General features: G+C 43.1%; 2 protein-coding genes, 2 long non-coding RNA genes, 1 other non-coding gene and 1 pseudogene across 7 annotated transcripts; 2 read left to right on the top strand and 4 right to left on the bottom strand.

The window, feature by feature from the left end:
* Positions 1–14,461: 14,461 nt before the first annotated feature.
* On the bottom strand, positions 14,462–14,624 carry LOC121136660. The gene has a single exon (XR_005873706.1). It is a non-coding gene; the product is annotated as a U1 spliceosomal RNA (small nuclear RNA).
* A 37,942-nt stretch (positions 14,625–52,566) lies between these two features.
* Positions 52,567–109,778, bottom strand: LOC121136301. Its single transcript, XR_005873444.1, has 4 exons — positions 109,683–109,778; positions 78,948–79,030; positions 53,965–54,075; positions 52,567–52,621 (listed from the first exon to the last, which is right to left on the bottom strand). It is a non-coding gene; the product is annotated as an uncharacterized LOC121136301 (long non-coding RNA).
* Mon1b (MON1 homolog B, secretory trafficking associated) lies at positions 109,586–119,293 on the top strand. Of its 2 annotated transcripts, XM_040736525.1 has the most exons (6): positions 109,586–109,764; positions 110,160–110,317; positions 111,679–112,035; positions 112,482–113,301; positions 113,593–113,740; positions 116,202–119,293. In XM_040736525.1, exons 2-6 carry the CDS (start codon positions 110,170–110,172, stop codon positions 116,400–116,402), a joined length of 1,674 nt encoding a protein of 557 aa, XP_040592459.1. In that variant the 5' UTR covers positions 109,586–109,764; positions 110,160–110,169; the 3' UTR covers positions 116,403–119,293. The 2 variants fall into 2 exon arrangements, with proteins under 2 accessions (XP_040592459.1, XP_040592456.1); XM_040736522.1 differs by having other exon boundaries at positions 109,596–110,317.
* Syce1l (synaptonemal complex central element protein 1 like) lies at positions 117,426–129,804 on the top strand. Of its 2 annotated transcripts, XM_040736532.1 has the most exons (11): positions 117,426–117,505; positions 124,636–124,698; positions 126,435–126,494; positions 126,658–126,732; positions 127,300–127,347; positions 127,594–127,648; positions 128,226–128,289; positions 129,038–129,107; positions 129,183–129,267; positions 129,385–129,457; positions 129,671–129,804. In XM_040736532.1, the coding sequence occupies exons 1-11, from the start codon at positions 117,463–117,465 to the stop codon at positions 129,788–129,790; spliced, it is 756 nt and encodes a 251-aa protein (XP_040592466.1). In that variant the 5' UTR covers positions 117,426–117,462; the 3' UTR covers positions 129,791–129,804. The 2 variants fall into 2 exon arrangements, with proteins under 2 accessions (XP_040592466.1, XP_040592469.1); XM_040736535.1 differs by lacking the exon at positions 124,636–124,698 and having other exon boundaries at positions 117,433–117,505.
* Positions 121,341–129,719, bottom strand: LOC121136298 (annotated as a pseudogene).
* A 1,954-nt stretch (positions 129,805–131,758) lies between the features above and the next one.
* LOC121136302 lies at positions 131,759–138,515 on the bottom strand. Its single transcript, XR_005873445.1, has 3 exons — positions 138,477–138,515; positions 132,370–132,548; positions 131,759–131,838 (listed from the first exon to the last, which is right to left on the bottom strand). It is a non-coding gene; the product is annotated as an uncharacterized LOC121136302 (long non-coding RNA).
* Positions 138,516–144,179: the final 5,664 nt, after the last annotated feature.

The raw sequence follows: 144,179 nt of genomic DNA, 5'->3' as shown, positions 1-144,179 counted from the left end.
TGTATGCCAATGTTCACACATAAAAATATCTAATATGTATACAACTCCAGATTCCACATATGAGAAATATTAATAAATGAATTCAATAAAATTTAAGAATACACAATCAACACCAAAGTCAGTTATGTCTCCATCCATTAATAAAATACTTAAGAAAGAGAAATTTTAATTACAATAGCATATTTAAAAAATCAAAGCAAGATGTTGAAAGGTTTATTCACTGCAATCTGTTGTATTTTGATAGTATGTTGCTGTGGGTTTTTTAATATATTTTTTTATTTTTAAATTTAAATTTAAATTAGAAACAAGGTTGCTTCACATGTCAATTCCAGGTCCTGCTCAGTTTCCCTCGCCTCCTCCAGCGCCCTCCCACCAACCCTCCCCAATATCCCCTCGTTTCCCCAGGGAGGGTGAGGCCCTCCTTCATGGGGGTGTCCATAGTCTGTCATTTCATCCAGGGCAGGGCCTAGACCCTCCCCCAAGAGTTCAGGTGCTGTGGGTTTTTTTAAAAGAACTTTTTAAAGTATGTGTGTGTTTCTGTATGGATTTGTGCATGTGTGTGAGTGCAAGCCTCTTGATGTAGGTGGTGGGAACAGAACTGGGGTCCTCTGAAAGAGTGATACATAGTCTTGAGTGTTGAGCCATCACTCCAAGCCGGATTCTTTTTTCCTAGAGGATGATTGTTAGTATGTTATGAAAAATACCCTTAACTTCAGTATCATTAGGATAACAAAATGCAGGTGAATTGTTTCTCAAATTTACCCTAACTTCTCATTGAACCTGAGACCTTTCATGTCACTTTTAACACTAAGTGATGCGTGCAAACTTATGCTCCCAGCCTCATACGCCTGAGTGACACTGTGATGTCGGAAGATGGAGGGACACCAAAGCCCACAGCAGCACTCAGGAGATGCAATTTTAGAAACTGTCAGCATTTGTCAGAGTATAATATTTACATAAGGATGAACTGAGAGCTGTTAATGTTTAATCTTAAACTATGGAATAGACACATTGTCTCTTTTTTAGTAATGAATTTGGTATAAGAACTCAAATTCTGACTAGTTCTCACAGACATAAATATACTCTGATTCTGTGTAAGCAAAGCAAACAAAGGCTTTATTGGAAGTTTAAAATTTCCCCCAAGATATTGAGAAACATAAGCAGTTAACTGTTTCTTAAAGAACATTGGGATGTTTTGATTGGTTATTTTTCTTGCAGATACAATGCAACACAACAGCCGGATGTATATTTTAATTAGTTTAAACGTAGGCATACGTAACACCCTGAGAGATACAAGACTGCCCACTGTTAAGATTCTGTGCATGCATTCCTGATAGTATCTCATCCAATTATTTAAGAAAATTAAAAAATAATCTTCATCAGATGCTTATATTGTGTCCTCCGTGTCCAAAGAGGATCGACTTTCTTTCTGAGCAGTTATAAAGGCTTGCCATTCTACCTTAATTAGGGAAAACACTGGTCACTGATCCAAGTTTCGGCAACTTCATCAGTTAAGGCTGCAGGAAAAGATGGGTGTCTATTACTACAGCCCCCACCCAACTCTCTGTCACCACTCAAAAGTATAAGAGGGAAGGGAAATAAAAAGCCACACCTTAAACAGACACGCAAAAAGTCAATCAAGCCGTGCGGTGGTGGCGCACGCCTTTAATCCCAAAACTGGGGAGGCAGAGGCAGGAGGATCTCTGTGAGTTCAAGACCAGCCTGGTCTACAAGAGCTAGTTCCAGGAAAGCCTCCAAAGCCACAGAGAAACCCTGTCTCGAAAAAACAAAAAAAAGTCAAATATGTTGTTCTGTATTGTATTCCCTGACTATATTTTACCTGGGACCCAAACAGAATGAAAAGTAATGAAGAGGCCCTCTGTCTCTCTTACTCTTCTCCGAAGAGTAGACACACATGAAGGCTGCCTTTTCCTGGTCAGAAGCCTTCAGAGGTGGCACTTTGAGTCTGCTTCTAATTTCCTGTCTGCCCAAACACCTTATTAGGCGAGGAAAAGAAGAGGGAGCGTTTATTCCCATAATAATTCCCTGATAGCCAGCTATCACCATGGCCAGCCACCTAAAACCTCGAGTGGACATTCAGAGGGTTTTTCCCCTACGTTGACAGCCACATTCCCAGGAACCTAATTGAAAACTGCAGGGTTGCTCCACAGCGCAGTTCTCTGAAATATCTATGCCACCTCTACTGGGTTTTTATCAATCTCGAGGGTAGAAGCTCTCACTGGGAGGTGAGTTTCACTAACCCTCATTTTATAAGTAGAAGAAAAGAAGTCAGAGCAAAGAAAATATATAGGCCACTCTCCTGAAAGCCGTGCATCAGCTCAGCCAATTTCTTGCTCCCTATCGAAGACTAATTTTCCCTCTGAACCCAGAGAAAGCTAGGTTGCCTTTTCATACAGCACAAAAGAAGGGTGTCATTCATGCATACCAGTCCACGTAAGACTTCTGAGTCAATGTGGTTTACAAAGAGACAATGGGTCTGGGGTGAGACAAAATGGACTTGAAAGCAGACTGTATGAGGGGAAAGGACCCAGGAGACCCCTTAATAGATGCTTAGATCATCCCAGTGTCTAGGGTTCTTTCCAACAAAGGTTTTCTGTACTAGAACTGTGTTCAGACATGCACAAATGGACATCGTAGATTAGTCAATTACCCTAAGTACTTGTAAGTTACTTTCTCTTAAGTGTTCTGAAGTTTGGTTTATAATTCTACAAAATGGAGAACACAGGCCACTATGGTTTTTCTTTGTCTCCCAAGTGCCTGCTGTGACAACTGAAAATTTGTCCATAGAGCAAAATAAGCATAAAAGAGGGTGGAGAATTCCCCTTCCACCACAGAAAACTCAGACAACGTTGGTACATGTTCTGTAAGCCTCTTCAAGATGTTCCTAACCACATAGTTTTTCTGCAAAATCAGCTCTTAATGGCGCTTACCTGAATTAAGTGCACAAAGTATATGAGCACCTGAAACAGGGGAAGGCAGGAGAGATGGGTCAACAGGTAAAAGCCTTGCCATGCAACCTGATTTCCATTCCCAACCCTTATGGATACAAATGGACATTTTTGGTGCCCATCTGTAATCTGATGGGAGACAGAGACCAGAGAATCATTCAGAGCATCACTGGATAGTTAGTCTGGAGTACACAGCGAGGTAGAAACAGGAAAGAATCTACCTCACCAAGGCAGAAGGAGAGAACCAACCCCTGAAAGATATCCTCCAACCTCCACACATCATCACAGTGCACACACACAAACACAAATAAATAATGGCAGCATATATCTTAACTAGCTTGAGCTGGGAATCCTGGGTCATGCCTATAACCCCAGCAATTAGAAGGGAGAAAGGATAATTATCAGGAATTCAGACCAGCTTGAGCTACCTAGCAAGTTCTAGACCAGCCTGGGCTAAAAAGCAAGGAGGACTTTAACTAAAAAAGGTTTTTTTTAGAAGAAAGAGGTTTGGAATTAGAGAGGGTAATGGGGATTGGTTAAATGCCCCTATGCATGTCTACAGTTATCAAAGATAAAAACTATTTCTACTTTTGGAAGCTTGGTTAAACTTTCACTTGAATTAGCTTATTGGGTTATCGTGCCTTAGATAACATTTTTGGTGATTTTTGTTAATGTTCAATAAAATTGCATATTTAAATTCAGCAAAGTTCAACACAATAGGCCTTTTTCAGTTTGGCCTCTGGTTCTACCCAGGGCCAGACTGACCTGGATAGAAGAAAGGCAGAGTGACAGAACCTGGCCTGGAGCCATTCTCTGCGTTTAGACTGCTGCTCCAGCACATGGGGGCTAAAAACACTATTGATTGTAGCCCTGATTTCTTAAAAATGTCAGGGACATTTTACACTTCTCCTCTGAGGCACTAAATATCAGGCCTGCCATTAACCAGATTGTGATAACAGACACAGATAAAGCCTGCTGCAAAGTGCACAGGTAAAGTATTTCTTCAAAGGTCACTCTGCTGCTGCAGCATGGTGTAATAACCCTCTTCTTCCAGGGCTGCTGATGTCTTACAAAAGACATCCTGGTCCAGCTCAGCAACTTCTGCCTCTCCCTCAAAGTGTGCATTCCATAACAAGCAATTCAGAGAACTGAGTCCTGCCTCTTCTAAGAATCACTGGACACAGCACGTGCCTCATAATTAACTCTTTCTGTCCCTCATTCCCAACAAGACCCTCCACAGTTCAACTGGCCTCCCCTCCTGTGTTGCAGGAAGTCAGTAAATCCTGTTTTACTATGCTAATCATTATCCCTGGTAATCCTTGACTGAAAGAAATTTCCATAGTCAGTGTAGAGAACCAATGTTCCTAAAGCACTCCAAACCCACAGGCCTAGATAGACAAGCTTGTTCCTGTCTAGAGTGAGGATAAACCCAATCATCAATCTTGCATCTTGGCATGAGCACAATGACTGAGAATGCAGGAGAAAATTCTTCTAGCTGTGACTGACATGTCAGCTCTTTGAGACCAGGTGGATGTCCATGACCATGATCCTCCATGGTCCTTCTTTTCTAGACCCGCACACCAATGACAAGGTTGCCTTTGACTTTTATCTTCTCCTTTGGATGTCCTCACATGGTATCATCATCAAGGTCATGTCAAGGAAGCAGCCTTCTCCTGGTGATCTCTAACATAATCCCTTACTCTACTTTCCTAAAGTTTCTCATAATCATTTGTAACTCCAATTCCAAGGGAGCCACCACCCTCTTCTATCCCTGGGAGGCACCAGGCATACACATGTTGCATCACATGTATATAAGCAGGCCCTTATAAATACACATAAAATAAAAATAAATGAAGCTTTAGAGACAATGACTACCTTGTCTATCTAGTCTACCATTTGTACAAGGGGCCTAGATAAAATTAATGACTGTAACAGCTTCAAGCCAGCACTGGTCTTCTTATTAAGCCACTGTACAAATCAGGCAAGACCTGTTAAATACAATAGAGCTACAAGGAAACAAAAGTATGTTTTAAGCTATTGGCCCAGGTCACAAACAGCCACCATTGTTAAAGAGCATGTGCTTGACGCCATTAAATTTTTATACCATTTGACTATAATTTTGTACATTACATTATCACTATAATCATGGTTTCCAGCAATACTATAAAAATGTCTAAAAGTCAAGGCAAGACTATGATTAATAAGTGTGTACTTGAACTCTGACCATTATATGGTAAGGTGCTGCAATTGGTTTCCCTGCATTCAGAAACACCTGGTTCAAATTTGCTCTTATTATTATATTTTTTTTGCACTTAGGAAGTGAAGATAATGCATCTATGTTGTAAGTAGTTCATGAGAAAGGGAAGAAATAGTTGAAAGTTTTCAAAATTTTATTTTTAGTGTGTGTGTGTGTGTGTGTGTGTGTGTACATAAGTAGAGGTGTCCCAGGGGCCAGAAACTGTCAGAGCTCCTGGAGCTAGACTGTCAGCTTCCAGGCAGCTGTGAGCCACCCATTGTGTGTTCTGGGAACCAGATTCCAGTCCTCTGCAAGAGCAGCAAGCACGCTTTACTGCTGAGCCGTGTCTCCAGTCCCTCTTTCTGAGTTCTGGAACACCATGACACTCAGTCATCTTCCTTATACCATCATCCTGCATCGCGTACTTAGAACACTGATTTCCTACGGCTGTTCAAAGCACTGACTCAAGGACCACGTATTCTCTGAAGCCTGGAATCACAGAAAGAAGCCCAGTTTGGGAAGGCTTTCAATTCTAAGCCAAAAAAAATAGATTTTTTAAAGCAAGAGTTTTAGAAGATATTGGATAAGAGTGTAACTAGAAGAGGCTCAGAACCAGAACCTATGTTCTTGGCAACAGCACATATCTGATATCCTATGCCCAGGACTGTGTCTTTCATGATGTCAGATTTCTTAATTCTTTCACACCCAGTTTAAGAATGGTGTGATATACAGCTTACACTTTGCACAGTCTCTAGTATTAGGATATCAGTGAAGGTCCTGAGACATGTATCAGCTTTGAGTATATCTTCCTAGGAGAATCTTAACCTCAGAAAAGAACTTGTCTCTCCTTGTTTACCTCCCTTGGCCTTACCCACCTCTGCACCATTTCCTCAGCTGCTGTCTTTCCTACCACAGCGAGGAACCCACCCTCAGGCATACAAAGCATGTGTGAAGCAAAGGGAACTTCACCTGCAGGCTTTGTGCAAAGAATGTTTCCATTCCATAAAGCAGGCTCTGTATGTCAAACTCCGTCTTTTCATTTATAAGAAACACAGGTTCAGGCTGGAGAGATGGCTCAGCCGTTAAAGGCTAGGCTCACAACCAAAAATATAAGAAACACAGGTTCAAACTCTGTACTATCATGTGCCATCCAGTCCCATTATCTATTTGCCATTCACACAACAAGTCACATCATTCAGGTATTTGATGCCCACATCTCAGGATGTGGTCATGTCACTTAACTGTGGTGCCCAGACTACAAATGGAGATACAAGCCTTCACTTGGCTCTTTCCTTTCACAGCTCAGGCTCAGTCAAGCCTCAAATGCTAATCACAGATCATCATCCCCTTCTAAGAGCCCATCAGAGTAAGCAGCATACCTATTGTGGTCCCACCCATGTCTCCGTCAATGAGTTACACTGAGCTCCCTCTTGCTCTGAGCCTCTGAAGTTCTGTCCCTTGAGGGCCCCTGACACTCAAACCTCAGAATTGATGCCACTTTCCTGGAGAGAAGCTCCTGTTACTGTCATGTCACCTTGCTTTATTCTGTTTTAGCTTTTTCCCCATGCTTATTGCTCTCATGGTGTCTTGCTTATCTATAAGGCTGCCTGATCATTGTCATCTCCCTGCTCCAGAAGGTGAGAGCTTTGAGAGCTGAAGGTTTATACACAATAAACAGTTCCCAGGTTCCTCCTCTCCACACCTCTCATACTGGCCGATTCCCACGTGCCAGTCACCTACAGCAACCTATTCACACCTGACTTCCAGCAGTCGCAGAAAATTTAAGCATCCCTCCTCTGCCTGAGTCCCTTCCGTTGTTCCCCACAGCTCCGCCAGTGAGTCCAGATTCTTGATTAAGGTTAGAGTATCCTCCCCTCCAGACTTTTTTGGCTGGCATTTGTGATGCTTTCCACTTGCCCCACTGGGTCTGGCCCATGATTAGCACATCAGGCAACAGCTAAGAAGAAACAAGAGGCTGGAACTAGGTGACTAACCAGAGATGACACCATGGAGCCCAGATGGCCATGAAGAGGATAGTGTGAATGTTGAGCAGGTGGTCCCTGAGCCTACCTAGATATAAGGGACAGTAAGGCAAGGACCTAAGATGGGGAAACCAGGTCACTCCTCTCTTCTGCTTGATTTCATTATGAAAGAAGGTTGAGCTCTTGATTTTAGGGGTTTTGGGAAGTGACACTGTGGGATAAAGCAGAATTGGAGGTGAAACCCAATGCCTGCGCCTTAATTGGCATATTAAGAGTAGACTACACTGAAAGTACTCTGCCTTCCCGAGATTAAGTAGCAAGGATTCCCTGGGTCCCCAAATGTTGTGGTGAGTGAATGAGACAACTAGGAGGATGTCAGACACTAACCAGGGATTCTACAGAAAGCTGGGTCTGCAGACAAAGAACAGCGTCACTAAAAGCACTGGCTTCAGTGGCAGAGTTGGAATTCAAACCCTGCATTTTTTTGCCTCCACTCCTCAGCTCTTATCATTGGGTAAGACAGGAAGTGTTTCTGCTAAGACAGCCAATGCCCTGGTGGGAGTGCCAACTGGTTCAGCCACTTTGGAAATCAGTATGGAGATTCCTCAGAAAAATGGGAATAAACCTACCACAAGACCCAGCAACTCCACTCTTTGGCATATATCCAAAAGATGCCCATTCATACAACAAAGATGTCTGTTCCACTATGTTCATAGCAGCTTTATTTGTAATAGCCAGAACTTGGAAGCAACCTAGATGCCCCTCACCCGAAGAGTGGATAGAAAAAATGTGGTACATCTACACAATGGAGTACTATTCAGCAGAAAAAAATAACGGAATCATGAGATTCGCAGGCAAATGGATGACACTAGAAGAAACCATCCTGAGTGAGGTAACCCAGTCACAAAAAGAGAAACATGGCATGTACTCTCTCATATATGGATTTTAGACATAGATCTGGGGAGTGCCAGCCTACAATCCTATGGCCAGAGAGTCTGGGAAACAGAAACTTCATTTAGTGGCTGATCGAAGAACAGGCAGACTCCCTTAGTTAAGTACTGAGCTGAACTCAAGAAAGCCAGTAACAGAGAGGGAGGACTGATGATCAAAGGGATTAACACTGGGCTGGTTTAATCCCCAGAAACAGCTGACCAGACAAAGGTTAACTCTTGAATCCCAGGCATCAGTCTGGGAATCCAGCATGGGACTGATCAAGACCCCCTGAATGTGGGTGTCAGTGAGGAGGCCTAGGGAATCTATTGAGCCTTGGGCAGCAGATCAGTACCCATCCCAAGTATACACACGGACTTTGGACTCCCATAGAACAATGTGAGGTGCAAACTCACCCTGAACTCTTGGGGAAGGGTCTAGGCCCTGCCCTATATGAAATGACAGACTATGGACACCCCCATGGAGGGCCTCACCCTCCCTGGGGAAATGAGGGGATAACGGGGGGGGGGTTGGGGGGAGGGCACAGGAGGAGGGGAGGGAATGGGAGAGGGACCTGGAACTGACTTGTGAAGCAACCTCGTTTCTTATCTAAATTTAAACTGGAAAATAAAAAAAAAAAAGACAGCCAATGCCCACATTCTTCCCTTGGGTTTGGAGTGGGGGGAGGGGCAGCACTCAGACTTACTGAGGGCAACTTAGAACAAGGAACTCAACTTCAGACTATGTCATCCTTACAAATGACTCTGGCAAATGACCGAATGCCAACGTTATCATCACTTGAAAAGGTCTGTGGGTCAGGGTTATGTGTTACCTATGGCAGCACAAGGCTTTGACCCAAATCCAGTGTGTTCCCTATCTTTTGGACTCATCCCATCACCATTTGTTCTGACCTGGGAGTTACAGAAACTGTTAATTGACACTGAATATCCTATTTCATGTTTCTACTGTCTTGAGCATTTGATATCTAACCATTGTCAAAGCAATCCCAAATAATGTTCACCTAAGCCTGGACATAACTAAAGAAAACAGTTTAGGCAGACACAAAATCGAATAAAAATAAAATGAAAAGCTCAAGTCTTTGGAACACTGTTGATTTAATGGTTTTCTCATGGAGACCTCTAACCATTTCGAAATTGATAACTTCTTCTCCAGACCAATAAATTCATCAGCTGATAAACACAGCCTCCCATTTTTCCATTCATTCTTTTAGTCAACCTGTCCACACATCACATACCTTCCATTCCCTATTACTAGTTGTGAACACTAGTCTTGGGTCTGAAGATATAAGACCTAACAGGGCAGGTCTCTCCATGAAGAAATTTACAGTGCAGTAGGGGATACTAAGAGTAAATTAGCAAGTTGGTTGTAACGGCAAAATGTCATATGTGTAGTATAGGATAGAGAAGGGGGGATAAAGAGGGCAGAAAAGAGCAAAATGGGAAAATACTGGGTACAGCAGGGCAGAATACATCAGAGTGGTGACTGAAAAGGTTAAGAAAGGTGAAAACCAAGAGATGAAATGAAGAAGTGGTCCTAAATGGAATTTTTTGATGCCGGGAATTTTAGACAAGGGGTGTTCAAAATGAGTTTCAGTTGCTAAGCAGAATTACCTATGTTATAATTATGGAATTATAAAAATACACAAGATGGCTAGCACTTTAGTTAGACCATCTTATATCTTTCTCCATCCTCTGCTCCCACTGTGTTGAGGGAGATCTCCCTACACCTTAGACCCATTACATAAAAGGCTTCCTGGCCACTGACTGCTCAGTTCCTGATTCCTGAGAGTCGTTTTTGGTCATTCAGCCCATGCTTTGAGTTCTGTTTTACTTAAGACAATCACTGAAAATCATGTTCTTGGTTGTTTAATGTATGTAGGAAAGTTTGAGCTAAGTTGGACAGGTAGCTATTTGCTCTTTCTGGCCTCTGGTCACAATCAACCTACTGTGGTTTTCCTTCTGCCAATCCCTACCTCTTATTGACCTTGAACCATACCAGCCATCATGAAAGATCTGACTGTGTTTAAGATCATCCCTCATTCGTGACTCTGCTCCTAGGTTGGGCTTAACCTAGAACACTTTTGATAAGGTGTTTATTGGGAAATATCTAAAATGCATTCTTACTCATCAGCCACCATCCTACACTTCAAGACAGAAACCACTACCCTCTATGCAAATTCTGTTTCCAACCTGTCAGCCACCTTCCTCCACCCTCCCCAGCTGGAAATGAGTCTCCCAAGGACAGACAGGCCCAAGATCTTGACAAACACCATTGTGTTCCTGAGACTTGAGTTATTTCCAGGCTCAAAGTGATCTGGCAACAGAATCTGGTTGAATGGTGCAATCACAAATTCATTTCTTATCAAAGTATCCCCTTGTGAAAGGTATATTGCAGAGTAAATTTAGATAATCGCAGCAATAACAAAGTTTTGATTTTATTTATTTAGCTTTAATTTGATTGACCTTGTTCAGCAGCAGCATGAATCTGCTAGTTAGTCGTGAGCATGCCCAAGTTTATAAATATCTACAAGGATCATGAGAATTCCTCATTTATATTATGACCTTCGCTTGAGTTAATATTCCTACTCAGTTATGGTCCTCCATCCAGGATATTGAGCTTTCTTTTTTATCCTGATATTATTTTAAGTCTTGTAAGATCCTGAGTCTTCTTTCCTTTTGTCCTGATATTTTGTCCTGTTACAGTTTGATAGTTTCCTTTGCATCTGGCTTGGTGAAGAATTTTCTAGAAGGGATACCTAACCTAAGATTTAGTGGGTAAGTAGAAGCTATCTAAGCAGACCAGTGCACAACAGGATCAGCTCTTGGTCAAACTTCCCTAAATCTAAATCTCTCACCCTTCCTCTGCCCCCATGGTCTTGATTTTAGAGCTGCCCTAGCACCTGATGCTTCAACAGGTGATTTCAGGGTATATGTATACCCAAGATCCTTAGACGCCTGATGCTATTCTGAGAAGAATTTATTGTCTAATTTCTATTACTAATTTCAAATACAAAAAAATAATTTTATATATTTGTTCATTATATACTTGTCTGAATTCCCAGGGCAATTTTGAGATTGCTTTTAATGTTACAATTATACTCAGTGTGTCCTTTTTTTCCAACATTCTTTGTGAATGTTTAAAAACATTTTTGTTTGTTTCTTTTGCGTTAGCTATTGCTCCAGATATCCTAAAAGGACAATGACAGGATCTGATATCAGGTTTTAATACGAGATGCCTTTAATGTTTTACCCTTTACAATATCATCCACCATTTTTGGAACTCGCATTTGTTATTTTTCAGTAGCCTCCTTCTCATCCTTCTCTCTTACAGTTATCCACAATAGCTTTGCATTTTATTGAATAGCTTTTCAGCTGCGATTGATATGCCTTGGATCATTGATGTAATAAAATATGTTGATAAAGTCCCTGATTCTGAAGTTCTTGTATTACTGGAATGCATTTCATTTGCCATAGCATATAATTTTAAAAAATGGATATCTGGACTCAGACATCTAATAGTTTATTTGAAATACATTCTTTTATATCTGTAATTGGAGTCCATCTAATTTTCTCTTGTGTGCTATCTTCATGATACTTTAGGCAGTGAATTAAAGTCATATCGTCTTTTCCTGTGGACTGGAATTATTTAAATAACATAAGAATTACATGATGTTTGAATTTAGATTAAATGCAGCAGTAAAACCCTCTGAGCCCACCACTCTATTTAGATATGGTTATTGAAATATTCAGAATATTCTTTTATTTTGGGTCAAATTGGGTATTTTGTGTTTTGATAACAAACTAACCATTCTCAAAGACTTTAAACATGTATTAGCAAGGTTTGTGTGACATGCCTTAAATATACATCTTCAAGCTTTCCTCTATTTGAAGATCATAATTTATTATTAGTAGTATCTAGTTGCCTTCTCTCTGTGCATCTCTCTCTCTGTTTCTCTATCCCTCCTCTCTCTCTCTCTCTCTCTCTCTCTCTCTCTCTCTCTCTCTCTCTCACACACACACACACACACAGTTTTACTAGTTATTGTTCATTTCAAAGATGATGCTATTTCAAGTCCTGAACAAAATTTGTATTTTGCCTCATATTACATAGACTATAAAAAGTATTGCAAAAAATGGAGTGGCTGTGTCTTAAAGATAAACTCTAATAATTATCTCTAGTAAGAGATAGCCCAAAATGTGCAGTCCAAGAGTGACCTGTCAACCCATGGAATGACCAGTAACACAGACTTGGTCTTCATCCTGGTCCCAATGCTCCTCTTCTACCTCTTCAGGCACCATGCATGTGAAGCACAGACATACATGAAGGCAAAATGATCATGCATATAAAATAAAAATAAATAAGTACCTTTTACAGCAAAAGATATTTAAAATATACTTAACTTTGCATGCGGGGGATCTTTCTGGTGGGCATGGTGACATGTGCCTATCATCTGCTGGAAAGGCTGAGTAGAAGGAGCCAGGCAAACACCAAGCCATCCCAGCTGGCCTAATAGAAAGAACCTGTCTTTAAAACATAAGAACAAAACACAACCAGAATTACCTGCTCTGGATTCATGCATTCTATCAGATATTTTTGTTTTGTGCACACTCCAAACTTTCATGCTTTGGCTTTCATCTGAATAAATCGCTCTCCCTGACTTCTGTTAGCCTTTTATTTTCTTTTCTTTTAAGTTGAGTTTCATGATGAATGTTGAGCTGGGGCCTCTCATACACTAAAAACAAGCTATACCACTGAGGTACCTGAGTTACTTTAATCATTGTATTTCAAGTCCTTGAAGTCAAATAATTAGTTTACTTTTGTCCTTAGAAAACTACTTTAGGGCTGGGGAGATGGCTCAGTAGATGAAGTACTTGCCACACAAACATAGATACTAGAGTTCAGATCCCCAGAAACCATGTAAAACCCACACTGACAAGGAAGACAAGCCCTTGGGAAGCAAAGATACCTAGACTAGCCAGGATGGCAGAGCTATGCATTCATCTACAGACCCTGACTGAGCTCTGGGTTCATCTACAGACCCTGCCTCAATAAATAAGGACGAGAGTGGTAAAAAAAGGTATTAAATATCAACTTCAGACTTACACACATACACACACACGCTTGCATACTTACACACATGTGTATACACACTCACACATGCGCAAACTTACATAACACATAATCCAAACAATACATATACAGTCACAAAAAAGTAAACTACAATTAAACTTAAAGGATCTAAATTTGAAATCCTGTGTTTTACAGGCTCATTTGTTAGATAGACACCAGCCCTCTGCCTGTGGGACAAGTGTTTATAGGGTTGCCCGGAGGTGGTTGAAACTAAGAGCATTGGATTTTAGGGTTTATGATCTTTGAACATATATTCCCTGAGTGTGGTAGTCATCTGACATATTAAATACTTCCTCTCAAGTACATAGCCCTTCTTTCTCATAATTCATTTAACCAATTGCCTTTTTGCCAGACATTTAGTGGTCTCCAATTTCTCAAGATTGTAAGTTATGCTGTATCTGCCTTCCTTATGATATATCTTTGTCCATCTGTGTAATTATTTCTGTAGATCAGTTTCTAGAAGTAGAATTGCTATGTCAAAGGGTATACGCATGTAAAATCTGATGCCTTTCCCAAATGCACTTACTAGCTTACTTTTTTCTATTTTCTGGAAAATATATAATGTCTATCTTTCTTGTGCTTTGGGTGATTGGGTCACTGGTTTGACATGAACAGACTTGAAATCTAGCGCCTGGGTCTCTGCTTCATAGCTAATATTGTGTGAAGCCAAGAATGGAGATTCCAGGGCCTTGATCATTACCAAGTCCTAGCCCACTACCCTTGATCTCTAAAGCAAATCAGGGGCCAGACATTAGAGGAAAACATGATTTTTTTTCAAGTCAGAATTCAGGAAAGATTCTCCATCTTGGAAAAAAAAACAATGTTCCATTTCCAAAGAAAATGGTCTCAGGCCTAGAGAGGGTGAGAGTGGGAGATAGCCAAGCTTGTAGTGATTCCCCCAACATGTTCTTAGATTGGCAAAACAGAGGCATGTTCTATCTTTTTTTGAAAATCATTTTGGCCTCCCATATGTGTTATTGTTAATACACTAATTTTGCAAGTGAAGACCTATAAAAAGGATAAAAGGGGGGATGTCACAGTGTCCCTTCTTAATATTTAAAATACTACATAAAAGAAGAGCTACAGATTAGACAAAAGGGAGAAAGGGAGGGTGGCTGGGCTCTGCTGAAACCCATCAGGGTATGTCCAGTTCCTCCTGGTAAAACATGGCTGTTTTTTATAAATTCTTATTTTAGGGGAAAGCAGAAACAGTCCCCCACTTCGACAAATGATGTAATTGAGTTTCCCACGTTTGGGGAAATCACAAGGCATCAGCATATCTGGAGTGTAATGGATCAGCTTTCCTTGTAGAAAAACCACCACTTTCATAGTCATAGCTCCCCTGCCAGGTATTATAAATTCATTTTCATTCTCTTTTCCTTATGTTATTTTAATCTGTTCTCTTACATGATTACTGTACAAAAGAATGATATCTAAGTCACGTCTCTGGGCCTGGATAAAGAGATGACATTCTGAATTGACAGAAGGTCATAAGATTACTATCTAGGCCAAGCTTTCAGGTAAGGAACAAAGCCTTACCATTGTCTTCTCCCTTAGGAGTTAATCTAAATGGACCTGTCAATCACCTGAACAAGAAAACGCCCCTCAGGAAATCTGCCTGTTCTATTAACTTTAGAAATAATACAATGCCTCCCAAAACATGGAGGGTAGCACACTGGTCTTTCTGGCCATTGTCCATACTATTGGTATGGTCCCTTTGGTTATGGTGCACTCTCATCCCTTGAAGGAGCTCCACTTTATAATATAGCAAGCCCTTCCTGTCTTCTATTACACAGTACACTCTGTGTATAGTCATCTCGGACTTCTTTCTATGGAGACCACAGGGACCAGGGAAGTGAGGAGAGTCCAGGACACAATCCTAGAAATAGTGACAGGGCCGATGTAGATGACATGGATGGAATCAACCAAAACTCATCAGAGTCCTGAATCAGAGTCTTCCTCTAAGAGTCTGCATCACTGAATTGGTCCTGCCTGCACACAAATATTCATTCTCTGTCTATTCTTTCTCCCACCTGCACACAAGCACTGTATGTGCAGACCTGAAAATATAGCCTAAAGATATTAAAATTAACCAGGGACAATTGCTTTGGAGACATAAACTATAGTAGAATTTCATCTAGTAAAAGAAAACTACGCAGACATTAAGATATAGTACTACTTAAGTGAGAAGTAATGAGGTGTTTCCCTGGTGAGAGAACTAACATCTCACACATAATCAGCTTTGGATCCCAACTCTTGTGTCTCTGGTCACCCAGTTTTGCAAGTGAAAACCTGTGCTGGCTAAAGGGGGAAGTATTACAATTGCCCCTCCTTAGAACTTGAAATACCTCATACAAATCTCTTGGTCAGCACTAGATAATACCCTTTTCATGAAGCTCTTGCCCAGGCACAGACAAAGCCTCTTTAGATAAGGAAAAAAACTCAAAAGAACAACCTGACACCAAAAGGTAGAAAGAAATATGGCATATCCGAAGAACTAGGGGAAGAAACAGGGGTAGGGGGATAGCCACCTCCTCACTAATGCACCTACACATTCCAGGAGCTCCTCACTCAATGCAGTTACTTACAGATGGGCAGTGTTGAACCTGCTGCTCTCTGAATTGCTTTCCCTCTCCATCCTTTTTGGACACAAGCCAGTAGCAAAGGCTGTTTGCCTTGATGCCCTTGGCACTCCATCCTGCCACCCTGCTCTGCCCCCACATACTCTGTGCAGCTGCTGACAAACTGCCATCGCTTGTCCTGCTTTGCTTGTTTGACCCCTGGTTCATAAAACATCAGTTTTTCCTCTGTCTGTGTTCCAGCTCCTTTATCCTGGCAGCTGCCAAGCATCCCCAGCTTCCAGAACTGTTGTTCTGTTTTTTTTCCTCTCTCAAACTCCAATCAAGTTGTCCTCAAGTTGGTTGCTAAATCTGTTTTCAAATTACTTGGTGTATAAGATGAAGAAGTTAAAGAGGGACTGTGTGTTCCTGGCAACAGTTGCTTCTGAGGAGAAGAGGGAGGCTGGACCTAGGTGGAGCCTGGGGTGAAGGGATCACTCAGTCTAAGGTTTAAGAAGTACTTTTGTAGCCAGGCAGTGGTGGTACATTCCTTTAATCCCAGAACTCTGAAGGTAGAGGCCAATCTGGTCGACAGATGGAGTTCCAGGACAGGCTACAAAGCTACACAGAAAAACTCTGTCTCAAAAATAAATAAATAAATAAATAAAAGAACAAGAAGTACTTTTGTTATGTGTATATTTACTATATTGTATTTTGAAGCAAAAGTGATAACTAATTAAAATTAAATAGGATTCTGGTACATTTTTAAAAGCTGTCTTTAATATTCCACTATTACCTATCATGGTTGTACTTCAGGGTCTTTACTACATCCCAAAGAGCTGGCTACTTTCTCTCTCACTGCTCTGACAAAACACACACACAGTGGTCGCTGGTTACTTCCAACTCTGTTGTTACAAAGGCCCGACAACCAGATATGTGTGGTGTGCACTTGTGTTGGTGAATGTTCTTCTGTGTGTATGTTTATCTTATTGTTTGATGAATAAAGTACTGTTGACCAATAGGGAAGCAAGATAGGTGGGACTAGGAGACACAGAGGATCCTGGGAAGTGTAGGCACAGAAGAGCCATCTTGGGATCCCAGGAAGTGACATACCAGGGCAGAATCAGAATATAAGTAGGGATAAGCATGAAATCACTCTCTTCTCTGCAGACATGCTGAGTCAGTAACCATTAGGATGGGAGAGGAGTAACAGGTTCAAACCCTTTATCCAGTAAGAGAAGACCACGTACAAATACTTAGATTGATAAAAATTGGTTAACAATTAAGTCAGAGCTAGCCAGTAAGAAAACATAGCCACTAGCCAACAGCTTTATACTAATAAAACATCCATATATTTAACTGGGGCAGAGAAGGGTAGCAGGTCGTAGCTGGGCCAAGAAAACTCAGGTTACATACTTGTGACTATAGAACTGGAGTCTGTGGTAAGAAGAGGGCCAGCCTGGGTTATGTAAACATTGATAAAGATTAAAAACAAAATAGTAGCCCTGCGGACCAGCCCATCCAGAGTCTGCCAGCATCCTAGTCCCGCCTCCATTCATGAGAGGAGATAAATGTGGACCTGTTTCCAGCCCACCTTCCGGAGCCCTGCTCAGACACTCCTGAGGCCTGGGGACTGCACATGGGGTAAATTGTCCCAACAAAACAGGCTATCCAGAGTCTGCCAGTGTCCTAGTCCTGCTTCCAATCATGGAAGGAGGTAAGCCTGGGAGTCTTTCCGACCTGCCTTCTGGTGCCCTGCTAAGAACCTCCTGAGGCTTGGGGCCTGCACACAGGGAACCAGTCCTAGCAGAACATACCATCCAGGGTCTACAAACATCCTGGTACTACTCCCACTTCCAGCCACAGGAAGAAGAGACCCATCAGAGTACTGGACCTAATTGCACCCACCAGAAGAGAATCTTGGAACTGATCCCATCAGGAAAGGAAGAGATTCCATCTGCACTCACTGGAATAAGGGATGGGAAATAGAGAATATAAAAACACATTCAAAAGGCCAGGCGGTGGTGGAGCATGACTTTCATGCCAGCACTCAGGAGGCAGAGGCAGGCAGATATCTGTGAGTTCAAGACCAGTCTGGTCTACAAGAGCTAGTTCCAGGTCAGCATCCAAAGCCACAGAGAAACCCTATCTCAAAAAAACAAAAAAAGAAAAAATAACACATTCAACAACAGAAAAACCAATATGACAGCACCAGAGTCTAGGGACTCTACACCAGTAAGACCTGAATATCCAAATGAAGATGAAGCCGAAGAGAATGACCTTAAAAACAACATAGCAAACCTCAACAGGTACAAAAAAATATATAACAACTCCATGTATCTTATCAGACCACCATGATTTAAAGATAGAGTTCAACAACAACACAAACTTCAGGAACCCTACAAACTCATGGAAATTGAATAACACAATATTGCACCACTCCTGGGTCAATGAAGAAATAAAAACAGAAATTACAGACTTCCTAGAATTCAATGAGAATGAAGACACAACATATCCAAACTTATGGGACACTTTGAAAGCAGTGCTAAGAGGAAAGTTCATAGCACTAAGTGCCCACATGAAGAAACTGGAGAATAGTTTACACTAGAGAATTAACAGCACAGCTGAAAGCTCTAGAACACAAAGAAGCAAACTCACCCAGGAGGAGTAGACCCCAGGAAATAATCAAATTGAGGGCTGAAATCAATAAAGCAGAAACTAGGAAAATAATACAAAGAATCAATGTAAGAAGGAGTTAATTCTTTGAGAAAATCAACAAGATAAACAAACCTTTATCCAGACTCACCAAATATCATAATGTGAACATGCGAATTAACAAAATCAGAAATGAAAAGGGGGACATAACAATGGACACTAAAGAAATTCAGAGAATCATCAGGTCTTACTTTGAAAACCTTTACTCCACAAAATTCGAAAATTTAAAGGAAATGGAAGACTTCCTGGATAGATATCACCTGCCAAAATTAAATCAACAACAGATAAGCAATTTAAATAGACCTATGACACCTAAGGAAATAGAAGCAGTCATCAAAAATCTCCCAACCAAAAAAATCCCAGGGCCAGAGGGCTTCAGTGCAGAATTTTACCAAAAATTCAAAGAACAGCTTATACCTCAAAGTATTCCATGCAATAGAAGCAGAAGGGTCTTTGCCAAATTCTTTTTACGAGGCTTCAATAACCTTGATCCCCAAGCCACACAAAGACACAACTAAGAAAGATAACTTCAGACCAATATCCCTCATGAACACTGATGCAAAAATACTCAATAAAATACTGGCAAATCGAATCCAAGAACACATCAGAAAACTCATCCACCATGATCAAGTAGGTTTCATTCCAGGGTTGCAGGGATAGTTCAACATACGAAAATCTATCAATGTAATCCACCATATAAACAAGCTGAGAAGCAAAAATCACTTGAACATCTCACTTGATGCTGAAAAAGTCTTTGACAAAATCCAACACCCCTTCATGGTAAAGGTCTTGGAGAGACCTTGGATAATAGGAATATTCCTAAACATAATAAAAGCTATATATAGCAAACCAACAGCCAACATCAAACTAAATAGACAGAAAGTCAAGGTGATTCCGCTAAAATCAGGAACAAGACAAGGCTGTCCCCTCTCTCCATACCTCTTCAATATTGTACTTGAAGTTCTAGCTAGAGCAATAAGACAACAAAAGATCAAGGGGATACAAATTGGGAAGGAAGAGGTAAAACATTCACTATTTGCAGATGATATGATAGTTCATATAATTGACCCAAAGAACTCTACCAGGGAACACTTACAGCTGATTAACACCTTCAGCAAAGTGGCAAGATACAAGATCAACTCAAGAAAATCAGTAGCTCTACTATATATAGACCATAAGAGGGCTGAGAAAGAAATCAGAGAAATATCACCCTTTATAATTGCCACACACAACATAAAATACCTTGGGGTAACGCTAACCAAACAAGTGAAAGACCTGTATCTCAAGAACTTTGAGTCATTAAAGAAAGAAATTAAAGAAGCCCTCAGAAAATGGAAAGATCTCCCATGCTCTTGGATAGGTAGGATCAATGTAGTAAAAATGGCAATCCTGCCAAAAACAATCTACAGACTCAATGCAATCCCCACCAAAATCCCAGCAAAATTCTTCACAGACCTTGAAAGAATAATTCTCAACTTTATATAACAAAACAAAAGACTCAGGATAGGCAAAACAACCTTACTCAACAAAGCAACATCTGGAAGCATCACCATCCCTGACTTCAAGCTCTATTATAGAGTTATAGTCCTGAAAACAGCTAGGTATTGGCACAAAAATAGATAGGTAGACCAATGGAATCGAATTGAACACTCTGAGATTAATCCACAAACCTATGAACAGCTTATTTTCGACAAATAAGATAAAATTACACTATGGAAAAAAGATAGAATCTTCAACAAATGGTGCTGGCATAACTGGATATTGGCATGTAGAAGACTGCAGATAGATCCATGTCTATTGCCATGCACAAAACTTAAATCCAAATGGATCAAAGACCTCAACATAAATCCAGCCACACTGAACCTGTTAGAAGAGAAAGTGGGAGGTACCCTTGAACTAATTGGTACAGGAGACTGCTTCCTGAACATAACACCAGTAGCACAAACACTGAGATGGACAATTAATAAATGGGATCTCCTGAAACTGAGTAGCTTCTGTAAGACAAAGGACACAGTCAACAAGATAAAAGGGCAACTGACAGATTGGGAAAAGATGTTCACTAACTCCACATCTAACAGAGGGCTGATCTCCAAAATTTACAAAGAACTCAAGAAGCTATTCTCCAAAACACCAAAGGACCCAATTAAATAGTGGGGGACTGAACTAACTAGAGAATTCTCAATAGAGGAGATTAAAATGGCTGAGAGACACTTGAGAAAGTGCTCAATTTCCCTAGCTATCAGGGAAATGCAAATCAAAACAACTCTTGAGATAACATGTTACTCCTGTCAGAATGGTTAATATCAAAAACACCAATGACAGAGGAGATGTGGAGAAAGGGGAACACTCCTCCACTGCTGGTGGGAGTGCCAACAGGCACTTTGGAAATCAGTATGGAGATTCCTCAGGAAAATGGGAATCAGTCTACCACAAGACCCAACAATTCCACTCTTAGGCACCCAAAAGATGCATATTCATACAACAAGGATATCTGTTCCACTATGTTCATAGCAGTATTATTTGTAATAGCTAGATCCTAGAAGCAACTTAGATGTCCCACAACTGAAGAGTGGATAGAGAAAACATGGTACATTTACACAATGGAGTACTATTTAGTGGAAAAAATGAATGGGATCTTGAAATTTGTAGGCAAATGGATTGCCCTAGAAGAAACCATCCTGAGTGAGGTAACTCAGTCACAAAAAGAGAAACATGGTATGTACTCACTCACATATGGATTTTAGACATGAAACAGGGGAGTTCCAGCCTACAATCCCACTTGACTGTGCCCTTTGTCTTACAGTAGCTTCTCCATTTCAGGAGATCCCATTTATTAATTGTCTATCTCAGTGTCTGTGAAGTTAAACACTGAGCCAAACTCCTGGAATCCAGTTGCAGAGAGGGAGGAGTAATGAGCAGCAGGATCAAGAACATACTGGAGAAAACCCACACTAATAGCTGACCTGAACAAGGGGGAGCTCATGGACCCTAGACTGAGAGCTATGAAACCAGCATACAACTGACCCTGACCCCCTGAATGTGTCTCTCAGTTAGGAGGTCTGCACAGACTATGGGGCCTCTGGCAGTGGATCAGTATTTATCCCTAGTATAAGGATACTCTCTCAGCTTAGACACACGGGGGAGGGCCTAGGCCCTGCTCCAAATGATACGATAGACTTTGAAGATCCTCATGGAAGGCCTCACTCTCCCTGGGGAGCAAAAAGGAGATGGGATAGGGAGTTGGTGAGGGCAGAGTAGTAGGGGAGAGGGAACTGGCATTGACATGTAAAACAAGATTGTTTCTAACTTAAATAAAAATAATAGCAGAAAATCCAGAAAAAATGGCTACTGTTACAATATTTTCACCAAAGAATAAAGATATACAACCCCCTCACAGCATGCGTGCGCGCGCGTGCGCGCACACACACACACACACAAACTAGCACTCACCCATATATCTCAGTGATGTTTTTCCCATACTTATTTCTGTACATAAGTGTAGACCACATTTTCTTTTAGGCATTACATAATCATCTCATGGCCATTTTGGGTTAGAAATAACCCTGACCCAGTAACCATGGCAATAAACTAAGTAGAACAATTCAATGAATGGTATATGTATATGACAACAGCAACAGATCAATGACAATGGTAATTGACACTTTGGAATAGGAGATGAGAAGATGAGGAGGAGGTTACAGGATCCTCACATGAGATTCTAGTGGTTTCTCCCTCCCACCAGACAACTCCCTCTTAGGTTAGATGTGGGTAGTAGTGGTTCAAGAGGATGCTGTGACAGATTGCTGGGGCCTAGAGGCTTCATTAGAACAGCTATTAAGGCCACAGGCAGACAGACAGATAGAAGGCAAACGTGTGGCAGAGGCTCTGAGAAGAGTGCTTAAGACAACACAGTGGGGTCTGTGAAGAGAATTGGAGCCCTTGTGGCAAAGGAGGGGGCTTCTTTTTCTGGCCTTTTAGAACGGGGAGGTTCACAGCAAGAACCTGCAGCCAGGCTCTCTGACTCTCAGCAGTAGACAGGGAAGGGGTGGGGAGTGGGTGGTATGGGTATCAATACTCCTTTGATGATAACTCACTCCCCAGGTGGATGTGTCTTCCCAATCTGCCTGGCTCAGAGTGATTAGACAATGTCTCCATAGAGTCACTTGAGAATCTGTGAGAGGGGCAGAGTTTCTGTAAATGCTCATTTCTAAGGTCACATTGTTGCACTTTTCATCTGCAAGTGATCTCTGGAAATGTTATTGCATATGGGAAATGGATGTATTACCATACACTCATCATGTACAATAAGGTACAACTTGGCAATGATGATGAGCTGTTTCTGTGAGTAACCCTTCACCGGTGCTGTTATAAGCAACTCAAAGTAAACTCACTAGTTCACCAAGTTGAACCTACATAGGATCATTACTTTGGTCTATCTTTAATACCCTATCAGGGGTAATTAGACATTTGTTCATATGCAACAGTGAATATGAAGAGTTTAATGATCAAAGAAAGAATGTATACTCCTGAACAAATCTGGGCTTCAAAACAAAAAGAAATGAACAAAGGAACTTCAGAGTAATAGGTATCACATAAGCAGCCAAGCTTGCTGCTGTGACAAAAGGAAGTTTCCATCCCCTGTGGTCTGTGCTTTCCCCTTCAAAATTTTTAAAGCACTTATTATAAGCTTAGACCTCAAGGTAAATCTTACAAAGGATGACTTTCCCAGAAAAAAAATCCAGTTATGGTTCAGCCAATATGAGTTGTGTCAGAGAAACTTAATAATGAATGTAAGTGAATATGTCTGTCAAGGTTTGGGGAAGACACTCCTCCACATGTACCCATAGAATACCAAGTTCCACAAGAGAATCTGAAGGACTTTACATTCACTCTGAAAGAATGTAAAATTTGTTAAATCATGAAAAGAATATATTGTCTCAAGAATTTATCAACAGCACGTAACTACAGCTCTTTGTTCCCTACCCACACCCAAAGAAGTAATCATTTAAGCCCAGAGTTGCCTGGCATTAGGGCTCATCCTAGTTTCATTTCTATTGCTGTGATGAAATATCCTGACAATAAGCAACTCAGGGAAGAAGGGGGTTAATTTAGCTTACAATTCCAAGTCCCAGTCCATAATTTTGAGGAAGTCAAGACAGATTTGAAGCAGCTCATCATGTTACACACATGGTCAAGAGTACAGAAGAATAGGGCAGGGCGTTGGTGGCACACGCCTTTAATCCCAGCACTCGGGAGGCAGAGGCAGGCGGATCTCTGTGAGTTCCAGGACAGCCTCCAAAACAATACAGAGAAACCCTGTCTTGAAAAAACAACAAAAAAAGGAGAGTACAGAAGAATAAACATGTTTGCTTGCTTGCTGGTTGGCTGACTGGCTGGCTTGGTGACTACACCAACTCTCCTCATTTCACTTTTAGACAGTTCAGGGCCCAGCCCATGAAGTGGCAGGTGGGCCTTCTTATATCTATTACCAATCAAGACAGTCCCCACCATGATCTAGAGACTTCTCATTATGCTAGGTGACTCTAGGCTGTGTCAAGCTGACCATTAAAACCCACCTGCCCACAGCTGGCTGCACAGGAGTTTAAACCAGGACAAGAAACTCTGTAGTAAGGTTGGCCAATTAGCTTTTCCTTCATCAGAGTCTACAGATAAGAAGGTGGCTTGAAGACAGGAAGCTGCATTGAATAGAGAACTTCTTTCTTCTTCAAGACATGCAAATCTTACATGTGAGTGAGGGTCAAGGTCATAGGAAAGGCATCCTGGAGGTGTCATAGTCCAGACCCCATGTTGCTCTGAGTACACACACCTGCAGCAGACTCTTCTGTAAAGGAAATGAGAAGCCCCTGATGAGTTTGTCTGTGAATCTCTAACCCCCTAACAGACACCCCCAGGTGCCCAGATTCCAAAAGAATGAAAGGGGCCATGCTCATTTACTCCAGAAAAGTTCACAGGACATCAGAGAGCCACCAACATATCACAACAAGACTATGATAACATACCATGATCAAGGAAATTTACAAAAAAAAGAGTTTATTGGGGTTTATGGGTCTAGAGGGCTAGAGTCCATCATGGCACAAAGGCATGGCGGCAGCAGGTGCCTGGAGTTGGAAACTGAGAGCTCACGTCTTGAATTACAAGCATGAAGCAGAAAGAATAAAGTACAGATGGGATGGGACTATAAACACTTGAAGCCCACTACCAGTGACATATTTCTTCCTGCAAGACCTCACATCCCAAAGGTTCCATAGCCTCCAAATAGGGACCCGGAATTCAAACCTCTGCCTCTACAGAGGACGTTTTCACTCAGACTGCCACACATCTCCTCTCTATATCCTTGGAATCCCATATTCCCTCCCTCACCCCCTGCTGCCCAGCAATCAAGGACTGTCCCAGCTTCTGCTACAACTGTATGTCTCTGTAAATTATCCAGAGACTTAAAACACTTGAACCACATCATAAGTTTCCTCTGAATCTTGATATCAACCAACATCGGCCCCAAATCTCCTTCCCTTAGTGAACACACGTCTTACACTCTTGGAAGAGGAGCAGCTAAAACCATCAGGCCCACAATATAGGCAAGGATCCAGTACAGCTAGAAGAAAGATCCAAGTCAGGAAGCAGAAATCTATGCTCTTACAACTAAATAAACCGACACTGAGACCCAGGGTAGCAGCATAAGATTGAAGTTTGAAAGGGAAACTTAGAGAGTCTCTTCAGAACTCCAGCCAGACTACTGAGTATTAATCACCATAAAATAATTGTCTGCTGCTGGGAGAGGGACAGGAGTGCATGTGAAGACTGTCTTTGCAGTTCTGACTGACAAAGGAAGCCTAACATGAGCAGTGGAACAAGAAAGATAAGAACAGTCCTAAAGACAGTCCACCCCCCACCCTAATGCCGGTAAATCTGGGAGAACCCAAAGCTGATTGCCAATGGAAATCAGTCACAGGAATAGCAAAATGCATACCCAGCTCAATTGCTGACCAGGCAGACCCCTCACCCCTTACTTAATAGAAATCTGCTAGAAGGAGAGTGTCTCTTTTTTCTTGGTATTGTCTCCACAATATCCTGAAAAAGCTCCTTAAGGAAAGTTCACAGTTTATGGGTGTAGTCCATCATGGCAGGGGAGACCTGGCAGGAGGAGCAGGAGGTGTCTGAACACAAGCAAAGAGAGAAGAATGCTGGTGCCCAGTTCATTTTCTCCTTTTTATTCTGTCCATAGCCCATGGAATTGTGCCACCCACACTCAGGGCAGAGCTTTCATCTTCATTTCGGTTTCTGTTGAAGAGCCCTTGTGGACAGAGGCCTTATAGAAAGAGCTCTCATGGACAGAGGCTTCATGGAAAGAGCCCTCACAGACAGAACCCTCATGGACAGAGCTCTCTTGGACAGAGCCCTTCTGGACAGAGCCAGAGGCATGTTTCATTCTGGTTCTGATCTAGTCAAGTTTGCAATGAAGACTAACTTTGACAAAAAAAAAAAAAGCCCATTTCCAGATTCATGTCATTCTATCTGGCTTTTACTATCCTTAACATGATGTTTACCTTTGCATGGGAAGTAAAGTGCCATGCCCCTCCCAGCCAAACAAGCAAACTAAAAAAGACTAAAAACAAATTCTACCATGGAACAAATGAATCTGAGATGAGGCTAGAGCTCAGTGGTAGTTTCTACGTAACATGCCTGGAAGAGGGTGGGAGGGGTGGGGTTGGGTCCTTGGCACTGGACATGAAGATAGGAAGAAAGAGGGTAGAAGGGAAAGGAAGAGAGAAGAGGGTTTGGGAGGAGGGGAGTGTCAGATGCCCATTCTATAAGAGAAAGTCAGATATTAATTTCTGATATGCTCATCAGAGGCCCCCATGGAGTAGACATGATGAGCTGAAAAGAAGTTACCCAAACTGAAAAGCAACTTGAAATAAAAAGCAAACATCTGAAGAAAACCTTCCAGATCCCTGGGACATCTCAAGGTATCTCTCACAGCAAAAAGATAGTTGTTTATTCCTTCCTCCCAGAGGGTTTTGACTTCATTGTGTATATTTTTTCATTTTTATAGCCTTTCTGCTAGGTCCTCTAGTTGCCTCTCTTCCTATCTCAGATACTATCAGGACATTCTCTCTCTCTCTCTCTCTCTCTCTCTCTCTCTCTCTCTCTCTCTCTCTCTCTCTTTCTCTCTCTCTCTCTCTCTCTACAGCAGAGTTGTAAAGAGAGTGCATTGTGCTGCAGACCCTCCTCTTTGCATCTACAAGATTAAGCTTATGGTCCGACCTAGTGCCTCCATGCCCTTTGGCATGTGGACCAGGCTAAGCTAGATCATGTGGTACGAAGGCCTGTAAGAGACAGAAATCCCTTTGTTCTTAGGACTTGAAGGGAAGGCTCTCTCTTTTTCTTTAGAGCCAACATCATCTTCTATATGGTGGCTATGTCTCCTAGCAATATGATACCACAGTCTCCTCTTGACATAACAATATCCCACTATGGTACCAGATTGAGACAGCACAATCCACCATAGTGAAATCATCATGTTCCTTCATAGCAATGTCCCATTATGATACCAAACTGCTACACTGGTATATCAGAATATTTATTGTAGCATTGCAAAGCTTCACAATACCATGACAATGCCCTACTGACTTATCAAAATGCTCAGATGTGATACCAGAGTGCCTAACTGTGCTATCGCAATGCCACATTGTCAGATTATAATGTTCACTTGTTATAGCACAATATCTCATTGAGATATTAAAGTACCCCATTGACAGCACAATGGTCCATTGTGACACCACAAGTCACCTATGACATAACTATGCCCCACTGACATAGCAATGCTCCCTCATGACATCACAATGTTTAACTGTGACTTCATAAAGCAAAGTTATTGCATTATAATGCTCAAGTAGGCCATCACAATGGCCTATTGTATCATCACAATGACTCATAAATGACACCTCAGTGCATTCATTGTGGCATCACAACACTTTAATGTGACACCACAATAATGCATGTGATTTCAGAATTCATCATTGTTACCTCACAATGCCTCATAGTGACATCACAATGGCTCTATTGTGCCTTTTCAGTTCTGACTGAGACATCACAATGTGCCATTCTGACAACAGTATAATGTTTGCTTGACATCACAAGCCACCACTGTGATATAACACCCCCAATTTACATGAAAATGCTGCATTGTGACAGTCCAGTGGTCCATTGTGACATCGCAAGACAAAACAGTACCATGAAGTTGCACTGTGACTGCACAATGCCACATTGTCTCATCAAATGCCCCATTGTAACACCACAGTGATGCTTTTTGAAATCAGATGCTGCATTATAGTGTCACCATGCTTAAACTAATGACAGTATCACCATGACATCAAAATAAACAACTCTGTCATCACAGTGCGAATTTTGGCATCACAAGTCTCTTTTGTTCACATGCTATATTAATCCTCACAAGGCCCCAGCAGGGAACATTATAACATAAACAATGCCCCATTTTAATGCTACAGTGTGAATCTGTGACATGACAAAGCCCAATATGACATCACAATGTTTCATCGGTATGTCACAATGATCTTCTGTGTCATCACAATATAGCATCTTAATATCATATGTATGTCATTGTGCCATGACACTGTGAAATGTGGCATGCAAAGGCCCCATTTGGCCTCATAATGTGCCATTGTGATACCACTAAACAAAGCACTATTCTGTCAACATGAAACTCCATTGAGACATCAGATGTTCCATTGTGACATTATGATGCTCAATTACAACACCACAGTATTCTGTGTAACATCACAAAGGTGAATTTTGAGGATTTAATGCTCCATTTTGCTTTTGTAATGCCCCATTGTAGTACAACAATGCTGTATTGTGATACCACCATGAATACTTCTTACAACACAATATACTATTGTGGCAACATAATGCTCTATTGTGAATCATAATGCCCCATTGTGGCATCATGATGCTGTTTTGACATCATGCTTCTGAACTGTGATACCACAATGCCCATTGTGATATAATAATGCTTCATTGTGACATAACAATGCTGGATTATGACATCACAGGACTAAATTGCTATATTAAATGGTCATAACAGTGTTCCATTTTACAATTACAGTGCTAAATTGTGACATCACAATCCTCATTATGATGTCAGAATACCCAATTTTTCCAGGTTGTATCATCACAACCAGTGTGATACAAAAATGTTTTTATTATTACATAATACGTAGTTGTGACACCACAATGCACCACTGTAATATCATAATACCCATTGATGCTCCCAATTCCATTGTGATACAATACCCCATTGTGATGTCACTCTGCTTTACAACATCACAATGCTCCATGTTCACTGTACAGTGTTCCCTTGTGACATCAAAATGCACACTATGCAATTATCATGTGAATTGTGGCATCACAATGCTAGGGACCTGAAAACCCATACTCCTTCAGCGCTTACTCTGGTAAGTCTCCCCTTCAGGGTAATCTCATGGCAGCTCCTTTCCATCAACCTGCACTTAAGTTTTAGCACATTCAGCCTCTAGTCTTCTTCTCTGAATTGTGCTTGTATTCACTGAGGCAAACCTAAACTTATTCCATCTCTTGAATTCTGCTTGTAGCCACCAAAAGTTTAAATCCACTTATTCTAATGGTTTTAGGCTGTTGCTGTTATTTTCTCTGTGAATTTAGGTCTCATGTTGCTAAAAATCTTTTTTACTACTATCTTCTTGTTTGTAGGCTATTTATTCTTTTTCACATGCCCACATTCCCAACTGAGATTATTTCCGTTAAGCTAATGGAACTCCCTTTAGAATTTCCTATGGAGAAGATGAATATATCAGTGCTAGATTCTTATTATTTTGTAGTGAGAAATGTCTCCATTTGTTTTGAATTTTTGAACATTATTTTGTTAAATAGCATTGAAAGTTTGGGGGATATTTTTATTTTTGGTTCTACAAATATTTCATTCATTTTCTTGTTTCCAAACTGGATAGGAAGTAAGTTGTCAGTTTTATCCTTGCTCCTTTCAAGCTGGCATTTTTTGTTAAACTTTTGAGATTTTTCTGTCTTTGGAGTTTAGCAGTTAAACATAATGTGCCTAGGCATGGCGTTCTATGCAATTATTTGAGTCAGTTATCATTGAGGTTCTTTTTACTTTTGTTTTGTTTTTGTTTATCTATTTTTATGTGTATGGCTATTTTGTCTGCATATGTTATCTATGCACCAGATGTGTGTTTAATGCCTGCAGAGGCCAGAAGAAAGCATCAGAGCCCTTGGAACTGGAGTTTCAAACAGTGGTGAGCTGCCCTGTGTGTGGTAGGAGTCTAACCCAGGTCCTCTGGCAGAACAAGGGCTCCTAAGCAATGAGCCATCTCTCCAGATCTCACTGAGTTACTGATAAGTCAAATAACATCTGCAATCTGATTTGGAGTCCTGACTTTTGTTTTCAAATGTGATTTCTGGGTTTTCCCATGCTCTCTGGGTTTCCAGTTATGTACTCCCACATGCCCCCTCGGTTGTTTCTGTTCACATGGGAGCCTGTGTGTCTCTTTGTTCGTTATCACTTCATTCTTCACACACTTTTCTATCTACTCTGAAGTTCTTTGCACTTACCAATCCTTTTTATTGTGTCCATTCTGAAATTAGTTACTTTATCTGTGTTTCTTATTTCAAATACTGTGTCTTGTTATTTTTACGACAGTCATTTGATCTTGATTTCATTTACTAAGATCATAGTTTCTCACTGAAATTTTATGTTTCACCTTTATTTCGTTTTATTGTCAAATAGTAAGCAGCTTTCTAAAGTCTTTGCCAGCTTTTTGTTTTCAGCTGTTTTATCACTGGACATTTTTTTCTTGCATTTTCCAGCCTTGCTTACCTACTTGGGATGCTATGGATAAGACTTCATTATAGCATTCTACTTTGAAAAAGTAATGGAAAGAAGGCTCAGAGAGTAAGACCTCACACTAAGCATGCAGAAGGCCTGAGTTCAGTTCCCAACACCCACATCAGGTGGTTTACAACTCCAGCTCCAGGGTATCTGACGCTCTCTTCTGACTTAGAAAGGATCTGTGTTCACAGGAACATACTTCAACAGACACAACACACAGCCATAATTTTTTAAAAAATTAAAAATCTAAGAAAAAAGAATAGTGACTTTTTCCTGAATGACAGTTAGGTCATTTTGCTACAAGTAAAGCCCTGCTAGTAGATTATGCTAAGTAGGCTTTACTTCAATTTTTTAACCAAATACACACGTTATTCCCAATATAGCATCCACTTTACAGAGTTTCAAATAAATGGCCCAGCAGTTCATGCATTTCACAAAGCAACAATCATTCTTTCAAACAAATAATCATCTTCTTTCACTCCTGGCCTCTACCAATAAGTGTGCTGTTCTTTAACTAGCCTAAATCGTGTGTGGTTGACATATCCAGGGAGGGACCATTGATAGCTGTAAAGATTGCCACACCTACCAGAACTTTCTCCATAATTCTGTGGACAATTGCATCCCATTTGAGGGGGGAGTATTTATACTTTCTTTCCTTGACTTTTTTCTCAAGGAATCTAGACCTTGAATCCGGGGCCTCACACATATTAAACCCATGCTCTATCATTGATCCCCTAAATTTGTTTTCCTAACTACTTAAAAAACATAAAGGATACATTTTTTTAAAAAATTCAGATTGAAGAGAAATAAAACTTGTTACAAATAAGAACATGCACTACCCTGTCTTGTTTCTCTTCCATTCCCTACCCTGTCTGCATTCACAATAAGAGGAGTTACAATGAACCTTACGAAGGATGAATGTCAAATTCTGCAGTAGAATTAAACATAACAACCTCCCAGGAATAAAGTAAATAACACTTGACTTTAATGAGCAGCTCATGTGAGGATAAAACCCAGGCTGGGTCTTAAAGCTAAGGTTTTAAATTAAAACTAAACATATACCAGTACATAAGCCAGAAAATATAGGTATCTGAAGATGCCCTAAGGCATCATGATGGAAATGTGCCACTTAACTATCCAACAGGAAAATTCTAGACTTTTCCTCTTGTTTCCTCCATCTGAATTCTGTGCAGAATTCTCGACATGAAAATGCCGAGTTTATAGGAAGGTGGCTATATTAGTCGGGGTTCTCAAGAAGACTTTATGGGTGGGTTATTAGATTGGCTTACAGGCCTGGGCAATCCAACAATGGCTGTCTCACAATGGAGAGGTCTAGAAGCCAGTAATTGTTCAGTCCACAAGACTTAAAATCTCAGCAGTTTCAATCTGGCCCTGAAGCCCTGGGGGATTCCTAAAGCCCTGGTCTTCATTCTATTTTGAAATCCCAAAGAGGCTGGTTCTAATATTGGTGAAGGAATGCTGCAGTAAGTGGCTAGATGGACTTGCCCGTGAAAGCTAAGGCAAGAAGGCAAAAGCAAAGTTTCCTTCTTCTACATCCTTCTGTCTGGGCTGCCACCAGAAGGTGCTGCCCACAATTAGGGCTGGCCTTTCTGCCTCAAAGAATCTAGTCAAAAATATCCCTCATGGGAGTGTCCAGATAGTCAAGTTGACAACCAAGATTAGCCACCACTGTGGCAATATCCAGAAAGTCAAGTTGACAACCAAGACTAGTCACCGCAGTGGCAATATATAAACAAAAGAAGCACTCAGCTTCTGTCATGGAACCATGAGTGGTCAAGCAGAAGCATTGAAACTAGAGCTTCAGATTCCCCGGAGATACCTGGGATGATAGGGTACTTTAATTCCTCTTTATTTTTCCTTGTGGTGACTTTTCTGAGAAGTTTATAACTAAGTTTCACTATCAGTTTGTTTTCCTGAAGAATAAAAGACGGTTAATATCAGCTACTGGACCTACAGAAGTAAGTGTATGTTCTCAAGGTGAGGGCATGGCATGGGCTGAAGAGGTAATTCAGCAGCAAGAACTCTTGCAGAGGGGCCCAGCTTGGTTTCCAGCGTGCACATAGGGTAGAGGGAGGGGTTTCACAGCCTTCTGTAATTCCAGCCTTATGTTATCTGACACCTTCTTCTGGCATCAGCACAGATGTGGGTACACTTATACACATACACATGCATTCATGCACATGTGTATATATATATATATATATGTATTAACATATACACAGATTTAAAATTGGAGCTCTTTAAAAACAAAGAGCAAAACTCGCCCGGTGTTGGTGGCGCACGCCTTTAATCCCAGAACTCGGGAGGCAGAGGCAGGCGGATCTCTGTGAGTTCGAGGCCAGGCTGGACCGACAGCCTCCAAAACAGAGAAACCCTGTCTTGTAAAAACCAAAAAAAAAAAAAAAACAAAAAAAAAAACAAAGAGCAAAACTCTGTATCAGAGTTCTTTCCATGGCATGTATAGAGCTCTGGTTCAATCCCAAGACTAAAAACTAAAAGAGTGATTTAAAAGAAGTACCTGATTGCTGGTAACTAAAATCCTTTTGACTGATATGCCTTATTTGAGTTACCCACCTCGAATGCCTATTCCTGATAGTGAACTTGATGTCTATAACCATCCTGGAGCCTTCAACCAGTGACTAATGGAAGCAGAGGCAAACACCCACAGTTAAATACTGAACAGAACCCAAGGAACCCAGAGACACAGAGAGAGGAGCGAAGAGCAAATTGGCAAAGAATGGGCCGGCAAAACCAGCAGAGACAGCTGATCCAAACAGGGGAGAGCTCTTGGACCCCAGACCGACAGCTGGGAGGCCAGCATGGGACCGATCCAGACCCCATGAATGTGAGAGTCAATGAGGAGGCCTAGGCTACCTATGGGGTCCTGAGCAGTGGATCAGTGTTTATCCCTCGAATACTAACAGATATCGTGTGTCCATAACACAAAGAGGGTTGCTCTCTCTGCCTGGACTCTTAGGGAAGTGCCTGGACCCTACCCTGAATGAAATGATAGACTCTAGATATCCCCTATGTGGAAGGAATTGGCAATAGGGTGGGAGGATGGAGGGGGGATGGCGGGGGGGGGTGGGAGGAGGGGAGGGAAAGGGAACTGGGATTGACATGTAAAACAAGCTATTTAAAATAAAAAGAAATGTAAAAAAAAAAAGAAGTACCTGATTGCTGGTAACTAAAACAGTTTTGACTGATATGCCTTATTTGAGTTACCCAGCTGTTGGTTAATTTGTAAAATGAGATGAAAGAAAATAATACCATTTTTTTTACTTTATCACCAATTGTGCATTTCAAGTGGATGAGCAAATCATTCTCATCCTAAGCATGCTGGCCATCACTCTGTGAATAGGATAGGAGAAGTCTGTGCCTGCCACATGCCCAGTGACATATAGATAAAAATCTACCAGAAGCCTTCCCTAAGCACTTCTTTGTGCAAAACAAGAGTGTGATTTAACTCTTGTCATTCAATAGTTCCAAACTTTGACACATCATCCACTTAGAAATGTAAATAAATGTTGATCATATGCACAGCTGAACACTGGAGAAGTAAACATTCCATTAAATGCATTGAATGAAGGAAACATTGAAGGATTTGATGGTGTCGCTCTGGTTATTGACTGTTAATCTCTTTCTACCTGCAACCTTGGAGCATAATGAGAACAAGAACTGGGAAGTATCATGGTCTGCAGCACACAGAACCTGCAGAAACCATGTCAAATCAATAAAAAACATGCTTCCATTATCTACTTATTATCTCACTTAGAAATTTCTATTTGTTTATTTTGTGACTGATTGTTTTGCCTGCATTTGTGTGTGTATACTACATTATGTACTTCTGGTGCCTTCAGAAGTCTGATTAGGATGCCCAATACTCTGGAACTGAAGTTATAGACCTTTTCAGGCCACCATGTGGGTGCTGGGAACCAAACACAGGTCCTCTGCAAGAGCAACAAATGCTCTTAATCACTGAGTCATTTCTCAAGCCCCTCGTTATTCCATTTTAATCCCAACATTCCCCTGTTAGGTAATCTTCATGTCTGTCTTTTCAATTACAAAATTGGCACTCTAGATATTAATAGCCTCCTTTGACCAGTGTCTATACCTGTGAATGAGTTGGCAGCATTCTCTCAACTGGGGCTGCTCTCATATCAGGCTGACTCATTAGGCAGCAAATGCAAAGGCTGGGAAGTAAAACAGGATCTAGACTTGCCATTGAGAATCAAGGTAGAAATGGCCAGTCACATGCCTCCCAAGAGGCAAAATGAGGAAAAATTCATGAAGTATGTTAGATTTCCAAAGAATTGTAAGAGATAAAGGAAAACAGAGAGTATAACCATGGAGTTATGTGTAGAACACACATTTGGGTAATATAAGGAAGTCAATGGGTTCTCTTCTCAGTGAAAAGACTTGGAGAGAGAAGGCATACAGAAGCATATCTTGTAAAGAACTATGAGATCCAAAATGAGAATCTTCAGAATTTCTGTGTAAAATAGTTTGCAAGAAGAAAAGACAGGTGAAAAACATAACCCGTCAGAGTAAATAATACATAGTTGCACACTTGTGGCTAAGTCATCATTCCATTACCTTAAACACGATGGGGTGTGGAGCAGAGCTTTAGCAACCACCACCTTAGCCACCAACAGGTTCATAGCAATGCACTCAGACCCTCTCCACTGTACGGAACTCCAAACTACAGTTGCAAAAAGAAAAGCAATTAGAGCAGTGCAGGATAATTTTCTCAACTAAGGCTGGTGTATTGCTTTGGGCTCATCCTTGTTTTTAACAATTTCTTTCAACCTGGCTTATAATTATGCGACTACAGTATCCACTAGAATCAATTGGTCTTCCAAACCCAAACACGTTTATCTTTATCTAAATGTAATTTATCTGAAATGCCATGTTTGTGAGAGCATTATATAGTACTTGTATAGGCTTCTATTTTCTTCTTAAATAATGAAACACCCTAATGGAATATATTCCCTCCAAATAAATTTTAATGAGCACTTATTTGCCCAAATTGTCCTTTCTCTGAATGGCAGAAAATTTAATATGAACTTCAAATTATCAGGAGCATTTTTTTTACAATGGGCTTTAGGAATAAATCATGCAAAGACAAATTCTTTCCCTACACCCTCCTAAGCTATGATGGCTTCAGTAGTTACTTTCTACCAGATGCAAAGTGGGTGTCAGGGTCTTATCTTACATCTATATAGCAAAATGTCACCGCAGGAATCATGTCAAGGTGTAAGACATTAGGAGAACTTGAAGTGAACAAGGAAGAAGCCAGATTGCTACAAAGGGCATACATCCCCGACAATGCAAGTGTCTGCTAGATAGTTTTAAAAGTTCCATGCACTGAATCATTGTCTTTCCTTAGGAAGACAGCAAATGGGAGGCATTATTCTGTATCCTGGATGGACTAGAGAGTGTGAGCCTCACTGTGCAGCAAGACTTCGAGTGGAGACAGATGGAGAGCTTGACTAAGTACCTTCCAGAGGAGAGTTCAAGTCAGAACAAAATTATGAGTCAGTGGAGCAGGAAGGGGAACGTGAGAGTGCCCCTCAGACGGCAGAATGCACATTAATTGCTCCTATGGATTTTCTCTGCATCTGAAACGCTGCCGAAGGGAGTCGTTGCCATTTCTGAATCTTTTTTTTTTTTCTTTTTCTTTCTCTCTCTCTTTTTTGGAACAGAAATGATACTGAAAGGAATCATTTAGTTCAGTTCAAGGAATACATAACCGTATCTCACAGAGGCTTTGGAGTATAAAATCAACAACTGCAGAGATGTTTCCATTTATCAGGGAGTTTCTCTCTAGCATGGGGGCAGGGGCTCAGTAAACTCACCAGTCAGTGACAGACAGTCAGATTCTTCTCTCTTAAACAGTGTCAGATGGGTGAGTGCCTCAAGGGGTAAACACACATCAAGTTCTTGCTCTTGCTATCCATAGGAGGCTTCTAGATTTAGCCAGTGAACAAAGGCCCTACACTATAATGGCTGCCCCACTCCCTAGCACAATACTTCCACAAAGCCAATGGATATCCTAAAATGTCTCTTTCCTGGAAACAACAAAAAGAATTAAGGCAGCTAATGGGAAAGGGGGACTGGATGGGGAGGTGAAAGAAAGTAGGGGATTGAGGGATATGCTCAATATATAATATATATTTGTATGAAGATTTCCATCACATAGTGTCATGAGCAATGACTACATACAATGAAAGGATTTGGGGGTGGCACTCTCAAGTCCCCCATCCTACTCCACTGACTCATTATTTTGCTCTGATTTGAACCCCCCTCTGGAAGGTACCTAGCCAAGCTCTCCGTCTGTCTCCACTTTAAGTCTTGCTGCATAGTGAGACCCATACTCTCTAGTCCATCCAGGATACAGAATAATGCATTCCATTTGCTATCTTTCTAAGGAAAGACAATGATTCAATGCATGGAACTTTTAAAAATATTTAGTAGCTCAAGTTAAAACAAAACAATGTGAAGATACCATAATCACTGGAGTGTAGCATAGCAAAGGATAGATATGTGAACCCATGGGGTAAAATTCTAATCTTAAATTCTTTTAAAACTCTGCCTCCTATAAACAAAATAAAAATATCATATCCATCTTGAAGGCAGGTGGAAGATTCAAGAAAACAATATGACTTCTTGGCACATCTTCCTAGTCTCCACCAGCTCCATAGCAAGCAGGTTTTGGCCCTTCTCTACCTCATGAAGCCTTTGAACTTGCCTGACTGTCCTGACAATTCTGTCAAGGATTAGCCCTCCACCCATAGAAATGATTTCTAATCATAATCATTTCTAAATGATTTGAACATGGAATCTCAGAAAGGATGTAGAAGATGGAATTATTTAGTCATATAAGGAGAAAGTGAGACAAAATAGTAGATGTAATAAAAATTCTTTTGTAACCAATAATGACAATGTGTCACCTTTTAATTTAGATATACTAATAATAATTCCTATTTTAAAACATAACATTCAATACTCAAACATTAATAGTTGTAGAAAACCTAATTTTTCTAATTTTTAAGTTTAACCCTACAGCAACCAGTATTCACAGTTGATCTCCCATCCAAATGCTAACCAGTGTGGGTCTTGCTTGCCATCTGAGACCAAGTATGTTCAGGGTAGTATGGCTGTAAACAACTTTTTCTTTTTAATTTCATCCTAGCAAATTCAATCTAACGTTCCCAACATGGCACAATATTTCACTACTCATTTTGAGAAGAAGGAATGAAGGCTCTGGGGATTTATGTTGCTTGATCCAGGCTAATGAAGAGCTGATGAAAAAATAAGATTTAAGTAAAAGTTTGGTCCAAATCACATTCGCTTTGCACAATATCTGCCTACTTGAATAAATCTCCCTGGAAGAGGTTCGTCCTAGACTTTTACAGTATACTAGTATGTCTTCTCAACAACTAACATGATTTTGTAGTTCAAGGTAAAGCCAGAACTTAGCCCATTAACTCTTCTTGATCCACACAGCTTCTACCACTTTAAAGCTGTGTAGATATTTCTGTGAAAACCCAGATGTTCACACCAAGAGTCTTGAAGTCACCTCTAAATCTCTCAATCCTCTATCAATGATGAATGCAGATGGCTCAGTGAGCCCACCCCTTAAGAATCTTGCAGTTCTGATTTCACCATGCTAGTGTTAGCCACCACCATATTTTCCCTCTTATTGCAGTAATTTTCCAGAATCCATTTTTGTTGTCTCAAATTGGATCCTAGGAATCATCCATCATATTTGTGAAACAAAAATCCATTCCTCTATTGCCTACATCCTTTCTCCCCAGTCCTCCCAGCAATTTTATGCATTAGACATCACCAGTTAGGTCTACCTATTCCCAAGGTTAGCCTACCCAATGTCCCTTTAGGTCCAGCTTACCAAATCTCATCTGATTGCCAGGCCTATCCGTAACGCACACCCTGGGTGATGTACCCTAGCTGCCCACTTATACATGCTTACCACTGAATCTCCTCCATGCCTTCTGAATATGATCTTCTTTCTTGTGACTTCTCTCCAACTCTTCTTTTTCTCCATGTAATAGAAACAATAGTGGTTCCCCTAAGGATGTTTATATACCAATACTGAAACTTGGGTGTAGGAAAAGAGAGTCTACTGGTGTGACTAAGCTAAGGATAGCAAGATGAGGAAATTACCCTGGATAAATTACTCTCACCCATGGAATCATTGTGGTCCTTATCGAGGACACAAGGAGGCAAGAAGCAGAGTCTGGAGAGTGCAGTGATTGGCCAGGAGCCAAGACAGGCAGCAACCTCTAGAAGCTGGATAAAACAAGGGAATAGGTTTTCCCTTAAAGCAGCCAAGAGGAATCCAGCTCTACCAACTTCTTGATTTTAGTCCCTTAAGACCTATTTCAGATTTCTGACTTCCATAACTGTAGGATTCTCGATATGCTTCATGATAAACCGCTATGTGTATTGTTATTGAAGTCACCCCAAAGGAAGCTAATATATCTCTCAACTCAGTTTCCACTCCAGGACTTCTTCACGCTTCTCCCTTATAATAGAACAGTACACTCCAACTCCATAAATACATTTCACACATATCTCCATGTAGATATCATCTGGGATATGTGATTTTAATGTTTACCCTCTTAATTAGAGACTAATTTTATTCCTCTTGTATCTGATATTGACCATGCAAATATCCAGCGTCTTTCACAACTGATCCTGAAAGGAATTAACAGATTCAAAGGAAAAGTTTACAGTACATTCTGTATCGGGGAGCACTCCTGTGTATTGGCCAAACAGTGGGGAGGAGTGGGATAAGACTACAAAGAAAGAGCTGCATGTGTTCACATCATGGGGAAGGACCATCTCCTTACTTTATCCGCCTTCTAAGTCATGCAGAAGAGATGCTGCTCGAGAGCATTTGCCAACCTTTCTTAGGTGTCTGAGTTTGTATAACAAGGAAATGAGATGTCAGGTGAAATACAGAAGATGCCTAGGGAACTGACTCTCCAGCATTCTATCATCTGCCTTCACTGGTGAAATTGGCTGTAGCCAAGACTCCGTGTCTACCTGCTGTGGAGTGCAGGGACAAGGAAGTAGGTAGTGATCTTCTTGTGAGGACAGGGGAGCATTTCTGAGTACCTAACAAGTACACATATTTTATTGCAGTTATGGATTGAATGTAAAATGTTTCCCACAGACTCATGTGTCTGGACACTTGATCTCCAGCTTGTAGCACTGTTTTGGAACATTGTGGAATGGTTACATATGTCACGTGGACCCTTGATGTAAGAAGTGGGTCACTGAGGGAGGACCTTGAAGCCTAAGAGCTTGGCCCTACTTCCTGCTCACTCTCTGCTTCTTAACTGAATATGTGACGTGACCAGCAAGCCTCCTGCTCTTGCCTGATGCCATATCTTTCCCATCATGATGGATTCTATTGCCTGAAACTGTAAGCTGAAATAAGTCAACCTTTTCTCCCTTAAGGCGTTCTGATCAAGAAATTTTATCATAGCAACAGAAAGGTCGCTGAGACATCCCCAAAGTTACAGAACACCCCCAAATCACTTTTTTGTAGCATAATGATAAAACTACTGTTCAAGAAGAGGTAGTCTGGTATTGTACTTGAATTAGTCCATTAGAAAGTTAGATATATCTAGCTTCCACTTACGGCTCTGGTAGTCACAGTTAAGCTAATGGAGTCATCTGTATTACTTCCAAAATCAGTATGCCATGCCCACCTCACTTGTCTATCCTTCAGCTTAAAGAAGAGTGTGCAGATAGATCCCTGTATCATTTACTTAGTGCTGTCACTATCTAGGTACTTTCTCAGGTGAGCGCCATCACACTGATCACCACCTTCCACTCATACATCATTGTCCAGTGAGGAAGACATCATCATTTCCATCCTGGAGGGGAGGGATACAGTCTGAATGGTAGTGGCGACTGTTTAGAGTCACGTAGCATGAAAAATGGGGGTGGGGGTGCTTGTTGGACCATACTGGATGGCTGCAATGAAGGCAGAATTAGCTGTTCTTTTGCTCTGTACAACAACAACTGGTACCTCCACAGGAGCACTGTGATGACAATTCAGACTTGAGCGTAGAGTTCTTGAGAAAGGGAAATTGGCCAAACCTACTGCCAGTGATGTGAAGATGATCAACGGGAGAAAAGTTCGAAGAGAATGTAATTCTTTCTTCCTTCTTTGAAACAACTGATTCCCCTAGACAAATGGAGAGCCAAATTCTTATAATTACCTATGCACACATTACTGTCATCTTCTATATTTGCAGAAAGTACATTTTCATTTTTAAGTTAAGGAAGAAAACAGAGATGCCATTTTTCATATCCTCACGGGCTGTAAACGCTCTCCCCCCTCACTTCTCTATTACGCTCATCAGCACAACATGGTATCAGGACCGTGAGTGAACAAATGTATCCAGGGGAAAAAACCAACGAGAGCAATGTATTCTGTATCTCATTAGTCTGAAAATATAATGAACTGCTTTCTCATTGCTAGAAAGGGGGAAATCGGGCCTTCTTCTCAATGGTAATTAAGTGTTCAAGCAAAAAGTGTCTGGTGGACAGGAGTGTCAGTCCATAAGGACAGATGTGGCTCAGCATTGTGGCTTGCCCACCCATCTTCCTAGACAGCTAACTTCTTTCCCATGAAGGTTCCGTATCCTCAATCAAGGGAAATATGAGGTTGTCGTGTTCTTTTCTAGGACTGCAGCCAGGGTCTACATTTATGCACATATCCCAACTTCCCACAAAAGGCCACAAAGATGCCTAGCTTCCTTACCATCACCTGTGACCATGTTGACATCTGATGGATATGCAACTTGGGGGCCATGCTGACCTGTGTGGTCTGCACTGCTCTTGTGGCCATGGAGTCCTCTGGGCCAGGCTGCCACCAAGGGCCATGTCTGAGTCCATGGCCCTACCTCAGCCAGGGTCTGTGTTAAGGTCTGTGACTCCTGTTGTCACCGGGGGCTGTGTTATTTCTCAGGGTCTCTACTTCTACCCAGAACCATGTTAGAGTCCGGGGACCACTCTACTGCTGGGTCCATGCCAATCTGAGAGTCATATGCTGTCATCCAAACCCAAATTCCTACTGATGACCCTGTCTGGGTCTGTGGTCCTGCTGCAGCTGGGTTCTGTGTTGCTGTCCATAGCCTATGTTAGCACAGGGCCCATGAAAACCATGTGTTGAATCATGTGTTGAACCATGAGTTGAGCTTGTTCAGCTGGTCCTGCCTCTCACTGGCTCAGGGAGAGCTGGCCCCTATCACCAGAGAGCTAGGCCTTGTCCCCCACTGACTCTGGGGTTCAGTTGGTCCTGGGATAATGGATCCTGATGACCCTGGCATGGGAAATCTGGCCCCATCCATAGTAAGAAAGTTGGCATCCCCACCACATCTGGGAAAGATTGACCTACCCCTCACCACAGGTGTGAGACCTAGCCTCACCTTTTACCTGAGGGAAGTAGTCCAAGTGGCCCAGACTGAACAGCTCAGCAGCTACCAAGGTAGGTACACATCCAGGGCTTTGGGCAGGCACACCCCAGCATCTAGCCCTTTTATGACCTGCTAGAGTTCACAAAGAGGCTTGTCCTGCAGAGCTATGGTTGCATGGTCTACATGACTCAGAGCAAGAGCCAAAGTCAGGGACTTTCTCCAGGGATCCAGTGTTGATGGTGTTCCTGGAGCCAGAGGCCTTAAATCTGACCAACAACACCTACACAATGACATTTGCAAAGAAAGCTGCTTGGATAAAGGGGTACACAGCATGATACCCAGTTGCTCCCAGTGTCGCTAAGACAAATGAAGAGGCGATGGAGAGAAAGACTGAGGAGCAAAGTGAGGGGCTTGCTTTTTTGGTTTGTTTTGGTTGTTTTCTTGTTTATTTCCTGTTTGTTTGTTAAGAGAAATTAATATTCTTATTTGTATTGGGGGAGTTGAGAAAGGGTTTCTCAGTGTAACAGCCCTAGCCGTCCAGCTCTGTAGGCCAGGCTGTCGTCAAACTCACAGAGATTCCCCTGCCTCTGCCTCCCAAGTGCTGGGATTAAAGGCGTATGCCACCACCACCTGGCTTCATTTATTTATTTATTCTATTATTTTTTCTTTTTTATCTTTATCTTATTTTTATTATTTCATTGTTACATTTTCTTTGGGGGAACATTAGGAGGGGTAGATGTGGAGGGACTGGGAGATGGGTGGAATTGGGGTATTTGATGTGATAGTCCCAAAGAATCAATAAAAGAAATTTACAAATGACCCACACTGCCCTGAGAGCAGGACCAGGAAGGAGGGAGCGGGGCTAGTCACAGAGCCAAGTGAGTCCAATAAAAACAAAACAGAGACAGTGTCCAGGCTCCCCTGTGCCCACAGGTGGCTATCCTCTAGTCATGTAATGCAGCTTTAACATGAGCATATATTCAATGATTAGACTGCAAAACGTGTGCAGATGCAACTGCCTTCGCATAGATCAGAGCGGAGTTGCTCAGAAGAGGAAGAAGTGGAGTCAGCTTCTGCTAACCCCCATCTCAGAGCAGAGCAACTTCTCTTGACTTTTTCCTCACCTGGAGAACCAGGGAATAGTAGGTAACACTCCAAGGGAGGGAGCAAAGGAAGGAGGGTTCCGAGACATTGGCAGACACTCAGGACCAGGCTTCCAGGGAAACGAAGTTTCACAGGCTTCAGAGGAAACAAAGTTTTGTGACCATCCAGCCTGCAATCTATGGATAACTTACTCTCATCTGACTTCAAGTTCTTCATCACTACATGAGTCCCCTCTGCTGTCTCTAAGCAACCAAGCTTGAAGTTTACCAGAAAAAAATTGACTACTCATAAAAACGAACTAGAAAAAAGTGGCAACTGTGAATCGGAAACACAAACACAACATCTCAGCTCAGTAAACTTGCCATGGAAATGAAGTGTGTTTGCCTTTGCTTTGCCACCAAATGAAAGGAAACTCAAACACTGTCAGCCAATACGCATGTGGGATAAGCTGCAGCAAGCAGTATAAGAGAAAAGCTGGGTACTTTCAACACAAAGTCAAACTGTCATAATTTCAGAAGTCTGTAATCCAGTGGTAGCTCTCAGATGCACATGGCTATGGAAGCTTGGTTGATTCACAGTAAGATAGGCTGTAGTGCTAGGACTGTGTGCTAGTTGGTTATTAACTTTTATTTTGACACACTCTAGAATCTCCTAGGAAGAATCTTAATGAGGAATTGTCTAACCTTATGGGCATGTCTGGGGGGGGGGTTACTTTGACGCTTTGATGTAAGAAGATTCAACCTACTACGGGTGACACCATTCCCTAAGCTGGCCACTGAACTACCTGGAGTGTAGGAGCTAGCAAACACAAACTAGGATGTGTGTAGTCTCTCTTTGCTCTTGACTGTGGTTGTGATATTAGTAGCTGCTTGAGTTCCTACCTGGGACTTCCCTAAAATGCTGAACAGTAACTTAGATTTGTATGCCAATGAAATCCTTTCTTTCCCTCTGTTGTTTTCTGATGGAACAATAGAAATGAAACTAGAACAGATCTGTTTGACAAAGAACCATGCTTATGTCTGAGAAATTCAGTGTCTCCTGGCTCTGGAAGCTGGGCATCTGAGCTTGCTGGGTTGACAAAGTTTCACTCATCTTAAGACCCTGATGCTTCCTTCATTTGGATAGAATACTCCAGTCTTAACACAGTGCTTGCTCATGTACATGTTTCTAGAACCAGACTTACCTCTTTCTAAGGACACCTGTCCCATGAGATTACAGACTCACACTGCTCCTACATGATCTAACCTTAACTAATAGCACCTGTAATGACCTAAATGATCTCCATTGTGGAGAACTAGGGATTAGGGCAGCAATATGGGTATATTAAAGGCACAAAATTGAATTCATACTACGATTTAAATATAAAATACTTAAGGGATCACAAAGATTACAAGTGAAATATTTCTTTTATAATTTTATGTGGATTACACTGAGCTACTAATATTTTGCATATGCCAATGAAGCGAAATATACATCAAAGTAATTGCACCTGCCACTTCTTACTTTTTATGCATTTTAAGTTTTTACATTTATTTGTTTATGTGTATGTGTAGCTCTCTCTCTCTCTGTGTGTGTGTGTGTATGTGTGTGTGTGTGTGTGTATCCTGGGGAATTAACTCAGGTCGTCAGACAGCATGTACCTTTACCCATTGGGCCATCTTGCCACTCTTTGAAAAGTTTAAGCAACTTGTGTACATGGCATACTACTATTGGACAGAGCTAGTCTAGTGGAAGTCCTCTCTTTTGGAGGAAAGCCACCATGCCACATTCTCTCAGTGTCCACGTGGCATGGGTACAGTGGGATGGGAAGCACACGGAACAGGTAGGAGAGCAGACAGAGCACTGCCAAACCAGTGCTTCTTGGGTAGTGGTGACCGTGACGAGGCTTGTTTCATTCCGACCCCCTGCTCCTTCTTCTGTTTCTTGTTCATTTTCTTCCTTATTCCTCCCTCTTTTACATTGTCTTTTTCTTTTTAGTAAGATTCTATCGGCCAAGACAACCTGCCACATGGAGCTCCCACAGCAGTGAGTCCCCGCGATAATTAGCTGCCTTCTCCTTCACTCCTCATTAGAAGCTGATTGACTGGGAAAGCTTTACTCCAAGTAAAATCATCACCTGCCAGTGTGAGGTTACTTCAGAGAAAGGTTCGGCCTGCCTGGGATAGTCATGTCCTTTAAGCAGCGACGCACTGGCTCTGCTTTCCTAAACTCATCGATCCCCTTGGCTCTGTCAGTCACGGCAACCCACACACTCCCCTCCCACGCTAGATCTTCAGGACAACCCAAACCCTTGTCCCAGAACTCCAGAAAAGTAACACACCACAGAGTGGAGGTGGAAGGCAGTCATGCTCACATTGCTGTCCTAAGGAGATGGCCAATCCCCCTGCTGCTGGAGCCCAGCACTGCCCTTGATAATGATTTTAAATTCTTCCTTTGATCCAAGGAGCTACCCAATAGCCTTGAAATAACTCCTTTTTGGCACCTCTGCTGCCCAAGTCATTCTTTGCTTTTGTACACATGGCCCTTACTATAATTATTCTGATTTTCAAAGCAGTGAAAAGGACCTTTGTCCCTGGCTTGCAAATCCCATTGTCGGTGTGAACAGGATAAAGAGATAAAGCAGTTGGAGCCTAGCCATAACTTTGTCTTTGTAAAAACTACAATCTGCCTGGAAGAAAGCTGAGTGTCATCATAGCCTCGGAGTCCTCATTTCCATGTAGGGGGATGGAGCTCCAGGAAGTAGGAGGTAGATGGGATACCATGCCAATCTGAGAGTCATATGCTACCACCCCAGTCCATGGTGACATCTAGGTCCAAGCTGCTGATGGGATGGGAAAGCCTGGATTTTACCCCAAGATTCTCACCTTTGAAACACTGCAGGGAGGTCTTCGCACTCAATCTGTTCCCCAAAAATCGAGTTTTGATCTTGTGCCTGGAGGAACACATCCCAAGTCATCTTTAAAGCATTCCTTAAATTTCATCCTTAGAGAAGCATCTGTCTCCTTGTAACCTGTGTAATGTGCAGTTTCAACTACCTTTACCACCGAGGTAGAGAAGAGAGGGTTTTGCCTGAATTTCTGGATTGATTTGAGTAAAATGGCTTTCTGTTTTGCCAAGACACACAACTGTCCCGTTACTGTGATGTTACTGACTTGGTCATTGTCTCTCATTGATTCTAAAGATTGTTCAACTCAGGCCCTCAGGCATTTTTATAATAGAACAAAAATGGGGTCTACATGAGACATCATCAAAGATTTTTCAAGTGGGAGCATTTTAATTTGTTATTACTAAAATATGATGTTTTTGCTAACTGAGCTATCAGAACATGTATTGTTTCTCTGTAAACTGTGTTTCTGTTAGTGTTGGCTGGACTAAGTGTGTGGGTGCCAATGGGTGGATGACTTGGGATGAATCTGACACATTTGATGAGTGTAGGCAAATGCCTATGTGAATAACAATGCTTATTGCACACACTAAGTTTCCGGGTACCGGTTTCAGGGCAAGGTGGTTTTATTGTTCATCTCATTTTTTTATTTATGTGTATTCATGCATGTAAGTGCATATCAGTGTGTGTGTGTGTGTGTGTGTGTGTATGTGCGCACGCACGCGCGCGTTTATATGTGTTGCCCTCCCGTGTCATCCTCAGATAGATACACTGTCCACCCCCACTCACTTCATGGCAGAGTGTCTCATCACCTCAAGATCAAGATTAGGCTAGAAGAGTTTGCAGGGAGCCAGTGATCCTCCTGTCTCCGCCTCACCAGTGCTGTGCTTCCCTGTGTGGCTGTTCTACATGGGTTCTGGGGACTGAACTCAGCTCCTCATTCTTGCAAAGCAAGCACTTTACCATCTGAGCTGTCTCCCAAGTACTTTTATTTAATACAGAATATAAATGTAGTTTATTATAGCGTAATAAGGGATTAAAATGGACTGTGGCAAAGGGACCATAGTGGAGAAAAAAGTGGAATGAGAGTCAACAGTGGCCAGAAACACAGACACAGATGTACTGAGTTACATGTCTAGATAGGACAAATATTACCCCAACCCCCCCAAATATCACAACTCTACTAAAGAGAATACTGAAAACCAAAATAAGAGAGACACCTGGCTAAGATCACCCAGCTAAGAAATGGCAAACCAGTGTTTCAAAGGCTGTCGGTATCTAATTGCAAACCCTAGTTACTCCTGTGCGACCATCTGGTATCATTGTTGCTACTACTTCTGTCTCTACTCACCCTGCCTTTTCTCCAATAATATATAAAATAGGAATTAAAGAAATTGGCTGCCACCAAGGATGAAACCAACCAACACAGAGTGGCAGGCTCCACAGTCAAATCCAGCTCCAGAGCATCAGACAGAAGAGCCTGTTAGGAGGTCATTGTCCTCCATCTTCAGAGACACATGGCATGGCACTCTTTTTAGGTCCTGTTGTGCAAGTTTACCTACCCAGAGCCTGTTCCCTTCAAGCACCCTTCAAGATTCTTCTCAATAGGTAACATCTAAGCATACATTGCCTCTAGGCTCCATCTGCTGGTGTCTCCCCGAGAGCTCAGCCCAAACTAACACTGGAAGGACCTTGCCGACACAATAAATATCAGAGCAGCAGCACAGCCGTGTCAATTGCCCTCTGACATTCTATATAGAATGAACCACTTCTCACAAGAGTGGACTTACAATTAAACACCTGAAATGATTTAAAACGCAAGATACTAGATACTAAGTTTGGTCGTTATTTCCTAATAAGTCACAAGTGGATTTATCCCATTATGTACACAGTTATTCTCATGACAGCTATTAATAATTTTTGAAATTAATCTTCAAAGCCAGGCATTCCTGCTTCTCCCTGCTGACCTGGCATCTTCCTGAGATTCATTTCTCATACAGGTTGTGAGATGGCAATCACTGCCCACAGAAACCACTCCTTGACTAATGCATCCTCTGTGTCACACTTAAAAGATTTATTTTATATTTAATTATGTGCACCTGTGTGTGGGTGGGTGTATGCAACATGCGCCCACCCACACACACATCCCAGAGACTAGAGGTGTCCGATCCTATGGGAGATCAAGTTACTGGCAGTTGTCAGCCACCTGACATGGATGCGAGGAACCTAACCCAGGTGCTCTGCAAGAGCAGTAGTACATGCTCTTAACTCCCAAGCCTTTCTCCAGTACTACCACCCTACTCCAGTCCCTTGTATATCACAGAAGGGGACACATGCATTCAGTTAGCCAAAGCGTCTGGGTTCAGGGACCCACTCCTTCCTTTTGCCATTCACCACCATTGCTCTTCACGGGAGCATGCTGGGACATGTTTGTCTCAAAGGCTGACCTCTAATGTGTATTTCTTATGTGATAAGCTCTGTAGTAAGCCCATCACACAAGTTTTCTCATTTATGTCATAATGACCCTATGGACTCATTTCACAGATACTGAATCTCTGTCTAAATCTCAGAATAAAAAGACAAGTCACCAAGAGGAGTCAAGGTTTGTACCCAGGAACTCCGGCTTCAGAAAGCACTCCCTGACCTGCTATGACAGCATCCCTGCCTCCACCCCTTCTGTTTTCTGTTATCTTGTGATCTCAGGACCTCAACTGATTGGCACACCGAATGAGAATTTAACCTAAGGGTGGGGCAGCTTCCCAAAGTCTGAAAGGCCTGGCTTTTACAAAAAAAAATGAGCTGAACCTGTTTGCATCTCAGTTTTTGACATCTGAAGAACAAGGAATCTCCCAGGTAGCAATGGGAACTATGATTTAAAGTTTAAATGCTAGGTAAGGGCTGTATCAACTGGCTAAACGAGATACAAATAAAGCCGGGCCACAGAAATCTGAGCAGTCAGTGTAGTCCGTTACAGGAGACAGGGAAGAAGTTGATGGGGTGGGAGGCTAACCACATGAGGGCCATTAGCACAGCACTAGTATTGATGCAGGGGCGCTGAAGCTGAGGGTCTCTCCTGATAGTGCAGGCTGTGCCAGGCCAAACATCGCCTCCTGTGCTTGGGTCTCCATGTGTGCCTTGCAGAATTTCGAAGATGAATCCCAAAGATGCCCTTCCCTGATCCCTGTAGGAGAAACTTCAAAGATGTGATTAAGTTACAAATTAATTGACCTGGGATTAGGGACAGCACATTGGTTTAGTTGGGTGAGTATTTAGAGCGTCCGAGATCACATTGAGTTGCCCATGTACCATCACACAAGCACCAGTATGAACAGAGAGCAGAGGCAGGAGTCCGAGAGATTCTCAGCATGAGAAGGTGCACTGTTGGCTCCCGAAGATGGAGGGGCCGTGTGTAAATGCAAAAGGGACATGACTCCTGCCAATCACCAGAGTTCGAAGGAGGGCCCAGAGCCCCATCTTTGTAATTTCCCTGATCTGAGACCCACAGTTGAGAAATTGGTTGACCCCAATATGAGAAAATAATATGAGTTAGTAAGTGTTCTAGGCTTTTCAGGAGGAATGGAGAACCTGAGAACTATAGCCAAAAATTGAAGCTAGCATCAACCTCACATAGTCTTGCAAACATCAGACTAAGAATTTACACAACCTACATAATATAGTCTACTACATAGGATAAACAGAAAATTTATGAGGCTATTGCCCAATCTATGAGACAAGTTTCATGATACTTAATTTTAAAAGAATACACTCAAGTATAATGACAAGAGTACAGAGTGATACTTAGACCAGTAAGATCATCAAGTTTATGCATCATATGTAATTATATGTGCTGTGCTTGTATGTGATCCACAGAACCATGGATCTGTCTACACTGGCATCACTTCAAACATAGCCCAACAGGACTCTTTCAATTCCAACCTGATCAGATGGGATGCTTTGGGATGTACTCTCTAGTCTTAAAACTGAAATATCTGTCCAGGACATGTGAATATATATCTTTAATTTCTTAATTACATGTATTAATTTGAATGTGTGTGTGCATGTGCATGAGTTCAAAACAGTCAGAGAACAACTCCTGGGAGTTGGTTCTTTCCTTCTGCACTGAGATTCTTGGGGATAGAGCTGAGGTCATCAGGGTTGATGACAAGCATCCCTACCTACTGAGCCACCTTGGAGCCCACATGAATAGATACTGATGAAAAGTTTTCCTCTAAGAATGGGAAGACCTTGCCAGGCATTGGTGGTACAGCACTCAGGAGGCAGAGGCAGGCGGATCTCTGTGAGTTCGAGGCCAGCCTGGTCTACAGAGTAAGTTCCAGGAGAGGCTCCAAAGCAATACAGAAAAGTCCTGTCTCGAAAAAAAAATTAAAAAAAGAATGGGAAGACCTAGTGTCTGTGTTTGCTATAAACATCATTCTCCTATCTTTCCAAGATTGTAATTATTTACATTTATTATTTACTTTCCAAAAATTTATCTATTATTTACGTGGGACAGGCCATGTGCATTCCATGGTACACAAGAGGATAACTTACAAAAGTCCGTTTTCTCCTTCCATCAGGTGGGTCTCAAGGGTAGAATACATATTGTCAGACTTGACAGCTTCACTTTCACCTGACAAGCCACTTCCAGCCTCATTCTCCTACCCTACTGGAGCCATATTCAGTATATCATGTAGTTATATCCACTACGTTGTTCAGACATCTTTGAGGATTGGCAGCCAATAATGATGGAAATATGGGAGTGATGTAAATTGTGGCCAATAGAGCTAAAACAAACATTACAAGAGCATTATTACTTCTTTGTCAAGTCTATCATAAATAAAATTCTATGAAAAAATGCTATGAGAGAGAGAAAAAATAACACTGTATTCCTTTGGAATTTTCAAAACGTCAGTCATGACCTCATTGTGATCACTCATTTGAAAACTTAGTTATCCATCCAGAGAACACATAGAGTCGCCTGTCAATGAGAAAAGGTCCTGACCCATCTCATCGATGACATGAAAGAATTAGTGGCGACAACAGAACAGAGATGGAGGTAGGGATGTAGGGAGTGGTGCTTTGGATGACAGATTTCCCCCACAGTCTCGGACAATTGATAATCGGTCCCCAGTTGATGATGGCACTGTTTGAGGAAGTTTAGGCAGCACAGCCTTGATGGAGGAAATATGTCACTAGGAGCAGGCTTTGAGATTAAAGCCTGCCTTGACTTCCAGTTTGCTCTCTCTTCTTCATGTTATGGCTAAAATGTGAGCTCTTGGCTTCCTGTTCCTGCCACCATGCCTGCTGCTGGCTGCTACAGTTTCCCACCATAATGCACTCTTATCCCTCTGGAACAGTAACCCAAAGTAAACCCTTCCTTGTGGAAATTGCTTTGTGGTGTTTTATCACAGCAATTATACAAATGAGAGAGGGGGAGAGAGGGGGTGGCAGAGACAGAGACAGACAGACAGAGACAGAGGCTTAGGGCGAAGGTATGTGTTGCATTATTTAATCACTTAGGTTATAAGGAAAGGCAAAATATATGATGTTCTACATACAAGAGAAGGACAGTCAGTCCTTATCATTGGCAATCTCCCCATCTCTGACCCTGGTTATTTTGGAACAGGGTAGAATAGAAGGCAACAAAGCAAAGCATTCCCTAGTAAAACTAGACTCTGTATGAGCCCTGGTGCTGTTTTCCAACTGTTCTAATTATATTATTGATACAGCCGAACATTTCCACCTGTTTCTAGGAGACGCACTCTTCACCTTTCAGACACACCAAGCATATTGCCCTATATCCACTAAGAAAGGCCTCAGAAGGTGCACTCTCACCCTGAACTCTTGGGGAAGGGTCTAGGCCCTGCCCTATATGAAATGACAGACTATGGACACCCCCATGGAGGGCCTCACCCTCCCTGGGGGAAGGAGGGGATAACGGGGGGGGGGGGGAATGGGGGGATGGGGGAAGGGCACGGGAGGAGGGGAGGGAAAAGGAGAGGGACCTGGAACTGACTTGTGAAGCAACCTTGTTTCTTATCTAAATTTAAAAAAAAGAATAAAAAAAATCATTATTGATTAAAAAAAAAAAAAAGAAAGGCCTCAGAAAACAGACTGGCAAAATGTTCAAAGCCAAGAGAATCCAGACCCACTGTCCCCCCCATTACTTAGAACACAGCGCCATGAAAAGCAGCTGAAAGGAAGAAATGAGGAAGTCCTGGGGTTCTGGTGAGGGGAACCAGGATTGTCCTACAGGGACACGATAGACAGCATCTGCTATTAAAAACCGCTAGACCAACTAGACCTGACGCCCTTTATCTCTGTCACACAGGCTAAAAATGGGTACTTCTGCCTGGACAGTGGTCGTGGCTCCTCCATTCACTAGCTTATTGTCTTTGGAGGGATGTTGAAACTGTCAGTCATCTTATCAGTTATAAAAGAATAAACATAATTGTATGGGCCTCACAGTACTGTTCAGAGGATTAAGCTTGCTCAACTCCTGGCATCATTAAAATACTAGACTTTTTTTAACCTTAATTCAAAAATATCTAACATTTGTGGCTGACTAAATGGCTCAATGGATAAAAGACCTTACCTCCAAACTTACTGACTTGAGTTTGATCCTATAATGCCACAAGGTAGAAGGAGAAAACAGACTCCCGCAAGTTGCTCTCTGACCTCCGCACACATCACTGTGTGATGCACAGAGAGAGAAAAAGTAAAATAAATATTAAAATGTAATTAATAAAATAATTTTTAAGAGATGCTTGATTTTAACCTCAAATATTATTGCAGTTAAATTGTAGCTTTAAATGAGAGATCTCATACCCTTCAGCGTGGAGAAGTGTGAATGTGAGTCTGTGTGTGTGTATATGTGTAAGAGAGAAAGAATGTGTGAATATGTGTGTGAATATGTATGTGAATGTGTATGTGTCAATGTGTGTGTGTCAAGGTGTGTGTCGATGAGTGTGTCAATGTGTGTTATGTGCATGTATGTATGTAAATGTGTGTTTATGTGTGTATGTGTGTGTGCATTTATGTATGTGAATGTGGGTGTGTTTGTGTATCATATAATATTTATGTTATACACAAATAAGCCTCCTCATCACACACCCAAATTCTTCACAAAGCCATTCAGCAAGGAATCTTGATTTCTCTGAAAGTCAGGAGTATCCAACTGCTCTCACATCACTGGTCTGTGCATGTGGAAAATTGAGAGGTGCACTTGGGACACTGCTGACACAGTGAATGTGCGCATGTGGGTGTTTCCCATTAAAGAGCCAATTGTCCTAAAGATATCTCCTCCAGTGCTCTCCGGGATCACTATTGTTTTACTTATATTTGACTTACAATCCACCTGAAATTGATTTTTGTTGTGTTATGCTGACAGTTATTAAAATGAGACCAGAGTGGATGTATAAGATCAGTTCTTTGTAGAAGTCTCTCAGCCCACAGAAAATATTCATGACCCTTTCCCAAACAACTGAGTTGCCAAGCCTGCCTGGCTGCCTTCCTCCCTCCCTCCCTCCCTTCCTTCCTTCCCCCTCCCTCCTTCCTCCCTCCTTTCTCCCTGCCTGCCTCCCTCTCTTCCTGCTTGCTGCTTCCTCTCCCTCCCTTCCTCCTTTTCTCCTTCTTCCTTTGTCAAATTATCTTTCCCACTCTTTGAGCTCATTTCCTAAAGAAGCATAAATACACAGGAAACAAAATAGGGTGTTTGCTCCCCCAAAGCACCCAGTCTTCATTAAAAATGGTCGAGGCACGGATGGATGCCTCAAGGTGGGACAAGCCACAGCATTTCTCAGCCCCTGCCTTCATCTCCCCTATGTGCTTGTCAGGTTTGAGAACAGGAAGAGGAGGAGGCAGCAGAGATATCGAGAGAGCCTTACAGGAGCTTGGCTCTGGTTCTAGTTGCTTGCTCTCTGGTGCCTTCCCTCAGGCCCCCAAAAGTAGATCACCCTCCGTACACCCAGTGGGCATGCAGAGCAGAGAGGGAAGGAAAGGGCCAGAGCTGGGGTCCCAACCCTTGAGGGTCTACCTGCTCCCTTAGGGAAATGATTGTGAGCCCCTCCAGGACAGAGATGCTGGTGCCTAGCAGGACTGTCACTGGTATTCAGACTGACTTCCAGAGGTGTGCTCTTGATCGTGCCTGCAGATAAAAACAGTGAAAAATCCCAAATGTGAGCAGCTAGAAACAATGTTCATTAAAACAACTAAAGCAGCCTCTGTACTGTCAAAGAGCTATGTGACACCTGGAAAAATAGCATTCTGAGCAGTTGGAGGGAGGTAAGGAAACATGTTAAAAAGAAGCCAGAAAAAATAAAAGCATTCTTCTATCTCCAAAGACACAGATTTTTTTCCCAATTTTGGGACTGAATCATAGCTGACTTTAAAAGTCCTTTAAATTAACAGGTTATAGTCAGAGAGCTGACACAGCCTTATCTAAAAGTGAGCAAGAACAGTCCCATTACAATGAGAAAACAAAACCATAAGCCTGTGAAGTCTGCATCCTGAGACAAAGAACTATTTAGGTCCTTGTATCACAGTGAACAGTGTGCCAGCATCGACCGAGTCAGCTTTGTCTCCCGGGGCAGAACAAACAACGGAGGAATTGGTGGAACTGTTGGTGGCCAGGACGTTTACTAACAAGCAGGAAAGTCTGGCAGCAGAGACAAGAGTAATGAAAACACATGGAGAAGCAGGAATGGGGCATGAAGAGCCAAAGGAAGGCTTCCCAGGTTTGGCAGCTTCTGAGCCCAGCCTCCTGGGGTTCAGACATTCTCCACCCTACAGGTTAGGAGTTACACTTCAGAGCCACCTGGCACAGGCTTCTTCCCCTTTTGCCCAAGAATCCTCATTGTCCTTGAAATGCAGAGGTGAGAAGCAGGCTCTTTCTTAGGCAGTAGACTGTATTGTATGTAGCACCTTAGGGTGCTGAATTATGGTATGAGGTCTTGGTCATCAGAGACACACTGATGATGGGGGAGAATGGAACTATGCCTTTCCTGGAGAGCAGACAGGGGTGAAAGGGTTGGTCTCACAAATGGAACTATGCCTTGCCTGGAGAGCAGACGGGGGTGAAAGGGTTGGTCTCACAAATGCGCACAAGGGTATGCGGCATTTCTACTCCGTCCATCACGCTAAAGCTGGTCATGTGACTGGAGCCAGCAGGGCAGCCCTGGATCAACATATTCTGCTCACATTGGCCTACCTATCACCATAGTAGTCCCTTAAGGATTCGTTTAATAGTCACCCGGACTCAGAAACACAGCTCAGACCTTTACTAATGCACTCCTCCCAGTGGGCTGGTAATGAGATGCATTCCAGGGTCAAGAGAGCAAGATGTTTTCACAAGAATTCGTAAAGCTCCAACGTTGCTGACAGCAAGCCCTGCACCATTAATTCTATGTGCTAGACATAAGTTGAAATAAAATACCCATGTACTTTTCAAAAATGTGACCTTGAGAAAATTCCTTGAACTCTCTGGCCACAGTGTACTTTCCTGGGAAAGATACTAAGTATATATCATGTAGCACATACTTACTGAATAGTTAGAAATACTCTCCTATATAAACCGCTGGGCACAACTCCTGGCGCCTGTTCCCAGCCAATAGCAGCTGCTGCTGACAGGAGAAGCCCAGGGCTGCCCCCCACTGACTGGATGGTAGAGCCTGGCAAACTCCCTTCTCCAAAGCTATTTCCCTGTTCTAAAGGTGGCCGTTAGAAATACGTCATTTTGAGTTGTCAAATAATGTCTACAGGAAATTATAGAAGGAAACATAAAATAATAATGAAAGGCATGAAATAATGAAATACCAAAACACATGAGAAACCTAACAGCCAGTTGGCCTTTTACAAAATAGTTCTCAGAGTGGGTTACCGCCTCCTAATGGGTTACAATAAGTAGAAGGTTCAGATTAAAGACTATTGGGAGAGGGTCAGATTTGCAGTGTTTACACGGGTTTGGACTGGCACCAGAGTGCGCCTTTATTCTCTGCACTCTCCAGGCAGCTGAACTGATGGCCCTAGATATGCATAGCAAGTGAGGAAGGGGCATGTACATGGGTTTTTTCTGCCACCTAGTGGTCAATCTTAAGAAGTCAACCATCTCTCTTTAAGGAAAGCTGTCCCAGTTTTCTGAGTGCCTCTTTCTCTCCCAGGGTAAACTTCAGTTCACACACTGCAAGAGGTCGCCCTAAAATCAGGGTCTACCACACTCAGAAAACAGGCAGATCCTTGCAGGGTGGACTGTGAGCTTGTAATTTACAGTCTGCCTTCCCAGAAGGTCCCGAGGGATGTGTTCAAAGGAAAATCTAGGGATGTGATCTCAGTTCTTACCCGTTGTGTGTAATGCCCTGAATGGACGTCTACACCACACTCCCTATACACAGAGCTCTAAGGACAGTGTGGAAATGGGGAGCCGGGAGGACACGGTGAAGCAGAGTCTTCTGAACAAGACAGATCACTGCCTCTTGACCTCAGGGCAACTGTCTTTACCTGAACCGGATCAAGCCAGTCAACATTCCAATGGGCTTCAAGGCAGTGCTCAAGGGGCCCCACTCCTAGCTGAGAAGCAAATGGCATCTGATGACTGAGGCAAGGACGGGACAGTTTGCTTAGTGGAGCGCACGCTCCAGGGGATGGTCCCACACCCACGTGTGTGGACAGCAGAGGATGGTCCCACACCCACGTGTGTGGACAGCAGGGGATAGTCCCACACCGACGTGTGTGGACAGCAATAATTGCATTCGTATTTTTTTAAGGGGATGAAGTTAAGAGGTGTATGAGGAGGGCCAAACTGAGAGGATTTGGTAGGGAGAGCGAGGGAGAACATGTTTGAAATACTTTCTATGCATGAATGAAATTCTCAAGGAATATATTAAACATACATTTTCAAAGAAATGGGTCATAAGTTTATGCTGGAGAGGATGTGGAGAGAGGGGGACACTCCTCCATTGCTGGTGGGAGTGCCAACTCGTACAGCCACTTTGGAAATCAATATGGAGATTCCTCAGGAAAGTGGGAATCAGTCTATCACAAGACCCACTCTTAGGCATATACCCAAAAGATGCACATTCATACAACAAGGATGTCTGTTCCACTATGTTCATAGCAGCATTATTTGTAATAGCCAGATCCTGGAAGCAACCTAGATGCCCCTCAACTGAAGAGTGGATACAAAAAATGTGGTACATTTACACAATGGAGTACTACTCAGCGGAAAAAAAAAACAATGGAATCTTGAAATTTGCAGGCAAATGGATGGCACTAGAAGAAACCATCGTGAGTGAGGTAACCCAGTCACAAAAAGACAAGCATGGTATGTATGCACTCATATATGGATTTTAGACATGGATCAGGGGAGTGCCAGCCTACAGTCCCACTGCCAAACCTTCATCCAGTGACTGATGTAAGCAGAGGCAGAAACCCACAGCTAAACACTGAACTGAACTTCTGGAACCCAGTGACAGAGAGGGAGGAGTGATGAGCAAAGGGGTCAAGACCTTGCTGGTGAAATCCAGTGAAACAGCTGACCTGACAAGGGGGAGATCTTGGACCCCAGCGTTATGACCAAGAGGCCAGCATAGGACTGGTTCAGACCCCCTGAATGTGGTGTCAGTGAGGAGGCCTAGGTAATCTCTGGGGCCTTGGATAGTAGATCAGTATTTACCATGGTGTGTGAATGAACTTTAGGAGCCCATTTCACATGGAGGGATGCTCTCAGCCTGGACACATGGGGGAGGGCCTAGGTCTTGCCCTGGATGAAATGACAGACTTTGGAGATCCCCCGCGGAGTGTCTCACCCTCCCTAGGGAATGGTGTGGAGATTGGGTGGGGGGCTGAGGGGCTAGTGGAAGGGCAAGGGAGGAGGGGAGAGAGAGGGAGCTGGGACTGACATGTGAAACAAGCTTGTTTCTAATTTAAATTAAAAAATTATTTTTAAAAAGAAGTGGGTCATGGATAATTAAACAAAAAGAAAAATCCCTTGTCAGTTGGAAGGCAGTGGGTATGAGAAGGAGAGGGAAGTTGTCCAGCGAATGTGAAGTTGCAATGTTAAAGGAAGAAAGAATGGGAGCTGGGATCTGCGGCGGGTGCAGTGGGGATCTGTGGCTGGTGCGGGGGGGGGGGGGGATCTGTGGCTGGTGCAGGGGGATCTGTGGCTGGTGCAGGGGGATCTGTGGCTGGTGCAGTGGGGATCTGTGGCTGGTGCAGTGGGGATCTGTGGCTGGTGCGGGGGGATCTGTGGCTGGTGCAGGGGGATCTGTGGCTGGTGCGGGGGGGGGGGATCTGCGGCTGGTGCAGGGGGGACTGTCTGGGAGTGGTCAGCAGTGATGGGGCACACTGATAAGCACAGCAAAGCGACTGTGGCTAGTAATACAGATCACACCTGAAATCCCAGTGCTTGGGTGATTGCAGCAGGATCGGTAGAGTGGGGTCATCCTCCTCTACCATACAAGGCCATCTTGAGCTAGCTTAACCCTATCAAAATTCAAATATTTCAAAATTGCTGAGATTTCTTGTGTTCTCAGTATAAAGAAAATGCAAATACTGCAGGTAAGGGGCATGCAAATTACTCTCATCCAATAGATACACAGTGTATGCGTATAAGTATCCTTTGGAGGCTGGCGCAGTGACTTCACTGTTGAGTGTTTGCTGTGCAATCCTTGACCTTATTACCATGGGTGGATGTCTTTAGCTTTATCCAGCAGGGGGCAGCAGTGTATAAGTTTCTCCCTCACAGTCTTCAGCAAGCCATTCTGTAAGCTTATGTTGTCCTCCACCTGAATCTTTGATGAATGGTCTTGCTCCGTGTAAACTTAATGACTTCTAGATTTCCTGTCAGAGCAAATGACTCACAGGAAAGTATTGTTTGCATAGAGAAAGATTTCCAATGACAGCATTAAAGGCAGAGTATCCAGGGGACCTCTGATTTCCTATAGCCTTAGAAAGGAAGAATGTGCAGATCTCCAGTTTTTTCTGCATATGTGCGTGGTTGCAATTTGGCACAATGAATGTCAAGAGAAGCCAGATCTGACAACTTCTTTATCCTTTGTACCTGTGAGCGTATGAAAAGAAGATGAACACAATTAATGTTGCAGATGGGACTAAGCTTGCTACCATCTAAACTAACAATAGATTATCCTGAAAGTTTGAGTTGAGTAATGAAATTGCAGTGGTCTTTTAAAGGTAGAAGCAGGGACTGGAAAGATGGCTCAATGGTTAAGAGTACTAAATGCTCTTGCAGAGGACCTGAGTTTGGTTCTAATCACTGACAGGACGGCTCACAATTGTATTCCTGTTGAAGAGTGATGGGAGATATCCTTCTGTATGCTTGTTAATATATGTTTCTCCTATTGGTTGTTGAATAAAACACTGATTGGTCAGTAGCCAGGCAGGAAGTCTAGGCAGGGCTACCAGACTTGGAGAATGCTGGGAGGAGGAAGGCAGAGAGGAGCCACCAGGGAGATGCCATGCAGCTACTGCCAGGAAGATAGTACACCAGGACAGTCTCCGATAAGCCAAGACTATATGGAAATACATAGATAATAAAAATGGGTTAGTAATTAAGAGAGAGATAGCCAGTAAGAAGCCTAAGCCATCAGCCAAACAGTTTATAATAAATAGAAGTATCAATGTGTTTATTTGGGATTAAAGGGCTGCAGGACTAGGCGGAACAGAAACTTCCGTCTTCAGAAGACTATCTGATACCCTCTTCTGGCTTCCATAGGCATTGTACACATTTTGTACATAGACAAACATACATGCAAAGCACATGCACATAAAATAAAACAGATACACATAGAAACAGCAGGAGTACCATATGCTATGACATATGAGGGACTCACTGGCCACAAGCAGCTTTGAAGTGGGCAGTGAGCTAAAGCAAACCTAAGCAATTCTAGGAGAAGGGGAAAGTAACTCTCCTCTTAAACTGTGTGAAAGTAATTAGGATACATTAAAATATGTTTTCAAGTATCATCAGTATGGCAAAGGTATGCTACATAGTGAAGCAGAATAGAATGGAATGGAACAGAATAAAATAATCTTGTTGGTAAAATGCACATTAAATATAATGTGTGGCAAAGACAATGTCTTCATTAAATTTGCAAAACCTACCTTTGAGGTAATCATATTTGGCTAAATGAACACCCATGAGGAAAAAGATAAAATTAGGTTCATGCTTCACACTGATGCCAAGATGAATTCCAAACACATAAATACATTAAGCAAAATGGCATAAGTAGTGTCAGAAATCTTCCAGTAGGAGAAGTCTTTACTATGTCTCAAACTGCAGAAGAAAGAAGCTGTCCTAGTTGCGTTTCTGTTGCCCTGAGAAAAGAAACCTAAGGGTTAATTCAGCTAATTATTCCAGGCTATAGTCTATGCTAGCAGGGAAGTCAGGGAAGGTACTGAGAGCGTGGGTCATATCACATCCTTAGTGAATTGCTGCAGAGAGCAATTGAAGTAAGTGTGTTCCCTTGTGTGTGTGTGTGCTTGCTTGTACTCAGCTTGATTTCTCTGCTCTTCCCAAATTCAGGGTCCCCCTGCCTAGGGAATGGTGCCACCCAATGGGAGTTGAATCATACTTGCCCTCTCAATTGCTTGCTTGCTTGTATTCAGCTCAATTTCTCTACTCTTATACAGTTCAGGACACCTTGCCTAGGGAATGGAGTTACTCACACCGGCTATTGAAGACGACCCCCCATAGACACATCCACAAGCCAACTGAACGATAACAATCTCTTATTGAATCTTTTTTCCCAGTTGATTCTAGGTTCTGTCAAGTAAAACGCCTTCACAAGAGCCAAAAACATTGTTAAATGGTGCTTGGGTTCGGATTACCATCCCACAAAGACTCATACATGTGTTTGTCCCACGATAATATCACTGTTGGGAACTGGTGGAGTTTTTTTAGATGTGGGGCTGACAGCCCGTGTTATTGGAACAGACATAAAATGGTCTTATTGTTGAAAGGACAAAATGAATAGCAAGCAAATCCCAATGTCTACAGTGCAGTGTGACCCCAAGAAAGGGCCACTGAAGGAAGACTTAAGAAATGGGGCTAGTGCTCAATAAATACACAAATAAAAGATGACATCAAAGAGCATAACCATGACCATGCAAAACTGTTTGCTCAAGATGTATTTGCCTCAGAGGGGACAGGCTCACTTCTGCTGAAACAACTGTAAGAGACACACAAATCATCCTGGAGTTGACACCCCCACATTTCCTTCTGTGTGCCCCTAATATTTAAGCTGTGTGGACACTGGTAATTTATCCAAGCCAGTTTTTCTTAGATAAATTGCAAGCACTGTGAATATTTCCCTTTATGGAAGAGCCTGAGCTTAGTGGAAGAGAGCTGGATGACATGTGTCAAGTTCAGAAAGACGAGATTTGGACACTGACCCCTTCTCTTTCTCTCTCACTCTCTGGCTGCCATGATGTGTTTTGCTTCATTATGTACTCCCTACCATGATGGGTGTACACTCTAGTTGCCAGTGCAGTCAGCTGAGTGACCATGGACTGTAAACTCTGAAACCATAAGCAGAAGAAAGCTTTCTATCCTCTGAACTTACTGATCTCAGGTGTTTGGTCACCTCAACAAAAAGCTACCAAATGCAAAGAGATTTAGTCGCATATTTTGTTTTGAGAAAGCTCAATTAAAGTAAATGTTAACTGTCAAAATGATGTGGGAGGATGCTCACAGCCATACTCCTGAGTGCTACTGTGGGTAATACAGCACCCCTGAAAATGTGAACCAAGAGATGGAAATGGCAAAAAAAAAGATGCTACCTAACGTAATATTATTTCTAGGAATCACTCCTAAAAGGTATTTTCAAATATAGCTCTGATGTAGCCACGAGCCTGTTCACTGTAGTATAGCATTTCTTACTTATGTGCAGTTTTGCTTTTCAACACTTCAGTGTCCTGCAGGCAGTCCTTATCTGAAAATATTAAATGAAAAATTCCAGGAATATATAACTCATGAGTCCTAAATTATATGCAGTTTGAGCACTATAGGAGAATCTCACAATGCCCCCAGGGCAGCTTGGCCAACTTATGAATTACCCTTTTGTACAATGGATTCACTCTGTATGTATTACCTCCTTAGTCAGTCACTTAAACAGCTTTTCAGTGATTGGATTGACTGTTCCAAGATGCTTCCAGTCTGATAGTCCTCGTTTTCCTTTTTCAATTTTTGTTAATTTATTTTATGCCTATGGATGTTTTCACTGTATTTGTGTCTGCGTACCACATGTGTGCCCAGTACCAAGATGCCCAGAAGAATACAGGATGTGGATGTTAGTCATCAAACCCAAGTTATAAGGAAGAGTTGCCAGTGCTCTTAACTGAACAACCTCTCCATCCTCTCCCACATTTATCTCAATCGTGGCTCATAAGCCAAACTTTTGCTACAACATATTGTTAACATTTTTGTATTTTATTATTAGTTCATGCACATTGTTCTTCTATTACTGCTGATTCACAAATTAAATTTCATCATAACCTAGTACATGTGGGATTGGGAATAGTCCTGATTCTAGGTTTCCACCAGGGTATGGGAATGGCTCTCTGACAGACGAAAGGAGTTTCTTAATTGTTTTAAAGGAAAACAGCAACAAAAAAGTCAAAATACTAATACAAGTCTAAATTATAGAAAGTATATAAATAATATTTTAGAAAAATCAACAATGGAATCCTTTATGCTTTCCTGGCCTGCCTTACAAAATGCTCTGCAGAGAGATAACTGAAAGAGAAGAAGGAGGAAGAAGAGAAGGAAGAGGAGAAGGAGGAGGAAGAAGAGGAAATAATAAGACTCCTCAGAACCCTAGAGCCTGGAAGTCTAATCCATCTGCCTAAATGGTGTTTTCCAAGCATTATATTATAATCTCATAAACAATGTTAAAATGCAAATGCAAATGAAAGAATAGTTCCTGCCAGAAATCAAAATGCTCCATGCTGAGAGATGTGTCCAACAGCAAGAGGGGAAATGTGAGTGTTTCAGCTCTGTGGGACCAGACACACCGCAGAAGCTTGGTATACCATGGCTCATACCAACAAAGATAATGAATTTGAACTGTAGGCCAAGAATTTGCTACACCATTTGTTGCACTGTCATAGGAGTCCATAGACACATATGTCTCGAGTTCAGCCTAGCTCCTGTCCAGAACTGGATAGAAAATAGGCAGGGTCATGGCCTCCAGCTCCCAACATGAACATGTCATTCCTGCTGGCTTCCCTGTGTCAACTCCTTGGAATGCTTGCCAATGTACATTATAGCGCCTTCAGACACTCTACTGCATGTCAGGTATTGTCATTCTGGGGAAGTCTCTGGCAAGAAGCAGATCTCACCACAGGGTAGAGCAATGCAAATATGGGAGGTTTTGAAAATGGTGGTACTGCCAAGAATGAAGAGGTCACCCTGGACGACCCAACCTTCTGGATCATTTTAGAAAGAACAGTGAAACTGTATCTCAGAGTCCCCCAGGCCTTACAGACCCAGATAGCAATTATGAAGAGTCAGGATCTTCTGTCCACAAGGATTATAAGGCATGCCTAGTACCAGTGGTCCTCCAGGAGAAAGTGGAAAACCTGGTGAATTAAATTCACAGGCTGAGATTGGTCCCAGGAACTCCTGAAGGGAGGGTGACTCTGATGTCCCAGTGAATATAAACCTCTTGGATTGGCAAGGAGCTGAGACAGAGCTGGTAATTCTGACCCCAAAGATTAAACAGCCCTTTTTGCCCCCCTGGGATACTTGATGATTTTGGTACCTCTGGTTTAAGAGATGGCTAGAGAAACAGGCCCTGGAAATTCTGGTACAAAATGTAGTTGAGTAAACCCAGTAGTGCCAGTTCTGAGTCTGCACCAAGGAAAGATGATCCAAGAGGTCCTACTGGTCCTACTGCCCCCAACAAGCCTATCTATCTGGTCAACCGGAGATAAGAATGATGACATTGGACATGCACTTCTGGTACAACTGGGCCTTAAGATGGTTCTGCTAGCAGAGGTAAACATGGGTCTCCAGGCCCTGCTGGTCTCCCTGATGCTCCCAGGCAGAACAGAAGGCCTGATTGCTCAAGAAAAAAAGCAGTGTTCCTGGCAAAGATGAGGAAGAAGGTTCACCTAGCATTGCAGGACACCTGGAAGTTCGATGCTACTGTTCCTACTGGTCCCCAAGGTGCCAAGGTTGAATGCAGCAGTCTTGGTGGCCCTAGTGCTGCTGGCTTTCCAGATGGGCATAGTACTTCTGCACCTTCTGATTCTCAGGAAAATAGTGGTAACCCAAGACCTCTGTGTACCATTGATGCTCCAAGCAGATACCCTAACTTAAGTTCTTAAGGTAATCATGTTTTTCCTGGCAGTCCTGAAGAAGCTGGCTCAAAGGTAACACTGGCCAACCTAGAGAGAAGGGAACACTTGATGCTAAGAGCCCTGTTGGATTTACAAGATCCCTTGGGATTACAAAGGTAACGGGAATGTAAATTCTTACAGGATGGCAAGGTATGCCAGGACCTAGGGAAACCTTGGGTCTTCTGGGTAGCCAAGATGAAAATGGAAAATGAAGAGAATTCACCATAGGGAATGTGGTGCTCCTGAACCCCAGAGTCTTCCTGGTCTAGCTACTGCAACTGATTAATCTGGGAGGGAAGGAAACCCTGGATCAGATGGTCTTCCAGGACAAGATGTGATGATGGTGAAGATGGCTTCCCTAGATGCCTCCTGATTATCTAGCCTCACATTATCATGTTAAACCAGTCATTGAAGAAAATTGTCCCTGCTTGTCCTTCTGGTACTGAAGATCCTTCTGATTCACTGAGTGTTCCTGGTCTGCATGGCCCATGCAGTAACAAAGATAAAACTAGTGCACACAATCACACAAGACTAATGTCATCAAAGGTCAGCAAGGATACCCTGGCAATCCAGGTACCCAAGGGTCTCCAGGTACTTGAGGTCACCAGCACACAGGTGATCTAAGACCACAGATCTCATAATATCTATTGGGCTCCATGGGCCTCATAGAAAAGATAGGACAAGTAAACCTCCCAATGCCATTGGATCACAAGAACCTCAATAACAGAGATGGAGAGGACCTGAAGGTTCCCCAGGGCTTCCAAGACAATCAAGTCCTCCTGGACCCATTGGTATTCCTAGTCCTTGCTATGGTGGTGGGGCTAGTGACAACACTAGAATTGAAGGTAAAATGCTTGGTGTCTTTCTACCACATTATGGAAATGAACCAGTGAATTACAAAATCAACACTGAAGAGGTTAAGTCCCCATTTAGATGTGTTAATGGACAAATAGAAAGCCTCATTAGTCTTGATCGCTCTCATTAAAACCTTGCTTAGGATTGCAGAGATGCAAAATACTTCCATCTCAACTTTCAAAGTGGAGAATATTGGGTTGACCATAAACAAGGCTGCAAGATAGATATCCTCAAGGTATTCTGTAATATGGAAGCATGAGAAGCTCATGTGTCTGTCCTTTGTCTCTAAGATAAGAGCTGATGGACGGACCCTGGTGCTGCAAAGAAATGTATTTACTTTGACAACTCCCCATGAGTGGTAGTCTTCTGCTTAGCTATGACAAACATGACCTTCCTGAAGATGTCCTCCAGAGACAGTGATATACCTCCAATCTCTCTCCAGCTGGGCCTACCACATCACAGTTCTGGAGTGTAAATACACAGGTAAGGGAGAAAAACTATTTTTGAATATCAAAGTATTGAATATCAAAAACTATCTTTGAATATCAGACTATTAACTATAGATATTGTACTCTATGATATCAGGTGTCCTGACCAAGAATTTGGTGTGGATAGTGACCCTGTTTACTTTTTATAAACTCATCTCTGAACCACAGAAAAATAATACCTCACACTTGATTATCAAAGTTGAAAATTCTAATTTGGTCAACCAGTACAAGAGCCCAGCTGTGCTGGTTTTCTCTCTGATTCTGTGATAAACATCATGACCAAATGCAATTTGGGGAAGGAAGGGTTTATTTCAGTTTATAGTCACAGTCTTTCATGAAGGCAAGTCAAGACAGGAACTCAGGGCAGGAACCTGGGGGCAAGGATCTGGAGCCAGAAACTGAAGCAGAAGGTTTGTAGGAACACTGCATACTGTCTTGCTCCATATAGTTTGCTCAGTCTGCTTTCTTATGTATCTCATGGCCACTGACCAGGACAGCACCACTCTCAGTGAGCTCCCACTTCAACCATTAATTTAAAAAGTGACCCCTCAAGCTTGCCTGCAGGCCAATCTGATGTGGGCAATTCCTCAACTGAAGTTTTGTCTTCCCAGGTAAGTCAGTCTGTACCAAGTTGACAAAAACTAACCAGTACACCAACTAAATTCCATTAATTTATTTCCAAAATGTATTAGCTATAATTTGACAGAAAAAATATACATTTTTTTCTATCCCACCCAGCACACTTCAGATGTCTTCATTTTATTTTGTAATCAATTTCAAATGCCTCAAGGATACAATAAGAAATAAACTTTAACATTCTAAACATGGAACAAAAAATAATTTCCTATCTAGGTATTGAGATAATTGTTGTTGCTATGGTGTTCCTGATTGTAGCACTTTTTACTAAACTAGGAAATATATACATATATATTTATAATTGTTTAGTTGGTATATACATGTGCATATATGATCTCATGGAGATACTTCAAACTGCAATTGATTAGAAAAGATTCATTCTATGGCTCATCTCTTGGTTATTAATACTCATGACAATAAAATCTTATTGCTATTTCAACATTATTTATCTTATTTGATAACAGTTATCACATATGTAGCCTCAAAACTGTACACGGATGTCCAACCAAAAACTAAACCTACAAACTAAAGTGAAAGTTGTATCCTGTTTTTATCCTCTCTCAAATTCTGAAATTCATGGATCCACTCATCTAGAACTCAGATTTCTCAAGGGCACTTGTCTTTGATTCCAGAAGAGAAATCTTGCAGAGAAGTTCAGAGCCTAGGATAGAGGCACTACCTGATATTCCCACACCTCCGACCTGACCCAAACAATGCAAGCTCTGCATTTCAGCCTTGTGATGCACACATTCTTAAAGTTACATTTCTCAGAGTAATACAGGACTTCCCACTAAGAGCAGGGAATGCAACTGAGCACAGATATGATTCATAGGTAAAGGGGAGGGTTGCACATATCCATGTTCACTGTCAATGATCTGACCCTTTTTGGAGTTAACCTGCTATCATAGAAACAAAGGATGATTCTGGGAATAGAACACCATAGAACAGATGGGCCACTGGCACAGAAAGGATCTCTGTGTCTACAGTCTGGATTCACTTAAGTTATAAAACATGCTAGCCGGGCGGTGGTGGCACACGCCTTTAGTCCCAGCACTCAGGAGGCAGAGGCAGGTGGATCTCTGTGAGTTCAAGGCCAGGCTGGTCCGACAGCCTCCAAAACAATACAGAGAAACCCTGTCTAGTAAAACCAAAAAAAAAACATGCTGAAGTCTTAAGAAGAAAAAGTGTCCAAGAATTTGCCATTGATGATTCATCAATGCATTCTCTACTGATTGCCAAGCACTGTCAGCTACTATGGCAGCAAATTCAGCTCTACAATGTGGTGAGATCAAAATGCTATTCATAAAAATTGTTTAGGGACTAAGAGAAGAAACTCAGGCCTCCACACATGTGCATTCCTACCTATGTATAAACATGCACACACATGAACAGGCACATACACACACACGTGCACACACACGCATGCACCAGCAGCAGCACAAGTGATTTTCAAGCTTTCCTCAAATACTATTATTACCTGAACAGATGTGAGGGCAATTTTGAGTCCCAGCACATGGCAATTCAGTTCAAATTATTTACATCCAAAAGAGGAGACAGCAAGTCAAGAGCCTCTTGTATCCTAAGTAAAAGATCCTCAGGTTTGTGCTGAAAATCTTCCAGGAATGACAAATATTGCATAAGTCAGAAGTTACATAAACCATCTTGACAAGAGAAAACTATATGTCATTGTTTATATAACATCAACAAAAGTTGTTTTGGGAAATGTCAGAAATACTAATGAAAATCTTCAGTATAGAAAGCACTGATGTTCATTTCCAAATAATAAAGCCAATGCATGTTCACTCATGATATGAAAATAAGTATAAAGTCCCCATCCCTACTTCTACCAATTTTATTATTGTCTTCTTCCTCTGTGTAACTCTGCTAGAAAACTGTCCTGTCTTTCAGGATTTATCTACCACTGAGTCCAGTACATGCTTTCCCATTACTGATAAATCATATACAACTCATGGGGAGATAAGAATCATGACTAGTGCCATCAGAGAACCCCATTCCTAATATTCAGTGCCTCTATCACCACACATGGTTCACAGTACTGTGTCAACAAGCAGCCTAACTCTGGTTCATAGACCATCATCACTGAATCTACCATTGCTGTCAATATTAAACATATAAAATGAGAAAAATTACAGAATGGAGCACAAAATATTGGTAACCTGGCATAAAAGGTAAAGTGAGGAAAAGAGAAAGTTCATGTAACAATTCAGGAGCAAAAGGGGAATCCTGTGTTGACAGAATTCAGCCAGATGCTAATTGAATATCTGTCGGTACCCTGATTATTATTCTATACAGGGATGTTGTAACCCGTTATTGAGGAAAAGTGGGCAAAGTGTGTGGTAGTTTGAATTTATGTGGGTCCCATAAGCTCAAGGGCACTATTAGATGTGGCTTTGTTCGAGAAAGTGTGGCCTTGTTAGAAGAACTGTGTCACCATTGGGGTGGGCTTTGAGATCTCTTTTTTCTCGAGCTTCGCTCAATGTGACAGTCAATAGACTTCCTGTTGCCTGCAAGAGCAGTACTCTTGCAGGGACTCTCAGCTCCTAAACAATATCTGCCTGCGTGTTGCCATGCTCCCCTTCATGATCATAATGGACTGAACCTCTGACACTGTAAGCGAGTCACCCTCAATGAAATGTTTTTATTTATTAAGAGTTGCCATGGTCATGATGTCTCTTCACAGCAGTAGAAGTCCTAACTAAGACAAAGTGTTAACAGGATTTCTCTATAATATTTCTTACAAATGTCAATCTATACTTGTCTCAAAATATTAATAACGTCCTAAATTAAGTAGCTACTGATGCATACATACAACAGCACAAATGAATCTTGAATCCATCTTTCTAAGGGATAAAAGGCAGACACACAATTTTATATACTCTATCAATGATCTGTGAACATTCAAAAGATGCAAAACCTGTGGACTTTTTTTCCTATGAGGATAAACAATACCAGAGTGACTACTGTGACTTCCAGGAATGAATAAGAGGGTTGTGTGGGAGAAATTTTCAGATGGCTGACTGCTTCTGCATTATTAAGTAGGCAGGACCTGGCAGGTCTGGAAGCCATTGAGGATGGACTGTTCCCCAGTGACCTGCTTTGGGTCCCAGCTTCTGTTTACAGGATGACATTAGAAAGCAGAGAATTTTTGTGATTTTTGAATGTATTGTTTTCAAAGCATTGCTAAGGTACCAACATGAGATCTCAGGGTGGTTCCTGAGGACACCTGACAGGCTTACAAGTCAGGAGATAAAATGTTAGGTTACAAGTACAGGAAATCTTTACTGTAAAGTTCATAGTCTTGCTTGAGATTTCTGGAGAGGAAGAGAAATGAAGCCAAACCCATGACCCTATGCAGCCAAGCTTTAAGCATAGTTGTGTAGTACTATCCTCTGAGCCACACTGTAGCCATCTTCAGGTGTTCTGCTGGGACTGTTCCCAAATATCATCACACCTAGGCCTGTTGACTGTACAACTTCCCACAGAGAAAGGGGGGGGGGAGGGAGAGCATGGGCCCTTGCCCGACCATCTGGCCACTCCTCCCAACCAGTTATAAGCAATTCTGCCCTGACTGCATATAGAGGTCTCAGAGGAGGAGCTAGATGATATAAATGTATAAGGACGAGGGGGCAACATGGAGAAGCCGCTGTCCATGCTGCAGGTCTTCCATTTCGACTGGTTTAAGGACACCTCTGATCCTGCCCATAGCCCCTCACCCATGGCTCTGTAAGCTTCTCCTGGTGAGCTTTGGTGGCTTCATAAGCTTGATTTATCTTTGGGGCTTTAAGCAGAGGGAAGATGGTGCTGATGGCTCACTCACATAAGGGGTTTGATCAGCACTGGTGCATTGCTAGTTTTAGACATGTGGAAACGTTATCGTCTGTATGTTGGCAACTTTCGTAGTGAATATTAACCGTGCTGAAATTCTTGCTTGTTACCTCTGAATAAGAGGCTCCTTCCCCACCCCATGTCCCCATAATGTTTTGTCTGTCTGTTTTTCTTAGATGACCAACCTTGTACATACCTCTCAGGTAAGCTTCTGGAATCCCCTCCAATCCAAGAGTGAGGCATTATACGGTTTCCCCAGCCCCCAATGTTTTTTTTTTTATGACTGTTACCAGAGTATCTAAGATCAAAGTTGGGTCCTGGCATAACAAACTAGGCTTGTTCACTTTACTTCAACATACACAATAAAGAGACAAATAACAGAGAGGGGTAGATTAAGGAAATGTACTCAGTGTGACCACATAATAGGAACTAATAGAGAAGTCCAGTGACGAACTCCAACTCCCTCACAAGTCTGTCTTCAAGTACTGGAATAAGGATCAGCTTTTTTGTTAGTTTGTTTGTGTGTTTGTTTGTTTGTTCTGAGACAGGGTCTTACAATATAACCCTGACTGACCTGGAACAGGGTAAGTATACTAGGCTAGCCTTGAATTCACAAATCTCTGACTGCTTCAAGAGGATTGGAGGCTTGTGCCACCACACCTAGAGAGGATGCTTATTTCAATAGCCAGTGAAAGGGCATGAATGTCTGCAGAATATTTTTGCTTCTGTCAGAGTAGTAACAAGACCACTCATCCTCAGAGGACCAAGCACACCCACCATAAAAACAAAACAAAACAAATGCCAGGAAGACCCTTAGACTCGTCCATAGCAGGCAGAGGGAGCATCTGCTTCTTCTCTTCCGAGTCCTAGTACAGATAACTGACATAGGAACATCTCTACAGTCATCAAGCCATTACTATAAGCAGAGGCTAATTCACAAAAAGACCCATAAAAGCAGTTGCATAAATTTGCAGTAATCAGCAGGAGTTCTCCACAGGGGTCACCAAAACAAAGTACATATAATAGTGATAATTCTCCATAGGGGCCACCAAAACAACACATGTACAATATTGCACATGCCTACTCAAGTTAAAATAATGATTTCTTAAAACTCAGTCAAATTCAAATGCAAGCAGACACATTTACTAAGAATCTTAATTTTTATCCAACAAAAAGAGGACCGCACACCAAAGCAAGCACCTAAAGGCTATTTAAGCCTCAGGCCTAGGAGATAACCGATCTCGTTCAGCTGGTACTATAAGTAATGCTAGCGACTTCACAGTTTTCACACCTCAGACTTGGAGATGATAAATTAACCAAACCTAAAGATGAGTGCAGCAATGAGACTATAAGGAAGCAAATGTGCTGGTTAGTTTTAACTGTTAATTTGACATAGCCAGAACCACCGGGGAAAGGGAATCTCAACTTGGGGGGTTGCCTAGGTCAGATTGGTCTGTTGGCCTGTCTGATGGGCTTGTCTTGGTTGTTAATTGAGGAAGAAGACCTTTTAATGTTGCTGAGCCCTGAACTATGTGAGAAAGAGGAAAGCTGAGTGGAAGCAGCAGCAGGAAGTGCATTCATTTCTCTCTGTTCTTTTCCTTGTTAGAATTTTTTGAGATTATTTTTGCCTTCCTTTTCTCCCTTCAACCCCTTCTAGGTGCCCCTCCTTGCTCCCTCTTAAATTCATGGCCTCTTTTTCTTTAGTTGTTGTTGTTGGTGGTGGTGGTGGTGGTGGTGGTGGTGGTGGTGGTGTGTGTGTGTGTGTGTGTGTGTGTGTGTGTGTGTGTGTGTGTTCCTATATCTATAAATACGACCTGCTCAGTATAATGTTGCTTGTATGTGTGTTTTCAGGGTTGACCATTTGGTATTGGTTAACCAACTGGTGGGTTCCTGCATGGGGAAGACGATGTCTCCCACTCTCCTCATTCCTTAGTCACCTGTAGTTCTTTGTCTTGGCTTGAGGCCTCATAGACCTCCCTTTCCCATGTTAGCATGTCTATTGGTGTCATCTTTGTTCAGCTCACACTTAGGCAGTCATGTTGGTGAGATTTCGAGTGTAGTTTCTAAATTTACTAGGAGGCACAGTCTTAAAGCAAACTCTCTGATCCTCCGGCTCTTGCATTCCTTCCGCCCTCCTCTTCTTCAATGATGCAGAGAGAACCTGGCAGCTGAAAGACCCCCAGAGTGGGGAGACCCTCACTCAAGTCTCGGGATAAGCCGATGCCCCAGTAATTCAAGAAGCCCCGTGGGACCTCATGAGAAGAGCACTGCAATGCCTGCTGGATGTCATGGCTCATTCTAAGGATTGCGAAGTACGCAATGAGGGCTCCAGAGCAGACAGAACCATGGACCTGTGATGGATTGACAGCCTTGTCAATGCAGCAGTGACATCTGATCTTTAAAAACTGAGGCAGCAGAAAGGAATCAGGACACTCTGGGCCCAGTGCAGGACCTGAGCAAAGGAGCCCTTCCGGCCAACCTGCTTAGTGACACCATGTACGGTGTGGAATCACACCATGTCACCAGGAACTGGAGAGAATCACGCCATATCCTCTGGAACTGGGGAGACTCAAGTGAAGCTCCTAAGAAGTGAGAAGCAGGGGAATGGAAGAGGAGCCCCTTGTCTGAAGAGGTTTAGAGCAGCAGTGAGGGTCAGAAGAGCAAATAAGAGCCACAGGTACTGAGTAAGCCCAGAGGCCCGTGTGGGCTTTGGCGTGCTAATAGGCATCTCAAACAGTCATTTGTCCTGGGTTTCTTTGGAATCTGACATTAACCACAACAAAATGATAAGTACCTGAGGTTATGAGCACAGTTAGAAATCAGATCTGATCCATCCACAGGGTACACAAATATCAAAGCACCATTTCCATCAGAGAAATACACTAAGTTGCTTTCCCACTTTTAGCCAAAAGTCTGAGAAAGGATACGCAATGCTTCTCAATTACAAATTGTTTTAAAAACTACAAACAAGACTCTGTTTGTTTAATTTATTAATTCAGTATGTATAAGAATCATTATGAGCTGATGGAAGCAGAAACAAAGATTCACAGCTAAGCACTGAGACAAACGTCTGGAATCCAATTGTAGAGAGGGAGGGGTGATGAGCAAAGGGGTCAGGACCATGCTGAGGAAACCCACAGAAACAGCTGACATAAGCAAGTGAGAGCTCACAGACCCCAGACTGGTAGCTGAAGAACCAGCATAAAACTGAACCAGGGTCCCTGAATGTGGGTGTCAGTTGCGGGGCTTGGGCTGTCTATGGGGCCTCTGGCAGTGGAACCAGTATTTATCCCCAGTGCACGAATGGGCTTTGGGAGCCCATTCCCTCTGGAGGGATACTCTCTCAGCCTAGATACTCGGCCAGGGAGGGGTGTGTTCCTACTCCAAATGATGTGACGGACTTTGATAATCCCCCATGAGAGGCCTCACCCTCCCTGAGGTGTGGGTGGGGGTGGGTGGGGGGTGGTGGGGAGAATGGGAGAACTGGAAGGAGAAGGAACTGGGATTGGTATGTAAAATAAGATTGTTTTTAATTTAAATAAAAATTAATTTTAAAATTTCTCAAAACAGAATCATTATGGTTAAGTTTCTGTGCAAGGTATGTTATATTTGTGTGTGTGTGTGTGTGTGTGTGTGTGTGTGTGTGTGTGTGTGTGTGTGTGTGTGTGTTAGAAGAGTCAGGATCACACCACATAACAAACTTAATACAAGAGATTTGTTGGGGGCTTATACAAAGGCTGCCTCTGAGCAAGGATGGGAAGGAAGGGGACAGGCCATGAAGGCACAGGCCTTATAAAAGGTGTGAGACTTGTGGAAATGTGTCAAATTTGGTGGCTGGTGATGATGTGGCCACTGGCTCCGAGTCACTGAAGGCAGGCTGGAGGAGGACCTGGTTCTGGAATGTGGGTGGTTCTGGGTTTACCAACACAGTGTGCTTAGAACTTATCAGAGAGCCACAGATCCATCAGGAGGCACTAGTGTAGTGACCAGTCCCCCATTTTAGCAGCCATTACAGGCTAACATGTGCTTGCATGACCTTGCCACTTGTGTCCTGGTCACTAAGGTCAGATGCCCTCCTCGTGACAAGGAACCAATCAGAAGTTAGTTGGCGGGGCTATACTTTACAGCTCTGGGTGTGCTTTACAGACAGTGCACAACAGTGATGTGCAGAATATAGCAACTGCCCTGGGAGGGCCTATGGGCTATAACAACCAGTTGACCAATCAACATAGGGCAGGTCACCCAAACCTGAAAGTGTACCAATCCTGAGACTGTTTCACACCCTGAGAGATTCCCAACTCAACATTTTTAGATCCCTACTGACTAGCCCATCACAGAGTAACTTGCCCTTCTGCCCTCTCTTGAGAAACCGGAGACCTCAAGATAAACTTAAAAGATAACACTCCTTGATCCAGGAACTAGCTCACCACATTCCTGCTCAATGTTTAACTGTACAATGCCTAAAGAATGCTTGCTTGAGATAACCTTCCTGTTAAGACATAAGCTATCATTTAACTTCCTCATCCTTTATGTTTATGATGTTTACCTAACTCCCTCATTCTTTATGGTTTTTCCCTTTTAAAAACCCCCGACTGCAGCTACTAGGGGTCGAACTCCTCTGCCCCTGCGAGGGTTATGAGCTCAGCCCCAATGTTCTGGTTCCCCGAATAAGCCTCGTGTGCTTGCATCAAGAACGGTCTCTCTTGAATTATTGGGGCATCGGCTTATCCCGAGACTTGAGTGAGGGTCTCCCCACTCTGGGGGTCTTTTAACCCCTAGACACTCCCCTTACATTGCCCTTTAAGATCCCTGCCTCGAGGTTGCTTGGGGTCTTTTCTCCAGCCATTCGCCATGGTGGCGGGGTGAAGGGCCCAAGCTAATGGATTTAGCTCGTTAAACATCCACAATAAAAGACTCTTTGCTTTTGCATTGAAATGGGCCTCTTGGTGATTTGGGGGTTCAGAATTTGGGCACAACACTAAGGTACTCTTTTCCCCAGCTGGCAGCTGGTACCTATTTGTCTCAGAGATCTAAAGGTTGAAAACTTACAAACAATGTAATGAGGAAGCATCAGAAAAGGGTCCCTTTGGTGGTGTGGCCAAGACAAGACACTGTGAGATTAGTCACACTGTGTAACAGATCTAATGCAAGAGATTTATTAGGGGAGATGGGGAGAGCAAAAAGCCATCTCAGAGTGGGATAGAGATGAGAGAGCGAGCCAGACAGACAGAGAAACTAGGAGATGGAGAGAAGGAACAAGATGGGGGGTGGACAAGACAGAGAACCAATTTGGGGTTGGCTGGGGTCTTTAGGGATGTGCATGTTGCTACACAACTCACACAACCTACAGGGATGCAAATGCTTGGGTTGTCATAAGCTGCAGCAGCTGAAGAAACAGCAGCAGTCACAGCCACCGCAGGTTGGTAGGGATGCCAGATTTACAACAGGCAGTCTGTTGCATGATCAGAAAAGGAGGCATTAGGTGAGGCTTTGCGTCCTGCCCAACAGGATGGCGAATGTGGGAAGGGACTATGCTAGGAGAGCACGAAGAGTATAACTCTTGGGAGTACCAGTCTGTGGGGGTGGGGGGAGGGCAGGAATTTCTCATGATCAGGGGCTTTAAAAGCTACTGTCTTGTGACAAATGTATGTCAGTCATTTTTCTCTACATGGGCATCCTGCTCAAATAGTAAAAACTTTTGCTTTCCCAAATTCTGTGAGTTTGTTATTACAGAGCGAGGGTCTTGTTTATCACAGCTTGTGGCAGGGGCAGCCATACACCACAACTTGCAGGAGCACATTTGCCCCTTTCTCCTTTCATATACATTCCAGTGATGAAATTCAAGTCATCAGGAGAAGCCGCTAAGTGCCTTGACCTCATGAACCCCTGATAACAAGATTCTCAATGGCAACTTTATGTTTCTTTCAGGTGTGAAACAAACAGATTAAAGTACATTTTGCATAGAAACTTGTAGAACAGTCAATAGAGACCAATATTGTGAAGTATTATGCCCCCCTGTTTGTGTATCATTCGTGGCACAGTGAGGGGAACAGGTGAGTCTGATATACTTAGATACTAACCTAGAACTGAATTGCTTTATTTTGTTGTCTTCCTCTCTAAAGGAATCTTCTAAGGGAAATGTCATAGAGCAATTGTGACAGCTAATCTTCGTTGTCAACTAACATATGCAGGAAGAGAGACTTCAACTGAAGAATTGCCTCCACCAGGCATGGCCAACAGACATGTCTTTGAAGCATTTTCTTAACAGCTAATTGATGTGGAAGGTGCAGCCTATTGTGGGTGGTACCATCCCTAGGTAGACTCTATAGCAAAGCAAATTTAGCAAACTATGAGAACAAGCCAGGAAGCAGCTTCCTTCCATTAAGCTACCAGTTTGAGTTACTGCCCTGATTTCCACTTGGCAGGAAGCAAGGTGAGAGAAAACCTTCCCTCCCCTCCCCAAGCTGCTTTTGATCTTGTTGTTTATCACAGCAACAGAATACACACACACACACACACACACACACACACACACACACACACACACCTACCTTTTAAAAAAGAAAAATGTAACACTTATAATAAAAGAAAAAACTTCAAAGGAAATTAACTCAAGCGCTAAGCCTGTTGTTGCTCCATCTGCCTTTCAAAGAGAAAACTGGGGCAACCTCAGGCAAATGTCCCCCAGCTGCTGGGAATTTGTATGAGAATAGTCACAGGCCTCTTTGTCTCTGAGATTATGGACTCTCATCACTCCTCCTATAAGACTCTCTTCACTGGCACATACTACCAGCCACCCCTCCAGACAATTCAACTCCCAGGCTCCCCTGGATTTCTGTCGAAAAGGGGCCCATTCTGAAACACAGGAAAGTCCCCTTGAATCTCAGAAGATGCAGCAGCTGATTTGGCAGTGACCCTGTGCCCTCTCTTCCTCTTAGTCTCTTGGGGTGGTGGTGCTGCTGACTGGCTTTGCATTGTCTCAGGAAGACAGATCAAGAGTCTGGAGACCTGTGATGTCAGAGGTCTTCACCCATAAATGCTTATGCAGTTTGACCTTCCATCCAATACACCCAGAAGAACTGAAGAGCAAGTTTATGGTGGCCTTGCATTCTGGAAAATCCTATGTGCATTGCATTTTCCACCAGCAGGAGTATTGTTGGACAGCACATTATGCATTGACATGGATGTCAAGAACTCTGAGAGGAGCACACATCCTAGTCATGGTGACTGTCATATAATGTCCAGATATGAAATTTTGAGTTGTACTTTGGGATAATAATCCCCCCCTTTATTCCCAGAAAGAGAAAATGTTGAAGAAATGACCTGATGATAGTTTGGTTATAGTAGACGTAAAGAAGAAGATGGAATGTTGACCAGGGTATCCAATGCTATTGTCTTCCTTAGGGTTTCTATTGCTGTGATGAAACACAATGACCAAAAAGCAAGTTGGAGAGGAAAGTGTTTATTTGGCTTATACCTCCATATCACTGTTCATCATCAAAGGAAGTCAGGACAGGAACTTAAACAGGGCTGGAGCCTGGAGGGAGGAGCTGATGCAGAGGCCATGGAGGGGTGCTGCCTGTTGGCTTCCTCTCATGGCTTGCTCAGCCTGCCCAGGACCAGCAGTCAGGGATGGAACTGCCCACCATGGGCTAGGTCCTCCTCCATTGATTCCCCATGGATCATTAAATGAGAAAATGCCTTACAGCTGGATCTTATGGGGAGATTTTCTTAACTGGGATTCCCTCCTCTCAGATAACTCTAGCTTGTGTTAGGTTGACCTAAAACTAGCCAGGACAGTTAAAATAGACCAGATGGTAGTTTCCTGTTAAAAGATTACACTACTCAGGTTTCCTTATGGATAGAGGGAAGGGAAAATGTTAGAACATATGGTGCCATCATTTTACACCTTATAAAGGATCACAGCCATCTTTTTCTGTAGGCATTCTTAACCATTCACATTTGTGAAAATATGACACCCTGCATGTATAAACATGGCCTCACCTCTCTAAAGTCAGATCCCTCTTTTGTTCTGCCTTCCATGTCTTTTCAGCTACCTCAGAAATATAACATAATATTTATGTTATATTGGTATATATATATATATATATATATGTATGTATATTATATACCAAAACCCCAGATGGCATCTGGAGCCCCACCTGTAACAGGCAACTCTAAGCCTTTTCTTTAGGACTTTTTGACTTCCTTACTGTCCTTCCCTACTCCTGGGGACCTGATCTTTTGGGAACACACATGCTACCAGCTTCTCTACCTCCATGAGTGGTGGCAAGTCTGGCAGATGGAGACTCTGGTTCAGAAAGCTTTATCGGCATACTGTGTACACCCATTGGAGTCCCAAGAGGTCCTGGCATGGCCACTGGCTACTCTCAGCCAGTCACTTCTTAGATCTCTACATACATCTATGACTTTGAAGATGCAGGTGGTGGTTCAAGGCTGTAGAATAAAAAAGGCTAACTTAGGACATACCTTTTGGCCTGGAAGCTGAGTAAGTCACAATAAAATATAAATGTTATCCTTGATTCCTAATTGTGTCCTGGGACAATTAGATAAAGATAAATAGGAGATACTGCTGAGACAAAAGGAAATTGAACATCCATAAACTTGTAAATCAGTGAAAAGTATCTCTGTCCTAAAAGAAAACATTTTAATTTTAGAAGATATTCAGAAGTAAAATATATAACCTTCAAGTACACATACAACATTAAAAAATTTAAAAAAAATGAAATAAGTCATTCAAGCTAAGTTTCAAAGCACATTAAAAAATCATGACAAAAGATACAAAAGTCGGCTAAGTGAATAGAAATTCATGGCGTACCTGAGGTTCTTCAGACGATGGCTCTAGGGTGCACAGTCATGTTGTTTATGAAGAACACACTCCGGATGAAGAGGTCTTCAGAACTGGACACAGGTGGAAGAACAGTTGTCAGTCTCAGGCCCCAAAACTATCAATAGCTGTCTTTAGCTTTCTCCTGAAGGGGGTGTTGGTGGGTAAGTTTTTGTCTCAGCTCTTGCGAAAGGGAATTGATTTTGTCTTCCTTCATCAGACTTTCTTTGATTGATCTTTCTTTTTTTCTTATTTATTTTACATACTGGCCACAGTTTCCCCTCCCTCCTCTCCTTCTGCCCCATACCCTCTGATACCTGGTCAGCATGAAGGCTGGAGAAGCCTACTTATGTTCACCTTTGGAAAGACTAATGCAAGTCTGTGATCTCACATAAGCTCAGGTTATCAGACTCTGTGGGTTTACCCATCATGATCTTGACACCCTCCATTCTACACACACCCCCATCTACTCCTCCTCCATTTCTGTTCAAAAGGGGTTAGGGCTCCCATGGGAGAAACAAAGCATGGCATATCCAGTTGAGATAGGGCCAAGCTCCTCCCCCTTGGATCAAGGCTGGTGAAGCATCTCATCATTGGGAATAGGTTCCAAAGGGCCAGGTCCTGATCCCACTGCTAGGGGTTCCACAAACAGACCATGATACACAAATGTCACCCAGATGCAGATGGCCTAGGTCAGTCCCATGCTGGCTCCCTTGCTGTCAGTCCAGCTAAGATTCCTAGCAATAGCGGAGAGGGTGCCTGAACTGGTCTTCCCCTGTAATCAAATTGGTGACTACTCTAATTGTCATCATAGAACCTTCATCCAGTAACTGATGGAAACAGATGCAGAGATCCACAGCCAAAGCACTGGCCAAGGTCTGGAAGTCCAGTTGAAGAGAGGGAGGAAAGATTATAATGAGCAAGGGCCGGGGGTGTCAAGATCATGATGGGTAAACCCACAAAGCCAGATAACCTGAGCTTGTGTGAGCTCGCAGACTTTGATTAGTCTTTCCAAAGGTGAACATAAGTAGGCTTCTCCAGCCTTCATGCTGACCAGGTATCAGAGTGAGGTTCTATTTGCATAGAGCTTGTGTTCTCATAAATACCCTCCACAGATTAAAATGTATGAAGTGTCTGGAGGACCTGATTCTCTGTGTCCTTGGAAAGGAACACTGTAGCTTATGTTTCCTCATTAAAGGTAATATTCATTGGATTTCTATACTGTCTAGTTCATGATGGAGCCCCTAGAGAAGACTACATTATATCTCAAAAACCTGAGACTATTACTATTAATTTCTGAAAATAGCATTAAATTTGTAAATCAGTTAATTGAGGATTATTTTATCCTAGATGTGTGGACTGAGCCAGTTTAGTTACAATTATCTTTTAAACACAGAGGAAGCCATTAGGGTTGGTGGCACATGCTATGAGACAAAAACTTACATGGCCATTGTAACTATGATGGCAGAAATGGATCATTAGCCAAAGAATTTCCACAAAGATGATGAGGCTCAAAGTGGGACACCTTATGGTTCTATCTCTTAATGGGTAGAGTCAAGAGGTCCTTGAATAACCATGCAGAAGAGGGTGCTAAGAACAACTGCATACAATAGTCAATCACATCTGCCTATTGATGTGTCCCAAACATACAAAAGGAATTTGAGTTAACAGAATGGTTCCAAATGATGGCCATAGCCAATTTCCAATCTGTTCCTTGATGATGGATATGTCATTGGAAAATCAGGTGAATACTAAGCTCCATGGTGCAGGACTTAGCTCAGAGAAACAGGGGTAAGACCTTTCAAATGGAAGCCTTCAACCAGGTACATCTGTTCCATGATGTACAAGAACTGGATTACCCCATACTGTGAATGTGTGGGATAAGATTCATGAACCAAGGGAGAGAATTGAACCCTATAACAAGGTGTTTCAGAAACTGAGAGAATAGTTGTTTAGAGCAGTATAAATAGGGGTAGCAGATCCAGAAGCTAAGCGAATACTCATAGAATCTTTAGCTTATGAGGATGCAAATCCACAATGCAAAAAGATGCTTTGGCCCTTAAACATCAGATCAGCAAGAACCATTGGATGAATGGATCCTGTACGCAGCCAACATTGAGTATAATGATTATGCACTGAAACTTGGGTAGGAGAAGCCTGTTAGCATAATGTTATTTATTTGTACTCTTAATTTAGGTCATTTATCATTTGTAGAAATTTGCCAAAATATATGTTTTTTGATTCCTCCATGTACATTTAATTCATCCTCTGTAGCTAATCTACCATTCAAAGTGGTATGATTTTTTACAATAGGCACTGGATTTTCTAATCATCCTGGGGAAGATTGTTCTCCCCTGTGACTGGAAATGACTGGGCCTTCGAGAGCCCACACACACACCAAGGAGTTTCTCAATTGTAAAGGGTTCCTTGCTTGTCTCTGGTCGATCTACATTCATTGGTCCAGTGTTATCCTTTGCCCCATCATCTACATAACCCAAAGGTTGAGGCCATCTGTTTGATTCATTTCTAGAAGAAGCATTATTTCTAGGAATGCCTCGTCTACAATTTCTTCTAGATGTCCTATTCTACTACAATTAAAACACCTGGTATTTTGATTCTTTTCAAACTTTTGGAGATTGTTTCTTCTACCTAAACTTCAGTAATCCCACAATTAAAACATCTGGTATTTTGATGTCTTTTCAAACCTTGGAATTCTCCTGTATTCTTTATCAAAAATAAATCTAGAAAATGGAGAATGTTTACAAACCTGAGAGTCATCAATAAAGAATTCAGCTTACAGGCTCTCTACAGCCTGGAATGCCCTTGCCTTCTCTAATACCTAAAGAATGGCCTGTTATAGTTAGCGATTTAAAAGTCTGCTTCTTTACCATACCATTACAAGAAAAAGGTAGGGAAAAATTTGCCTTCAAGGTGCCAACTTAGAACAATTCTCAGCCAGTCAAGACATATCAATGGATGGTCTTGCCACAGGGAATGTTAAATAGTCCCATCCTGGGCCAATATTTTATGCAAAAACCATTAGAAATAATTCATAAACAGTTTCCACAATCCATAATTTACCATTATATGGATGATACACTTTTGGCTGATTCTAAGGCAGAAATGTTAGAAAAAATGTTTGAGGAAGTTTTACCTCACTGGAAATTACAAATTGCCCCTGAAAAAATACAAAGAGGAGATTCCATCAATTACTTAGGATATAAAATAGGTCTACAGAAAATTAGACCACAAAAAGTACAGATCAGGAAAGAATGATACCAGACTCTTTTTTTTCTTTTTCTTTTTTCTTTTTTTGGTTTTTAGAGTCAGGGTTTCTCTGTGGCTTTGGAGGCTGTCCTGGAACTCGCTCTGTAGACCAGGCTGGTCTAGAACTCACAGAGATCTGCCTGCCTCTGCCTCCCAAGTGCTGGGATTAAAGGCATGAGCCACCACCACCCAGCGATACCAGACTCTTAATGATCGTCAAAAATTACTAGGAGAGATTTCTCAACTATAGACTATTGTTGGAGCAGATGGGCATGATTTGAAAAACTTGAAAATTAACTGAAAAGGGGACAAGGACTTAAACAGTCCACAAATATTATCAGCTGAAACTGAAAAGGAATTAGAATGGGTAGAAAAGAGAATACTAGAAGCACATGTGGACTATGTGGATCCAAAACTAGACTGTGTTCTTGTTATATTACCATCTAGAGAATACCCTTCAGGGATTTTGATTCAGAGAGAAGATATCATATTAGAATGGATATTTCTACCATGTAAACAGAATTTTTAAAACCCTAAAAACATATACAAAAGATTTCTGATATGATTTTAAAAGGTAAATTAAGATTTCGTCAACTGACAGGAAGGAACACAGCAGAAATTATAGTACCTTTAGCTAATGAAGAAATTTCCTCCTTATGGAAAGATAATGAATATGGGCAAAGAGTTTGCAGTACATTTTTGGGAACAATTAGCAACAACTATCCCAAAAGTGAGAGATTAAAATTCATAAAGAAAATAATTTGGATCCTTGCACAAATTGTAAGAAAAACGCCAATCTACACTGATGCAAACAAATCAGGTATGGCAGAAAATAAATCAGGAAATATAAGTAAAGTAGATCAAAGTCCTTATAACTTTGTACAGAAGGCAGAATTGAATTCCATTCTCATGGTACTTGTGGAATTTACACATTGAGACTGCTGAATTCATTCCTGATTATACAAAATTAACTTCATTGTTTATACAATTACAAGAAACAATCAGGAATAGGACTCATCATACATGATATATATATATATATATATATATATATATATATCACATCAGATCCCATACAGGTCTGTCAGGTCCACTAGCACAAGGAAATGGTGAAATTGATCATTTATTAATAGGAACTGTGCTGGAGGCCTCAGAATTTCATGAAAAACACCATGTGAATAGCAAAGGTTTAAAAAGAGATTTTTCCATCACTTGGCAGCAAGCTAAGGAAATAGTAAAAAAAAGTCCTACTTGTTCCTTCTATAACCAAACTCCTTTACCAGCAGGTAGTAACCCTAAAGGTATACATAAAGATGAAATTCGGCAAATGGTCATGTTTCACTAGGCAGAATTTGGAAAATTAAAATACAATAGATGCATTTTCAGGGTTTTTTATCTATTTAAATTAAAAACAAGCTTGTTTTACATGTCAATCTCAGTTCCCTCTCCCTCCCCTTCTCCCCTGTCCCCCAACAATCCCCTATCCTATTCCCTTTCTCCTCCCCAGGGAGGGTGAGGCCTTCCATGGAGGACCTTCAAAGTCTGTCATATTATTTGGAGCAGGGTATAGGCCCTCCCCCATGTGTCTAAGCTAAGAGAGTATCCCTCCATGTGGAATGAGCTCCTAAAGTTCATTCATATACTAAGGATAAATTCTGATCTGCTACCAGAAACCCCATAGATTGCCCAGGCATCCTAACTGACATCTACGTTCAGGGGGTCTGGGTTGGTCCTATGTTGGTTTCCCAGATATCAGTCTGGGGTCCATAAGCTCCCTCCCCACTCCCCCACCCCTCACCCTCATTGCCACCCCACCCCCACTCCCCACTCCCCAACCCCTCCACCCCTGTGTTCAGGACAGCTGTTGAAGTAGGTTTCTCCAGCCTGGTTTTTGATGCCTTTGCTCATCACCCCTCCCTCTCTGCAACTGGATTCCAGGAGGTCAGCTCCGTGTTTAGCTGTGGGTGTCTGCTTCTGCTTCCATCAACTACTATATGAAGGCTCTAGGGTGGCATATAAGGTAGTCATCAATCTCATTATCAGGGAAGGACATTTAAGGTGGACTCTCAACTATTGCTTCGATTGTTAGTTGGTGTCATCCTTATAGATCTCTGGACATTTTCCTAGTGCCAGATTTCTTTTTAAACCTATAATGGTTCCCTCTATTATGTTATCTCTTTTCTTGCTCTCCTCCGTTACTCCCCCGATTCAATCTTCTTGCTCCCTCATGTCCTCCTCTTCTCCCCTTCTCTTTCTCTTAACTCTCTCTCCCCTCCCCCCATGCTCCCAATTTGCTCAGGAGATCTTGTCCCTTTTCCCTTCTCCAGGGGACCATGCATATCTGTCTCAGGGTCATCCTTGTTTCCTAGCTTCTCTGGTGGTGTGGATTGCAGCTGATAAATCTTTGCTCTATGTCTAAAATCCATATATGAGTGAGTACATACCATGTTTGTCTTTTTGTGACTCAGTTACCTCACTCAGGATAGTTTCTTCTAGTGCCATCCATTTGCCTGCAAATTTCGAGATTCCATTGTGTTTTCTTTTTTTCCACTGAGTAATACTCCATTGTGTAAATGTACCACATTTTCTCTATCCATACTTCAGTTAAGGGGCATCTAGGTTGCTTCCAGGTTCTGGTTATTACCAATAATGCTATGAACATAGTCAAACAGATGTCCTTGTTGTATGAATGTGCATCTTTTGGGTATATGCCTAAGAGTGGAATTGCTGGATCATGTGGTAGATTGATTCCCATTTTCCTGAGTAACCTCCATACTGATTTCCAAAGTGGATGTATGAGTTGGCACTCTCACCAGCAGTGGAGGAGTGTTCCCCTCTCTCCACATCCTTTCCAGCATAAACTGTCATTGGTGTTTTTGATTTTAGCCATTTTGACAGGAGCAAGATGGTATCTCAAGATTTGTTTTGATTTGCATTTTTCTGATGGCTAAGGTTGTTTCTATATTGATAATTTCCTATTTAGTTCTGTACCCCACTTTTTAATTGGATCCTTTGGTGTTTTGGTTACTAACTTCTTGAGTTCTTTGTATGTTTTGGAAATCAGCCCTCTGTAAGATGTGGGGTTGGACAATATCTTTTCCCATTGTGTGGGCTGCCATTTTGTCTTGTTGACTGTGTCCTTTGCCTTATAGTAGCCTCTCTGTTTCACGAGGTCCCATTTATTAATTGTCTATCTCAGTGTCTGTGCAGCTAAACACTGAGCCAAACTCTTGGAATCCAGTTGCAGAGAGGGAGGAGTGATGAACAAAGGGATCAAGAACAGGCTGGAGAAACCTACTTCAACAGTTGTCCTGAACAAGGGGGGAGGCGCTCATTTACCCCAGACTGAGAGCTGGAAACCAGCATAGAACCAACCCAGACCTCTTTAATGTGTGTCAATTATGAAGTCTGGACAATCTATAGGGCCTTTGGTAGTGGATCAGTATTCATCCTTAGTATACAAAGAGAGCCCATTCCACATAGAGGGAGATTCTTTCAGCCTAGGCACAAGGGGGAGGACCTAGACCCTGCTCCAAATGATATGACAGACTTTGAATATCCCCCATTGAAGGCCTCACCCTCCCTGAGGAGCAGAAAGAGGACTGGGATAGGGGGTGGGGGGGGCCGGGGAGGAAAGTAGGGAAAGGTAATTGGGATTAACATGCAAAACATGCTTGTTTCTAATTTAAATGTTAAAAAAAAGAAAACAAAAAAGATTCCCACACTCTCAGGCACTGACTGTCCATAGACCACAGCTTATTCCTCCCAGGAAAGTCACTCAAGCTGTGCTGACCGTCTGTCTGGCCATGCCCTCATTTCTTTTCAGGATACCTGACAACAGGGTACATGTACATGACAAGATGCCATTTGGTACACAAGTTGTGTCTGCTCCCCCAGAGAGCAGTGTTTGGAGTCAGCATGTAGAGATGGATGGAGTGTGGAGGAGTCTACTAAGTATTTGTCTTTTCTTTTCTTCCCTTCGTCCATCCTTTCTGTTTTGTTCCAGGGTAGTATCTACAGTAATGTAGGGAACGTGTCAGGAATGAAGGCTCTGACTGGCATTTGTGCTCTCAACCTGATACAACATACCCACTCTCCTTCCCAATTTCAACCTTTCACTGGGCATGTCCTTTTGTGTAAAACTTCCAGAATAAGATGGGGCCACTTCATTCTGGAAATCAAACCCATGTCCCCTAGAAGATTAGCTAGTGTTCTTAATTGCTAAACATTTGCTCCCATTCCTCAGTTTTTGCCCACATCTTAGGAAATATTTTTAATGTGGTCTCTGACATTATTGTTTAGTTAAGTTTTACTGACAGGCTTTGAGGTAGCCCACACTGATCTTCACCTCATTTGAATCTGGGACCTTCTGTTCCTTCTTCTGTTTCAAGAAATGCTGGGATTACAAGTGTGCACTATGACCACAGGTGTTACACTTATTGTTTCTAATATGAATGCAGGGCATACAACCAATTTGTCATTTGCATATGTGTTTTATATACTACTCTGTAGGCTTCTGTCAATCATAGATTGTTACTGTATGTTGTCCTCCTCTATATTTGTGAACATATTCTTCTCTGTAGTTTGCATTCTTGAGAAGCACAAGTATAAACCAGTGTTTTATCTCATTGGGATTATATTCCTGAATTGACTAATGTTAACTGAGAGTCCCTTTGAGTCAGAAAAAAATGAGAATGTCAATAATACATGAGCAAAATTTGTGTCTTACGCATTTTTACAATAAATAGACATTTGAATTTAAAAAAAAGAACAACAAAAAAAAGATGGGGCCACTTCAAACAATAGAGATTCTGTGTGGGCTTAGCAGTGCCTTGTGGGCAGCAAAGAGGCTGCATGATCCCTGTGCCCATTGTCACTGACTTCATCCTCCTTCCTCCAACCTGAAATCTCAGAGGCAGAGGACAACTGTGGACAGTGAGCCTTGTGGGGGGAGGTGGGCCATCTGGCACAGAAAGGGCTCCTGTTACTACAGTCCCGCTCTTAGGACTCTCTCTTATTCAAAAGTGTGAAGAAGTTGGAGGTTGTCATAGAATTTGCCTTTAATCGTTCATTGACAAATCCCCTGGTGACTGTAGTGCATTAAAAACCAGGCATTAACCACAGAAGCTTATCTTTGCAAAGAACAGAAAGTGAACACTGGAATTATGTCTACTGAAATTATTTTCAACAGTAACAATAGTTTGAACAGGAATAATATAGTGATAATTGAGGAAATTTTGAAGCACAACAAATTTCTCTTAAATTTTAGTTTAAAGGGAGACATGGGGATTGAAGAATCCCTTTATCTTCAGAAGAACCAGACCAGCTTTCAAATTAAAGTTCTCTTGATGGGCTAAGGGTATAATTCAATAGAATACTTGCCTGGCACACATGAAGCCCCAGTTGTGACACCTAACACAGTTTAGATAAAGTGGTGGCACATGCCTGTAATCCCAGCACTTGGGAGGTAGAGACGGGAGGAACAGTGTTTCAAGGCCTAAATGAGAACTTGTCATTAAAAAAAATAAAGTCTTCCTAAAATGGCAAATATGACAGATGCCAAAATTTATATGAAGCAAAAGAAGTTCCTCACGAAAAAAAAAAAACACATTGCCTGGATAATTTGCAGAATGTCAACAATAGATGCTCTGTGAAGGACCAGAAATGTCAAAATTCTTTTCATCATTTAGAGAATATTGAGTTTCCTTTCAAAATGATGAAATCAATATATGTTTGGTTAATATTCTAAAATAAGGAAGAACACTTAGTCCTACCTTTTTTGAAAATTTAAAACAGAATCACTTTTATCTGAATGAGTCTAAGGTTTTGAAGAGCTAAGGGTGTAACTCAATAGACTGCTTGCCTAGCATACAGAAGAAGGTCTATAAGGTGTTAACCACTTAGAAGACCCAAAGGAGGGCTTAGAAAGGATGAATGAGGTTGACAGGTGTCAATGAACATGTATGTGTTCTTAGCAGTGCTCGTTGGTAAGACAGTGATTTCTAATCTAGAATTTGACATTTAGCAAGTCCATACCCAGTCTTCTCTACTTCACAGTACACACTCATTTCTAAGGACCTGAGGGAAAAAAATCACACATGCCTTAGATTTTCTATCCTTGGGGATACCGAACCTAGATGAATCTTGGCAGAGCAGATGTCTGTCTAGGTATACTGGTATGCAGACCACAATGCTCAACACATATGATCCTATGAGCTGACGCTACTGATCACCAGACACACTTGTCTAAAGCAGTTTATGTGCTATTGAGAGGGGAGCCCTGAGTTTCCACCTTCTAAGAATGAGGAAGTAATTTCCACACTAATAAGATAAAGAATACATTTCTCTCACTGACTACCCCCATACATTTGTTTACCTACTGCAGGCACTGATGATAACATGTACCTATGAATAAACAGAGAAATGAAAGAGAAGAGGGCTGGTTTTGCAGCCTGCAAAGGCATGAAAAAAATTATACCTCTGTTTGCTTCTTTAACTTAAAAATGAGAATGTACTTTCTACAAATGTAGAAAATGACAGGAGGTATGTATAGGAAATTGTAAGTTTGTCTAAGGAACTCAACTGTTTCAAAGAAAATAACAACAATCTCCTCTGAGAACCCTTCTCCTGTTGATTATGTTCTCATCACTGGCAGTAGGATTTCTTTCACCAATTTCTTTCTTGAAATCTTCTGCTCAAGTCTGAAGCCTCTTCACAGTGTTCATGTGGCGGTACTAATGGTTCTTTCCCAGAGTGGAAGAACAGCCATGTCCACCTGCAGCCACCTGGGCAGTTTGCTGGCAACTATTGATTTGGCATGTCAGACTGATGAAATGACAGAGGTCTTTGCAGATACTTCATCATACTTTTCATTATTATATAATTATTTGAGACAGTGTTTTAGATAATTACACTGATATTACTCACTTTCAATAGTTTAAGTTTTATATTAAAAATAATATTGAGGATACACAGAAAATCCCTGTCTCAAAAAACCAAATAATAATAATAATAATAATAATAATAATAATAATAATAATAATGAGAGCTAGATAAATGGCTCAGTGGGTAAGAGTACTTGCTGCTCCTGTAGAGGACCCAAGTTTGACTTTCAGCACCTACAGTAGATGGTTCACAATAGCTCTAGGACACCCAATGCTTTGGACTTCATTGGTACCTGCATGCATGTGTGCATGCTCATACATAGATACATACACAAAAAATTGTAACATGAGCCAGGTGGTGGTAGCACGTATCTTTAATCCCAATTCTCAGGAGGCAGAGGCAGGCAGGAGCAGGCGGATCTATGTGAGTTTGAGGCCAGACTGGCCTATAGAGCAAGTGCCGGACAGGCTCCAAAGCTACACAGAGATCCCCTGTCTCAAAAAACCCCAAAATAAGATGAAATAAAATAAAATAAAAATTGTAACATGAGTTCTAATATGTCTTAATAATAAAAGCCCAGAGTCAGATGTAGGGGAAAATGCTGAGAGATTAGAGAAATGAAGGAGCAAAACCACAGCCACCTTACCTACTCAACTTCCCAGCCGAAAAGAGACTGAGCTCCTGTCTCCTCCAGCCTTATCACTTCCTCTCTCCACCTAGCCATATCATTTCCTGTCTGTCTGTACAGTCCTCCAGACTTCTATGGTTAACCAGTGGCTAGCTCCACCTTCTGCTCTTCAGGCAAGCTTTATTTGTTAGAGTATAAACAAGATATCATTACAAAAAATAAAATAAATCGTTAAAAAATAATAATGGTGATGAGTTGATAGTTTCCTCATTGGTACAAGATATCAGTTCTGTGTGAGTGTCAGTGAGAAGCCTGGGCAACCTATGGGGCCCTGAGCAGTGGATCAGTGTCTATCCCTGGAATACAAACAGTCATCGTGTGCCCATAGCACAAAGAGGGATGCTCTCTCAGCCTGGACTCTTAGGGGAGTGCCTGGACCCTACCCTGAGGGAAATGACAGACTCTAGATATCCCCTATGTGGAAGGAATTGACAATAGGGTGGGAGGCTGGGAGGGATGGGGAGTGTGGGAGGAGGGGAGGGAGATGGAACTGGGATTGACATGTAAAACAAGCTATTTAAAATTAAAATAAAAAGTGATAATAAAAAGAAACAAGATTCCGGGCGTTGGTGGCGCACGCCTTTAATCCCAGCACTCGGGAGGCAGAGGCAGGCAGATCTCTGTAAGTTCGAGACCAGCCTGGACTACCAAGCGAGTTCCAGGACAGCCTCCAAAGCCACAGAGAAACCCTGTCTCGGAAAAAACAAAACAAGATATCAGTTCTGGAACTGTATGCCCTCTATATAATGTACAAAAACAAAATGCAGGTTAAGTTAAAGATAAATTATATGAATTGAGAGTTATGGTTTTCAAAGTCAGAGAAATAAAGAGTATGGTAGTTTGAATGTAATTGGCCCCCATAATTTCATAGGAGTGGCACTATTAGGAGGTGTGGCTTTGTTGGAGTGGGTATGGCCTTGTTAGAAAAAAATATGTCAGGGTAGGGGGGTTGAGGAGGTTGAGGTTTCCTATGGTCAGGGTACCACCCAGAGTCACAGTCAACTTTATTTGCCTGCAAGATGTAGGACTCTCAGCTACTTCTACAGCACCATGCCTGCCTGCAAGCTGCCATGCTCCCTGCCATGATGATAATGGACTGAACCTCTGAAACTGTAAGTGAGCCACCCGAATTAAGTGTTTTCCTTATAAGAGTTGCCATGGTCGTGGTGTTTCTTCACAGCAATAGGAATCCTAACCAAGACAAGAAACAAAAAAGGAGAGCAGCTGAGTGAGCTAGTGGCTCTGGATTAGAAAAAAGATGTTAATATAAAGTCATGATTATACAAGAAACACACAGATAGAAAAATGTTGTTAAAAATTCATGTGTTGTTGGTGACAGATTCTCTAGCTATACTGGTGAAGGACCTGTGAAAGCTCTGGGTAGGGAGCTTTATTAGCGTGCATAAGACCCTCTCTTCAATCCCCAGAACATGGAGAAGAGGAAGGGAAGGGAGGAGACACAGGAAGGAGAAGTGTACATCTAAAATTCATATATTTTCCATATATTTTTAATTTAACTTTTCACGCATGTCACTTTCAGTTCCCTCTCCTTCCCCTCCTCCCCCACCCCCCAATCCTCCCAACACATCACTCCCACCCCACCCCCCTCCACTCCCCAGGGAGGGCAAGGGCCTCCATGAGGGATTTTCAGAGTCTGTCACATCATCCCGGGAAGGGCCCAGGTTCTTCCTCATGTGTCCAGGCTGAGAGAGCATCCCTCCACGTGGTTCCCAGAGTCCTTCTGTATGCCAGGAATAAATACTGCTCCACTCTCCCAGGTCCCACAGATTGCCAAGGCCTCCTCTCTGTCACCCAGGTTCGGTGGGAGGGTGTCTGGATCAGTCACATGCTGGCCTCTCAATCATTAGTCTGGGGTCCATGTGTTCCCCCTTGTTTAGGTCAGCTGCCTCTGTGGGTTTGCCAGCACGATCTTGATTCCTTTGGTCATCACTCTTCTTTGCCAGGAGTTCAATTCGGTTCACAGCAGTGGGTGTCTGCCTCTGCCTCCATCAGCCATTGGATGAGAGTTCTAGGATGGCATATAAGGTAGTCATCATTCTCATTACCATGGGAGGGCATTTAAAGTAGCCTTAATGCCAGTTGGTGTCATTCTTGTAGATCTGTGAAGATCTCACTAGTGCCAGATCTCTCCTCCAACTTATACTGGCTCCCTCTTTTCTGGTATCTCCCATCCTTTTCTCCTCTATTCTTACCCTGGCTCAACCTTCCTACTCTCCCATGTCCTCCTCTCCCCTTCTCTTTCTCCCATCTCTTTCTCCCCTCCCTTTCTCCCCCCCAAATCCAATTAGGAGATCACATCCCCTAACCCTTCTCTGGGTTACCATGCATATCTCTCTTAGGGTCCTCCCTGCACCCCAGGCTCTCTGGTGGTGGGGTTGTGGGCTGGTAATGCCTTGCTCCAAGTCTAAAATCCATATATGAGTGAGTACATACCCATGCATGTCTTTTTGTGACTGGGTTACCTCACTCAGGATGGTTTCTTCCAGTGCTATCCATTTGCCTGTAAATTTCAAGATTCCATTTTTGTTTTCTGCTGAGTAGTACTCCATTGTGTAAATATACCACATTTTCTCTATCCACTCTATCCAGTTGAGGGGCATCTAGGTTCTTTCCAGGTTCTGGCAATTACAAATAATGCTGCTATGAACATAGTGGAGCAGATGTCCTTATTGTATGAGGATACATCTTTTGGGTATATGTCTAAGAGTGGAATTGCTGGATCATGTGGTAGACTGATTTCCATTTTTCTGAGGAATCTCCATACTGATCTCCAAAGTAGCTGCACTAGTTGGCACTCCCACCAGCAGTGGAGGAGTGTACCCCTTTCTCCACATCCTCTCCAGCATAAACTGTCATTAGTGTTTTTGATTTTAGCCATTCTGACGGGAGTGAAATGGTATCTCAGAGTTGTTTTGATTTGCATTTCCCTAATGGCTAAAGATGTTGAGCACTTTCTCAAGTGTCTCTTGGCCATTTTGGACTCCTCTATTGAGAATTCTCTATTTAGTTCTGTACCCCATTTTTTAAATTGGATCCTTTGGTGTTCTGAAGTCTTGTTTCTTGAGTTCTTTGTAAATTTTGGAAATTGCCCGTTGTCAGATGTAGGGTTTGTGAATATTTTTTCCCATTCTGTGGACTGTCCTTTTGTCTTGTTGACTGGGTCCTTTAAATTCATATATTGATTTCTGCTTTTTAAAGACAGTAACTTTCACTAAACTTGAAGCTCACTGACTTGCTTGGTCAATGAGCTTCAAGAATCCACCTGTCTCTACCCCAACCCCAGTGATGGGTTACAGACAGATATTTCCTTGCCTGGATTTTTATGCAGGTGATTACTGACTTGATGACTGAACTCAGCTCATCATGGTAACAGGGCAAGAACTTTACTGACTGAGCCATCTCTCTAGCCCCCTGAGCTGTGTCTTAAAGGATATAAGTATCTATGGAATCACAAATTGTGTATATAATAAATATTTAAGAGACACATCTTTATGAAAACAGATTCCCAATAGTATATGTATATATTTATTTCTCTAGAAAATAGAGCATAACTTTCTTCCTCCAGAGTATTAAATAGATTTAATGCTGATTTACTTCCAAAGGATGAAGGATGGAGAGGGAAAAACCATGGCTGTACAATGGAAACATCTGGTAAAATCGGTCTTAAACATGTAGTTCATGTTAACATCCCAGTGACAAGTCATGTTAACATGATAATCAGATGAAGTCAACTCACCTATGTAATTCATCACCAAACCCACAACCCCAGTCTATTCATTAAACAACACCAAGTGCTGACATATGCAGTACACCTAAGCAGTACTTCACAAAACTGAGTTAGAGCCAGAAAGAAGGAAAGACTGAATTTTTTACTTCTGAAACATGGCACCAACCCCAGTGTGGTGCTGATGAGGTGCTGGCTCAGAACAACAGCACGACAGAAATCCATTTCAGTTCTGAAGTTTCGTTGATAGTATTATACCACTGCTAATTCTGTTTCCACGTTCTTGTAGAAGAAGCTACCATTAAGAATAGTTGAGTAAAACATATATGGGAATAATCAACAATATTTGTGTAAACTTTTTTAAAATCTAAAATAACAAGAATCAATTTTTTTCCTTAAAGAAGAAACAATATAAAATGAAACCAATGGGAAACATGATGGCCATGGTAAGGGGTTCTCCTTCCTGTCAGGCCCACCAGCTTCTACACAACCCATCTGGTGGTGTGATAGTGCACAGCAGACCTGTCTAGGCAGACAATAGCAGTGAAAAGTAGGCCAATCTGTGTACAGAGCATAGAGTGGAGCTGGGGGGTGAGGCAGAGACTAACGGGAATCATGCCATTTGGAAGCCCTGCAAACAGGAAAAGCCTTTTCCGAGTCTCTCTCTTCACTGATATAGCATTAACATTTCTGACCAAATGTGGGTACTCATATTGTACCCTGTTTATCACAAGAGACACACAGGTTGACTAAACGGTAGCCTAGGCTCAAGGACTTGGGTTAACATTAGCATCCTCTCTACTCACAGCTATCATGCCTCAGACACCAGCTTTGCCCCAGCGTCTTCCACTGTGTCACGTGGATGACTCACAACTTCCCCACAGGGCTACAACCAAAATTAAATATTTCACATGTGGAAGAAGTTCGCGTTCTCGAGACTGAGGGCTCGGTTGATGGGTTCTGTTTTCTGCATATTTATTATCATTACTCACTGGTTAGTGTTTATTATGACTAACGCTAATTAACATTGTTTTAGTAAATGAGGACCTACCTCTGCTAAATGCACAGCAACCATTAAAATATGGATTTATCTTCTTGTTTACAAGTATCTCTTCATTCCTAATTATAGTATTCATTTCAATTATACTATTAATGAAGTCATACCAATGACGCATAAACAGTGTCTAAATTGGATATAGATTAAGACACAGAAACAAGAGCAAGAGTGAAATTAATTCTACCAGAGGGGTATTAATCATGGTTATATTATGTTAATGCAAATGTACAAGATACTTAAGGCATCCCCCATGTGCCCTAGGAGAATCTCATATTATCTGAAACAGAATTTACAAAAGGAATACCAATATTATTAGGGTTGCTTCATCAGCCTTGGGATATGAACAAAGTCTATGAGATTAACAAAAAACTCACATCAGGGTTCTACGTATGTGTCCCCATCCAATTGCCATTGTCCCCTTACTCTCCACCACACAAGAAAATATGTGGGGCTCTCTACTCTGAGCAGATGTAGAAGGTGTCTGTGGAGGCACTGGAATCCCTGGTGGTTTTGAGTTGCCCAATGTGGTTGCTGGGAACTGAACTCAGGTCCTCTGGAAGGGAAATATGTGCTCTTGAAAGCTGAGCTATCTCTCCAGCCCCAACTGTATCTATTTTATAAATAATCATCATAATCTCAATTATTTTATTATTCACCATCTTGGTATTTCCTTTTGTCCTTTCAAATACTTTATATGACTTCTTTGAATGTATTGATAATAAATTCTAGCAAGTTTACTCTTACTAAATCTATGTCTCACCCCCATGCATACACACACGCCCAAAGAATTCCTTATGATTTTTTTCCTCCTGCATGAATTTTACTTTTTATTTTTTGTCAGGTATTTATCAAAAGTTTTCCAATTTTACCATGCTGTGGTGGTAATTGTGCCTTCTGCTCTCCCCTCCTTCCCAAGTGGCTTTGTTTAGTTGATTTCTTTCTCTGTGTGTTCGGTGGTTTTGCAGGGACTGCATTCCCAGCATGCTACTGTTCTATTCTCCAGTTGATTGATCTAGCAAGCATTGCAACTTAGGTGAGATCCAGTTTTCCCATTGTCTTCAAAATTGCTCCTGGGCAAAGATTTCTCTGTGCTCTGTGGGAAGTCACCCTGCACAACAAAGCAGAACAGCATCCGGTGCCCAACCACTGATTCAGAACAGGCAGGCAGATGTTCATGCCAGGGAGCTACTATGGAAGAGGGGCACTCCTCCAAACCTTCAGAATTCATGGTGATACTAAGATCCATTAGCTTGATCAGGTTTCTCAGTTGTGCGCACAGAGTCCACTCCCACAGATTTTAAAAAAGATTATATTTTTAGAGCTTTTATTTATCTTTAACAATTATTTTTATCTTGTGTGTGTGAGAGAGTTTTCCTGAACGCATGTTTATGCACCATATGTGTACCTCGTATCTGAAGAGGCCAGAAGAGGACTTCAGATCCCCTGGAATTAGAGTTACAGAGGGTCGTGTACCATGTGGGTGCTGGGAATTGAAACCAGGTCCTCCCAAGAACAGCCAGGGCTCTTAACTGCCAAGCTATCTCTTCAGCCTTATTTTAAATTATTAAACAAAAAGTTTCCAAAACCTGGATGAGTGAGATGGTAGAAGCATTTTGGCATAAGTTGAGGACTTGAATTTAATCCCCAGTCCTGCAAGATGACTGAAGAGAGGAGAATTATCCTCTACCCTCTGCATGTATGCTGTGGAGTGCACATGAGCCTACACACACACACACACACACACACACACACACACACACACACTCCAAAACTAAATAAGTCTCATACCAAGCATTGTGGTGGAACCATTTAACACAGAATATAAAATAGGACTATGAAGTCCTGAAATCCCATGAAAGGCAACCAAAATTACCATATAGTGGTGGCTATCATTGGATAATATGAGCTGTCAAAAATTTTCTAACTAAATGGTTTCTACCTTTGTAGCTTCTTCAATGAGATGACTGTGGAGACTGAACGCTATACTGTGTCCACCATGACCTTTGCTGTTGTAGTCATCATAGGTTACTGATCTGCATGAGCTGGGTTTATAGGCAAGTAACACCCTGCCAATCAGCTTTGTCACTCATAAGATGGTCACAATTACCTTTATTCATAAGACAGTTACAGGGGCTGAGAAGAACAGTTTATGTAAACCAGCTAACAGAATCTAAATTACTGTATATACTTAGTAAATACTACATTTACTTTGTTTTGGAATTTTGTTTTGTTGTTGATTTGGTTTTAGTTTTTGAAACCGGGTCCTATGTAGCTTGAACAGAATTCAAACTCTATGTTACCACAGCTGATGTTTTTCTTCATTTCAAGATTTTTTTTTGAGACTTTTGTTAGAAAACAACATAGATTTCAAATGCAAATGTCTTTGTGGTCTGCCTTGCTGGTACACTTGAGTTTTTGATTCAGATAAGAACTCTAATCAGTCTCTTATTTTTCCATAGAAAAGCCCTCCCTTGTCTCATACCTACCCTTTCATTTGCATGTCAATAACCAGTCATAGGTTGGATTCTAATCCTCCAGGATCCAGAGGTAGAGTGCTATTCTGAAATGATATGATTGTGTGAAGAGAAAGTTAAGTTGTGTAAAGCCCCTGGAATTATATGTGTCACCCTATGAAGTAAGTGTGTGAGCCTTGTTGAAAAGTTGCCAGCCAGGCAGGGGGCCTGGTGGTTCAGGCTTGTGATCCCACCTAGACAGGAAGCTGGGTTGTGAGGATTGCAAGTTCATTGCCTGCCACCGGTATACAGCAAGTTCAAAGGTAGACTATTTGCCTGGCATATGCAAGGCCTTAGTTTTAATCTTCAAGATCACAAAGGAAAAAAGAAAATGAAATCATAAATCTCTGAAGATATTTTCCTAAATTGTGTTTACTTTTTAAAAAAGATTTACTTAGTTACAGCTATATGTATCTGTGAGACTGTGCAAAAGTATGTGCTTATTTGCATGTGGGGCTCACAGGACAAGAAGAGGGCAGTGGTCCCTTGAAGCAGAGTTACAAGAAATTTTGTGCTGTCCTGTATTGATGCTGGGACATGAACTCTATGTCTCTGAACACAAGTGTTCTTAACTACTGAACCATTTCTCCAGTCCCTAAATTATCTTTAGGTCGTTATTGCATTAAATTCATATTTGTACATAGAATTTAACAAGAATTAATTTTTTTGTCTTTTTTTCTTTTTCGAGACAGGGTTTCTCTGTATTGTTTTGGAGGCTGTACTGGAACTCACTCTGTAGACCAGGCTGGCCTCGAACTCACAGAGATCTGCCTGCCTCTGCCTCCAGAGTGCTGGGATTAAAGGCGTGCGCCACCACCGCCCGGCACAAGAATTAATTTTATAGGTTGAGAAAGGGGCTGTACTGGCTGGTTTTGGGTGTCACCTTGACACAATCTCGAGTCATCAGAGGAAGGAGCCTCAGCTGAGGAAATGCCTCTATGAGATCCAGCTGCAAGGCATTTTCTCATTTAGTGATCAATGGGGGAGAGCCCAGCCCATGGTGGATGGTGCCATCCCTGGGCAGGTGGTCCTGCGTTCTATAAGTAAAGCAGGCTGAGCAAGCCATGGGAAGCAAGCCAGCAATCAGCATCCACCACGACCTTGGCATCAGCTCCTGCCTCCAGGATTCTGCTGTCTGAGTTCCTGTCCCGACTTCCTTCAGTGATGAAGAGCCATGTGGGAGTGTGAGTCAAAGAAACCCTTTCCTCTGCAAATCAAGTTTTGGTTGTGGTGTTTTGCTGCAGCAACAGAAACCCTAACAAGACAGGGACTTTATAAGGGTTTCTGATGTTTTTGATATAAAGCCCACAGAAGACTGAAACCAGCTCTAACTTAGTAAACGCCTCCTGATCCCTGTGGCTCACGTGCACTGCTTCAAAATGATGAGCTGCCACCACATTCCATCTTCCTTCCTTCCTGCTGCCTGCCTCCGGCTCCTTTTCCCTTTCTTCAAGCTCGTTCCCTGGATGAGCAGGCATCCCCTTAGGGCATAAAATTGCCTTTCTGTCTTTCTGAAGCTCCCTCATCTCTGTAAGATATGCTGCGGTCTCTATAAGCTGCCTCCCACTCCCTGCTCTTGATTAGGCTCTCAGGGAATCTCTCAAGCGTTGGGGGATTAGATGGAAATCACTGTGGAAGAAGCCAGAGCACATCCTCCCCACCCCTGCAGTCTTTCCTCTAATTTGGGCAGAGATGAAAATGGAAGAGACAGCAGACACCGTACAGGCTTCCCTGGAAGCCTGGGTCCAACCCTAATGGTTTGGTCTACATCTTTTACTCATCTTTGGGTTCTAGCTAGCAATTTTTCTCCATCCAGACAAGTGCCAGAGGTTAACCTCCATTTATATTTAGATATATATGCAGACAAGAAACAAAGGTACAAACACACAGTATCTACTTGTCACTTTTAGGTGATACTCCATCTGCTTCACCTACAGAGAGAAATGGGAGTGTAAGCTCTCCTCTACAGTACAGTATCCACTGTGCCCAACCAGGAGACTGTGAGTGATTCAGACTGAATGCATTATCTCACTAGGGGCTCCCAGACACCCTAAAAATAAAAATACATTGTTACAGCTGAGCAACTGGAGATGTTGTTCATTAAAGCATTCTGCCTATTGTCACAGACATATGTGGAACCTGGAACAATAGAATCCATGTTTTCAGGAGATTAAAGAAAAAGAACACAAAAGAAAGGGTGGGGGGAATGAGAACATTTCTATCTCAAAAGACACAGATGTTATGTTTCCCAATTCTGAAGATGTGGACTGCAGCCAGCTTATAAAGTCCCTTGAAAATGACCCGTTACATCACAGGTGTAGATAGGGCCTTATCTAAAAAAGCAAGAACAGTCCCATTACAAGAAGAAAAGCAAAAACAACAACTTTTGAAGCCTGGGACAATGGAAAAGACTTTCTTGCATAAAATTTCAAGTCACTAACTACTTTGATTTTGTTTGAATAGCTAAATTCATTTCCAGAAGCCAATGGTGGAAATCTAATATGAAATTTAAAATTAGAAAGGGCAATCAGAAAGAGAAAACTATTGACTGTAAGCCAATATGATATACACGTCATGATAGGGGTCATTAGAGCTAAATATATCTTATCTAGCTTTGCAGAAATCCCTAATATATTAGGATTGAAAAATTCCCTCCATAAGTTAGGCGATTATCTTTTCAAATATTATTTCTCAGTCTTCTCCCTAAGCGTTTCAACTAAGAGAGAACTGATAAGAATAAGATAATATTTCTAAACCTAAGGATTATAGCCTGATGCAACAGAAAATATCACTAATTGTAATACCAGATACGAAAACTACTTTGAAGACTGATGGAGTGCATTCTGCAGATCTGTGGCTGAGCGGATGACCTCCTTTGAAGATCTTTGCAAAGAAAATAAACTACCATCAGTGAGATGACTAAACAGGGCCTGTGGAAACGCTCAGAGCCTACTTTGGGTGAAGGCACAGAAGCTACTGCATTAGATTGTAAGAATTGAAAGCCAGAATAAACCATAAGCAAAAGGGACTTAAGGGAGCTGGGGGGTGTGGGGGGACGGAACTCTGAACTGCAGCTCACATCAGTGCTGGCTTGACCCAAAGATTCAATGTTTTAAATTTTTTATCTTATTTTTAAGGTGTGTGTGTGTATGTATACGTGTACAGTGTGTGTGTATGAGTGTATGTACATGAGTATGTGTACATGTGCAGGTGCTCACAGAGGTCAGAGTGGCAGATTCTTCTGGAGCTGGAGTTACAGGAACTGTAAGCTGTCTGATGTACATATGTGTGTGCTGGGAACTGAACTCCAGTTGTCTTCAAGATGAGTGCTCACTCTTAGATGCTGAGCCAGTTTTCCAACCCACACTGATATCTGACTCCATCTCACAACTCTTGGCCTCTTTAGACATGATTCTTCATACTGGGTCCCTCTGCATGGTAGACGTTTTGATTTGAATCTGCTGTGTCCACTGAAGGCTCCAGTGACAATGTGGAGTCTTTCTCTGTCCCACTAGCTCCCCAGTAATGACATGGGGACTTACTACAAATTATGAAAGCTTGACCTGGCCTTAGCTTAGGCTTATTTCTAACTAGCTCTTATAACTTAAATTAACCCATTTCTATTGATGTACATTCTGCCACGTGGTTCGTGGCTGGTACCTCTCCTCCTGCTTGCCCTCCTGGCTTCTCCGCCTTTCTTGTTCTCCAAGCTCTCTCTTTCCAGAAGTCCTACCTAGAATACTTCCTGTCTAACTATTGGCCATTTAGCTTTTTATTAAAGCAATTTCAGTTTGGGTTTGGGGGGACTTAGTACCTTAAGGAAGTGGGGCCTGGCTACCAGGAGTAGGTAGGTAGGTCACTTGGGGCAGTAAGCTGTGAGGAAAATAAGCCTCACTTCAGGCTCCACCCCCCACTGGAGAAGCCACTCCAGCTACCTTGCCTTTTCTGCCATCATTTACAGTAACCCCTCATGATGCTGTTACAAGTAATCGGTGTGTGGACCTGGTTTTTACAAGTTTGTGACACTTTATTTAAGGAATTATAATTAAGGTGTACATATACTGCAAAGTAGCAAAAAAACTATTCAAAATCCAAGCGATTCAGTAGTACAGATCAAAAAAGAGCTAACAGAGAGTCGTGAGGGTGGCATTATGCAAGAGCCCCAAGCTATTGCCTAGATCTTCTTTTATGGGTCTAAAAGAAAGACTGGTTACAAAGGGATTTAATTAGTTTGGTTCTGTATTTTGATTGACAGGGGGAGTTATACAACCTTTTCCTCTACTGCATATATATATATATATATATAGTGATATATTGGAGTTATAAAGTTATAACCTTTTCTCTACTGTCCTTTCCTACACTGCATCTAATTTTCTTACTATGTATACCCAACTATGGATATGCAAAAGATGATTTATCTTACTGTGTATGCATCCAAAACAAGTTCAGGTGGATCAACCTTTTGCTCTGGTACCTAGATATAAACTGGAAATATTTTATGAATAGAAACCATCCACAATGTCCCAGGCATCAGCCTGGGAATCCAGCATGGGACTGATCAATACCCCCTGAATTTGGGTGTCAGTGAGGAGGCCTAGGGAATCTATTGAGCCTTGGGCAGCAGATCAGTACCCATCCCAAGTATACACACGGACTTTGGACTCCCATAGAACAATGTGAGGTGCACTCTCACCCTGAACTCTTGGGGAAGGGTCTAGGCCCTGCCCTATATGAAATGACAGAGTATGGACACCCCCATGGAGGGCCTCACCCTCCCTGGGGGAATGAGGGGATAACGGGGGGGGGGGTTGGGGGGAGGGCACGGGAGGAGGGGAGGGAATGGGAGAGGGACCTGGAACTGACTTGTGTAGCAACCTCGTTTCTTATCTAAATTTAAACTGGAAAATAAAAATAAAATAAAATAAAAAAAAGAAACCATCCACAATGGATGGCTATCAAGAGGAAAAGCAAGTTATCCTATTATTTGGAGTAGGGTGAATGTGTAGCTTGATGTGTCTTAGACGGCTAAGTACATTGTTAGGAGGAAGGTGTGTGTACAGCCCAGATCAAGCAGAGTCCCAGGCCGCTAAAGTAAACCTCATGCTTTCCCGCCCCCCCAAAACATGAGCCAAAATAAGCCTTTCCTTTCTTACTTCTGAAAAGTGGTTTGGTAACTTTGATGTGAACAGTGACTAAGGTAGCAGGTTGGAGAGTTTTTAGAGCCCCACACTTCATTTCCTGTCTCCCCAACAAAGAATGAGGGTTATTTCTTAGGTATTAACGTTCCCAAGAAGAGCTCTTCATTCTTCCAGGTAGTCCATGTTGGGTCACTCCTCCCTCCATGCACTAATCATTATGGTCTGTATTAGGGTATTCTAATTGGACTGGGATGCCTCAGATCCTCCATTACTGAATCTAAAGAAGGCTGGGAGCTGATGATTTGTGAGCCAAAGAATTACGTAGGCAATAGACAAGATATTCCTTTGAGACATAGCACTTTCAGGAGACACAGACAGGAACCACAGCTCACACGGCCCTCTGTCACTTCTGTATTGTCTTCCTGAGGGAGGTTGAATCATGGAGTCATATGAAATCATCCACACAAGTCTAGTGGAGACACCCATAAGGGTTTCCTGTTACATTTTTCTTTTCTTTTCTTTGTTTTTTTTTTCTTTTTTGAGTGAAATCTACTCAGAGAAAGGCTGAAAAGTGTAGCTCAGTGGAGGATACCTGACCTGCATGCACAAAGGCTGGGATCAATTCCTAGTAGCATGTCAACAAGTCTACCACCACCACTAATTTACCTCTAATTTACCACTAAATTACCTCACTATGTTTTCAGAAGGACTTGAAGTCTAGCCCAGCAAGCAAGTTTTGCTGTGTGGCTGAAAACCAGATAGGAATTAGAGTGCTTCCACTGACCTGGGTCTACAACAATGATACTCAGAGAAAACCATGGGCAGAGACCCATGTATAGTTCTCAGTTCTGCATTCTCCAGTTCTGTCTCACATGGTATCCATTCTTCCACCTGAACTGTTAGGAGAGATGCAGGCACAATTCAATAGACTTTCAAGGAGTTTCCTGGAGCTGGCTATTCTTCCTTTCAGTCAAGAACCCTAACCATTGCACCAAGTTTTAGGAAAGACACTCTTTTGTAGGCACAAAACTCCTAGCATACTGTAATGAGAACAAAGTTGGTCCCAAGGATGTTGTCTATAGCATGATGCTCTTAAACACTGAGTTGTGCCACCAGAGATACACAGCAGGTGGGAAGAACTGGAGCCATGCCTTGCTTTAGAAGGAGACTGAGAACATTGATGAGCTGGTCATGTACAGTAGGTGTCTTGTGTGATGTAACTACAGCATCCATTGAACTAGAATCATGCAACCTGGAGCCAGCAGGGGAGCCTGGGTTCAAATATTCTGTTCACATTGGCATAGCTATTGCCACATGATTTCCTAACAAATTAACTAAGGGTCACCCTGACTCAGGGCAGACCAATAATATTCGCTGTTTGAAGCTGTTTGAAGTTGTATAGTTAATAAGATTTTAGCACATGCTTCATTCGGTCAAGAGAGCAATTACTATTCATCTGAATTCATAACATCTCGATGTTACTAATGTCAAGCTAATTCTATGTGCCATAAACAAATGAAAAGAAAATAGCCATGCATAATTTTCAGACCTTGTGAACTTGGGCAAGTATTTGATCTCTGAGAACCAATGTGCTTTCCCAGTTAAAACTGTATAAAATATGCCATGTGACTGTTGCAAAGCAAATACTTTGTAGATTTGTCCCTTTTAAAACTCATGATGAACTGGTGCCCTGCTCAAAGCCACCTGAGGCCTGGTGACTGCACACTGGGGATCCCATCCCAGGGATCCAGCCCACCCAGAGACTGCCAGCATCCTAGTCCTTTCTCTGCCCACAGGATGAGGTAAGCGTAGGCTTGTTTCTGGACCACCTTCCAGTGCCCTGCTCAGAGCCACCTGAAGCCTGGGGACGGTCCAGCCCACCCAGAGGCTAGCAAGGCCCCAGTACTAGTTCCGCCACCACCCATGGGAGGAAGGCAGTCATCAGAGTATTGGACCTACTTGTACCCACCAGCAATCTTGTCAAAAGCAATCTACAGATTCAATGAAATCCCCATCAAAATCCCAGCACAATTATTCACAGAGCTTGAAAGAACAATTCTCAAGTTTATATGGAAAAACAAAAGACGCAGGATAGCCAAAACAACCCTGTTCAACAAGGCAACATCCAGAGGCATCACCATCCCTGACTTCAAGCTCTATTTTAGAGCTATAGTCCTTAAAACAGCTTGGTATTGACACAAAAATAGACAGGTAGACCAATGGAATCAAATTGAAAATCCTGATATGGACCCACACACCTACGAACACCTGATTTTTGACAAAGAAGCTAAAATTATGCAATGGAAAAAAGAAAGCATCATCAACGAATGTTGCCGGCATAACTGGATGCTGGCATGTAGAAGAATGCAGACAGATCCATATCTATTGCCATGCACAAAACTTAAGTCCAAATGGATCAAAACCTCAACATAAATTCAGCTACACTGTACCCCTTAAAAGAGAAACTAGGTGGTACCCTCGAATGAATTGGTACAGGAGACTGCTTCCTGAACATAACATCAATAGCACAGACACTAAGATCCACAATTAGTAAATGGGACCTCCTGAAACTGAGAAGTTTTTGTAAGGCAAAGACGGAGTCAACAAGACAAAATGGCAGCCCACAGGATGGGAAAAGATATTCACCAACCTCACATCTGACAGAGAGCTGATTTACAAAATATACAAAGAACTCAAGAAGCTAGTCACCAAAACACCAAATAATCTAATTAAAAAGTGGGTGTATGGAATTAAATAGAAAATTCTCAATAGAGGAATCTAAAATGGCTAAAAGACACTTAAGAAAGTGCTCAACATCCTTGGTCATCAAGAAAATGCAAATCAAAACAACTCAGCTACCATCTTACTCCTGTCAGAATGGCTAAAATAAAAAACATCAATGACAGTTTATGCTGGTGAGGATGTGGAGAGAGGGGAACACTCCTCTACTGCTGGTGGGAATGCCACTTTGGAAATCAGTATGGAGGTTACTCAGGAAAATGGGGATCAGTCTACCACAAGATCCAACAATTCCACTCTTAGGCATATACCCAAAAGATGCACATTCATATAACAAGGACATCTGTTCAACCATGTTCATCACAGCATTATTTGTAATAGTCAGAACCTGGAAGCAACCTAGATGCCCCTCAACTGAAGAATGGATAAAGAAAATGTGGTACATTTACACAATGGAGTATTGCTCAGCGGAAAAACAATGGAATCTTGAAATTCACAGGCAAATGGATGGCACTAGAAGAAACCATCCTGAGTGAGGTAACCCAGTCACAAAAAGACAAAAATGCTATGTACTCACTCATATATGGATTTTAGACATAAAGTAAAGGATTACCAGCCCACAATTCACATGGCCAGAGAAGCTCGGAAAGAAGGAGGACCCCAGGAGAAACATACATGGTCCCCTGGAGAAGAGGAAAGGGACAAGATTTCCTGAGCTAATTGGGAGCATGGGGGAAAGGGAAGAGGGAGTTATAAGAAAGAAAAGGGTAGAAGAGGAAGGTAGAGGAGGACAGGGGAGAGCAGGAAGGTTGAGTCTGGGGAAGAATAGAGGAGAGCAAGGAAAGAGACACCATAATTGAGGGAGCCATTATAGGTTTAAAGAGAAATCTGGCACTAGAGAAATGCCCAAAGATGTACAAGGTTGGCAACTAACATTCTAAGAAATAGTCGAGAATTTAACTTAAGTGCCCTTTCCTGATAATGAGTTTGATGACTACCTCATGAGTCATTCTAGAGCCTTCATCCAGTAGTTGATGGAAACAGAAGCAGAGATCCACAGCTAAACACTGAACTGAACTCCGTAATCCAGTTGCAGAGAGGGAGGAGTGATGAGCAAAGGAGTCAAGACCAAGCTGGAGAAACCCACAGAAACAGTTGACCTAAACAAGTGGGAGCTCATGGACTCCAGACTGATAGCTGGGAAACCAGCACAGGACTGTTCCAGACCCCCTCAACAAGAATGTCAGTTTGGAGGTCTGGTTAATCTATGGGGCCTCTGGTAGTGGATCAGAATTTATCCCTAGTACATGAATGAACTTTGGGACACCACTCCACATAGAGGGATACTCTCTCAGCCTAGACACATGGTGGGGGGTCTAGGTCCTGCTCCAAATATGACAGACTTTGAAGATTCTCCCATGGAAGGCCTCACCCTCCCTGGTGAGCAGAAAGGGGATGGGATGGGGGCCTATGGTGGGCAGGGGAGGAGGGATGGGAGAGAGAACTGGGATTGACATGTAAAACAAGCTTGTTTCTAATTTAAATTAAAAAGGGGGAAAGTAAAACACAGGATGAATTTTAAGTGCCACTGTGACAGTATTAAAAGGGTAGCCATCACGGATCAACCATCTAAAATGGATTAATGTCTGTCATTATACATAGAGTAGGCTTATTATTGTGGAAAAGTGTTCATATATATTTAATTTTTAAATTATATAAAAGTGTGCATATATATTGTGTGTTATTTAAACTGGAGTCAGTGCACTGGTTACTTTACTTGAAACAAACTCGAGTCACCTAGCGAGAGGAAACCTTAGTTGAAGGATTGCCTACATCAAATTGTACTGGAGTGAAATCTGTGGGACATTTTCTTAATTATTGAGGTATGTGGTAAGGTCCAGCCCATCATGCATGGTGCCACCCCTGGGCAGGTGGTCCTGGGTTATATAAGAAAGCAGACTGAGCTGGCCATGGAAAGGAAATCAGTAAACAATGTTCTCCAGTGGTTTCTGCTTCAGGCTTATGTATTGGCTTTCTTGGATGATGAACACAACCTGTAATCCAAACACACCCTTCCTCTTCAATGTTTTCTGGTCAGTGTTCTATGATAGCAACAGGGACATATGCTAGGGCAATAAGAAAATCTAGTTACTACTACTACTTCTCCTCCTCCTCCTCTTCCTCCTTCTGGTTTTCATCATCTTAATTTACGCGTCTAGGTAATGCCTCATATCAGAAGAGACCGGAAGAGGGGTGAGATGCCCTGGCCCTGGAGTTAGCTGACATGGGTGTCAGAGATTGAACATGTGTCCTCTGCAAGTGCTTTTAACCACAATGCTCTATCTTCAGTTGCTACATTTTCCTTGTCAATGTTTATCAGTCTTGCCTACTACACAGTTCTGAACAAATAACAACTCTCATTATTCCTGAACTATAATAATGTCTTATTTCAGACAGGTGAATTTTCCCTTGTGTGTAATTACTCCATATATCTCTCTAGCTGTTTGAGATTCATCACTTTGGGTTGTCAATCTCTGCTATAAGTCAGAACATGCTAGTAACAAATGTGAAGTAGCATATTCAAACCTTTCGAAAAGGATTCTTCAGGGTAGACTAGGTCTTCCTAATGAGTCTTAATGAAGAGAAGTGTGAGGGAAATGAGAGTCTTGAGACAGCTTCATGTCAGTGTCTCATCACGGAAGTGAGGACCTAAGCCCATGACAATCAGCTGGTGTTTTCCTAGTGTTCACTGGACAGTGAGTGGAATTTTGAAAGTCTCTATCACATGTATTTTTCTGCCATCTACTGGCCATTTCTGCAAAAGACAACTGCTGATGCAAGCAAAGGTGTATCTACTCTACCCTCTCCTTGAATCTCACTGGTTCCTAGGCATCTTACCAACTTACACATTCAAAGGCAGCAGTTCTCCACCTTCCTAATGCTGTGACCCTTAAATACAGTTTCTCATGTTATGATGACCCCCAATAAAATTATTTCATGCTTCTTAATAACTGTAATTTTGCTACTGTTATGAATCGTAATGTTTAACCAGTATGCAGAATGGTCTTAGGTGACCCTTGTGAAAGGGTCATTTGACCTCCAAAGGGGCCACTACCCATAGGTTGAGAAGCACTGATCTAAGGGATGCCCTTAAGAATTCTGATGTAGGAACAAAATCAAAAGGTCTACAATGAGGCAATCCTGGGACAGGGTATTGAGAGATTGAGTTATCTGTCAGCATCTAATCCAGTCACTTGTCCTTTCCAGCCCGAGTTACACGGCCTAATTTCTACTAGCTCTAGCATCCCTCAGATATGAACAAGCATCACTATCTATACTTCATTCTCTTCAAGACTAATTTATAGTATTGTGATATGTCTAAGAGATCTCTAATCATGCTACCTTTCAATCCTATTGATCATTGGTTTTATTAAAACACAGTTTAGTAACTATACTGACCTTTAAAAAATTCCTATATTTTCTCTTTTGACTGTATGTTTTCTATCTTACTGAATTCCATCTTTATTAATATTTTCTTATTCCTACTGCAGGTTTAGCTTCCTCTCCAGTTTCGGTCTTCTTAAGGTTCACATGTAGATCACTGGTTATGGGAATCTCATTTCATATCTATGTGAACATAGAAAGCTGTAAATTTCCTGTGAGCACTAATGATTTGCATTCTCTGCATTTTTCATTGTTTCTGCTTTCATTAAAGCTGAAGATACTCCTTAATATCCCACGGATTTAATATCTGCTTGATATGTTCACATGATGAGTATTGACCTAATTTCTAATGTTGGAAAAATTATCAATCTCTTTTAACACATTATACAATTTGTCATAATTAAATAATTTCCTCTGAAGGATTTAGTTTCAAAAGATGTATTAATATTTTTATGCTCCAACATGTGCATTTGAAAAGTGTCTGCAGTAATTGGGTGTAATGTTTTTGTAACTATAAATTAACTAAATTTGGATATTGTTGTTCACATATTCTGTATCCTTATTTATCTATTTATTTATATTTATTTACCTATCTACTTATTTTTGCCTACCAGTTCTGACCGTTTTTACTAAGCACACAATGTTGAAATCTACACCTATCCTCATGAACTATTTCTCTTTTGAGTTGGTTCGGTCCACAGAATCTCTCCTTGCCAGTGGGGAGGGCTCGTGCAGCCGGCACATACCAGCCCTAAGCTGCCTGCCTTTGCTTCCCAGTGCCCCTGCCCGCACAGGCTGGCGAGGTCCGAACTCCCAAAAGTAGAGTCCCGCCTCTTGCTTCAGCATCCTAGTCCCATAGGCTGACTGGACTGCGGGCGACGTTCTGATTGGAAGGAGCGACTGTCCGTCAAGCATACGCCCCGCCCCACAACCGCCCTGCGTCTCTTGTTGAATAAAGGACAGTGAAGTTGTCCCAGTTCTGAGAGAGCGAGCTCATTGGTTGGGCATGCTCTCGTTCCAGTCAAGACAGGCACAGGCCCAAGGTTTCGGTTAGAAACAGAGAGATGTCAGTCAAGGAATGGCATTTACCAATTAGCGCACAGTATTTGCAGAGGCGCTGCCGGAATGGGGAGGAGCATAAGGGAAGGGCTACTCTTGATTGGGTGAAAGGAACCAGGCTCCGCCCTCTTGACCCAGCGTGCAAGCTGCGCCCTCTCCAGCCCTGGGTACAAGAAGTGAGCCGCTCTCACCACACTACTTCACAACCGAGCCTGGGAGAGGGTCGCTCAACGATTCCATAGAGTTCCGTCGGAGTCCTGTGCCGCCTCTACGGTGAGGGAACGCAGCGTGCGACGACCATCGGTGCTGAGGGGAGTAAATACCGCTGTGAGACCGGAAGTGCCTCGGGAGGCGTCGCTTCCGGAAGTGTGGCATATCCTCACCACACCAGGAAGTGTGGTGCCGCGGCGGCTCCTGCTGTCCACCCAGTTGGATGTGGGCTTGAAACAGGTGTTAATGTATCGTTGTTTGCGGAGGCTCATCGGAGCGTCACCCTTCCGAAAGTGCCGGAGGGTGCAAGTATTTTATCATGTTTTTGAATGTCGCGTCCTGTCGAAAACTGTAGGGGAAGCAGCACTAGGAATGTTTCCAGGTGGCCTGTGGCTCCCTAAAGGCTTTTAAGAAGTTTTCTGTTGCTGCCCATCACCCTCGATTCCCCTTTTCCCCAGGGATGTGCAGATGGAGGCCGGAGAAGATAGTGCTGTCCCAGCCCCCGGGGATGTGGAGGACTTGGTGGACACGCAGTTGCCCATTGAGGAGGCTGGAGACAGTGAAGGGGGTCACTCGAGCACGCCGGATCCCGGAGATGGGGACCCGGAGGACACAGGTATAGCTCCCCTCAACGGAGTCTTGGAAGCAGTCCCGGGGGTTGTCATTGCTAACTCAAGGGGAAAGAGATCGACGGGAGACCAGTGGGCAGCCTTTGGGGCCCCCAGGAAGTAGCTTGAGGCATAGCTCGGTCAGTAGTTGGTCACAGACTTGCTGATGTAATTGAAATCATTGAGAAGTGACAAAGAAGCCAGTGGGTGTCAACTGTTGTCTGGGAGGGGCAAGATGTAGCCATATCATGAGGGGTCAATGGTAGGAAGATGGACTGTGCTAATTTATCCAAAATAGTCCCATTTTGACACTGGAGTTCCCACATCTCGGTACACCCTTCTGTTGTAGGGAAATCAGAATATACTTGACCTGAGCTTAGATCCTTAAACAATCAAGAAGGGTGTGGTTGGGTTCAAAAAGGGTTATCTTGACAGGTAATGGGAATTGAAACAAGTTACTTGGGTACTTGGAAACATTGGATTGCCCGTGCACAGTTAAGAAAATATGAAAACACTGGATGTAAGAAAATTAGGTGAGGTTGCAAATAGATGGTTGTCATTGCATGTCTCAGACCTCAGTGGCAGTGAGAATGGATATGTGTCGAGGGAAGCAAGGGGCTTCATTATGGATTTAAAATGATAATCTTGGGGGAAAACAGTGAATATCACAAAAGCCTTATGTGTTAGTAATGGTTAATGGTGGCCATTGGTGGAGTGGAGAGACATGGAGCTGTCATGTAAGGTTATTGAAGATGAAAGTGTTGGTGGCATTAATATGTACTTGTTGGGTTGTTGATGTAGCAGTATAAGTAAATAGGGGAGTGGTTGAAGGTTAAGGGAGTCCTGAAGATCTGGATGTCAGTGGCTGTTAATGGCCACTGTAACGGGAGAAATGAGGATCATCACTGGGAGTATGGTTAACCAAGAGAGTCAGTGGGCATCACTGGAGATCAGTGGATGAGGCCAAAGAAGGATTAGGGGAGTCAGTGGGCGTGTTTTAATGGTGGCCACCGAGGGGTAAGTACACATCAGGAGAAGAAATAAGGGGTCAGAGAAGTTAATGGAGATAATAGTTGTTTGGAGAGTGGGGTGCTTTGAAGACTGAAAGGACAGAAAGGAGGGGCCAGGGAGCAGCAGTGAGGACATGTTGGATTATTTGTGCTTTAGGGTGGGGCTCATTGAAACCTTAGCATTAGTGGACTTAGGTAGAACTTCCCAGCCATTGTCAGCCATTGTTCACTGAATAGCTAGGGAGATATATGGAGATCCTTGTCAGCATGCTTGGGTCCCTGGGAGTCAGGGGACTGGTAAGGATTTGATAGATTGTTGGGAGTTAGTGGGAGATGAGCCACTCAGGGCTCCCTTTCAGGATCCAAGGCCAAGGACCAGTCACCCAGCCTCCTGTCACCTGGGCCTCAGGCTGAGGCCCCATCAAGCACTTGTGAGCCCTGGAAAACCGCAGCTTCAGACGGCAATCCTGGAGAACCTGAGGGTAGCTCTGAGGGCCAAGGAGAGGACCCCAGTGATGGGGACCCCAGTGACGGGGACCCCAGTGACGAGGACTGGCGCAGCCAACGGAAGCACGTGTTTGTGCTGAGTGAGGCAGGCAAGCCCATCTACTCACGGTATGGTAGTGTGGAGGCACTGTCTGCCACCATGGGTGTGATGACAGCGCTCGTGTCCTTCGTACAGAGTGCAGGAGACGCCATCCGAGCCATCTATGCTGGTGAGTGAAGAGAAAGGGGGGCCTGCTGGGGGCTGGGGGTTAGAGTCTGTGTAACTACCCTCAGTAGATTGTCTGCCGGCCTACATGAGTCTGTCTAGCCACCAGAAGTGAGAGTGACTGGAGGTCCATCTCTTTGGGTTTCATCCGAGTGGTTGACAGTATACCACCTAGTTGTCTGGGAGTGAGGAGGCGTGCTGTGTGACCTGGCTTTGCATCACCCTGGTCCCATGCTGCCTGTCTAAATTACCTGATTCCTCCACAGCCCACATAACTTTACATATGTCCCAATACCCCTAGCTTGTCCTTGCCCTAATTTTGGTGCTGGTAGAGTAAGAGTGCAGGCTCAGTGCTGTGTGTGCTGGAGAGTGTTTGGGAAAGGTGTCCCATCTGACCCCCTGGCTCATTCCTGGTCTGCCTCTGCCCCTGCCCACTCTTCCTTCCCCTAGAGGACCACAAGCTGGTGTTCCTGCAGCAGGGTCCACTCCTGCTGGTGGCTGTGTCCCGGACTCCTCAATCAGCAGCACAGCTACGGGGTGAGCTGCTCGCAGTGCACGCACAAATTGTGAGCACACTAACACGTGCAAGCGTGGCCCGCATCTTCGCACATAAGCAGAACTATGACCTACGTCGTCTGCTGGCTGGCTCCGAGCGCACACTGGACAGGCTCCTGGACAGTGTGGAGCAAGACCCAGGTGCCCTGCTTCTGGGTGCTGTGCGCTGCGTGCCTCTGGCCCGTCCACTACGGGACGCCTTGGGTACACTACTGCGGCGCTGTACAGCCCCAGGGCTGGCCCTGTCAGTGCTGGCTGTTGGTGGCCGACTGATAACAGCAGCCCAGGAGAGGAATGTGCTGGCTGAGTGCCGGCTGGACCCAGCTGATCTTCAGTTACTGCTTGACTGGGTGGGTGCACCAGCCTTTGCAACAGGTGAGGCATGGGCACCTGTGTGCCTGCCTCGCTTCAACCCAGATGGTTTCTTCTATGCCTACGTGGCCCGCCTGGATTCCATGCCTGTCTGCCTGCTGCTGCTTGGTACCAACCGTGAAGCCTTCCATGCCATGGCTGCCTGCCGGCGCTTGGTTGAAGATGGGATGCACAACCTTGGTGCCCTGCGTACTCTTGGGGAGGCTGCCAGCTTTTCTAATGGACCAGCGGCCAATGCCCCTGCCTACAGTGTGCACGCTGTGGGAGCACCCGGCCTCCGGCATTTCCTCTATAAGCCACTGGACATCCCTGACCAACACCGCCAGCTGCCACAGTTTACCAGGTGGGCCCAGACTCCACAGGCGATTCAAGACACATCTAACCAGGACTGTCAGCATCTTGTACACATGAGTTAGGAGAGATAGCCAGCCATGCGCTAGAAAGGGGGAACAGTTCTCTGTCCTAGTGGGGAAAAGGCTCTCCTTCCTAGTTTAATGGAGGCAACTTGGCTTACAACGCTGGAAAGCCTCTAGTCTACTGTGGGAGGCTGAGCCCTATAACCTAATTGCAGTCTCTAGACTGCAAGGGGAGGCAGGCCCTTGACTCACAGTGCCACTGCCTCCCTCTGTTGCAGTCCTGAGCTGGAGGCCCCATACAGCAGAGAGGAGGAGCGACAGCGACTGTCGGACTTGTATCACCGCCTGCATGCTCGCCTCCATAGCACCTCCCGGCCCCTGCGCCTCATTTACCACGTGGCTGAGAAGGAGACACTGCTGGCCTGGGTGAGTTGGTCAGGCTGTCAGTAAATTCGTTTCCTCCTGCAAGCCTGCTTTGCCTGTGATTAACCCTTTAGCTTTAGCACCCCCCATAGGCACACTGGAACTTGGCCAGGCTTTGCCTTTACCTGTACCACTCTGGGTACACATGTCTTAAATTACTGAAGGATTTCTCACTGTCTGCAACGCTACCTTAGCCTGCCATTCCTTTGCTTTCCCCCATGAGCAGCCAGGACAGGGTCTTGGACTTTCAAGGATCCCATCTGCAGCTATCAGTGTGCTTGCCAATTCCCTGTCTACCGGTGTAGAGTCCCTGGCTCTCCTTGACCATGGCTGGTTCAGGACCACTCCATACCCTCTACCTGGAGCGACCTTCCTGTGGGACCATAAAGATCCCACAGCTACCGAGGGAGGCTGGAACCTTCCCCACCGGGTTCTTTAAATAGCAGTACATATTAGTATGGATCCAGCATTGTTCTAGGCTAGGATTTTTGTTGTTTTTAATTTTGGAGTTGGAAGTGGCAAAGTTAGTATAAAGGATTACCACAGAAAAACTTTTCACTCACTTTCTGCAAAGGTAAACTTTCACAAAACTCTAGTGGTGTGCCATAGCAGGAAGTTAACACTGCTCTGACATAGAATCAATCCAGGCGTTGTTAGCATTCTGCCAGTTGTCTGTTGATGTCAACTTACTGGTCCAAAACCCAGCCCAGGATCACATGGTGGGTCTGTTTTTTTATGTACCCTGTTCTCATTTGTTCTGGAAAGGCTCCCCAAGCTTTGTTTCCTTGTGGCCTTGGCACTTTCAAAGGACATCGGTAAGCTTGCCTGTTGAGTGTCCCTTGGCTCGGGTCTTTCTCTTGCTGAACCATGATCAGAGTCGTGCAGCAAGTGGCGTGAGCCAGTTTCCGCACTGTTTCAAGGGCATGCCATGCAGGCTTGGTTCACTTAGTTAAGTTGGAACCTGTCACATTTCTGCTACAGAGTTAGTGTCCACCCTTTGTATTCAGCAAGCACCTGTGGCAGCTATGGCCCATGCAGTTGTAGTTTCAGAATCCTCCTCCTCCCTTTCATTTTACTATGCCTCCATGATCTGAACTCACTAGGTGTTTGCTGGCGGGGGTTGGTGGGGGAGGTTCTAACCGCCATACTTTTTACATTTATAGTTGGGACGTTGTATAAAAACAAACTTCTTATTGGGTTTTTTAGGTTAAAAATTACATTTATTTAGTTAGCATGTATGTTATGCTCGCACACATGTGTTGAGTATAGAGGCCAGTAGACAGCTTGTGGGAATCTGTAACTCTCCTACCAGGTTGTTAGGCTTTGTGATTAAGTAAGTGCCTTCATCCACTGAGCCATCTCACTGGCCCCAAATTTTATATTTTATGTGAATATGACCTCATGAGATTTCTGTTGAATTTGGTAGTCCAAAATATTTTCTAGCATATATGGCAGTTATTTCTGACTTAGCCAGTGACTCCCTGGCAGCCTGGTCCGTCATGAGCACAGCTTGCTAACTTTACTTACCATATCCTTCCCAGACTCAGCCATTTTACCTAGGAGCCTCTTACCATCTTTTTCTAAAGAATTGACATTTTAAAACCAGGATGTAGCCGGGCGTTGGTGGTGCACGCCTTTAATCCCAGCACTTGGGAGGCGGAGGCAGGCGGATCTCTGTAAGTTCGAGACCAGCCTGGACTACCAAGCGAGTTCCAGGACAGCCTCCAAAGCCACAGAGAAACCCTGTCTCGAAAAACCAAAAAAAAAAAAAAAAAAAAAAAAAAAACCCAGGATGTAGTAGGTCTAGGTTTTTACGTCAGGTGGTTGGGGGAAGGCTTGCTGAAAAGATGGCTTGGCGATGAAGAGAGGGTGGTGCACTGCTTGGGTGCCTGGGGGAGGATCTGCCTATGCATAGAGAAAGGAGAAAGCACTGCAGATCTGAGGCAAGACTGAGGCTCGCTGTGTTTGAGAGACAGCAAACAAAGGCCAAAGTTCTGGGGCAGAGACAGAACACCAGGGAGAGCATGGGAAGTGGCACAGGAAAGGACTGGTGACCTCTGGGGCCAGGTCTCGGGTTGGTGTGAGGCTCGAGTTATACAAGGCTATGGATGATGAAAACACGGGCAGGAGCACAGAACAGACTTGTATGTAATGACTGCTCACTGAATATTGAGTGCTGTTTGTTGATGGTACCGTTCTCTATTCCATAGATAAGCAAACTGAGAAACATACACACACACACACACACACACACACACACACACACACACACTCAGTCAGAATGACCCAGTTGAAGCACTGACCCAGCTGGCCTGTCTGCCCTTGACAGGATAATCCCAGATTGCCTGTCTTAGCACAGCAAGTCATACCCAATTGCTGCCAATCATGTCCCCAAGCTTCAGGAGCACACGATTGCTCGTGGCTAGCCCTAGCCTATCTGACTGTCTCCTTCCCATCTCCCCAGGTGACCTCCAAATTTGAGCTCTATACTTGCCTGAGCCCCCTCGTGACCAAGGCGGGCGCCATCTTAGTAGTGACGAAGCTCCTGCGCTGGGTGAGGAAGGAAGAGGACCGCCTTTTCATCCGTTACCCACCCAAGTATTCCACACCGCCCTCCACCTCGGTGGAGCAGGCCCCCAACAATGGCTTGTTCACTGGACTCTGAATGACTGCTGGAGTGACCACATTTGGCGTTTAAATTCTGTCTCCACTCTGGAAATGTGGGTAGAAGTCTGTGTGGGGCTGGTCCCCATTTCCGTGGGCAGGTGGGCAAGATCTCAGGGTTTGCCCACAAACGGGAGAACAGCAGCTAGGGGGCACAGGGTGCTCTCTGAGCCCCCTCACGCCCCTCCCTCCACTTCTAGGAAAGTCGAAAGCTCCTCTGCGCTCTGCCTCACCTCCTTAACTAACAATGCTACCGCACCCTCCGTCATTAGCCGGCCCCTCCAAACCTCTTCTAAGCAGCACAGGTTACCACCATGTCCATCTTCCAAGCAGACCTGAGCCTGGGCTGAGGCTGTCCTCAGGGTAGGGGTGGGTAACCCACAAGGGCTCTAGAATTTGGAATGCAGGGCTAGCCTGTGCTTGAAACCGGCCTAGGAATGTTTAAAGAAAACTACAGAAAGGGCCTAAGGTTGAATCTCACAAGTCATTCCTCTGTCCTTCATGCCCCCCTTTTTTTTCTCTCTCCATTATTTTTCCCTACTTAAAAAAAAAAAAACAAAAAACATCCACCAATGTAACACATGCCACGTGACTTCACCCAACGACAGGATGCAGCTTTGTGAAGATACCCTTAGCCTCTAAGGCTCCTACCCAAGAGAAAGAACTTCCTTTAGGCCCCTTTAGTGGAGATCTATGAACAGACAGGGCTTGGAACTCTTAAGCTGCTACTCAGCACAAATATGTTTGATCTGGACGCAGGCCGCTTGCAGCAGCAACCTAAAGAACCCTTAAAGAACTTGTACGCACAACCCTCCTCAGCTGCCCACTACCCTGCTTCCAGCCTAGTTTAGCGATAGGGCCCTGTGGTTGGGCGCATGCGTGCTAACTATCGGTTGCATGTTCTGCGCTTGCTCAGAGCAGATACCTGTGCCGCCCCACCCCCTGGTTTCCTGCAAGGTCTGTAGCAGCACGTGCTGCTCTTCCCTGCCACTGTTTTTCCACTCTTCTGTGGCACATGCGCAGATGCCCCACATTGGGAAACTGCGGAGCTGGAGCGTTTGATGGCAGAGTGGCTGGGAGCTGAGGAGACTGACGACACCAGAGGTAGTGAGGGCCCACAGGGTGGAAGGGAGAGAGGCTTTGGCCCATGGTAATAATCAAGAGTAATTTTTTTAGAAAAAAAATGTTTTTAGCCTACTGAAAATTTTAACTTCCACACAGTGGAAATAAATAATATGCGTGTTCTCATCACCTAGGTTAACTTGCCAACTTTATTGACCTTATTAAATACTTAAATAGTTCATTTGAGGACCTATTACCAAGCAAATCAGGAAGGGATAGTGGTATGCTCACAAAAACTGCCCTGCCGATGTCATTTCACAGCTAGCTTAGATGGTTTACTACAGAGATTTTTTTTCAAGGATTTTGAGAGTGGTTTTCTACACTGTTTTCAAATTTGTTTTGACTCAAATGATGACAACTTCTCCCCTCACTGGGGGCCTAGAAACTACTGGAAATTGCAGTTCATTCAAAAGAAAGTATTTCTCATGGGAAATCAACTGGACGAGCATTTTTGTTTTAATTATAGAAAATTCCCGAACATTCCAAGGTAGAGAAAATATCATGATGAGTGACCCCAACCCTACCTCGACGGGTAATCAAATTCTGTCTGTACCCATCTCCCGATCCTGGCTCCTGCGTGCCAGGCCTGTCACTACAAGACCAAACACGGGAGGTGACACCTTGCCAGACCTGTCTATTCAGATTCCAAAGCAATGGGTGTGGCCTTCAAGAGCAAGACCTGCAGTTTCCCTGGGCACCTGAAACATCTTCTTGGTGCTTGGTACACAGTAATATTTTTTTTCTTTCTGTTTTTAAGTGGATGAATAAGTAATCATTTAAGCAGGATTTGTCTTAAATTGTAGCCACAGATTGGGTGCCAGTTTTCAAAGAATAAAAATCAGACAGCAACATGCCGCACTTTATTAAGCATTTGATGCAGTACCACAGAGATTTGAAAACTTAACATCAACCTTTCAGATTCCTCAAGAGTTAAGAAGTGAGGGACTTGGCTGGCACTGCAGGAAGCTGAAAGGCGTATCAGGTTGTGTTTCTCAGCCACTGACTTGTGCTTAGGGGCATAATACTTAGCACCAGTGGCATCCAGGTGGGGTGGGGTGCTTATGCTTTACATGCTCGTCCACATCTGTAACCTCCATGCTGGGTAATAACAGGAGATTGACTAAGCAAACATGAACAAAGGACAGTCAGTGGTGACTTACTGACAGAGATACAGGAAGTGGTCACATAAATGACCAAAGCTAGGGATAGCCTTGCAGATTGTAGACTTTTTTTTTAAATAAAGAGAAACATTTTTAGTTGGTATAATTGTTTATTTTATAAAAGATGGGCCCGAGAAGTTTTATTTTTGTTAGTGAATAGTTGGGATTGAAACAAGAAAGGGAGGGGGTTGTCAAGAATAGCTACTTGAAAAGAGAGGTAAGCCCACTTTGATAACTGGTGAAGGGCCTTGGATTTAGGGGAGGGGAGCAAAATGGAGGCCTTTTGTGACTCATTTTTTATTTATCTCTTAGAGAAATAGGTAGTAATATGTAATTTAAAATATGAGAGGAAAAGGGAAAGTTGAGCAGCACCTGAGGATTATACATTGGACCAATGTTAACTCCAGATTTTAATGGCTATTTTGCAGTTACTTGGAGTCTCTGTATATAGGAAATATGCACTGGAATATTAAGTATTAATGGGTCATACTATTTACAACTTACAGTTGAAAAACACTCAAACATGGAGGACCTGATAGAGTACCATAGCCTATTTCTACGACTTTTGTGTACATCTGAAATAATTTCAAAATAAAATGTTAAAAGGGGACTTATCTTCCATGGGCTCTTTTTTTTTTTTCTAGCAAGGAAGTTTTTTGTTGTTTTAAGTTCACAGACATAGTAGATTTTAAGTTTTTAGATTTGAAAATTTTGTTATCACATGGGTGCTTGAAAGGGGTCATCAGTTAAGAGCACTGACTGCTCTTGCAGAGGACCAGGTTCCATCCCCAGCATTCACACAGTGGCTCACAGCTGCCTGAAATTCCTGTTCTAGGGGATCTGATGCTCTCTTCTGACCTCTACATGTGGTGATCAGACATACATGCTGGACAAAACACTCAAACAAGTAAAAGTAAATAAATATAAATTTTTAAAAAACGGTTCTTATCACTCACCAGGACTAGCAGTTAAAAGGCAGAGAGAGGCAAACCATGGATGGAGCGTTTGCAGAAGTATTTGCAAAGGCCTGCTGGAGAACACACAGTCTATTGACAGTACATTACATATGGTCTGAGCATTGGAGACACTACAGATGATTGCCAGTCATACTGGGTGTGATTATAATAGCAGAAGAAGCAAATATGGGTGCATGTTAACAGTCCTAGCTCCTGGGCCATGTGTGTCAGGGTTCATCATGGCATTGTCACACTCTGAAAGTTTTCATAAAATGTTAAGCAATCACCTTTCTCCATTCTGAACTTTTTTTCTTTGAAAAATAATGAAAATTATTTTAAATAATAAAAATATCTCAGAAGGAGATATACCAACTTATGAGAGATGATTGTATCATGGTAATGAGATTCAGGGCCAAAGACAAGGGGACATTCTATTTATTCAATGATTTAGATGTTTACAATGTTATTTGGGTGTTAAATTTTTTTTAAGTAAGTGACACATGAAATGTATTTTTTTTTCTGAAAAGTGAAAATATAGTCACTGAGCTGCTGACAGTGGTTAATTCTGAGAAAGGGATGTTGGTAAAATGAGACTTAAACTTTTTTTTACTTATATTTCATGTTTATGTGTGTTGGGGGGGTATGTACATGTGAACACAGGTGCCAGAGAAGACCAGAAGAGGGTTAGCTCCCCTGCAGCTGGAGTTAAGTGGGCTCTGAGGTGGATGCTGGGCACTGAACGTGGGTCCTCTGCCCTTGTCACCTCTCAGCCATCTCTCCATCTCACAGACTTTTGATGCCATGTTCTATGCATGTCAACATAATTTCAAAAATTAAAGTGCAAAGACAATGGAAGCATAAGCACACATTGGATGGGTACTAGGTAAAAGTGCTGGAGACATAGCATGTGTGAGGCTCCCAGTTTGATGTACAGCATCCCCCGGATTAGTCAGTCGAAGTAAAAGTGTGACCCCTTCCCTGTCTAGGATCCATCAAAACCTCAAAGTATAATGCGTTATACATTTGTGTGGAAGTTGCAGAATAAAAAAATAAATGTTCCGGGCGGTGGTGGTGCACGCCTTTAATCCCAGCACTCGGGAGGCAGAGGCAGGGGGATCTCTGTGAGTTTGAGGCCGGGCTGGACCGACAGCCTCCGAAACAATACAGAGAAACCCTGTCTCATAAAAACCAAAAAATAAAAAATAAATGCAAAGAAGTGACCTTATTTGAAGAGAGAATGCTCCAGTTTTATTTCTGTTGCTGTGACAAACTATTCTAATAAAAAGCAACTTAGGGGAGAGAGGATTCATTTAGCTTACAGTTCCATCACAACAGGGAAGTCAGGGCAGGCACTCACTCAAGCAGCTAGTTATACCACAGATCCACAGCTAAGAGCAGAGTGGAACCTATGCAGCCATCTGCCTTCTTCCGCCTGGCTCTCAGCCAATCTTTTCCTCTTTTTCAGGACCCCTTGTTGAATGAAGCCTTTTCCTTGCCAGCCGCTTTGGTTTTTCCCCACCAGTTGCCTGGGCTCTGCCACGTTGTAGTCCCCAAATAATACACAAGACACTGTATTAATTATGAAGCTGTTGGCCGTTTGCTTGATTTCTTACTGTCTATCTCTGACTTAAATATTCACTCCATAATTGTTAATCTAAGTATTTCTCTTACCGGAGAAAGGGTCCGGACTTCTTACCCCTATGGCAGCTACATCGTGACTCTCTGTGTTTCTCCTTCCCAGAGTCCTCCTGGACTCCTAGTCCCACCTATCTTGCTTTCCTATTGGCCAACAGTGCTTTATTGACATACACAGGATCTCCCCATCAACCCCTAACTCAGGGAATAGTACCACAATGGCTGGACCCTCCTGCATTAATTAACAGTAAAGACAGTCCTCTAGCAACATACCCACAGGCTAATCTGATCTAGGTAATTCTTCAACTGAGGCTTTCTTCTCCAGTGATTCTAGGTTGTGGCAAGTTGTTAATTAAAACTGTCAGGGCAGGAGAGAAGGCTCAATGGTTAAGAGGACTTGGCTGCTTTTTGACATGACCCAGGTTGGATTCCCATCACCCACAGGGCATCTCACAACCTCCTATAACTCCAATTAGGGAATCTGACTCCCTTTTTGACCTCTGGGCACCAGAAATGTAGTGCACAAACATACATGTTTATCCTCACACATCAAAACAAAACAAAATACAAAGAAATCAGCATATAGGATCTATACAGATAAAACTACTTAAGATGAGGCCATACTGGCTCAGGATGGACCATATTCAGTGGTAAATATCCTTACAAGAGAAAGGAAATATGGAAAACAGTTATACACAGTATGGCATGCGATGACAGACACAGAAGGAAGACCTACTATAGAGCACTTGGTCCTGGCAGCTGAGGAAAGGAAAGCGTGATCATGGCACCATTTATGGCTTCGAAGGTGACACCCTACAGACAACAGTAAGAGACTGTTCTGAAATTATGGCATATGTACAATGGAAGAGTACACAGTCATCAAAAAGAAGAAACTGATTACCAGTATACCTTGTCAAGTGAAAAATAGAAGATCTGTGACATCCTGTACGACATAGTGTCCTGCTGTGGAGAAAGGATATTTGCCTGTATGTCAATCAACATCTTGGATCCCTAAATGACTTCTAAGGAGAGGGACTGGGGAACTTGGGGACTGAGGCTAAGGAACGTTCTTTACTGTTGTGGAGGAGCACTTTCTGCCTGTGGTCTCTGCTTATAAGCTGTTTATCTTCTGTGTCCAGTTTTCTATGGAAAGCAGGTCACTGGAATTTGAGCTTTTATCATCGATCTCAAGAATTTATGGCATTCTTCCTAGGATTGTTTGTTTGTTTGTTTGGATTTTTAAAGTAATATGGGCACATCTGTAGAATCATGCATCATGAAATATGCATTTGCTTGAATCAGGAACCAAGTAAGTTCAGCCCATTGTACTTCGTTGATATAGACTACAGGTCATTCTTTCTCTTTTTAATTTCTTCTGTCCATTCAAACTCATGTTTGAAAACATTTACAATATTAACAGAAGTCAGTCTTAGAGATCAACGTTCATGTTTTTAGATCTAAATATTGGATATTAAAAGGACACTCAATGTAATTATGTTCAAAAATATTCAGCCCCAAACTTCCAAATATTTGGTCTTAAGATCTTTACACCCCAGAGTTGACTGTTAAGTTCTTTGGCTTCAAGGAAGAACATGCTGTTAATTTTACTGATGGGAATATCTCTTAATGCTGGTGGCTCTCCCATTGTTCTATAATTGTATGAATAGAGTTGAGTGGAGAGGTACTTACACTAATTCCAAGTAAGAGTACATAACCAGTTACAGTGGTAACAAGGCAGGAGATAGGTTATGTAATTGCTCAATATTTTAGAGAAAGTTATGCAATTGCTCAATATTTTTGAGGCCAAGAGGTTAAACCTTAGGAGTTTAACCAAGACTCAGGAATGAAAGCCCACACAAGATAAATGGTGAAACCAAACTAAGAGTTTAAGAGAAGAACAAAGCCACAAGTCACCTTTTCTGGCAAGGACAGCAGTGAATTTCCCACCATCTTCCTTGTGCCTGTAAACAGTCAGAGGGGAGGGTAGAGAAGGAGAGGGGTGGGCAAGATTAGGCCAAACAGAGGACCCTGGGTCCTGCCCTTTGCTGAGGGGCTCTGTCCCTGTCCCAAGTGAGGCCTGAGAAATGTGGGTACAAGTCTTTCTTAATGTAGGGTTTCCCCCAGTTCTCCATAGTGCTGGTGTGTGTGTGTGTGTGTGTGTGTGTGTGTGTGTGTGTGTGTGTTGATTCCTAGTCTTTATAATATTGAGTAGTTTCTCAATAGCATCATTAGCATGTTCACCTGTTCTTTGTATGTATTCTGGATTAGTACTAAAAATGTCAAAATTTTGGTGTAATTCCATGTTTTAGTGGGGTCTTTGTTATTTTTTTATTTATTGTTTTACATTCGGACCACAGTTTTCCCTCCCTCCTCTACTCCCAGTTCCTTCCCCCACTTCCCCTCTTCCCTCCCCTCCATCCATTCCTCCTCCATTTCTATTCAGAAAAGGGCAGGCATCCCATGGATGTCAACAAAACATGGCGTATCAGGGTGAGGTAGGACTAAGCACCCTGGTGGGATCTTGGCTTTTATAAACAGTGTTTCAGCTGCACATGAAGAGTTTCCTCACACCCACTTCTTTCTGCCTAAATTTGTTAAGAGCTGGGGAGATGGTTCAGTGGGTCAAGCACTTGCTACACAAGTGTGAGGACCTGAGTTCAAATCCCACACCCAGTATAGCAGTAAGAGGCTGAACCTCAACATGGGGTGAATAGAGATGAGGGTTTCAGACAAGTTGATTTCCAGACTTGGGCTGGCCGGCCAGTTCAGCTGACATGGCCAGCCTCATGTACAGTGAGAGACTGTGTCACAAAACATACAGTGGAATGTGACACAGAAGTTGGCTTCTGGCATATACATTTGGCAACAACAAATGAGCCTCACGTAGAGGTACTTACACATATGTACAGCAACATACACGCACAAGTTAAGTAAATGTGTATTAGCAGCATAGGTGTCATGTTTAGACCCATCAATTCATTAGAATTTAAAATTATGGCTATAATTAATTTTAAAGAAATCAGTATGTAATATATCTTCCCTATTACATGGATTAGAACTTCATGATTACTTTCAACAGCAGCAGAGTCAAGAATGCATTCTCCTCACCCTGAGTTTGACTAAGGTGGGTTCTGGAGTATCTTTTGTCCTCTTGTGGAGAAGCTGATTCATCCAGTATACACTGTGATTCATAGATGCAGAGAACAGGGCTCCCCAGGTGCCCGCTGTGGTGGAAACCTGACCCTCAGCCCAGCCTTGGCTGTAGCCCAGGATCCTCGCTGTTGTTCTACCAGGCTCTGTGTCTTTCCTGGCTCTACCCTTTCTCCTACTGGTCCTGTAATTCTGATCTTCCTCTCTACAGGGCAGGCCACGTCTTTGAGTAAGACTGAAGACTTGCTGGAGATGGTGAAAAAGCTGCAGAAAGGTCAGGTGTCCTGTGTCTGAGTCCTGAATTTTGAGTCAGGCAAACAGGATTAGAATCTAAAACCTCAACTCACAACTCTGGAAAATCATCCTATTGCGCGTACTTATTCTTACTCACTTTTATTCTTTCAGCCAAAAATGAAGTCCAAAATTCAAAATCTTTAAGAGAATGGAAAATCCTCTACTCTCTCTCTCTCTCTCTCTCTCTCTCTCTCTCTCTCTCTCTCTCTCTCTCTCTCTCTCACTGACTCCTTGCATCAGCCCATTCTTTACATCTTTACATCCATCCATCCATCATCCAACCATATGTCTGCTTATTCATTTTCCTGACCCACAGACAAGCAACAGTATTTGTTTGTTTGTTTATTAGTTCTGCAGCTTGAATACAGGACCCCTGTATAACTGAGCTACTTTCCCATAGCAGCAGTTTTTAAATGATCAAGTGTCATCTAGGGATTCTTTTAAAATAAGCACCATTCATTCCTTGTTCTTTTTAAGCCCACAAATTGCAAAGGACAATCTTGCAATTGGCATTTTTGCTCAGAAGGAACCTAGGAGCCAGTATGTACTGAGTATTCATTTAAGGGCTGGAGCAAATACTGTATTTGAAGAAAGACCTCCTGACCTACCAACCCATTCTCAGCTTCAACTGTTGTATCCACTGATTTGCTTCAAACAAAAGGGAGCCTTCTCTTTTCCAGCTCCCTCCCTAGCTCACAAAGTTCATTGCAGCTGATACCTGGATTAAAACTTAGTATGGAAGCTGCAGGACTAGAGGTGTGCAGTGACCCACCCTGACTGTCTACAGTGAAATAAAGCCTCTGGACCGCAGAGAGTTGCAGTCAGCACCCTGGAGGACAGTTACTCTTCTAGAAGTGCCTAGAAAGGGAATCTGTCATCTTGATAAGTCCAGAGCTAAGCTTATGAGCCCCAGATAGTTTTAGGGGTTGGCAGCGAGACCCAGCAAGAGTAGAGCACCTTTGTATCCCAATGCCTGTGACTCATCTTCAATCCAGAGCATGAGAAAGTAGAAGGAAGGCTTCTCCCTGTAGAGATGGAAAATGGGCTGTGAGGTCAAAAGTAACTCTTTAAAAGGACACTGAGAACTTGCAAGGTACCACCTGTCACTAGAAAGCCCTGCCGCTTTCATGACAGCTAGGGACCAGGAAGGCAGGAATGGCAGGCAGTCTGTTATGCCCCTTTGAAGAGTGTGGGGCCTATGGTAGGGCTCCACCAGCTTCCACCACTCAGTTGCATCTGTAAGTCTACACTGTGGTCCTGCAGGACCCCCCCCCCCCGCTTTCACTGCTCCTCCTCACTTGCTTACCCATTCTCTGTGGCTTTGGATGTGGGTCCCACCCACTCCCACTTGTTCCCTCTTTCTGGGGTAGCTCCCACTCCATACACCCCTCCCAACAGTGTACAGGGCCTGTTTCTCTCCCTTTATTTGGGATCTTTCCATATCTCAAGAAGCACCAATACCCATCGGTTCTTTAACACCCCACCTTGTGTCATCTTTGTAACTGGTACTGCCACCAGATTGAGTTACAGCCATCTCCCCTACCCAGAATGGGAGTCCCACAAGGACTTGTTACAGATCCCAACACAAAGCTGGTGCTCCAGAATAGCCCGTGGATGTTAGCAGAAGAAATGAAATACCAGATCGCAGGCCTCCTCCCGCTGCCTGGGACAGCCAAGCATCTGTGTCTTCTGGCTCAGTTTGCCTTCTTTCTTCAGAGGGAAGCCTGGAACCCCAGATTGAAGACCTGATTCACCGAATTAATGAACTGCAGCAAGGTAAATTTGGGAACCTAGACTGGCTAGTTGGCACCAGCAGGAAGGAGCCTGGACTGTGAGTGCTTCCCACCCAGGCTGTCTGAAAAAGAGTAAGCCATGCAGCAAGCTGCAAAAAAACAGCACTGCTACGCTCACACAGTACCTTCTTCCTTTCTCTGTCCAGCAAAGAAGGGATCCAGTGAGGAATTGGGAGAGGCTCAAGCACTCCAGGAGGCCATGCATCAGGAACTAGATTCATGTGAGTGGGGCCCAAAGAGGGATCCGGGGATGCCTGGACCACTGCTGGCATTTCCAAACATAACTGGGTGTTCACCCAGGCTGTGCGCTCCCTGGCAGTCCTGAGTCCACATAATTCAGATTGCCCACAGTATCTTGTTATCTTTCAGTTTACAGCTCATTTGGTCCTGAAACACCCATTTTGATAATTTCATCTAAGAAACAGAATCCTACCCTCTCTCCACCCCTGTTTCTCCCTCCGCCATCTGCATTTGCTTAATTTCTTTCTTCGGAGCCTCTGTTTCTACCTGGCATGGTATTTGCTTCTTTAATAGTTCAGTCTTCCTTCCATCATGAACTTGCACCTCTGTTGGCACTTACAGAGGACATGGATGGAGGAGGGGGGAGAAGTAATTGGGAGAGGGGTGGGGTGAAGAAATCGGGTGGCCCGTGTGGGAGATGGTTACGAGGGTAGGAAGAAGATGCCTCACTTCTCCCCTATCTTTGTGATTTTCGCCTACTGGATGAAATTGCAATGGGCTTATAGGATGTAGCCTCCAGGGGCTAAAAGTGTCACCATGTTTTCCAGTGAATGCAGAGAAGGCACACCTAGAGGAGGTCCTGTGCAAAAAGCAAGGTATTCATCATTCTTTATCCTTCTGTTGCTTCACAAATTCCAACCCCCGAGCAGCCAACAGGAGTCCCACTGAAAGCTATTTCATGGGGCTTCTCTCAACTCTTGCCCCTGGCTACTCTTGTAGAGGATGCACCCACATCCTGTCCATTGTCCAAGATCATATCACCCCCACCCTCACCCCAGAACTCTGCCTAACCTTGTTCCCCAAGGTTCCTCATCTGACTGTCGTGTCTGCTTTCTCCACAGAGGCTCTGATGACTCTCCTGAAGCACTGCCAAGAGACGGAAAGTGAGACTCAGTGGTAAGGGTCCTTCCCAGCTCTGCCCCAGCTTGAGGAGGAGGGAGCAAGAGCTAGTATAGTGAGTTATGGATACACACTCCTCATTTCCTTTCTATAACACAAAGCATCAGGGCAGGATAGTTCCCTAATCTTTAAGTGGTGGTGATAGGATAAATTCAACAGTTTGACCAACTGCACCCTCATACAGATTTCTTGGGAACAAGATGGACAGGGCTGTGGTCCCCCAGAGGGATCCATAATGGATCACATGTAACAAAAGGAAGAGAGGCATTCTTGGAGACAGTGGGGGCTCAGGTAGAGTTTGAGGGCAAATGATCTTTCCCTTCTCAGGAAGCATATAGTCCCTTTGTCAGGATTCAGACCAAGGAAGCTGGGGTGATTCCTAAGCCTGGGGGGCAGCTAAGTAGGAGGGGAGTACAGCTTGCATGAAGAAAAGGTGGTGAAGAGAGGAGGCTTTTACAGACCCCTGAAGGGAAGCACTGTGTGGGACCAGAAGGTTTGAGCAGGAGGCACCCCCGACCTGACTGGCTGAGTGGGTCCTAGCCACAGCTTTTCAAGGCTGGGCATCTGTCCACAGGTTGAATGCTACAGAGCAGCTGGAGGATCTGACAAATCAGCGCAAGGACCTCTGGGAGTTCCGGGTAAGCTGTGATGTCCCTTCCAACCTCCACTGTTCCCAGGGCTTTCGTGTGTCTGTGGATGGTCTGGTCCCCAGCTCAGGCCCAGCACCCTGAGAGAGACCCTGACTCCTCTCTTCCTGTCATCTTTGCCCCCACAGCTGGCTGCTTTTCACGGCCCCTCACTTCCATGCCTAGCATCCTTTTGCTGACTGTTGTCATGGCTTTTGTGGATTTTGTGTTTCCTCAAAGTGGCCCATGGGAACCTTGAGAAACCTTCGTTCAGCCAGCTGCAGTTGGGAGCATCAGGCGGCATTCCTGGCAGGGAGAGTCAGAGATACACCCAAAGGCCCTTTCTACCTCAAGCTTCTTAGGGGCAAGGGAATGCATGTCTGTGGTCCAGTGAAGAAAGCAAAGTAGATAGATCCCGTAAGCCTGGGGCACCGTCTCTCGCCTGTTGGCATCTGACCACATATGATGAGCACCTGAGTGAAGAAGAAAAGTGTGCATTCTTGAGAAAGGCTGAACTTCTGGGACATTCAAGGAACAGCAAGTGGGGAGTAGGGGTCAGAAGAGTTGTAAGAAATAGATTCTGAGAAGTATGAGGGGACGTTGGGGTGCAGTGAGTCTGTAGCCACAGCACAAACTGCAGAGTTAAAAACTGAGTGAATGGACCTAGGGTAAGGAAGGAATTCGTCAAAAGTTCCCAGAGGGATGGGTTGGAGGTGTAGTCAGGACAGTGGGTCAGAGAGACGGGCATTCATCCTTGCAGGTGCTGCAGCAGCGACTGACCCAGGAGATCAGCACAATGGAGCACAGCAAAGATCAGCTGCTGATGGAGAGTGAGGCTGGGCAGTGATGGGCAGTGGGGCACATGGCCTCGGGAACCCGCCTTGATGTCCTGCCACTGCCCGCAGGGACTCTACTGTATGCCCGGCTGCAGGAAGTGGAGAGGCGGCTGCAGATGGCCAGGGAGGCCCAGAACTCCCCAGGGAACTGTGGGTAAGAGGAGGGGTATGCCCCTCTACCTGGCTCTCAGATCTTCAGGCCTCCATCTTGACTCTTCCTTCCTGATGCCCTGGGCAATTGCTCGTTTTCTTTTCTCTCTTTTTCTCATAGGCTGAAGATAGAGCTGGAGAAATTTCAGGGGCAGTCACAGAGCATCCCAGAAACCCAGAATGACAGGAGAGAGGTAGGCATCTAGTGAACAGAAACAGAAACTAGAAAGAAGTTAAGTGCATGCCCTCCGAGGTCCTCTGAAAGGGGGGAACAGAGGAGTCCAGGCATCTCCAGTACTCTGACATGCTGAGGGACCCACCAGAATCTGGCAGGTGCAGACAGGAGGGTGTCTGAATAAGAGTGTCCAAGATTCTGGGTGTCAGCAATCTGCTCCTGCTACCCTTAGGCTAGCCAAGAGGAGCAGCATCATTTGGAGGCATCAGGAGAGCTGCCAGGGACAGGGATGCCTGCTAGCCCACAAGGACCCACCAGTGCTCACATCTCTTCAAGGCCTACCAAGAAATAAAGATGATTCCTGGAGTCCACTGAGTCTGTACATATGACATTGCTGGAAGTCAGAGGCCTCAGCCATGTGGTGAGCAGGTGTCCAGGGCATCTCTGGGTGGAACATCAGCTGAACTTCACTCATTAGCCATAGGCATACAGAAGATACTCAATAGATGCTCTGGAGCAGCGCAGTGAATAAGCCTCAGATGATGACCACACACAGGGTTAAGAAGCGTTTACTCATCAACAGACAACCAGGCAGATAATCCTTGCGGTCCAGACCTCCAGGCCAACATCTTCTCCGAGCAAGGCTTCATCTGGAGTTGCCCAGGGCACTGGGTCTCCTGGGGGCTTTGGTAGTCACCACAGGCCTGTTAATATATATCAGAGCCGAGGTAGAAAGAAACAACTGTGAAGGGTGGGAGAGGTTCTGGTGGAGGCTGGTCAAGGAAGTGCTCAGCCCCAGCCTGAGCAGCCACGGGACAGGATGGGGCTGGGAGAGTGGGTTTCCTTAGAAGCCAGGCAGGGATATACTAGTTACATTTTGTTGCTGTGATGAAACACCGTGACAAAAACAATTTACAGAAGAAACGGATTATTTGTGCTTACCATTCCAGAGGACTAGAGTCCATAACAGCAGGGGCAGAGTTTCAGCAGGCGGCTTGATCAGGAAGCTGAGAGATCACATTCCCACCCACGTGCAGGAAACCAAGCACAAACTAGAAATGTGACCAGATCATGCACTCTCAAAGCCAACCACCCGTGACATGCTTCCTCCAGCAAGGCTGCAGTACCTGAAAGTCTGTAACCTTCCAAACAGTGCCTCTAAGTAGGGACCACAGGTCCAAATACATCAGCCTATGGGGGCGGGGGCATTCTCATTCAAGTCATCCCAGGGCATAATGTGCCTCTCTTCAGAGATGGGGCGCTTTAGTGAAAAGAACCTAGGACCTGACTGTCTCCCCTGCAACCCCAGCTCTGTTGTACACAAGCTCTCGGCTTTGAGCCAATAACTTCCCTCTGTCTCAATTTCCTCATCTGTAAAACACAGCTATTGTGTGGAGGACCTAGGCCTTCAGGGTTCTCATATCAGATATCCTGCATATCAGATATTTACATTACGATTCACAACAGTAGCAACATTACAGTTATGAAGTAGCAACAAAGTAATTTTACGGTTGGGGGTCACCACAACATGAGGCACTGTATTACAGGGTCACAGCATTAGGAAGGTTGAGAACCACTGACCTAGACTGAAAGCACATGGTAAGTGCGCATAACAACTCTCAACCAATTGCAAGGACAGTGTAGATAGTATCCATCCTTATTATGAAGACCTTTCATATCGTTTAACCAACACCCCAGTCTCTCTGCACAACAAGTGACCTGGGGATTAAGCAGAATCCACCAGAGAACTAGTGCCCAGGCCAGCAGGGCACAAAGGGGGCTGAGCCCATGGGAACCTGGAATGACGGGACAAGAGAAGGTGAATAACAAGACAACATGGCTGGTCAAGCTGCATTTAGTGAGAATTTCATACAGGCTTAAATAAGGGAAATGAGGTAGGGGATGGGGCAGAGGAATGCAGGACAATGAGGGAGGAGTCATTGCCTAGTAACCAGGCCACTGAAGGTGAGCAAGGTGTTGGCAAGGTCAAAGGGTCGCAGAGGAAGGGGTTAAGTGATCCAAGTGGAATGTTTCCTTTTTGCCATCAACTATTCCTTTGAGCCCAAATTCTATTCATTAGGAAGCTGGGGAGGGGATGGACTATTCTTAGAAAAGGTTGGCAATATTTACAAGAGGTTCTAAATAACAAACTAGGATTCACAATGGCCCTTCCTGATTTCCTTTTGCTCTGCAGCCCAAGTCATCCTGCATTCACAGATTTCACCCTCACCTTTCTCTCCATTGTGTAAGTGAATGTAATGTGCATTTCGTTTTTCAGTGAAAAAGCAGAACTGGGGAGGCTGGGGAACTTTATAAAGACAGGGTTTATTTCGTCTCATGGTCCTGGAGGTACACGGTTGAGAAGCCATGCCTGGTGATGACTTTCTTGCTGGCAAAGTCCTGAGGAGACAGGACTTCAGATTACTGGAGACACAAGGCTTTTCCCGTTCTTATAAAGCATGGGATGCCCATGCTAAGAATCTTAGTGAATCCTAGTTGTTTTCCAAAGCCTGGACTCTGAACACCAGAGCCCCATCAAGTGTCTATCCTCTTACTCCTTCATATGGCGATTAAATTTCATACAACAGTTAGAGGAAGCTTGTTTATTTGGTGGTGGTGGAAATGGGACCTAGGGCCTTGAGTGTGCCAGGTAAGCATGCAATCCCAGAGACACATCTCCAGTCCTAAAAGGGATATATTTCTGCTCCTAAAATCTCGGACTCTCAAACTGTAACAGGATCATTTATTTAATCACCCCAAAGCAAGCAGTACAAGCTGCTTTGACTACCCCCACACTCCTGGAACTTGGCTAGTTTTTGAGAAAGTTAAAGGAAATGTTGCTCTCACAGGTTCTGCCATCACAGAGCTTAGATACTCAGAAGGAGGGAATGTGCTGAGTATTAGAAGACAAGGATGCCAGTGGGGAAGTACCTTGTCAGCAACGGGGCACTTCCCTTATGACTCAGTTCTGTGTGATCTTGACAAGCAAACAATGGAAACAAAATCCTCTGCCAACACTGGAGACTTCCACACAAAATGTAACCAAGAAGACAGTTTTCTCATTTCATAGGCTTTAAGTCAGCATGTGGGGCCACAGCTCAGACAGTCTGCTAAAGAGATCACAAAGACAAAAACATCCTTTGATGATCAAGCAGATGCAACCTGTAAGCAACAATCAGTCTTCAAGTCAGTACATGTTTCACTTCGTCACATAGTTCATAACCAATCAGCATGACCGGCTATGTCTGTTTGCTTTATGCAAGTGAAAGTCACAACTGGCAGTTTTGGAGGAAATTCAGCATTGGAACCAGGCCATAGGTCCTTGCAAAGGGTCTTCCTGGCTCGTAGAGGTGGCCAGCGTCTTCACATTGGAAAAGATTTGTATACAGAAACAGGAAGTTCTAGCTGTAATCCCAGGGCTGGGGAGGCAGAGCTCTAGTTAAAGGAAATCTTAGGTGGGTAGAAGACTCTGTAGATGACTTTAAAAGGCAGGAAATGGGAGAATTGAGAATTTTATTTCCAAATACTATTTGCCCATACAACTTCTTTCTGGCACCCATTCTCCTTTCTGTGTATGAAGACACAAGAGATACATATGAGTGCTCACCATTTTTAGGTCTGGCTAAGGTTGTTTGAAGCCCAGCTGACTCTAGTTACTTTTGGCCTTATTAAAATGTCCCTTGACTTCAGTGGCTGTGATGTGGAGTCCTTATTGCACTGATCCAAACCCAGCATACTCACAACTGGTGTCCATAGTAACACCCAATGATTGTCACGAGAGTCATGTGAATAAGCTCCCTGCTTTTCTGAACTATCCACCCTAAAGCCTGTCAAGAAAGCAGAAAGGGTAATGCCAGGACCATGATATGATCCCCATACCACTGTAAGTATAATACACCTCTGTCTTCTGTTTTCCATCTGCTGGCTGCTTCTACCTTCAAACCTCCCATCACCACTTATAACCTCTTTGGGACTTGGTAGGCCTTAAAGACAAAATATTTGTGGCTATTCCCCATGCCTGGGGAAGGGGTAGGATTCTCTACAAAGAGCCCCCCCAAAACCAAACAATGAAACTATAATTACCCATCTATAGAAAATCTGAACATAGTACCAGCCATCCAAAACACATTTGTGTTCATGGCTATATTCTACAAACCACTGATTTTTTAATTGGGCTGCAGGCCGAAGTCAACAGCAGCCTGGTGAGAATAGAGATGCCCAGAATTGCCTTCAAAAAGTATAATTCTGCCCCAAAGGGACAGACTATCCCAGCCATGCGTGGATTTACTTAAAAAAATTTCCAGTAGATGATGTGCACTGGTCCTTGCAGAACACTTGCCCGGAAATAAGAAAGTATTGATTGAGGTCAAGCTCCAGGAAAAGTGATATCTGGACTCCCTTGCATTAGCAGCACCTGGGAACTGGCTAAGAACTCAAAAAGTTGGCTCCTATCCCACATTTACTGACAGGAGCACTCCAGGTGGACTCAGAGATCTGCGTTCCACAAGCCCACCTGGTGGCTCTAATGCCCACACTTGAGAATTGAACTATTATTCCAGAAAAGAGCTTCTGGTTTTTGCTTTTTATTTGTATTCTTTTTTCTTTTTCTTTCTTTCTGGTGTTTTTTGGTTTTGGTTTTGGTTTTGGTTTTTTTTTTTTTTTTTTTGGTGTTTTTGAGATAGGGTTTCTCTGTGGCTTTGGAGGCTGTCCTGGAACTAGCTCTTGTAGACCAGGATGGTCTCGAACTCACAGAGATCCACCTGCCTCTGCCTCCCGAGTGCTGGGATTAAAGGTGTGCACCACCAACGTCCGGCTTCATTTGTATTCTTAAAGAGGTTTTCACAAGATGGCTCTTGGAGCCAGGCATCCCTGATCTAAGCCAGGCAACCTCTTATTATAAAGTGCAAAATGAAGAGAGCAGGCATGGTGGTGGCACATGCATGTAATGACAGGAGGATGGAGAGTCTGAGACCATGCTGAACTGTACATAGAGACAGGTTTTCTGAGAGAGGAACAACTGGCCATTTGTCAGATTAGATTAGTCCACAGGCCAGTAAAGAAATGTTTTGAAACACACTCTATAACATCTGTCTGAAAAACAAAGTGCAACCCAAGAAAAATTATTTACACCTGTAATCTGCACCTCAACTGCAAACCAGAGACTAAAATAGTAGATTTCTATAATTGTCAGTTTCCTTTTTTCTCTTAAAAAAAAGTTTTATTTCATGAGCATTCTGCCCACCCCCAAGGGATGTAAAAAGTCCATACCTTGGTGTGAATGATAGGTATATCTATGTTTAACCTAGATCCCAGCTGTAAACAATAAGCATATACATCTGTCAATATATTGGCTTAAGGTCTCACTATGTGTTCTTAGCTGGCCTAGAACTTGCTGTGTATACCAGTCTAGCTTTGAATCCATAGGAATCAAGTGACTTCTGTATGCTAAGTGCTGGAATTAAAGGCACATATGTTCCACTACCATCTCAACAAGACAGTCTTTTTATGAGCAACTTAGATCAGTGTGGGGCAAGTGTCACCATGCTCTATGTGAGCCAGGTGACACAATAACATTGAATGACAATATTAATCTTAATTAACTTAATGTTAATCTCTTTTCAAAGTATTAAGAAATAAACTTGGGGCTGGAGAGATAGCTCAGAGGTTAAAAGCACTGGCTGCTCTTCCAGAGGTCCTGAGTTCAATTCCCAGTAACCACATGGTGGCTCACAACCATCTGTAATGAGATCTGGTGCCCTCTTCTGGCGTGCAGGCATACATGGAAGCAGAGTGTTGTATACATAATAAATAAAAATAAAATCTTAAAAAAAAAGAAAAGAAATAAACTTGTATTTTGGGTCAAGATGTCTGAAACACAACTCTAAACTTTGACTATCCCTTTTAAAATAAAGCCATGGGCAAACAACTATTTTTTTTTCTAGAATGTAATTTATGATTATTTTCCTTCTATTTGTTTTTTTATACTCTACTTCTAAGACAGTTCACATTAGGTAGCCAAATTTAGTGATAACATTCCTTTTAATGAAATTTAAATTTAAAAATGAGTTTTTTGATAGGAATAGTTAAAATAAAATGAGTGGGATCAACATGGTTGTGGCTAAGAAGGGCTGACGTGAAAGTTAATATTTCTTCTACTACTTAGGAAGTCTGACTAGAAGCCACAGCTTTGGATTGTCAGAGTCATGAAGAAATGAGGGTGAATATATAAAAACTATAAACACGGGTCAGAACTGACCCTATCATGGGATAAATGAATAATTTACGTAAGTCTGAAAGATTAGCACTGTATGAAGAAAGCTTGGACAGGCCTATAAAGGACACACAGTATTTAATGATATTAACATTTGTTTATCTGTGTGTATTTCTTTAAGTGCACAAATGTGGGCAGGTGCATGAGCCTGGGGAAGTCACAGGTCAGAGGTCAGAGGTCAACCTCATGCTGTTTCTCAGATGTTGGTTTTTGAAACAGAATCTCTTACTGGGACCTGGACTCAGCTACTAGGGTAGGCTAGCTGACCAGCAAGTCCCAGGAATCCTCCTGGCCTTACCTCCCTAGCATTAAGATCACCAGCACCATCACACACCATCAAACCGAGCTTTTTACATGGGCTATGGGTATTGAACTTAGGTTTTCACACTTGTGCAGCAAGCAGTCTACTGCCTGGTCCATTTCCCCAGCTTCCCTCCATAACCATAGTTAATCATCTTCATACACACTGATAGAACTCTAATATTCAGGATGAAGATGCAGTATACTGTTGCTATATCTCTGCTGAGGACATTTCATAAGATATCAATAAACTCACTTTTCACATAGGGGTGGGGTGAGGTTGATAGCAGAACAGAAGTTAAAAACCAGCTGCTGGGAAAGCTGAGGTTGGAGGAGTTGAGATTATTTTGCATGTGGGCATCCGCCACATGATAAAGAAAGCAGAGGGGTGGACAAAGACCTGCTCATGAATACTACCGTCCAATAGAACAATCAGATGCCACGTTGGATATGACAAGCTCCTCTACCAGAGCTAGCTGTGTAGGCAGCAGCTGACAACTGAGGTACAGATGTGTACAGTGGTTGGGATTGTTACAAATAGGCCATCAGGCAGAATCTATGTGGAAAATTTATTGGGGGAAGGGAGGAGAGAGAGCTAGAGAGAAAGAGAAAGAAAAAGAGAAAGAGACAGACAGTGACCTGCCTCCTCACAGAAACAGCAGAGAGGGAACGTAGGCGGAGCTTGTCTCTTACAGGATCTCTGAACTTGTGTTCAGAGCAGGGTACTGCCTGCCACACACAGAGGTGGTACACTCTGCCAGGTCCCCAAGGGGCAGGGCCAGGCTTGCCTGCATGCTAACAGGGATGGTGGATGAAAATGAGGGAGTGCTTTAGAAGTTGGTGTAAAACATTCACCCATGAGGAAACAACTCCTGTACTCTTGGCTATTTGACCAACACCACGGAACACACTACGCTGAAGACCTGCCTTACAGGATTCAGGTCTCAAAGAGGTGTGTGGAGTCCACAGGGGGCCAGGAGGAGAGGCTGAATCAGGATGGCTGTCATCCATCTTATTGAAAAGAGAATCCCAGCACTTGGGAGGTAAAGGCGGGTGGATCTCTGTGAGTTTGAGCCCAGCCTGGTCTATAGAGTGAGTTCCATGACAGCCAAGGCTACCCAGAGAAACCCTGTATCCAAAACAAAACAATAAAAGAAAAAAAAAAAAGAAACCTTTAAACTCTGTAGTTGCAACTAGGGTTACATGGGAGAAAGGAGGCATTTGAGTTGGGTGTGGTTTGAGACCAGGGGTCCAGAAAGCTAGCATTGACCTTGACAATAGACACCAGTCATGTGTTAATGAAGGGTCACAAGGTCCTCTTGCCAAAGGTAAGAATTTGTCTCCCTTTTTAGCAAGCAGGAACTTCCTTCAAGCCCCTGAGGAAATGGGGACTTGTCTAAATGCCTGACCTTGGGGAAAGGACTTTCTTGGGGACTCAGACATTCCATTATAGAATACCCCAGTTTCTTGTATGACTCAGTTTATCCAAATAGCTAAAGCTTACAGTGAGCAAAGACGAAACTAGACAAATACTACTGTGAACGCGAGTAGACCTTAGGAATTTATAAATCTTGATTACCAAATATCAAATACATGTTACTTCCCTAAATTTTCTAGCAGCTTGGTGTTAACTTGTGTGGGAGTAGGCAGAGTTTCTGCACCCTGATAAGCCTCTCCACCAGCACAGCAATCCACATCAGATCATATCAAACTGAATTTAAAAAGCCCACGTTTAAAGGATACAAAGCCCCAGATGGCCTTCCAGACCACCAGAGAGGAGATGGAAAAGAGAGACCGGAAAACCACACATCTGTTTTTTTGGGGGGGGGTTAAATACCTTGTGGGAGTGGTCTTGAGCATCTTTGGGGGAGGAGCCCTGTTTGGCAGGCTTCTGGGATGGGATAGGGTTTGGGAGAGGGAGATAGGGGAAGAGTACCTAGGTAGAACTGCCACCAGACCATTCCAAACTCTTTGGGTATATGGATGCCAGGGGCTGAGGTGGAGCTTCCACCAGAACATATGCTTCCACGGTGGCTGGGAGTTTTTCCAAAGTATTACCATTGTACACATTCCACCAGGGATCACACTGTTTCCCAAAGGGAAAAGCATAATAGTGAGAATCCCTAAAAATGAAAGTAAAAGGCTGCCGGAGAATTGTGACCCACAAAGTTGAAATGCTCGAACTTTAAGCAATGGTCACTATGAGGTCCACTCCTACAAGCTCATCCATGAAGTCACTGAGACACTGAAGTCTGTGAAGACAGACCTGTTACTTCCTCAAGTTCTACAGCTGAGAACCCACAAAAATCCAGATTTATTGATCTTCTTCTTTGCCATGTTGTCTTCAAATGTGGGAACAACAGACCTTGGCCGGAGACCCACTTCCCCATCAGTCTGGGAGCAGGCAGCTGTAAGACAATGTTTACTAAAAACTGAAAACAATCCGGTGTCCATAAGAAATGCTTACCGGAGCAATAAGTTCCTGAAAAGGGCTCACCCATGGGAACGGCCTGACCTCGACCTTTTCCAAAGACTAACCAAAGACTAACCGTCTCTTCCTGACCCACCCACCGCTGCCTCTGGGGTCAGAGAGAATCACCCTGGGGTAAGGAAGGGAGCAGAAGCTTTTCTTGAGGGAAGCTTTTCTTGGGAAGTTTTCTTGAGCCTTCTTAGGGCCTGCTTAAAGGTTTTCTTTGCAACGCCGACTGGTCTCTGTGTCATCAACCCCGACACCCTTTGCACATTCTCGGATACAGGCTGTGTTGCAGGCGCGGCATTCTAAACCCTGTTCCCTTCCATTTCTTTGTGTATTATGACCTAGACAGAAGCCACTGGAGTACATACCTTCCAGTGTACCCTACCTGTTGGAACCCGGTATTACGCTGACCCCGCCCCCGACAATGGCAGATACTTAGGCACCTCAGATACTTAGGCTATGTCACATGTTACGGAGCTGTGTAAGGACTCAGTATGTGTGGGGACACCAGACCTTGAGCAGAGACCCACTTCCTCTTTGGCCTGGGAGTAGGCAGCTGTAAGACAATATTTACTAAGAACATGTTTACTAAAAACAATACAATGCCCGGGGCAATAAGTTCCTGGAAAAGGCCTGCCTACAGAAACCGCCCTGACCTCGACCTTGTCCAAAGACTAACCGCCTCTTCTGACACGCCCAGGTCAGTTTTTGGTGTCAGGGCAGAACCAGCCAGGGTAGAGGAGAGAGCAGAAGCTTCTCTGGTGGGAGCCTTTCTTAGGAAGTTTTCTTGAACCTTTTTGGGGCCTGTTTAAAGTTTTCTTTACATCGTTGAACAAGTCTCTGTGTTGTCAATCCCCGACACCCTTCGCACGTTCTCAGACACAGGCCGCGCAGCTGACACGATAAGTATGCATGTGCAAGCTTCCCCCTTTCAAGCGAGCTCCTTCACCATGTGCTCTCTCTCTCCCATTTCACACACACTCTCTCTCTCTCTCTGCTCCCAGTTGGCCAACACCTAAACACCTAACCCCCCCCCCCCCTTATTCCCTTCCTCCAATAAACTCCTCTGCATGGTTTTGTTGAGAGGTTCATGTTTCATTGCCCATTGCTGCAGCAAAAGAACAACACTTCCTATGTGGCTTTTAGTGGAAGTCACCAGCAGCTTTCGTGGGAGAGAATTTGAGGGCTTAGCAAAACCCATTGCCAATTCAAGTGCCACCCCCACCCCACCTCCAGGACACTCGATGTAGATTGTTTGCTGAGGCACCAACTTGTTTCTAATGCAAATCCAGTGGCTAGTGAACATTGCACTATACTATCCTGCTTTTGAAACGTGGTATTATACCCTCTGTTGTCATTCACTTTCAGGAGTTCTCTCAGTCAGGCAGTTTAAAATCCTGCACATTTCCTGGGGCAGCCCACATCCAGTGCCCACTGGCTTGAAGGTATAAATGAGCCTTGGAGGTGATGTGTAGAGACCTGGCCTTGGTTTAGTTTGGAGCTGTTTAAAGAGTCATATGTCTTCAAAACTCCCTGGGAGATCGGCTGTCACTTTCATTGAAACCTCTTTCCCTACTCAGTACTGCTTCCTTCTCTTCCAGAGAAGTTGATCCTAAAATCATTATGCTGGCTTGCCTTGGTGGTGAACTTGACAGATTCTAAAACTGTCATACAAACAAACCTCAGGGCAGATCTGTGGAGGATTATATAGGTTATATTAAAGCAGGAAAACTCATCTTAAAATGTTGGTGTTGTGCCCAAATTCTGAACTCCCAAATCACCCAAGAGACCCATTTCAATGCAAAAGCAAAGAGTCTTTTATTGCTGTTGTTTAACGAGCTAACCCCATTAGCTCAGGTCTTTCATCCATCCACCACAGCAGATGCCTGGAGAAAGACCCTGAGAAATCATGAGGCAGGGATCTTATAGGGCCACGTAAGGGGTGTGTCTAGGGGTAAGCAACAGTCTCAGGATTGGTGCGTTTCCAGGCTTGGACGACCTGCCCCATGGTCAACTGGTTGTTATAGCCCATAGGCCCTCCCAGAGCGGTTGCTATGCTCTGCACATCACTGTTGTGCACTTGTCCGTAAAGCACATCTAGAGTTGTAAAGCACAGCCCCACTAGCTAACTTCTGATTGGTTCCTTGCCACGAGGAGGGCATCTGATCTCCTAGTGACCAGGACAGGTGGGGCAAGGTCAGGTGAGCACATGTTAGCCTGCCATGGCTGCTAAAACAGGGGGGATGGTCCCTTCAGTTGGTGGGTTCCCTGATGGCGTAAACAGAATGCTGGTGAGTACTGGCAGTGAGAGGTAGGAGGATGCTCTGCCATGCTGTGCTTTGTTACATGTGGCCCACAGGTGAGGTGGGGATTCCTGTCGTCCTCTGACAATTAGCTTTTTATGTTCATCTTGATACCTCCTGTCACAGTACCAACAAGTCCTAGTACCCCCCCCCCTTTTTAATTTTTCTGAGAAACCCAAATTCCAGGGAGATTATACCTTTTATCCAAAGTCAGTAACAGAACACAGAAATGCAGCTAGGTTCACCTGAGTCCAAAAGCTACACAACTTATACTACCCCACGGGGAGTCTGCTGAATGTGAAGTAACAGCTTTTACCTGATTTTAATTCTTCATAGACCTCTAGGCCCTTGAATGATTGCTTTGGATCACAGTGAAATTGGGAAACACTTATCTAAATGGGCTAATATAGTCCGTACTGTAAAACCGCAGGAGATGGGCACAGCTGGCAGTGGCTAGCACCCCCTACAGCATCCATTTCAGTTTTCAAAGCTGGTTGATGGCTCTTTGCAACGTGAGTGACTTTTAAAAGACCAAAGGCTCTTTTTTCCAGACAGTCCCACAGATGACCGGTTTTCCATCAGCCTTCCTGATTGGCTGTTGATTTTGCTGTGCGTTAGAATGGATTCCTGGAAGCTAACCATTTCAAGATGGCTCTCAGGTCTCCCACTGCAAGAGGGCTCCCACGTCTCTCCTCCAGTCTGTTTGTCACAGTTCTCTTCACACCATAAAGAGAAGGATTTAAATTTCGCATGAAATTCCCACCAGGAGTGATCATCGCCTCCTCTCTTCCTAGTGTGCTTCTAGCACGCCCTCCTCCTTGTCATCCTTTTCTTAGTGCCACCACCCTTGCTGACTGCCATTGCCTCTTGCCTGGCTACTCTAAGAACCTATTTCTCACTCTGCCTCTGGTCTCATCAAATTCCCATTTATCAACCTCAGTATGATCAGAAACAACTAACTTATACCGCTTCATTACATTGGGGATTTCCTGTGAACTACAGAGTTAAGCCCCAAATCCTGGTTCCAGAAAGCCGGCCCCTACCTCCTAGTCTTGTGCGAGCATGCCTTTCCAGTGCCACCTCTCCACTGCTCTGGATCCCTGCCTGTCCACCTCCAGATCTCCCAGGGCAGAAATTGTTTTATGCTTGTGCTTACTTTGGATATCATACCCTGGACATACTGTAATTTTTATTTGTTTATATCATACTCTGGACATACTGTAATTTTTATTTGTTTGTTTTATTTGGGACAAGGTCTTGTTATTTAGTCCCAGCTGGCCTGTCATGTGTTGTTCTGCTCAAGCTGACTTTGAAATTACAGCAATTGCCCTATTTCAAGCTCAGGAGCATTGAGATTACAGGTATGTGCCTTCATACCTGGTCTCTTACAAGGTCTAACTGACATTAAACTTGTACATATGATGGAGTGCCACATGGTGTTTGGATACCTGTATATACTGTGTGATGTTTAAATCTTGATAATCATATCTGTGTCCCCAGTCATTTCTTCACAGGGAAAAAAACTTCGAATCCTTTTAGTTGAGAAAATGTCCTTACCAGATTGGCCTGTTAGGCAATTTCTTGATTAATTATTGATAAGGGAGATTCCAGTGCTTTGTTGGTGGTCTTGAGTGGTATAATAAAGAAAGTCAAGAAAGCTATAGAAATCAAGCCAGTAAGCAGCATTCCTCTGTGCTTCTGCATCAGCTCCTGCCTCTGCTTCCTGCCTTCAGTTCCTGCCCCGATTCCTGTCAGTAATGGAGTAGCCCTGAGAGTTGTACAATGAAATAAACCCTCTCCTCCCCACGTTGTTTTTGCTTATGGTGTTTTATCCTAGCAAAAGAAACCTAAGACAACATTTTACTATAAAATGTATATTTGCTTTTTCTTTTCCCCATTTAAAATTTTAATTAAAATATAATTATATTATTTCCTCCTTGCTCATAGCCCTGCCATATGTTTCCCCCACCCCCTCCTCTTCTTTAATCATATATATATGTGATATATATATATGATTATATGAGTACACACATGTATTTGTTTTAATGTATAGATAACATACAAAAATTAGTTTTTGGTTAAATTGACTTCTTACACTTTTGTGCAATCAATATCTTCCATAACACTGGTCCTTCAGAAACACATATGCCTTAGAAAGGTGTTTCAAAGACCAGAAAACTATGAGCAGAGGTGTTGTGTTACTTTCCTTGGGAGTTGTAGACAAACATCTCCTCATTCAGGATAGAACAGTGACAGTAGACCTAAGATTCCACCCAATTCTAGCCTGGAAACTATGCATTTACCAGGTCCCTTCACTTAAGGCAGTTACATCAGTGGAGAACCTGCTCCAGCAGAGTGACAGCTCATGAAAGCTGCTCCCTGGAGCTGCACAGCTTGCAGGCGGCTCTCAAGTGGAGTCTCTTCTCACCCCTGCAGCTGTTACTGCCTCTTTAAGCTGGGGAAGGAAGGACTTTGTGACTCATTATTTTCTTAGCATCCAGTCTTATGAGCCTCCAACCTCCCTCCAAAAGGGAATATTCAACACTAAGGAAAGAGCTGCTCAGCAGACAGGAAGGCACTTTGAGACCATTGGAAACTCTCATGGCAGCCCTCTTGCTAGAGCCTTCACACCTTCCAGACCTGTTTGGAGATTTGGGAGTTGCCCTTGAAGCTTCTCGACTGACTCTGGAGGGTTGCTAAGGATAACTGTAACCAGGAGATGGCAGCATTTGCCCAGAGATACACCGTAGTATGTAGATGCCTTGTACTATGCATAAAGAACAGCAGAGGGCATGACGGCTCCATTGTTAAGTGTGGAAGGGCTGGTTTAGAGGGTTCCTTGTAGGACTATCCTTCTGTCAGTGCCTTTCTACGCGGGTGTGACTGTCCCACATGTGCATGCCATCTCATAACTTTTCCAAGCTGAGACACTGAGTTAAAGTTTCTGAGCTCAGAGAGAGAGAGAGAGAGAGAGAGAGAGAGAGAGAGAGAGAGAGAGAGAGAGAGAGAGAGAGAGAGAGAGAGAGAGATGCAGACGCAGAGACAGAGAGACAGATGAGACAGGAGAGAAATAGAGAGAGGGAGACAGGAGAGAAAGACAAGCAGACAACATATTTTTACCTTTCCTTTTGCATCAACAGCCATACAGAGAAAACTCTCTGCACCAAACACTTGTTTCTTTTTTCCTAGAACTTTTTAAAATTATGTGCATGTGTCTATCCTTGGGTATGTAGCCATAAGTACAGGTGCCTATGGAGGGCAGAAGAGGACATCAGATACCTGGAGCTGGAATTACAGACAATTACAAACTGCCTGACATAGTTTCTGGAACAAAAGTTAGAGCAGTACTGACTGAGATGTCTCCCTGGTCCCCAAATCCTATTTCAGTGGC

Source organism: Mesocricetus auratus, unplaced genomic scaffold (assembly GCF_017639785.1).
Source record: "Mesocricetus auratus isolate SY011 unplaced genomic scaffold, BCM_Maur_2.0 Super-Scaffold_6723, whole genome shotgun sequence".
Lineage (NCBI taxonomy): Eukaryota > Metazoa > Chordata > Mammalia > Rodentia > Cricetidae > Mesocricetus > Mesocricetus auratus.
The sequence above is the reverse complement of the archived record's forward strand: the minus strand, read 5'-3'. Positions and strand labels throughout refer to the sequence as shown.

What these genes read in the sequence shown, in the direction of transcription:
- Mon1b (XM_040736525.1), top strand. Translation starts at nt 110,170, where the DNA reads ATGGAGGCCGGAGAAGATAGTGCTGTCCCAGCCCCCGGGGATGTGGAG. An exon ending in TGGGGACCCGGAGGACACAG is followed by an intron (nt 110,318 to 111,678) that starts GTATAGCTCCCC and finishes GCTCCCTTTCAG; the next exon opens with GATCCAAGGCCAAGGACCAG. An exon ending in AGGAGACACTGCTGGCCTGG is followed by an intron (nt 113,741 to 116,201) that starts GTGAGTTGGTCA and finishes CCATCTCCCCAG; the next exon opens with GTGACCTCCAAATTTGAGCT.
- Syce1l (XM_040736532.1), top strand. Translation starts at nt 117,463, where the DNA reads ATGGCAGAGTGGCTGGGAGCTGAGGAGACTGACGACACCAGAG. An exon ending in GGTCCTGTGCAAAAAGCAAG is followed by an intron (nt 127,348 to 127,593) that starts GTATTCATCATT and finishes CTTTCTCCACAG; the next exon opens with AGGCTCTGATGACTCTCCTG. An exon ending in AGATCAGCTGCTGATGGAGA is followed by an intron (nt 129,108 to 129,182) that starts GTGAGGCTGGGC and finishes CACTGCCCGCAG; the next exon opens with GGACTCTACTGTATGCCCGG.